Source organism: Trichosurus vulpecula, chromosome 7, assembly GCF_011100635.1.
Source record: "Trichosurus vulpecula isolate mTriVul1 chromosome 7, mTriVul1.pri, whole genome shotgun sequence".
Taxonomy (NCBI): Eukaryota; Metazoa; Chordata; class Mammalia; order Diprotodontia; family Phalangeridae; genus Trichosurus; species Trichosurus vulpecula.
Window position 1 is genome coordinate 147,255,935 of NC_050579.1, and position 136,164 is coordinate 147,392,098.

General features: G+C 39.0%; 1 protein-coding gene across 1 annotated transcript; it reads right to left on the reverse strand.

Annotated features, from left to right (window-relative positions):
- Nucleotides 1-11,729: 11,729 nt before the first annotated feature.
- DCBLD1 (discoidin, CUB and LCCL domain containing 1) lies at nt 11,730-107,443 on the reverse strand. The gene is made up of 15 exons (XM_036769321.1): nt 107,080-107,443; nt 71,974-72,186; nt 53,646-53,780; nt 52,418-52,469; nt 50,641-50,713; nt 47,212-47,345; nt 32,182-32,222; nt 29,163-29,378; nt 28,195-28,319; nt 25,039-25,186; nt 24,803-24,910; nt 21,538-21,625; nt 20,395-20,444; nt 19,012-19,128; nt 11,730-14,251 (listed from the first exon to the last, which is right to left on the reverse strand). The coding sequence occupies exons 1-15, from the start codon at nt 107,234-107,236 to the stop codon at nt 13,722-13,724; spliced, it is 2,187 nt and encodes a 728-aa protein (XP_036625216.1). The 5' UTR covers nt 107,237-107,443; the 3' UTR covers nt 11,730-13,721.
- Between the last annotated feature and the right edge of the window lie 28,721 nt (nt 107,444-136,164).

Here is a 136,164-nt window from a genome sequence, read left to right on the forward strand (position 1 = left end):
GTAATCCAATATAGATTCTACATATACCTTCACATTGAACTTATTTATATAATTTAAGTCCAGTTGTAAAGAAGAATTATAACCAATGGAATGAATCATGAGAAAGAATAAACAAAACCAAAAAAGAAGGGGGAAAAAAAGAGCAAATAGTCTGCTTCAGTCTGCACTCAGATTCCGTAAATGTTTCTCTGGATGTGGATAGCAAACATCATGAGTCTTTTGGAGCTGTCTTGAACCTTGCATTGATGAGAAGAGCCAAGTGACAAAATGATGTCTCTTTTCAGTATTGATGTATAAGAGGTAGGCTTATACTCAGAAGTCTGGTTGAGACCCAGTTTTACAGATTGAGGTAGGATGGGGTAGGGGAGGGATGGTGCTATATTTCATGTTTAGGAAAGGCAAATGGTAAGAAAACAAACCTGCTGTTACTCATTCAATCAAAAATGCAATATCCAGGGCATATTCTGGGTTCAGTTAAAAACTTTAATTTCTGTAATACTGATATTTAGAATGATGACACTGAGGAGTGCATGGTAAGGTAAGATCCTAAAAATCAAAGAAGGATGAATTAACTTTAATTGTACACCTAGGTAAGATAGCAGATTAATATTTTAGACTCTAGATAAAACTTCAAATAAAATTTTTATTTAAGCTCATATTTAAGCTTATTTATATAAGCTTATGTTTAAGCTTAATTTAATAAATTCTAATTAAATCAAGTCATCTAAGCATTCTGGTTTATTGAAGATATGTGTGTGTATACATACAACATACACACATACACACATAATAATATCCAACAATTTGATTTCTTGTGATGTTGATGCAGAGAGGCAAAATAATATAGTGGATAGAGGAATGGCTTTGGCGTCTTGAAAACCTGAGCTCATCCTGTCACTCACAGGTTAAATTTGTAACTATGGCCAAATGCCTTAACCACTCTGTGACTACTTAAGGTAGAATGGAGTTGCCATGTTGCATCATTAAAGGGAGTTTCTACACTGGGAGTTCCCAACACCAAATAAGTCTGGGCCCCTTCTCTCCCCTCCTGAGAGAGAGTATCTTTAGTTAAGATGCTTCATGTTGAGAGCCTTCTAACTTTTTTTAACAGGATAAATATATGTAGATATGATGCTTCTGTGCAGTTTACTAACTTGCTTTGCTTATTCCTGAACCATGTTTTTATGGTATATAGGTATGATGCTTCTCTCCTTATTCCTAACCATGTTTTATAACATTTTTTGCTGCTCTCCCCAGTGCTCACCTGTGCCCTGAAGTCATTAAATATTAAAGTATTCTTTGATTTGATTTGGAGAGCCTTATCAAGTTCTTTATGTGATTCTTATCTCCTCATCCTCTGCAATAGAAGGTGGTGAATAAGCTATAATGATTTTCATGATGGTCTTTTTGCAGTACTTGTGAGCCTTGAACTAAATATCCCATGAAGTGATACTTTTTGTCGCTTCTGGAAATACAAGACATGGCAACAAGCATTTATTAAGGTCTTACTATTTGTCAGGCACTGTGCTAAGTGCTGGGGATACTGGTACCAACAGAAAGATAGCCCCAGCCCTTGAGGAGCTTACAATCTTATAGGGAAAGACAATACACAAAAAAGAGTTGGAAAGTGGGTAGTGGGGTGAAGTAGTGAATGACCCCAGCAGGGGAGCAGGGTGATTAAGTCTGGAAAGTCAGAAGCACAGGAACCAGGGGAATTATGGTTGGCCAGCCTGAGCCTCCCGCCAAAATGAAGGCCTCAGGAAGAACTCACCAATGGGAAAAAGGGCCCATGAGAGGCATGGGGCTAATGTCCAAAGAGTCAGAAGCACAATGGTATGGGAAATAACCCTGCCGGTTCTGTTTTTTGCCTCTCCAAGAACTCAAGCTCTCTAGCCATTTAGCTATACTTTTTGTCTTCTGGTTTCATACATAGTAAAAAATGTTAAAATTGAAATAATACACTATTAGGGCACTTGAATCATTGGACCTCACATATGAAATACCAGTAGCTAATTTAATGTTTAATGTCATTCATTCTGTTAACTGCTAACATGTTGTAGAAGGGAGGCCACATAGAACTAAGGGCCATTTTGTATCTATTTTTGTTTCTTGGGTTGTGGCGAAATAATTATCAAGTGGTTACTGGTGATGAGCTTCTCCATACTTGGGTTAATGCAGAGGTTCTTTTTTGATACTCCTGTGAAACTGGTGACTTCATATATCCAACATTTTACCTTCCCAAAGAAGCTCCCATAGACTTGACATAATTATTTAGACCAGGATTTTAGTATCAAAATATGGGGAAGACGCATTATTAGAGCTGGAATAGGAAGGGGAGGATGCCAGAGAAGATGTTCTTTCCCAGGAATGAAGGGGAAGCGATAAGCTTAGCAGTTATTGCCTGGTATGAGGATAGTGGAACTGGAAGTGAAAAGGAAGACAATTTGTATCAAGCAGATAAAAGATGTGGCCGTGAACTAGAAGCCATATATACAAAATAAGGAATATGTGAAATAAATTTGTAAAGGCCACTGTGAAAGAGACAGAAAAATAATGATCTAACAACCTAGACTTTGGTTATCTTTCAACAATATAGAATTTGTAATTTGGTAAAATACCAGGAGGGGGCAGCATATCTTTAAAATGTTAAGGCGTCTACCATTATCAGAATTCAAGTTATAAGGCAATAATTATCAAAATTATTTGGTGCTGATTTTGCTAAATAGAAAAATAGGTCAATAGACTAGTTTTGATTGGTATTACCTAGAAAATAACAAGTACAGCAGCCTAGTTTTGGTAAAAATCAAGAACATAAACCTACTGGAAGAGGGAAATTTGATTCAACAAAAACTGGAAAAACTAGAAAGCAGCTTGGCAGAAAATAGGTATAGACCAACATTTTATACCATATGCCACAACAATGGCCAAAGTGATAAATGCTCTAAATATGTAAAAGTCCATATCATTTGCAACTAATGGTTAGAGTTAGATTTATAATCAGAGGAAGGATAGAAAATGTAACAGGAGGAAATAGTTTCAATTATATAAGATGCAGATGTTTTTACACAATCAGAATTGAATTAGGATAAGGGGAAAAGTCTGTCAGCAAAAAAAATCTTTGCATGAAAAATCTCTTAAAAGTTTGGCATCCAAAATCTATATGGAATTAATACAGTTATGAAAATGAGTCACAAATTGATAAATGGTCAAAGGATATAAACTAAGTTAAGTGGAGAAACATGCAAACTAATTACTACATGAAAATACTAATATTTAAAATGCAAATTGGAAACACTTCATACCCATCAAATTGGTAGATGGTAGGTAAAGGATGGAAATAGACAATGTTGAGGTAGGCGTGGAAAGATAAAGTGGAAAGATAAGCGGGGTGGAACTGTGAACTGGTCAAACAAGTCTGGAAAACAATTTGGAATTGTGTGAAAAGTCACTGAACTGATCTTTGGTCCTGCAATTCTACTAGTTCCGTACCCTTCCTCCACCCCAAGGAAGTCAACGACAGAGAGCTCCCTTAATATCAAAATATTTGTAGGAACTGAGGAACACCTAGATTTAAGACACCTCTAGAAACAAATGTGTCTGTTGATTGGGAAATGTTTTTAAAATTGGTGAACAATGAAATAATGTTGCACTAAAAGGAATGATAAATAGGAAAGCTTTAGGTTAGCATAGAAGACTCAACAATTGATTCTGAAGGGGCAGCTAGGTGGTGGTGTGGTGGTGTGAGTAGAGCTCCGGTCCTGAAGTCAGGAGGACCTGAGTTCAAATTCGGCCTCAGACACTTGACACACTATCTGTGTGACTTTGGGCAAATCACTTAACCCCTGCGCTGCCTTCCCCCCTCCAAAAACAAAAACAAAAACAAAAAAACAGAATTGCCTTCCCCTCTCCAAAAAAAAAAAAAAAGGATTGATTGTGAGTGAAGAATGAAAAACCAAAAAAACAATACCTGTGACTACAATAATGTAAATGGAGACAAAGAAGTTCAAGGCCATGGCCTATGGTGAGTCTAGGTAACTGCTATTAACACATCCTTCTTTGTGTTAAGGAATAGAAAATTCCATATACTTTCAGTAACAGCCCTTGTTACACAGTTTTGCTTTTTTTTGAAGGAAAGGTGGCCACAATGTGGGGTACTCTTTATTGGAAAATGATTGTTTTGTCAAGACAAATGTATCAATAAGAAAAATACCATGTTAATGTTACTTGAAGGTTTTAAGGAAGAAGCAAAAGTAGAATCCAATGTTTTGGGGCAGTCTTTGTCCAGTGGGGGATCTTCATCCATTAAAATATTAATAACTGGAAAAATGGTAAACTTCAAATCTGAGGTTGGCCAGAATGTGCGTTAGCAGAAGCATTTGCATGCTTTTTAGTGACTTAGGAAACAAGTAAAAATAGTTTAAATTTTGTAAACTGTTAAGTGCCTTACATGCACTAATTTATTTCAGTAATGTGAGATAGGATAATTCAAGCTTTTATTATCTTCATTTTGCAGGTGAGAAAACAGGCAAAGTGCTTATAATATAAATGACAGCACTGACATTTGAAATTCAGGCCTTCTGACTTCAAATCCAGTGTTCTTTACCGCATACTAGGCCCATTGACAATGGAATTTTCTAAACCCTTGGAACTTTTGGTGTTGAATCATTTAAACTAATGTGGTTTGAGAAAAAAGGTTACCTCTTTTCATTTGTATACTGTTTCTAGGTTTTTTAGGAAGGAAGATTTATGTGAACATTTTGGAACGAAGAAAGGCCCATGAAACATCAGATCTTGCAATAACACTGGTGACAATTGTTACATGGTGAAGAAGATGCTGGCTAGAGGGAGTGCCAAGTCCCTAGAATGTGTACTTGCTAATTTCTGGAGCAACCCCATGGATCTGATAAAGGTTAGTTGTAGGTTTCCCCAAAGCATTTCCCATCTGCTTCCCTAGGGTTCTTTCATTTTGGCAGGTTTGCCTTAGACCCAGGGAAATAGCTATGTAGACCAGAGCAAGTTTTCTGACTTCCCAAACAGCTGCTTTAAACCTTTCCTCAAGTCTCCCACAGCATAACCCTTCTCGCTGAGGAAATTTCCTCATTCTTTACCAAGAAAATGGAGACCATTTACTCCCAGATTCCTTTTCTCTCCCTCTTACAATCCCTTTTTGTCACAATCTATTTGACTTCATCTCCTGTTTACTCCACTCTGATGAAGAGATGGACCTTCTTACCAAGTCCACCTCTTCTCCTTGATCTCATCCCCTTCTGTCTTCTGTAGCAAATTGCTCCCACCATTATCCCAGCCTCCTCAATCCTCGATCATTCCTCATTTACTGGTTCCTTCCCTGCTGCCAACACAAGTCTCTATCCTTAAGCAAAAACACATGAATAAAAACCCTCCCTAGATCTTACCATCCTCACTAGCTATCATTCTATATCTTTCCTCCATTTCTCAGCCAAACTCCTTGAAAAAGCTGTCTATCCTGTTTCCTTTCTTCTAAACCTTTTGCAGTCTGGCTTCCAACCTCATCCCTTTACTGAAACTGCTCTTTCCAAAGTTACCGATGATCTCCAAACTGCCGGTTCTAACAGCCTCTTGTCAATCCTCATCTTGATTTTTCTATAGCATTTCACATTGTTGATCTTTCTCTTCCTAGATATTTTCTCTATCCTCTATAATTGCACCTCAGTCTCCTTTGTTGGATCAACATGTCACACCCATTAATTAGAGTTAAATCCCAAGACTGTCCTGGTGCCTCTTTTTTCTTTACATTCACTTGGTGATCACCTGGACTATTTGTGCCTGACCTGTGGTAGAGCCTTCCAAGCTCATATTGGTCTGATCAGCCGTAGTTGGAGCTATTGTATATGACCTTCACGTCATGATGTCATCTTGGTTCTCTCTGAGCACAAAGGACAAAACATGGTGGCTTCATCAGCTGTCATAGATTCAATCACCACCACACTGATGTTTGACTAAACTCTCTCCTAGGTCCTCCTGAGAGAGGGAAGACTCCAATCTTCCTTCACCAACTAGTTGCCATTGAGACATTTTGAACAGCACATCCCATAGGGATCTCAAAACCAGCATGTCCAAAACAACTCATGTTTTCCCCCAAAGCCTTCTTATGATCTTCCCAATTTCTGGCCAGTCATCTAGGATCATAATTTCAATTTCATATTCAACTTCTCACTCTAATCCTAATCTTGCCATTTTCTCTCATAGATCGCCTTTCTGCTCACAAACCCATCACTCTTAGTTCAGCCCTCTGTCATCTCTTGCCTAGATTGTTACAGAGACAGACTATTTAATCTCCCTGCCCCTTTTCACCTCTCTCCAGTTCATCCTACATATTGCTGCCAAAGTGATTTTCCTAAGGTGCATATCTGATCATGTCACTTCCTCCTCAGTAAATTCTGGTGGTGTTGCATTACTTCTAAGACCAAATGTAAATGCCTCTGACATTTTTTAATACTTCTTAATGACCTAGCTCCTTCCTCCTTTTCCAATCTTTACAAATATTTCTCCTTTCTATTCACTCTATGATTTAGCCATGTTGGTTTATTTGCTCTCTCTGTATTGGTTCTGGTTTTCTTCCATGCCTGGAACGCATTTCCTCCTCACCTCTGCCTTTTGAAATCCCTAGTTTCCTTCAAAACTCAGCTCAAGTACCACCCTCTGTTTGATTTTTCCTGATTCCTCCCCCATTGCTTGTGCCCTTCCTCCCTAAAATACTCGGTATTTATTTTGTACCTGAATATAGGATGCATAGGCATATGCTGCATATACCTACTTATCTATGCCCACGTACATACATAAATATCCATGCTATCTCCCCCAATCACATGTAAGCTCCTTCAGGGAAAGTACTTTCATTTTTGTCTTTATGTACTCAGTGCTTGGCACATAGTAAGCACTTGATAAATGCTTGTTGGCTGATTGAGTTTGAGTTTGAGGCTTTCCTCACGTCTGGGAGTTTCTACCTGTGGTAGCATGTGGGGATCTGTTATTAGCTCTACTGCTTTTTAACTCTTGCAGCTAAAATAATATTCCATCCTTTTTAATTGTTTCCCAGAAGCATAATACTGTTTTTAGCTTAAGCTAGTTTATTTCTTCTTTGAGAATTTACCTGAAAATACGTTTAAATGAAGTTTCTTTATGTTTGATGTTTTACTCATCAAGGAAGCCAATTCCTTTCCTATGTAATGGTCACTTAAAATAATTCTAGAAGTCTTTTTTGGTATTCTGAAGCAAATTTTAAGATCATTCCCCCCACAACGGAAGAATGAAGGCATGCAGCTTTAAAAGTAGCAACACTTCTCCAGGAATTAGAGATGTCTGAGCAAAGAAGGGAAATAGTCAAGAGAAACTAACCTTGACAATGCATACTAACTATGATATATTAGAGGAGCAGTGGAACAAGGGAAACCATTGCACAATTCCACAATTTGCATTGTGGAAGCAAGTAAAGCCCCTGTCCCTCTGCTCCCTATTTTTAGAATATTAAGAAAATGTTTAAAATTATCTCAGTCTGAAGTCTTTTTGACTAATCTGAAAGGAAAATTTTATCAGTCTTTAACTATCAATTCCAAAACAATGTCCTACTCCACTCTTTCTCATCAGGCATCCTTCCTGGGCTTTCTTGAAATAATTGGGTTGGTGACTAGATAAGAACAAGGAAAAGGACTCTAGATTGCTCCACTTAAGAGTAGTATCCTTTTTCTTCATGTCTTGGAGAGTGATCAGAGGAATTGAGTGGTTTTAAGAAAAAGATTCTCCCAAGATTAAGACGATAGTTCCGGATCAGTAGTCCTCCCTTTTGGTCCCAGGACCCCTTTACACCTGGATTAACTTATCTCTGAACATACTGTAATAGGACTGGCCACTGGGGGTCCAGTCCTCAAAGCACAAGTAGGGAACTACACCTGCTGCTGTCAACCCACATGAGTAGTTTGGTGAGCTGGCGCCCTGCCCAGATTCTGAACATATATGGGTATTCTGAAGCCATTTTCTGTCCATTTACTGTATGGTGAAGAAAAGGTTCTTAATTAACTGCTCAGCCAGAATAGAGAATGCATACAAACAGTTCCAGTGGAGAACTTTGAGGTCTCTTCTGTGGTGGCAAGTGAGGCAGGAACTGCTATAACCATTTGGGTGGAGAGAAAGGGGGTACCAGCAGTCTATTCTCCTCAACTAAGATAACATATGGCCTTGAACACATGGCACTGCTGTTTCTTCTGTCTTTTGTATTTCTTCTTTCTTTTTCTTGGATGTATCACTATCAGAGATAGAATGCACCAGACCATAATTTTGTGGACTTGTAGATGTTAGCAGAGCCATCAGAGGTCTAGGAGCTGAGGTTTGGAAGGAGCCTGCCTCAGGAAATGCCTGCTTGACCCAGCCTAGCAGTGCACTGACTCAGCCACTGAGATGCCATGTCTTACAAGCAAGGAAAGGACTCATCCGTTAGCTGAACTGCACCAGGAAATGAACTACGTAATAGAGTGTTTTGAAGTTACCACTCTTAAGTTTGAATTTATTCCGTTCAGAAGTTAAGGAGTGTGTAGAGGGGAGGAGAGGGCATTCCCTAATATCAGAGGTAAGTTGTATTTTGGTTCTCACTATACCTTTTTAATTAAGGATCCATTTGTAAAAACAAATAGGTTTTAATTAGTTATCAGTGATGGTGAGGAGACATCCACTGGTTAAATGATATTAGGGAGATATTAACTGGCACTGGCAAATGTTATTGGGTATCACTAATGACTAGTGATTAATATTTGGGTGAACACACTGGCATTGGACCATACAGCAATAGTATTAGAAGAACCCCACTGGCCCAAGGGGTGCCATTAGAACTCTGAGAGATAGACAGACAGACAGATACAAACACACACACACACACATTTTCCTGTCTTTATCTTATAGTTTAAAACTGGCTATCTGCAGTTTGTCAGATTTTTCCCCTTCCTCTCCCTCCCCTGCCTCTCCAATGATCTTCACAATATTATAATTCTGAGTTGATATGATGGCGGGGGGGAAGCCCCAGATCTGTCTCTTCCACCATTAGCACAGTGGTAAGGTGAAAAATTAAAGGATGAACAGATGAGTTGCCAAACTATGAGATACCTAAAGGGAGAGTTAGGGCAGCTAGGTGGCACAGCAGATAGAACACTGGGCTTAGAAGCAGGAGGGCTCATCTTCCTGAGTCCAAATCTGGCCTCAGACACTTACTAGCTATGTGACCATGGACAAGTCACTCTAACCCTGTTTGCCCGAGTTTCCTTGTCTGTAAAATGAGCTGGAGAAGGAAATGGCAAACCACTCCAGTATCTTTGCCAAGAAAACCCTAAATGGGGTCGTGAAGTCCAGCATGACCAAAATGAATCAACAACAAAAAAAATAGAGTTAGCATGACATAACAGATAGCAGAGTGCTGGTCTGGTCTTTTAGTAAGATTTAGGTTGAAATCTGGCCTCCGATGAATACTGGCTGTGACCCTAGGTAAATCATTTAATCTCTCTGTGGCTCTAGACAATTTTCTTAAGACATGAGCCAACCTTAACCAGTGTGGAGGAAGATGTCACTGGATGTCACCATAAGCTCAATATAAGGTTACAGGTTAGTTCTGCCCCCACCAAAAACCAAACCAAACAAAATACTACTCTCTACTAAGATCAAAGGATTTCACGTCATCCTTAGAGTCAGAGAGGCCATTAGATATCATCTAATCCGATCTCTTCTCTTCTAAATTCACATGCCAGCTTTTCTCAAATTTTTTAGTCTCAGCATTCCTAAAATTTTTTGAGGACCCTGTAAATCACTTGGTTTATGTGGGTTATATCTATTGATATTAATAGAATTAGAAATTAAAACTGATAAAATTTTAAAATATTTATTCATTTAAAAACAACAGTAAACCCATTACATGCTAACATAAATAACATATTTTTTATGAAAAATAACTATTTTTTCAAAACAAAAAAAGCTAACGAGAAGAGTGGCCTTGTTTCACTTCCCCCCGCCCAAATCTAATAATGTCTGGCTTAATAGAAGGCAGCTGGATTGTCATATCTGCTTTATTCGACATGTTGTATGTAATATGTTGCTTTGCAGCATTGGAAGAAAATCCAGCCCCAGTCTATGAGTTCTGACCCCCTGAATGGGTCTTACAGACCTTCCTGCCCCGTGTCGGCAGTCTGTGTATCACACTTTGGGAACTGCTGCCTTATGCTATAATGCTTTATGGGTTATCTCCTTGCTAAATAGTTTATCTGAGTTTTAGAACTGAAAGGATTTTTCTAAAGGCATTGAGTATGGAGAAATGTTATATAACATATCTGGATTTCAGTAAAACATTTGGCAATATCTCATAAAATCCTTGTGGAAAGGATAGATGGATATAGATTAGATGAGCAAGCTTCCAGTTAGGTGAATTTGGAACAGTCTTGTGAGGTAAATAGTAAAAAGTATAATTTTTTAAAAAGTATTATCTTCATTTTATAGATGTGATTAATTGAATCTCAGAGGTTAAGTGAGCTCAAAGTCACAGAGTTTCTAGGTATCAAAGTCAGGATTTAAGCCCAGGTCCTACGCTAGTGGCATTGTGCTATATCCTTTTTTCTTTTTGGTGGTAGTGGTGGGAGGAGAATGAGAGAAGGAAGGGGAAGAGATGATTTTCCTATTGAAATGTAAGACAGAATGCATTTATTCTGCTTGGACCTAAAAAAATAGACCTAAGACCCATAGGTGTAAACTATAATGAGGCAAATTAGAAGGAATACAACTTAACAATTTGGAGCTGTCCAAAAATGGAAAAGATTGCCTGTAACTCGGTGTTCAGGAAAAGACTAGCTGATCATATGCTGGGGAAGCAGTAGAAGGGGCTTATACTTTAAGAAGGAATTGGACAAAATGAATGTGGTATGGTATGAAGAACACTGGGTTTAATTAGAGGACCTCCATTGGAATCTTGGCTCTACCATTTACTCCTTGTGTGAGACCATCAAACAAACATTTATTAAGCTCCTTCCGTGCCAGGAATTGTGCTGAATACCATGCATAGAGAGACAAAGAATGAAATTATCCCGATTTACAAGGAAAGTATTTACAAGGAAATTGCAATGAGGAGAAACCCTAAGTAGATCTATAAGTGTATACAGAATGAATAAAATATTAGTAATAGTAGTTAAATACATGGTTGTTTGGGAAAGAGGGCACTGGTAGTTGGGGAATCAAGAGAGTCTTCTCATAAAAGGTGGTGCTTGAGCTGAGTCTTGAAGGAATATTTTATGAGGCACTGGTGAGGAGGTGGGGGACAGTCCAGGCATGAGGAATGGTCAGTGCAAAGGGAGAGACAGGACATGGAAGTGTTGAGTAAAACTGAGGCCAGCCTGGCTGGATCACAGAGTGTGGGAGAGGGAGTAATGATGAAGGAAACTGGAAATATGGGTCAGGGGCCAGCTTGTGAAGTGCTTTAAAAGCCAAACAGAAAAGTTTATATTTTATACTAGAGGCAACAAGGCACCTTGGGGTTTGCTGGGAAGGGAGATGACACAGTCAGATCTGTGCTTAAGGAAAATGCAGTATTGAGGATGGACTGGAGTGGAGAGAGATTAGAGGCAAGGAGACTAATTAGGAGCGGTGCCTCCTCCCCACCCAATCCAGGTGGAAAGTGGTATGGTGGTTTATGTGAACAGAAAGAAGAGATACACTCAAAGGCCAAATAAACTTTGGTTTGGAAATTTAATTATTAAAATTAGTATACAGTACTACCACGTAAACAACAAAAATGTCAACAACTTAGCCCCACAGTATTGGGAAAAGAAGCTGACGTGACATTTCAGCACCCCTCAGTGTTTTCTGTACGTTTCACAGAAATTTTCAAGAACTGTACACAGCTACAGTTACATCCAGAATTTAGGGACTAAGGTTTTTTGGTCCAGATTTTAAGCTAATATACCCAGGAAGGTCACAGATGGAGAAAGATCTACTTCCTCTCTTGCTTACAGTGTTTACAAATAACTACATTGCACAGTTTTATTTCATAAAGCCTGCTCAGATAAAAACCACTTCAAATAATTTAAAAGCTCAAGTCTGGCCTAATCTAGAATTAGGAATATGTGCCAGAGAGAAAAATGTATTTTGTCAAAAATGCCTCTTTTCCAACCATCTTGGTACAAACAATTGGACTATCTTTGTCGCCCTTGCAGTAGAATACTTTGAAATAGAAACAAATTAAAACCACTTTTTCTCAGAGCTTCATCAAATCAGTTCTCAGAACCAGACGCGGCAATTTGACCTCAAAGTCAGCTAAGCTGAGATCAGAAATCATACCCAGTAACACAAGCTGGAATTGCTGTATTACCTTCACCTTCTATTGGTACAAAGAACAGGATTTTTTGTGTTTCATTTTTATTAATTCACATTTTGACTTCACAGACATTTTGAAAAGGGTAGACACACATGGAAAGAAAGCTCTGTGGTATTACCCAAAGTTCAAGTGAGGAGTAAGTGAGAAATGATGAAATGATCAGCAGAGAGAAGGAAAACTGTTCTCTTAGTGGACCATACTGGACCAGTATGAAGTCTTCTGAAATTCACAAAAACTGAAACTGCTCCGAGAAATAACTATTTCACATCCTTATTGAAAATGGAATCCAGGCAGCTGATGATCGCAAGAGAACAAACTGAATTAAAATAAAATAAACAACACATAATTGCTAAAAAAAAAAAACAAAAAACCATCACCCTTGTTGGTGTGCTTTTAACACTTCAAGTAATCTGAGGTCTTCTAGGAGAAGAAAAATTTAAAAATGCTTTAACTTTTTACTATCAAAAGAAAGGAAATAAGCCACAATAACAAGATTAAGTTTAAACAGGCCTGCTGCTAAGACTCTATCAGATAAAATATATCTTAAAAGTCAATGTAACTATTATATAAGGTTTTTTTTTAAATAGCTGCACATTCCCACTTAACCTCTGTGCAGATCTAAAAACCGATCAAGAAAATTTAAGTTATTTTAATTCATGTTAAATAAAACTCTGTACAGATTGCACATATTACACCAAGCTTAAGATCACAGTTACAGAAAGGAAAATACCACCTACTCATCTGACAACATCTGCCAGCCCACAAGAAAATCCACAGACCTCTAAGGTCAAGACCAACATCAACTGTAATATCGTGTAAACAGTAAAAGAGGTTGTCTTTGTACCTCCCCAGCGAGATCCTATTAGGATACATGCACACAGCCCATGTATATCTATATATTTAAAATATACATATATACATGTACATGTACACACCTATATAGCATGTACAGATGTAGTATCTATATGTGTATGTATGAATAGACACACATACATACAGTGGGTATATGTGTACACGTGTACTAATAAGATGTATTTATATCTACCTTTATTGACACAGATATATCTAGAGCTATTGATATGTATTTGTAGATATGTAGTGTTCAGCTATATCAATACATGAGGCATAAGGATATCCACATCTATCGATATAGCTAAATCTCTATGTATAGTTAAGTATATCTATCTATATACATATAAATAGCTAGAGATAATAACTGTAGTGGTAAATATAGATACACACACATACACACATATAAAAAATCCTTTAGGAAGATCCTAATTTTTTCCAGTGACTGTCCACCAGCATAATGCTCAGTACCACACCAAGTTTCTTTCACATTGACTTATAAAAGGGCAGTCATTGCAGTCTGGTTTATTGGTTTGAGACAGTCTCTAGGGGCTGAATAACCATCATTCATTAACGGACTCATTTGAGGCTTCTGATAGTCGGTATCACAGTCTTCTGTAGTTAAGAAGCTTTTGCCTTTGGGTTTATCGTAGTCACCCTCCCCTGGCTTAAGGCCTTGAGGCAATTGGTAGTCTCCAAGTTTGGCATCCATTCTACCTGAATTGGAGAAGCTGCCAGAGGAAAGGGAATGTTTATGAGCTGGAGCAATGATAGGCACATTATAGCCCCCTTCGGGAAAGGCTTTTTCTCTCATTAAGTGCCGTTCTATAATCGGAGTGGCATACTCAGGCTCCTGATTTGTCAAAGGCAGTGCATACTCATGGCGGTTGGATGGGTGAGGACAGGCATAGTGGTTTTCTGGTTCAGAGTTCTTCCCTGTCTCATTAGCTTCTGTGTCCATTGGTCTGAAGGTGGAACCTTTCCTCATCACTGTCCCAGTTCCAATCATGAGAGGTTGATGATAATCTAAAAACCAAATAGATGACAAAACTGATCAGGTAAATGGTACTGCCATATTATTTTAGTCATTACACGTTCTATTTGTCTGTAGAAGGCACCAACTGTAGTTCCTGGAGAGGAGGGCTTGAAGTTCATGAACACTATTCTTTCTGTCCCAATACCACCTTGCCCTTCCATCTCTCTACCTCCATCCTCCCACCCTCCCCCACCCCGACCCCAAATAACAATGAACACCTTCAAATTTAGGCACAATACAGTAATGCAGGTGTGGCAGTTGGTATCCAATTATTCAATTCATTTGCTGTATTTAGAATATTTGTCAGTTGACATAGCAGACCAATAAAAAATTAAATAATTAAATAACAGGAGTACCTATGAGAGATTTTTTTTTCCAAGATGACACATATCGATCAATCTAGTTTGCATCAGGCACTGTGCTAGATATTGACCATAAGACAATAAGATAGTAATGATTCCTATTTTTATGGACATATACACATGGAAAGATAGGAGACTCTAAGACAAATTGTGCTAGATTAATCAATCAATGAGCCACTTATATTCCTTCACCCTTTTCCTCCCCATATATGGCTTCTTTTGACATTGGCCAGGCTCCACATCTCCATTCCTCTGATCTCCATCACTTGGCTGCTCCGCAGGTACATGTCTTCACTGAACCTATTCATGGGCTTTGGCCTGGCCACTTGGCCTTAGAGATATGGCCATTCTCAATTACCTGAAGCTCCCAATAATTCACCATTATTAACACTCCCAGTCTTACCTCTTACTTTTACCCTTTCCCTAATGTCACCAATTAAGACTCTCACTTCTCCCAACTATTAACTCCTTAAGAAGTTATTCTTGACTGGTAAATCAAGAATAAGAGTCCTCAATGACCCCATTACTATTATAGCCAACTCCTCCAGCCTCCCGGAAAATTCCACACACCTCTTTTTTAGAGAAGGAAATTAGTCAAGGAAGGACATAAGGTGATGGGGGGAGGGGAAAGAGATAATATCCACAAAGATAAAGAATAGCAAAAGCTGACCAGCTAATTAAAATTTTATTTTATTACATAAAAATTCCTGTACTTTGAAAATCTTAAGAAAAGTTACTCTGACTACATGACTGTCCCATACCTTTTTTTTAACTTCATAGAACTCCTAAAAGGCAACCTTTACTCCATTTCTCCCACATGATTCTTCATTGGCAATATACTACAGCCTCTAAGGCCCTTTGGGTGATATGTAATTCTAACTTCACATTTTAATTTCAATAATTTTTGGAGACTATATCATTCTACAGGGTGTTCCTAAAGTCTGGACACACAGGCAAAAATGCGTATTTTCAAGAAATGAAATGAATGAAACTTTCAACAATATTTTATTTAATTGGAATATTAACAAATAACATCTTCAATATGATTTCTATCATTTGTGATGCAAAGGTTGATGCGCTTTGCAAGATTCACGTGAACTCAATGCAAGAACTCCACATTGCCGTCAATTTTATCACCTTCGCTCTTTATGCATTCAATCAAGTGTGTTGCATCTATGATATTTATTTAGTACACCTTCTCCTTTAGCATACTCCAGAAAAGGAAGTCAAGGGGGCTAAGGTCTGTTAATATTCCAATTAAATGTTGTTGAAAATTTCATTCATTTCATTTTTGCCTATGGGTCCAGACTTTAGGGACACCCTGTACTGTTACAATGCAACCACACAGAGTCACTGGAAATATATTCACATTAAAAATATGAATATTTTAAAATAAAAGCCTTTGTGCGATGCTTTTAATGGCGTCACTGTTCTCTTTAAAACAATTTCCAAAATGCAATCCAGCCCACTCTTTCTACTGTTTAATTCTAGATCCATTTTATTATACATCCTCAGTGTCTGCCCAACAAATGAAAGGCAGCATCTTACACTGAAAAAACTGGATTTGGATCGGAGGCCCTGGCTTTAAACTGGGGGTCTGCTACCTATCTGACTCTGGACAAGTAATTTCACCTGTCTAGGCCTGTTTTATGTACACTGACTCTTCCATTAGAATATAAACTCATTAAAGGCAAGTACTGTTTTGTGTTTTTCCTTTGTATTCCCAGTCCTTAGCATAGAGATTGGCACACAGTTGGTGATTATATAAATTCTTGTTGATTAGAGAGTTATATCGAACTATTATAAAAAATAGACTTGCAGCAGCAAGCATCTATGGATCATTGAAAGTAACTGCATAATTTTGCAAATCTGATTTCACAGACGTACATACACACATATCTATGCATATGTATGTATACGTACACATGTATATGTCTATAAGTGTATATATACTAGATTGTATATTCAGTGATATGCCCACTGAATATCTGACCTTAAATTCATTTCAAACTGTGAAATCTCAGTGGGGCATGGTCACTACCTGATTTCACCATTCCTCTAGGTTGGTGGAACACTACTGGTGAAAAAAAATCACAAAATTGAGCTGATTTGATGTATTACAAATTAATGGTATACATACTAAGCCAGGCCCTTTCTGATACCTGATAATCCTTATGCTCTACCCTTATGAATTTTTTATCCTTTTCCCACAGTAATTATACCAAACATTTTCTTCTCTCTTCTCACTACCAAATCTACTCCCTAACACTTATGCAGATGGTCTAGCCTCCTACTTCACTCAGAAAACTGAGGCTGACCAAAGTTTTCCTAGTTCCAATCCCCTTCTCCATTCTTTAAATTTTCTCACCATCACTCCATGACTTTCTTTCTTCCCTCTGGTCAGAGAAAAAGAGAAACCCTTATTACTCCCAAAGACTAACCTAGAACCAAAGAGTCTTAGTATTGTCCAAATATCACACAATAAGAGAACCAATAATTAAAGCTTCTAGATGTTGTTATTATCATCTCTGTCTTATTCAACACTCTACAAGTCCCACCATGGAAGAAGAATGGGCTTGAATAGGACTAAGAGATTTTTATTTTCTGTTTTATAGGTCACCCTGGCCCAAAACATTTATCGCCTCCTGGTGATGAGTTTAGTTTTTCTGTTCTTAAGATGGTCCTAAGACAACAGATGCAGCCTGGCATTAGGAGGAAGGGAATAAACATTTATGAAGCACCAGCTACATGCTAGGCACTGTGCCAAGTGCTTTACAAATATTGTCTCCTTTGATCCTCGTAAGAACTCTGAGAGGAGGCTGCTATTACCATCTCCATTTTACAGTTAAGGAAACTGAGGCAGACAGAAGTGACTTACCCAGGGACACACAGCTACTAAGTTTCTGTGGTCATATTTGAACTCAAGTCTTTCCGACTCCAGACCTAGTGCTCTATCCATTGTACCACCTAGCTACCTAGGACAACACTTGAAGTCTTTCCTGAGCTTGATGCAACCTGCTCCAGTTTGCACTCTATGGACAGTCTTGGGGAATTGAGGCTCACCTCCAAACCACCAGGAAGCACTGTTGTAGGGCTTTAGTAGAGGAATATACCAAATATTGTTTCAATGAGTACCAAGCCAGTAATCTGTAAATACACATTTCTAAATCGATAATGCTAGATCTAGAAAAATGGCATACTCACAATATTAGATATATTTCACTTTTCTTCTTTCTAAACAGGAAAAAATAATGTTCCCTCCTCCTTGGCCTCACTACTTATAACTTCAAATCTTTCCGAAAATCTCTAGAATGGGATGGTCTAGTTGATTATTTTAAGAGTTACTGCATAAAGCAGATGCCTATTGATTGGAGACTAGCTAAGAAAGAAGCTGTGGTAAGTAAATGTAATGGAATGTTACTGTGCTATAATAATCATGAATACCGGCAAATATGTGAAGACTTATCAGAACTGATGACACAGAGTGAAATAAGCAAATGAAGTGAGATAATAGATGTCAAGTGCTTTGTAAACCTTAAAGCACTGTAAAAATGTTATTATTAGTGGTTATTATTAGTAAACAAAATCACTAAAATAGTATATACAATGCTGACAATATATGAATAAAACAATGAAAAATAACAACCAAAATTAAATGCTGTGAAATAAATCATTATGACCTAGTTTGGCCCCAAAGAAGACATATGAAAAGGTACCTCCTCCAGCTTGTTTGCAGAAGTGGGGAACTATGGGTAGTGAACACTTCAAATTATGTCAGACTTTTTTGATGTTTCATGACTTTTGCTGACTTACTAGTTTCCCCTTCTTTTTTATCCTTTGTAATAAGGAATGGCTCACTGGGAGGAGAAAGAGGGAGGAATGGATGGGAAATGTAGGTGGTGCGAAAACAACAGATAGCAATTTGAAATGTGATTGTGTGTACCATGTGGAGACTACCAATTTTAAAAGGAAAAGAATATACTCCAATGCTATCAACTATAGTGACTATACCATAATACTTTATGGAGAATAGGACTATCTTCCCTTAATGATTTAGAATTACTGTGAAATCTGATAGTGGCTCCAGGTCAACATCATGTCTATTAGTTATTAGAACTGTTAGCAACTGGGTAGAATCAGTGCTGAACACATGGCACACATCACAGATTCTCAGTTCTTTAAATATCTTTCTGATGGGGGCTTGTTTGCAGCTTCTGCAAAGTAGAGTGCTGAAAAAAAAAACCTGGTAATGATAGTTCTAGTTTTTGGATTTGACATAAATGAGAGTTGACTAAAATCATGTTTTCCCATGGGTCCTATTCTTGCCTGATCACATAAAATTCCTCAGGTCAAAGGAGATGATTTTCATCAGAGGTTTGGACATTTACCTGCCATGTCACTTGTGACCAGGTCTAATTTCTGTGTCATCTTTTCATTTTCATAACTGATGGTGAACTCTGATGATTGACGTCTGACAAAGGGCTGTTTGAGCAGCTTCCAACATCCTAGAATAAAGATGTAGCGATTAAAGAAAAAAGAAAAAGAAAAAAATCCAGAAACAATCCATTGGTATATAATACACTCTGCTAAAGGAGTTTTCAAAGGACAAAAGATCCATTATAAATGCATGTCCTGGGCTTTGTTGAGGCTTCCAAGGTTCAGAAAAGCTATGACGCTGGTTGGCCTATAGAGAAATGCCACACACACACACACACACACACACTCTCATGCATGTGCATGTGTACAGAAGTATACATACACACAATATATCTTTTATATAATGTTCTTGCTTCTTCGGTGTAGAATAACCTTACTTTAGAAAAGTCAGCTTGATTATAGGGATTTTCAGGAAGCTAAGGAACAGTAGCATGCTGCATCTGTTGGCAAATGCTGATAGTATTTACAAAGGCTGTCCCCCATACCTGGCAGGTACTGCCTCCTCACCTCAACCTCCTAGAAATTCTAATTTCTTTCACAGGTCAGTTCAAGCACCACCTTCTGAACCATGATGCCTTTCTTGATCCCCTGGGCTGTTAGACTTGCCCCACAAAATTACCTTGTATTTATTTATTTTTTTATATTCTCGTATATTGACTCCTGCAATTTGATGTAAGCTCCTTGAGGGCAGGAACAATTTCATTTTTGTATCTTCAGCGCCGAGTGCAGTGTGTGGCACATAGTAGGCATTTAATGCCTGCATATTGTGATTAACATGGAAAAAGGCTCTTACCTATCTTTACTGATGCCCACGTTAAGTCTTGTTTCAGGACAATCCCCTGAGCCAAATCCTATCCAATCTTACAGTTAAAGAAGCTCATTAGGCTATAATAAGATCCTAAAAATTGAGTAGGAGCTCTTCCATGCTATTTCTAGGGCTGCCTACCCTCAGTTTTCGAGCTCCTCGGCAGGGGCAAGCGAAGGTTGGAGGACCCCAAAGCTTCTTGGTGGCTGCTGAGACGACTGAATTAATTTCAATTCATAGGTGGCCACTTTAAAAATCTTTACTCAAGAACAATGGCGCATATGAAGTGACCAAATATCGAAGGGGATAATGAGGGACTTAAAGTGGACCATGGAAACTTTGGTTTCTTTGGATTATAGACATGGAACACATTTCTGCAATGCCACTGCTACCTTAAAGACATGACAAGGCCCTGCATTAGTACTTGTTGTTCTAACGTAGCTAAGAGAAAGTGGGCAATTTTTTTCAACTGGGAAATCCTGCAACTTCACAGAAAAGTCAATAAAAACTGTTAATATTTTTGATCAACCTGTTTTCTGTGCCTCAGCTGATCCATAAGGATTTCCTTTTGTCTTCCTTCTAGAAGGGTTAAAAAAAAAAGAAAAATAAGATATAGAACTTAACATCCCTGAAAGTTATGTTTTTGTCTCTATATCTCCAATACAATTGCTTCTAAACCAGAAGAAAAGTAATTGTACTTTATGTTTTGGAAACTGGCATCTATAAATGTATTTTTTGTCACCGCTAATTTTGCTGCATTACTTAGAAAAACTTGGCCCTAGAAATACTTGAGAAAAAAACAGCACCAAGCTAAAATGCAGTGTTAAAAAAGATTAAAATGTAAAAAGACATCTCAAATTCAACTCTGTGGAGTAAAGGCTTTCATTGTAGTTTACAATGCACCAGCCTCAAATAACAGGCTCTCTAAAAGCATTAAACTAAAATACACTGAAGCCAACACAATTGTTTTAAGCAAACAGCAACAGTCGGGAGCTCTAAACTCCAGACATTTTTATATCCCATATCAACTTTTAATCAGAAAGTTAATCATCATTTTTGTTTGCACTAACATGCAGAGAACATTCCCCCCATACCAGAAGCCAAAACTTTTTAAATCATGGCAAGAAATTATAATAAGGTATATATTAATTAACAAGAAATGTTTTCATTCTTAGTCCTGATCCTACTCACTATAACTCAGGATTGGAATCATAGAATTTTTGCGTTAGAAGCTGTTTAACACCTTAAATTGTTGCTCAATCGTTTCAGAAACTGGGGCCCAGAGAGTTTCTAAGGTCACATAAGTAGCTGAACTCAAATATCCAGACACCTACTCCAATGTTCTTTTTATTCTAACATACCACTTCCAGGAGATGCTTTTTGTCCCACAGATTAAAAAAACACCTGAAGGTGTTGACGAGAAAAATTTAACACAGTTTAAGATCCCTGAACAATGTCATTTCCAGACTATGCTTCTTCAACAAGATACCAAATCCATATTTAATGCTTCTTACAAAAAAAATTATAATCTTCCCAACTTACACTCACAAATAATGTTATTTTGAAGACTGCTTTTCCATGCACTAGTGGAGAAAGCCAGTGAAGCACCCTTTTAGGTTCTAATACCATTTTTATTTTGATAATTATTAATAAAAATGAAATAGGCACATACTTTTTCACAGCAGCAAAAATACCCATTCCAACTACAAGCAAAACCACAAAGAGCACCAATGGAATGATTATAGTCCTCACTTTTATACCTAAAAAAAAAAATACATTCTGACTCAGATCAACTTGAACAGATTCCATTTATTTGAAATTGAACATAATATGACTCTTAAGCCAATAAAAGCACAGAGAAAATTAGCATATAAGATATTGTAGAAATTGAAGCCCACCGCTAATATCTGCAGGCTTTGTGCACTTAAAAGATGAATTTTACTGGTGTGGAATGAAAATACCAGAAACTCAAGATGAAACTTGAGAAAACAACATTTAAAGTAAAGGTTAGTTAAAAACAGACCTAGTTCCTATGCTTCTCGGGGATTATAATCTGCTCTGAGAGGGTTGCTTAGTCCAATCTATTCATTCTCCTCTATACGTAGATCAGAATACCAGGAAAGGTTTGAAATGGGCCCACCCACTCAGGATTTCTTCTAGCTAGCTGACCAAAGTTCATAGCGGGACCTCCAAAGTAGTTCAGCACCACTGGAAGTTCTAGGCGTTCCCCACCAAGGGACGCCAAGGAGGTACTATTTTTTAGAACTTGGAGTATTTAGGTTAAAAAGGGAGGAAAAGATAGGAATGTAGATTCCTCCACCCACCCCTAATAGAATGTGAATTCCAAGAGAGTTTTTTTTCTTTTATATCTCAGCATCCAGAATAGAATCTGGTACACAAGAAGCACTTAGTGAATGTTTGTTAAATAAGTAAACCCGGCAGGTTGATAATACCAAATGGTATTTGCCTTGGGCTTCATGGAATCTTTTAAATCACAGTGAAAATAGTACAATAGTGCTGAAAGACCTATCAAGAAGGAACCAAATAGAATGGGGTGACTGTTTTTGGTACAGTTCTTTCTGCTGAGTGAAACAGTGGGTGATTTTAAGTAGCTGTTGGTAGAAGCCCCAAACTGTTTGTCCTTCCTACAACCTATGAAAACAAAGAAAGGGAAATCATTCTTTGCTCCTTACCCTCCTTGATCTTTAATCCCAGAAAGCCACGAGTGAAAAAATCTCTAGGAAAGTTACCATGTATAAAGTAGGTACTCCATAAATGTGCCTTTGTTAAATGAATAAAGGAAGGAAAAAAGGATGGGTAGGGACAGTGAAAGAATTTGCTATGAAGAGTGAACAGAATAAACTGTTAATTTGATGCCGTCATGCATGTAAAAAAAAGAGGGAAGACAAAATGAAAAACAAATCAGCATCTTAACTCACACAACACCTGTATTCAGAGCACCTATATTACTAATAATTATTAATCCCTTTTATATCTCTAATCGATGGGGAAATCTCAGGTGTCCATTTTCAGAATGCACCACTCACCCCCAGAGGTTCTACTAGGAACTTCGAACAGTGGAATTCACTATTGGCTAGAAGAAGGACTTACATTGAAATAAAGCTTTAACATTTCCAAGATGCTTCTTTACTTACAACAACCTTTTGGGATAGGTAATTCATCTACTGTACAAATGATCTTATTTCAACACTACCTTTTTAATTTCCTCACAATAACTAAACTATATACATGATAAAAGCCCTAATGATACTACCACCTTATAAAAGGGACTATGTCAAAAGCAATATCCCTTTGGCATGTCAGTAACTAAGGTAGACATTAAGCTGAATTCTGCTTGGGTCATACTAGGATAGCTGTATGTTGACTGTTGTACTTAGAATCCAAATCTCTTGTCTGAATTTTTTTAATATATCTATATCTATATCTAGCTCAGTGGTGATTCAAATAAATTAGCAACCAGTTCTCCACGGAACCAAGCCAAAGTGCTGCTGCTGTTGACGTGGGGGGCACAGGTCCCACCCCCGCTAACAACCGGTTCCCTGAACTCAACCTAAAATTAGGTACCGGTTCTGCCGAACCAGTGCGAACTGGCTGAATCCCACCACTGACATAGATAGATAGCAATAAATATAGATATACACACATATACATATACACACATATGTATATGTGTATGAGTATAAATTTGTTTAAATATCTATATAATATATGCTATTATGTAGTATATATCATATTATATATCAATATCAAATCAATATCAATATTGTATAATTATATATTACTATATACTATATTACATGATTACTATATTATAATTTGTTTAAACAGTCTCCATGGTCTGAGCAGAAGTGGTAAAGCCTGTAAATATGGCTTTATAGTCAAAGACCTCCTGTTCACTTTTACCAAGCAAAGTGAATGGAGAAGGGACTCCCCAGCCCTTTGTAAATAGGCTCAGTGCTACAGGGGAATTGCCAATAATGAACATGTTGTTATTAAGTATTGTAATCATTGGACCAGGACCACAGGGTTTCCTGTGGCCCCCTAACAGGTCTATACTAGCTGCTAACCTAACGAAAGACTGATTTAGAGTGCTTCAGAGTGTAGATTGAGCCATACTTTTTTTTTTTTGGATACAATCAATGTGGAATGGGGACTTTGTTTTGCTTGATTACACAGGTTTGTTATTAGAGGTTTTGTTTTTCCTGTTTTCTCAATGGAGCTGAGGGAGGTAGGAAGGAGAGACATCTCTTTTTATTTCGACCAAAAAAACCACTTTAATTTTAAAAGTATGTAAAAAAGAAATACAAGACAACTAATTAAAAAAAAGAAATTGTTGGCGTAAAAGCTTAGAATAGGTCAGTCAGAACACCTGCAGAAAGCTGGTAGAAAATTAGAGGAAAGAGTCTGTTCAGAAGACAGTCAATTCTAGGGTGAGTGGCAACCTTTCTTGGTTTAGCAAATGGGCGGAGTACCTTTTTGGAGAGGCAATGTGGCATAATGGAAAGAACCCTGCTCTTGGCTTTGAAAGCCCTGAGTCTGAATCCTAACCCTCGTGATTTCTGATCTCTTTGGACTCTGTATTCACCTTGAGGAACCACTTTTTAAAATGCATGTGAGAGTAATTTGAGTACCTATTTCAGAGTCATCCTGAAGAAATTGCTTTGAAAACCTTAAAGTGCTATATAAATGCAAGTTACTCTTATCATCACCATCATTATCCTCAGTTACCTCATCTGTAAAAAGGGGATAATAATAAATGATAATAATTCAACAACAGTAAGTGCTTACTTTTGAGAATCAAATGAGATAATAAATATAGAGCACTCTGCAAACTGTAATGTGCTTTATAAATGCTAGCTATTATTGTGATTAAAGCAGCTGAAATGCAAAACCACCAAACAGCAAGTGACTTGTACCTCTTTCTTCTTCAGACGAGGGAATGGGCTTTGTGAGAGTTTTATCTTCTTTCCCAATTGAGACACCTGTACTTGGACTTGGCTTGTGCCAAATAAATGAATTATTACCTGCCAAAGGAGAATGGGGAATGGGGAAGGGAGAAGGTTAAAAAAAATCTACATTTAAATACAAGAAACAGTGGTTCTCAAAGGAAACATCAGGAATCTACATATTCATGAATTTCCATGAGTCCTACCTTGTGTAATCTGACAACCAATCAGTTCCACTTTCAGAGCAATTCTCTGGTGCCACGTCTTTGGAATAATTCTCACATATCTGGCAATGATGGGAGGGATGAAATTGTTCCGTACTGGGTCTCTAAAGTTAGAGTTACCTTGAAATATCTGTAAGAACAAGTTCCTTTATTTTAACCTACAGAGTATATTTGTTAGTATATATACGTGTGTGTATATATGTATGTATATGAGTACATATACATATATGTATATATATTTATGGTTCGTGTACCAATCTAGCTGTGAAAACTGTCCACGTAAAAGTAAAATAACCTGTGTTCATTAGAAACTCCTTTGATTGCTGACAAAGGGAGACACTTCCTGAGTCCAACCTAATTCACATAGGAAGCAAACTTGAGTTTCTGCCTGGAACTCGTTTGGGGGTAGTGAAGATAAAATTGCCCAGTTTAGTTTGATTATCTGGAACTAATGTTGGTTTGATGTCTCTAAAAACATACACGGTAGTTTATATCTTATCATGTAATTTCCAATTACTAACCACCTTTCTACTTAATGTGCCCACCAAACTCTGCCTATAAATTCCCAATGCCAATCCTTTACCATGTTTCAATTCCTACTGATTGAGCACTTCTGGCTCTCAAAAGTAGACAATTTCTACTTTCCAGGTTCACGAGTCATTTCTGTTGTTATGAAAAAGCACAAGCCATCTCACCATTTCTACCATCACTCCTCCACATACAAATGCAGTTTTTTTTTTTACTTGAAAGTCACTGGGCTTCATGATAGTTTAATGTGGTGGTGGTTGTTTTTAAGTTCAGATTTTTATTTAAGACTGAAAATGACTTCTAGCTCTTCTTGTAGTCTGGGTGCCACCCTAAGCATTAACACAATTGCCTCTCACACTATTTTAGGGTGGTGAATCTAATCTGAGTTTTTTCAGTTTTTTTTTTAAATTGAATTCAACTGGGCTTCAGTGGTAATTTACTGAAATACTTCAATGTTCAGTGAGTCAACATGAAGATAAAGGTTCAGGTATCTTTAAAAAAATTCAAACCCCATGTTTGATAAGACTATTAGTTCAGTGTGATTGGCCACTTTTCACCAGCTGCTTTGAAAAAAGTTAAAGCTAAAGATAATACCAAAAAATATCGAGTATTTCAAATAAAGATTCCCTCTTAGTATTTTGTAGTTATTTGTATCAAAGTGAACTCCTCTAGTAAGTAACACATTATAAATTCCTTGAGGGCAAGGGCTGAATCTTAGTCATTTTATCCTAGTAGCTCACAAAAAAAGCACTCCATAAATAAATGAAGGCAGAAAACTAAGGTAGTATGATTGAGGTAGCAACAAAGTCCTGCCTTTGACACCTATTAGCTCTGTGATCCTATGTACGTCACTTAACCTCTCAGTGCCCCAGGCAACTTATTAAGACTGAAAATTACAGACAAATTGCTGATCTGAACTGGGAGAAGGAGTTTCCACAATGGAAGCTTTTTACATGGTTGAAATCTATATTGTATTTTTAAAAATGGAATGTTAAATACTGGGTAGGGATGAGAAATTCATCTTAAAATTCAGATATTTTGGACTATGGAGCAGTTCTTGAGGTCTATGAACTTTAAAACAATTGCTAATTATATTTTAACATAATTAGTTTCCTTTATAATCCTATTTACTTTATTGTATGCATTAAAAACATTATTCTGAGGAAGGAGTACACATTCTTCACTAGACCACCAAAAGGGTCCATGACACAAAAAAGATTAATGTGACTTTTGAAGTTACTTTTCTCATTCCTATATGATCAATAAAGGTATCTAATTTCTCTTTCAATATTGAAAAGCATATTCTAAAGTTAATGGCTCTTACCATTTGAAAACTAGCTTTCCAAAAATGTCTATATCCTTTGACTCAGAGATTATACTGATAGGTATATGCCCACAGTGGTTACTGACAGGAGGAAAGGGGCCATATATACTAAGCTATCGGTAGCAGCAATTTTTACAGTAGCAAAGAGCTGCAAACAAAGTAGATTCCTATCAACTGGGGAATGGATAGACAAATTGTGGTAAATGAATGTAACGGAACATTGTTTCACTACAAGAAATAATTATATGGAAAATACAGAGAAGCACGAGAGGATTTATATGAATTCACACAAAGTGAAGTGAGCAGAACCAGGAAAACAATATATACAATGACCACAACAAGATATACAGAAAAAATTAAAATGAATACTATGAAGTCATAATGATCAAAATTATTAAGCTGTGAATACCTACTGACCCAAAGGGTTAAGAATCCATATGCATAAGAACATTTATAGCAGCTCTTGTTGTGGTAGCAAAGATTTGAAAACGAAGGGGTTGCCCATCAGTAGGGAAATGGCTGAAAAAGTTATGGTATATGAATCTGATAGAATACTATTGTACCATAAGAAATGATGAAGGGGAATGCTGAAGGCAAAAGGCAAAACCGAGGAAGACGTCTATGAATTTAGGCTGCAGAGTGAAGTGAGTATAACAAAGAAAACAATTTATACAATAATAACAACATTGTAAAGACAAACAACTTTGAAAAATTTAAGAACTCTGACTAACACAATTACCAACCACAATCCCAAGGGACTCAAGATGAAAATATGCTACCTGATAGAGAGGTGACGGACTCGGAGAACAGATTGAGACATGATTTTTTTTTAACATGGCTAATGTAGGGGTTTGTCTCATTTGACCCTATGAGTCTCTAACAAGGGTCTTGTTTTTCTTGCTCACTGGGGAAGAAGGCAGGAGGGAGACAATATAGATTTGAAAATACAATAAAATTTAATTCTAAAAATCACAATGACAAACCTGGTCCCAGAGAAGAGATGTGAAAAGACACCTCTCCCTTGTTCTTTGCAGAGACAGTGAGTGGACTTATGGCTATGTAAGACTGCAAACAATGTCGGACTTTTTTTATGCATTGATTAGTATTGCTAAGGTGTTTTTCTCCCCTTTTTTCTTTGATGTTATATGTAATAGTTCTCTGAGAGGAAAAGAGGGACCTACATTAGAAAATGCTGGTAATTTAAAAACAAAAGATGGCAACAAAAATGTACTAAAAAATGAATAGTTTCTCCAAGTCAGATTCTTCACCTGAGTCATTCTCCTTACCTTTTCTTCATTGTTCACAATTCCTTTGTAGGTCTTCCACTTGGGGCTGAGATTTTTGAAATTCATCACAAAAGACTTAACATAAAAGTTGAAATTTGTTTGGGTGGATCCTGCAGTCCTAATCCCTTGTAACAAGATAGTTTCTCTTGGTTAGTTTTCTTTTTAAACATTTCCCCCCATATGTATGTACACCACATTCGAAATCTTCTAAAACTTTCAATTTCATTTTTTTCTATTATAGAGCACAGAATTCTAACACATCTTAACATGTTTCTTTCTAATTACCTTCCTTTTGCTGGTCAGGAAAGAAATAGTTTCATAGCTAATGGAATTTTTTTTAGAACTGAACTATAGCTAATACTCTTCTCTAATTCTTGGAAAAAACTTCATTTCATGTATTTTTATATAAAGCTTCACACAGCAAAGAAAAAAAAATCCTATCTAAAACATATATTTAAACTGAAGAGCTGCTGAATTATCTTTTCACTCTCATCTCCAAATGAATGTTGCTTATGGAAGACAGATGGAACCAACCCAACATGTGTCCCTTATTCTCTCAAACACTGAAGTTTTGAAGAGTCATTTCATTTTTAAAAATCTGCAAAGTGCTTTGTCAGTCAGTAGTCTGTCAATAATCATTTGTAAAATGCCTGTTATGTTCCAAACACTGTGCTAAATGCTAGGGATACAAGGAAAGGCAAAAGACAGTCCCTACTCTTGAGTTGATTGCAATGGCAATAGGGGAAACTAGATGCAAACAACCATATACAAACAAGTCACATACAGGATAAACTGAAGCTATTCAACAGAGGGAAGGCACAGCATTAAGCAGGATTAGGAGCTTTGAACTCTTTAAAGAAGGACACTGTAAACCAAAAGTATTACCTCAGTGTAGCCTGTTTTGAAATGAATTCCTAAACACAGCACTTCTCTATACCTACAAAATTAAATTTTAAGTGCCTTGATACCTGTTATTTTCTTTGTCTCGCCCAAATCTATTTCCAGCCACTCCCCAGATTTGTGGTTGGTGCTAGTGTCTCCTGAAGCCCATGATAGTCCTTGGTCCTGAAGCCGGGCCTGGCCAGGAGACCAATGAATCTCTTCTCCATTTTCATTGACCCAATGCCAAGAGGAAGAAGCTGTGATTTGCCTGGCAGTTTCCAAAGTCAGGGATTTATTGCAACCTACAATAGAGGAATAATACAATTCAGGCACAGATCTAGTCATGAATGGTGAAAGAAAGCAAAGTAAGAATAAAATCTCCTATTAGCCTAGAATTACTCAGCTGATTTTCTGGTTATTGATATGATAGGGATGAATCAAGTGACTTAGGTGAACATGGAAGAATTAGGAATTTGTTTGCATGTTCCGAACTTATATTTAACATACGGATATTGGAGTGGTTTAAAGATGTTATGTACTTCTGTATTTTTCATCTTCCAAATGCCCACCTGGAAGCCTGGTAATCATATCCAACTTAGGTTACACCTTACGCGCGCCACCCTCCCCACCCCGTAGATTTCTTTTGTGTCTTCTTAACCTAACCCTGATGCCCTGGTGCTTAGTTAGTTAGGCAATCAGGGCTCAAATTTGACAGGGATTCAGCAAATTTTAAAAGAATGGGGAATAATGATCCTAGGAGCCAGTGAATGTCAGACTGCCATGGCTGATGCCCTTAGGACTGGTAAATCATTCCAATAAGTCCTCCCTTTGAAGGAATTACAGGGATTGGGACAGCAAGTGGTTAATTATAGGAACTGAGTGAACCACACTGACTCCATCTTGTAACTCAGTTCTGGAGTTAGCTCAGTCCCCTTTCTATTCAATTGTGAGTTTAGTCCAACTTCTGCCTTGTGAGAAATCTTTATTTAATTGTGAAAACTGGGAGAAAACCTTATCATATTGTTTGACCCTCACCCTGCAGAGCTGGAAAGCTGGACCACCTCTACTTGCTGTTTAGAGACTCTTAACTAAGGACCTAGGTTATGCTGACCAGAAACCCAGTCAGACCCAAAGATTGATGTAAGGAATTTTCTCACAATTGTACATCTCAAGCAGCCCATATGTTGTATGTGAAAACTGGCCCCATACGGATCAGTCAGTTATTGTCTCCATGTTCCTTTGACTGCTCACAGACAGGGGAATGGGACACCTTTTTTTTTTCTGATTTCAGGGAATTGTATCTGTTCACTCTCCCCATCCCAACTTAGAAAGTCACTAATCTTTCTTCCAATTAGAAACCAGATTACCTAATGTTTTCTAGTTATTTTCCTTTAATTAATTGGTCTTATTTGATTCATTGTTTGTAATACATAAAAGTCAGTCTACCCTGTATTTGGGGTCCAATGCCAAAGCTGAGAAAGGTGACTGGTCCTGATTTATTGGGCAATCAGCCTGCATTACTTAATAAATCAATATGCTTACAAGCTTGAACCTTTGTTTCCTCAGTCATTTCATCCTTCACCCACCACCCACTGATACATTATTTGTTTGTTTGTTTGTTTTTTATCTAGGGCTCTGTATTCCTTTACTCTGTTCTATCACATTCATTAATGAAAATCTCATTGCCAAACTAAAATGTCTCCCTTCCTTTCCCAGACTGAGAAGCTGAGCGATTATATGTGTGTGTGTGTGTGTGTGTGTGTGTGTGTGTGTGTGTCTGTCTGTCTGTCTATCAGATCTACAGAAAAATGATGGAGAAACTTTTTGTGAGAATATCAAATCACAACCTGATAGGATGCTATGGGGAAGAAGGGCATAACAAATGTTTTACCAAGGTCTTATATTTACATAATCACGTTAATTAAGTAAGGAGAGTGAGCTAGATTGGCTTTTGGGAAATTAAGTAATCTCCTCAACGACCCCAAACTTCACCCTGTTAACAAAGACCCATCTTTTAAAGTCCAAGGTTCTTCTGGGGACACCGTATGGCCCAAGTCATGGAGACTCTGAGAATTAAAGTCACTCAAAGGAGAGGGGCATAAATGGGCAAGAGTAGGCTGTAACACGTTACTAACCAGTAGCTGGACAAGATAAATGGCATAAAAGATGCCATCAGATAGATGTGCAGCTGGAAAATAAGGTGTACCAGTCCTACATATAGAGAGAAGAAGACCAAGTGTACATCTCGTGTGTTCCAATGATATCAACATATTGTTAACAGTACTAGAGGAAGCCTCCTCATTGAGCGAGTTCTCATTTTATGGTGATTAACTGGAGGAAATGGGCAAGAATAGCTAAGAATAAGATGTCAATAGGTTGAGAACTACATTGTTATAGAGAATATTCACATTGATGAATATGAGATCCATTAAAGTACTGAAGTATGAGTTCATTAAATTAACTCAAAATAACTAATAATAATAGATAATATTTATTTGGTGTTTTATGGTTTGCAAAGTGCTTTAATGTATTATCTCATTTGATCTTCTTAATAACCTTGTGAGATAGGTGCTATTATTATCCCCCTTTTACAGATGAGGAAACAGGCTGAGACTTGTTAAGTAATTTGCCCAAGTGATAAAGTGTCTGAAGCAGGACTGGAACTTCCATATCCAGCACTTTACCCACAGGGCCATTTAGCTGCTTGTAAAAATTAAATGGTGATGTTGACACTATCTTTACCTTTTTCCCCAGCTAAAGTTTGGTAGGATAAGAATTCCACTAACCTCAGAATGGGTGTCATTTCTCATTTCACCGGGGGCAGGGGAGGATGGAGAACAAAAACAGCTTTGGTATGTTTAAAGTAGACAAACTACTATATCATAGTGCTTCTCATGCGTTATTAATAAGCTTTTTTCTTTTATAATTGTTTCTCCAATTTTCTCTTCCAAGCATCATAAAATGAGTATGTATGTTACTTAGCTCTGTTCAACATCTAATATTTTACAGAATACTTAATTTCAAAAGGTGGAAGGCACGGCATAGTAACTAATGGGGAACTATAAACATTCATAATCTCCAAGATGTTATTTCAATATTTCTTACCATTGGATGAAAACAAAAATCGCTTATGTGACAGAGAACCACTGGGGGAAAAAAAGAAAGAGTACTTATTGTTAGAGGACTTTTTCCAAGGGCAAAATAAGCAGGTATACTTTATATAATGTAGTCACTCACACTGTACACAGATGTTAAAGGATATCCATGGGGCCATGAACTGACACACGCACAAGACATTCCAAACTCTGAGAATTTTCACTGGTTATCTCCCATGCCTTGGATTCTCTTCTTCTTCATCTCTGTCTCCTGTCCTCCCAAGTTTTGTTCAAGTCCCAGCTAAAATCGTGCCTTCAGCAAAAAGCTTTTCAAGATCTCCCTTAATAGTAGTGCCTTCCCTCTGCCATTAACTCCAATTTATTCTGTACATATCTTGTTTGTATATAATTGTTTGCATGTTGTCTCCTGAATTTGACTGGGAATTCCTTGGGAGCAGGGACTATTTTTTTTTTCCTTTCTAAGTATCCTTAGTCCTTAGACAGTATCTGACACATAGTAGGAGCTTAATTAATCCTTGTTTACTGACTGATAGGCTTTAAAAAGCAATATTATTATTGAAAAAGTACTTTTCCTTTAATAGTAACCTCAGTTTTCCATTCATTCTCAACATTAAAATCTCATTAACAGAACAAAAAATTCGCAACAGCCTTTACCAGCTATAACGTATTTTCATTGTTGTGCAATCTTCCTTTTGCAGACTTAAAGGGTACTCTTAGCTCTTAGCCACAAAATTTTACTCTAGAGCCCCAACCAATGTACACCACAGTCATTGCCACTCAGTGTTGAGCCTTGGGATCAACCCTAACATCTACTTTCCTTTCTGTTGCTGGCTCCTGGACTTCCTCTTTTTCATAAGGGGTCCCAACTACGCTTACTTCACTCCTGGCTCAACTCACTCTCTGGACTCATATGCTTTATATGCCACTTTGCTTTCACTAAGGCTACATCAAACTTTTTCTTTAAGGCCTCGGTTATCACCCTAGGGTCTAGTACTAAAAACCAAACAAAACACTTTGATGACTGTATTTCAATATAATTAGCTTCTTTTGAATGATATGTATTTTATTTTATGCATTTAAAAACATTATTTCAAGAAAGGGTCTATAGGCTTCATCAGACTATCAAAGGGGTCAAAGACAAAAGGGTTAAGAAACTCTGCCTTGCGTATCCTGCCCCATTCCTGCATTCTTGGTATATGATTTTTCATCCTACTCTAGTGAGAAAATTAAGATGATCATACAGGAAGCAACTTGCATTCTATTTCCTGTCTGCATGCCTTTGTATAGCTGTTACCATGCCTGGAATACACTTTCTCATCTCCTCATTTCGAAGAATCTCTAGCGTCCTTCAAAGCTCAGTTTAGGTGTTAACCATCTATAGGAAGCCTATCCTGATCCCCTCAGTTGTTATGATCTTCTCCCTTAGAAAAATACTTTGTGTGTGTATATAGTCATATGATATATTTATATTTAGTTATCTGCGCATATATTTTCCCCAATAGAATGTCAGCTCCTTGAGGGTAAGGATTGTCTCCCCGCTCCCCACCCCCAGCCTTTTAATCTGTATTTCCAGGGCCTAGCTTTATGCCTGGTCTAAGGAATGTGCTTACTTGTGATTGATTTTACAGAAGGGAAAACTCCTATGTTATTGCTTACCAAGTCCCATCAATTCATCTCTTACACAATCTGTTGCATCCATCTATTTTTCTTCATTTTAACTAGTTCAGATTCTTCTAATCTCATACCTGGACATCTTTATACCCTAAGGGTGTAAAGGCAATCAGTGAATGGGAAGATCTTCCCACTCACTTGAGTGGGCTTTGGGGGCAGGGCTCTCAGGGTCCTGGGGGGAGTGGCTAGGACTGGGGCCAATGGAAGCCTGTGGTGGGAGGAGCTTGCTGAACGGTTGGAGCAGAGCTAAGAGGCAGTTGGTGAGAGCAGTTGGAGAGAGCAGTTAAGAGCTGAAGGAGAGAGGAAGCAGTCAGCTAGCTGGAACACAGCTTGGAGATTGCGGCCAACGCAGCGGCAACAGTAGCAGGTGCTACAAAAAAACAGGACTGACCATCATGGAGACCCAAGAGTGCTGAGCAGGGCCTTGAGGCCAGTGGGTGGTATTCTTGCTGGAGAGCCCTAGCCTTGGAGGCGGAGCACCAGTATGGCTTGGCTTGCTGCCATAATGTTTTTCTGTGGCCTCCTGGTCACTATTGTGAGATGGGCATACTGGTTTTGGAAGGTTCTTGCCAGGATGTCGAATTGGGGACACTGGTCCATGGGTCTGCTACTTTTGAGTTTCAATAAATGCTTTAACTCCTCTGCCTTCTACTTAGAGAATTCCTTATATCCTGTGATTCTGGACCATTCAGGCATATTCATGGTTGTCTTTGAAGTCATGAATTCTGCCTTAATGATATACTTTATACCCTAAGGGCCATGGGATCTTTCTATCTGACTCATAGCTGAAACCTTCCCTGTGTTGCCTTCCCCATTACAACATGAGCTTCTTGAGAACAGGGACTGTCTTCCTTTCCTGTCTTTACCCCTTGTGTTTAATTAGCACACTGCTTTGTACATAGTGCTTAGTAAACACTCTATAGTCATTCATTCACTATTCTAAGACCTCAATTCATTTCCCTACCTTATCTTTCTTGTTCCAATTCACCCTGTACAGCACTGACAAAATAATTATCTTAAATACCCCTTTGACCATGTCAATTTCTTGTTCAAAAATCTTTAGAGGCTTCTTATGGCCTATAAAGTCTAAACATTGATGACTCAGCTGGGAATTAAACACTTTCCAGAATTTGGCCTCAGCCAGAATTTCCAGCCTTATTTCCTGCTAATTTTCCATGCAAATCTGTCACTTGTCAACCTGTTCTACATACAGATGCCAAATACACACTGTCTTTTCTTGGCTTGAGACTTACCTACCTTACCCACAATTCTCCATCTCTCATTTCTGCCTTTGCTCCAGCTGTCCCCCAGTCCTGGAATGACCTCCCCTCCTTGCCTCTGCCCTTCACCCTTCTTTGCCAGACTCCAGCTTTCCAAATTCTATCCTTCCATCAGGCCAAGTTCAAATATTACTTCCTCCATGAAAATTTCCTGATTCTTCCAGGCAAAAGAGATTTCTCTGTTCTTTGAATTCCTAGTACAACTATTGTCTATATCACTTATATAGCACGCTTGCTGACTTAGCTTAATGTGCTATTTCCCATATTTTGTACTATAGTTTGTACTTCTAATGTAGTTCTCTGAAAAAACATACTGTCTTCCCAAATGTCTTGTAAGGTCTTGAAGATAAATCTTTTCTTTTCTTTTTGGTATCCTTCTCCAACTTTCCATTGCCTGTCCAGTGTACCACTCAATCAATCCACAAGCATCTACTAAGCACTTTCTACGTGCCAGGTCCTGTGCTAAGGAGCAGAAGCTCAATTTATTAATTGGACATTCAAAAACTTTTTTATCAATAAAATTGAGTAAATGCTGTATGCACAATACTGTATTTTAAGTAGGGATTTTTTTTTCAAGATTAGATGACATTGCCTCTTCTTCCAAGGAAATTATCTAAGTTTGGGACATTTAACTTGGAAAAGGGTATCCACAGGAAAAGCAACCTAAATGGCTTTAAATATTATGAGGATTGATTCATGGGAGAATGGCTAGATTTACTCTGTTTAGCCTCAGAGGAAAGAACTAGACCAATAAGGTAAAAGCTACTGGAAGGCAGATTTTTACTCAAGATAAAATAAAACGAACACTAACACTTTGAATAATCCAGGTCCAAGAGACTAGGCCATCCTATGAGGCAGTAAGTTTCCTGTCAATGGATGACTACTTGTTGGTGATTCTGTAGAAAGGATTCCTGATTTAGGTGGGATAGAGAATCTTCAAGTTCCCTTCCACCCCAGACTCTAATGTCTAATGATAACAATTAAAAATTTGAGCATGTTTCCCACTCAACTATTCATGGCAATAAAGGACAAGGATGGGGGAAAACTCAAATCTCTAGCTAATCTACATAAATTTCATTTCAGTTGGTAGTTTGACCATGTCTCATTAAATTTTTTAAAGCAGCTATCCTTATAAATGTGAATTTCATCTTTTATTTCCCCAGTCCAATCTCTGGAACAGGTTCTAGAAGTTATGAAAGAACCAAATGGAAGAAGATATGAAGCAAGGCTTTAAAAATCCATATATTCCATAATTATCTCTTGAATGACTGTATGTTGCCTAATAAGAAGTATTTACTGTACCTCTGTCTGCTCTTGAAAGACTGATTTTATTAACCAATTATAACCAAGACAAACTGTCAGCACTAACTCAACCACCCCCAAATCTGCAACAGAGAATCAATTAATCAAATAATAAGTATTTATTAAGCACTCACTATGTGCTGAGCACTGTGTATGACATTAGGGATACAAGCTACATTTCAACGGAGTTCAACTTGGCTGGGAATCGGGAAAAGCATCATGTATAAATGCTGTCTGCAGCTTAAAGGAAGTGAGAGACTCTGTGAGGCAGAAGTGAAGTGGGAGTGCATTCCAGCCATGGAACATGGTCATTGCAAACGAACAAACACTGAGTGTGGAGTGTCATGAGTGAAAAATAGAGAAAAGTCCAGTTTGGCTGGATTGCAAAGTCTAAGAAGAAGAGTAATGTCCAATGAATGAGACTGGAAAGGTAAGGTGAAGTCAGGTTGTGTAACACTTTAAAATCTAAACAAAGGTGTTTCTATTTTATTCTAGTGGCAACAGAAAGCCATTAGAGTTGGTTGAGTAGATATCACACGATCAGATCTGCTCTTGAGGAAAATTACTTTGGCAGAAGTGTATATAATGGACTGGAGTGGTGAGACTTGAGGCAGGGAGACCAAATACTGAGAGTACTGCAATAATTTAGGTGAGAGGTGATGGGGGCTAGAACTAAGGTAGAAGCTGTGTTAGTAGAAAGAAGGGGTCAAATGAGAAGGAGGTTATGAAGGTAGAAAAGGAAAGATTTAGACAACTGATTGGATATGCAGGCAGAGGGAGAGTAAGGAGTTGATGATAATGCCAAGATTACAAACCAGAAACACTAGAGGAATAGTGGTTCCTTCAAAAGAAACAAGGAAGTTTAGAAGAAGGGAGGGTTTAGGAAGAAATAGAATGAGTACAGTTTTAAACACACTAAGTTTGCATTCCATTTGCTAATGCTGGCAGCTCTCTTCTGCCTAGCTGTGGTATAGGTTACAATAAAGTATATGGGACTTGACATCAAACCAACTGGATTCTCCTTCCAACTCTGCCACAAACTATAATCTTGAGCAAGTAGCTTGAATCTGTCTGTTACTTATTTCCCCACTCCAAAATTGAGAAAGCCCTTCACCCTTTACTCACTATAGACACATTCTAGGAGCTTCAGGAAATGACTAATAGTATTAACACATACAGCATTTCTGAATTTGGGGTGAGAGGCATTAAGCTGGAATGGAAAAAACAAAAAAGCCCCAAAGCCTCAGACCCAGACATTAGTCACAATTCTGCTATATAATCACCTATTTGACCCTGGGCCAGTCTCATTCCCTTTCTGGGTCTCTACATCTCTATGTGGAAAATGGAGGCAGTAAGTCTTGTATAACCTGCCCCTCAGAGGGTGGCTATAAAGAGCAAATGAAATAGCCTATGAAAACTTTGATAAACTACTAAACACTATATGGGAAAGACATTGTGGCACAGTGGATAGAGGACCAGTCTTGGTGTTAGGAAGACCTGGGTTCAAGTCCTGACTGTTAGACACATAGGCTCATAGACCAAGAGCTAGAAGGGACCTTGCAGATCATCAAGTCCAATCCCCTCATTTTGCAGATGAGGAAACTGAGGACAGGAGTCATTGAGTACCTTACCTAAGGTTACACATATAGGGATGTGGCAGAAGCAGAATTCAAAACCAAGCCCTGTTATTCCATATTCAACAGTCTTTCCACTGTACTGTGCTGCCTCTCACAGACTAGCAGGATGTTAATTAACCATTCATCCACTCAACCCATGCCCACATCTCTAAGACTTTAAATTACATAAGGGTTATTGATCTGTGACAAGCACAGGGAGCTCCTACACTAACTTCTTCCACCAATCAACACCTCCTACATGCCAACCCTCCAAAGAGAAAAACCCAATACAAATGTAACCTATTATTATTACCACTACACAGAAGTCCAAAAGGCAAAGGTTACTTCTGTAATAAAGAATAAAATATAAGGGTGTTTCTGCAAAAGGCTGACAGAAACATGCATTTGGGAGTAGTTATATTTCCAGGGTATAGGAGAACTTACTTTTATATGGACTGTAATCACTGAGGGGAACCATAAGTAAGATAATGATGGCAGTTTTGGGAAATATATCAGAATAGGATCAGATAAAACTCACAGATCTGCTAACTGGAGAAAATACATGAGATTTCTTGAAGAGAAGCTTCTTAACATTTATCTATTGGTGTAGGTTATTAATAATAATAATAACTACCATTTACATAGTGCTATAAGGTTTACAAAGAGCTAATATAAATTATATTATTTCATATGATTCTCCCAACAATCCTGGTATTTAAGTGCTATCACTATCTCCACTTTAGAGAAGAGGACACTCAGGATGACAAAGGTCAAGTTAGTTACCCAGGATCACAGAACTCATAAGTACCTAAGGCACAATTAGAATCCAGGTTTTCCTGATGTCGAGTTCTGGGCTCTATGCCCTGTGCCACCAAGCTGTATCTGTTCATAAGGTTTATCAAGCTAGTTATATTTACGTGAGTCATACCAAAGGCTGAGTATAATTATTCAGATATGTCAAAATAAATTGTATTCCAAGAATGACCCAATGGTATGAAACTCTATTGGTAGGCATTTTTTTCTGTCACATGGCTGGCCTTCTAGAGGTGATAGCATATACAATAAAGAGCAATTTTGAAAGAGTACCAGTTTCTTTAATTCCCTTCTGTCTTTGGTTAGATAACCTGTTTTGTTTTCTTTTTTAAAACATTAAAATATTTAAAACATTCAAGAAGGGGGTGTGGAGCCAAGATGGCAGAATAAAAGCAGGGACTCCCTTGAGTTCTTCCCCAAGCCCCCACAAATACCTGTAAAAATGACTCTAAACAAGCAGCAGAACCCACAAAATGGTCGATGGGAAAGGTCTGTTGCACCAGGCTGGGAGAGAAGCGCAGTCCAATGTGGGCCATGCCGGTATAGACTGGGCCCTGGGAAACCTGGAGCAAGCCTCAGGGGACTGAATCACTGGCAGCTGAGGCAGTTTTGAGACTTCTCAACCCACAAATGCCAAAGACAACTTAGAAGGTCAGTGGGAAAGGTGTGTTAGAGAGGAGCACAGACCAGTTCCGAGCCCCAGCGCAGCCCCAAGGCAGTAGTGGTGGCAGTGGTGGTAGTGGTGGTGGTGACAGAAGCAGCAGCAACAATGGTGGCAGCAGCCACAGTAGCTGCTTCCAGAGCTCTCAGCCCACAGAAGGTAAGGGGATCGAACAACTGATCAGAAGGAGATTACAGGGATCTCTTTGCTGGCACTGAAGTAGGATTCTGTTGCTTTGCCCATACTTGGAACTGCATTGCAGTACTGGGTGGCAGTCCTGGGGTGAGGAAGAGCACTGGCATAGCAGAGCTTGTGGTAACAGTGGAGAGGGAACCCTCCCTACAGTTCCAGGGTAGAAAAGAGTGTTTGTGGTCACCCACTGACCATAGCACAGGCCAGGAGAGGAGTAAATACCTTTTGTTAGATCATACCACCTTGGAACAACTTAAAATTTACAGGTCCCTCGAAGTATTTCTGAAAACAGCCACACAAAACCCCTGAAGCTTGGGACAATACACCCTCTACACTGGAGCAGAGCCCTACCTTAACAAAAAGTCAAAAAGTCAAGTAATTGGCTGGATAAATGAGCAAACAGCAGAAAAAACCTCAGACCATAGAATCTTACTTTGGTGACAAGGAAGATCAAAACATACATTCAGAAGATAACAAAGTCCAAAGCCTCCAAGAAAAATATGAATTGCTCTCATGCCATGGAAGAGCTCAAAAAGGATTTTGAAAATCAAGTAAGAGAAGTAGAGGGAAAACTGGGAAAAAAAATGAAGAGTGCTGCAAGAAGACCATGAAGAATGAGTCAACAGTTTGCTAAAGGAGACCCCCAAAATATTGAAGAAAATAACACCTTAAAAAACAGACTAGACCAAATGACAAAAAGTCCAAAAAGCCAATGAGAAGAATGCCTTAAAAAGCAGAACCAGCCAAATGGAAAAGGAGGTCCAAAAGTTCACTGAAGAAAATGATTCCTTAAAAATTAGAATGGAGCAAATGGAAGCTAATGACTCTATGAGACATCAAGAAATTATAAAACAAAACCAAAAGAATGAAAAAAATAGAAGACAATGTGAAATATCTCATTAGAAAAAGAAGTTACCTGGAAAATAGATGTAGGAGAGAAAATTTTAAAATTCAAAAAAAGAGCCTAGACATTATCTTTCAAGAAGTTATCAAGGAAAACTGCCCTCATATTCTAGAACCAGATATTCTAGAAATTGAAAGAATCTACAAATCACCTCCTGAAAGAGATCCCAAAATGAAAACTCCTAGGAATATTATAGCCAAATTCCATAATTCCCAGGTCAAGGAGAAAATATTGCAAGCAGCCAGAAAGAAACAATTAAAGTATTATGGAAATACAATCAGGATAACACAAAATTTAGTAGCTTCTACATTAAGGGATTGGAAGTCTTGGAATATGAGATTCGAGAGGTCAAAGGAGCTAGGATTAAAAACAAGAATCACCTACTCATCAAAACTGAGTGTAATCAATGACAGGAAAAATTGATAGTCAGTGATGTAGAGGAATTTAATGCATTCTCGAGAAACCAGAGCTAAATAGAAAAATTGACTTTCAAATACAAGACTCAAAAAGAATGAAAAGGAAAAATAAATCATAAGGGATTTGTTAAAGTTGAACTGTTTACATTCCTACATGGAAAGATGATATTTGTAATTCATGAGAGGGAATATATATAGACAAAGGGCACAAGGTGAGTTGAATATGAAGGGATGATACCTAAAAAATGAAATTAAGGGGTGAGAGAGGAATGTACTGGGAGAAAGGAGAAGGACTATTATAGAATGAGGTAAATTATCTAACAAAAAAGAGGCAAGAAAAAACTTTTACAGTGGAGGGGAAGAGGGGGACAGTGAGAGGGAATGAGTGAACTTTACTTTCATCAGATTTGGCTTAACAAGGGAATAAGAAATGGGGATGATATGGACTTCATAACAACCTGGAAAAACCTACACGACATAATGCTGAGTGAGCGGAGCAGAGCCAGGAGAACACTGTACGCAACCACAGATATATGGATTCCGTGAGGACCAACCCTGACAGACTTCGCTCCTCTCAGTAACACAAAGTGCAGGCACAACTCCAAAGGACTCACGATGGAGAATGCTATCTACATCCAGAGAAAGAACTATGAAGTTTGAATGCAGATTGAGGTACACTTCATGCTCGCCTTTTTCTCTTCTCTTTTGTTTTTGGGTTGGTTTTTTTATTTTTTGGTTCTGTTTCTTCTTTCTCATTATTCATTCCATTGGTCCTAATTCTTCTCCACAACTTGACTAGTGTATAAATTAATTCAATGCGAAGTCATTTGTGGTAGTTATATGAGATTCCATGCTGTCTTGGGGAGGGAGGGGGGATGGAGGGGAGAAAATCTGGAACTCAAAATTATGTAGTACCGTCTGTTGTAAACTAAAAATAAAAATAAATTAAAAAAAAACAAGGGAATAAGATACACACTCAATTGGGTATGGAAATCTACCATACCCTACAGGAAAGTAGGGGGGAAGGAGATAAAGGGGAGTAACTGAAGGGAGGGCAGACTGGGGGGGGTAATCAGAAGCAAACACTTTTGAGGAGGGACAGGGTCAAAGAAGAGAATAGAATAAATGGTGGGAGGGTGGGGTAGGATGGGGGGAAGTACAGTTAGTCTCTCAATGAGGGTGGGTGGGGAGGAAGGGAGAGAATTTGGAGCTCAAAGTTTTAAAAAAATGAATGTTAAAAATTGTTTTTACATGCAATAGAGAAATAAGGTACACAGGCAATGGGGTATAGAAATCTAGCTTGCCCTACAGGAAAATAGAAGGGAAGGGGATAAAAGAAAGGGGGCAGACTGGGGGAAGCAGTAATCAGAATGCATGTTGTCATGGGGTGGAAGTAGGGGAGAGATGGGGAGAAAATTTGGAACTCAAAATCTTGTGGAAGTGAATATTGAAAACTAAAATAAATAAACTGAAATGTGAAAAAAAAACATTCAAGAGCACGATCTATGTAAATTTTCGTGGAAATAATTTGATGTTGTTCTTATATTTCTTTTCTTCCTGAATCCAGTATTTCTTTTCCCTTGTAATGTCCTGTTCTTTTCTGTTTTCTCTGATAGTTCCCACAAATAATGAATCCCTGTCCCTTATCCTTATGAACTTCCTTCCTGGTCTGTACTCTGCTCTCTTTCTCCTACTCCAGGGGAATAGATTACAACAAAGTGTTCTTGAAAAGCATTTAAGATTTCGAGTACTCTTCAGTGGAAATGTTCTCTCTGTATAGAATTGGGCCAAGAGGTCCTTGGCCCATTCCAAACTTTTATTAATCAGCAATGTCTGGGGCAAGAGATTTCATTGTAAAAAGAAATCAGAAAAGTTAAATAAAGGCAGGGCCAAGATTAATTGTGTAAGCTTGTCCTCTGATTTTTGGTTTAAGGAGGACTGGGTATTTACAATTCTATTGGAAATAGTGGGAGTTTGGGAAATATCACCCATTGTTTCTTTCTGGTGTGGCAGAAAAAAAGGGTTGGGGAACTGATTAAAGGTGATGATTTATGCTTGATGGCTAATAAAAAATTGTGGAAGGTTACATTTGCTTAACATATCTGTAAACCTTTTAAAAACCGAAATAAATGTAAAGTAGGAGACTTATGCTGTGGTCTAATATACTGTGCTGGTAGCATACTGTGCTGGTAGCATATTTTTAAAAAGCAACACACACACACACACACACACACACACACACACACACACACATTTTTTAGACTTCGAGCAAAAAGATCTAGGTGCAAACTCCAGCATCACACTACTTAACCACTAAATAATAATAATAACAAATAATAGCTTGTATTTGTTTGCCACATTTTGGTTGCAAAATGTTTTATGTGCATTACTAATTTTGATTCTCGTGATAGCCCTGTGCAGCAGATCATGAAGATGAGAAGAGGAAATGCTAGCCAAAGAAGCTCATAAAGTTGCCCAGTGTCAGAGTTAGTAAATAGAAAGGTCAGAAATCAATTTCAGACCTTAAGTCAACCCTTTTTTCATTATGCTACTTTGCAAAGAAAAAAAAAAGAAAAGGGAAGAAGTTATAAAAAATAGGAGTGGCTTGGGGAAGCTAAGCCTAGGAAGCACACTCAACCAGTAATCATGGGTTACCTGTAATGTGACACCCCCCTCCCCCAGTCTTCTCCCCATATTGCCTGCATTTTTCTCCACTTCTTTTTATCACAATACCTGAAATTCTGGCAATTTGAGTTAATGAGGATGCACACTCTTTATAAAAGGGGAAGCTAGGTAGTGGATGGAGCAACAGGCTTGGAATCTCATCTTCAAATCTGTTCTCAGACACTTACTAGGTGTGTGACCCTGGGCAAGTCACTTAGTTAACCCTGTTTGCCTCAATTTCCTCGTTTGTAAAATGAGCTGGAGAAGGAAACAGGAAACCATTCCAGTATCTTTGCCAAGAAAACCCAACATGGGAAAGTCAGACACAACTGAACAACAACAAAAACTCTTTTCAAAGTGCAAATACTTTTGGGAAAGTTATAGGACTGCTGTTCAAAAGTATGAATCAGTTCAATCAATTTCAAAGAGTGGCTAGCCTAAGAAGCCTGCAGAACACTAATAGCCTAATGTAAGAAAACAAGGTTTTCCCTTCTATTTTCTCTCCACTGGGCTGTATCTCCAGGATGTATTCCCTCTTCCTGAGTCTATTCTTGTCTCCTTAAATCAAGGAAGTGAATTGACCGAGGATGAACTTGCTTTCAGCTGAATGAAGGGTCTTTACTTTAGGGACTAAAATATACAAATTATACATTTGTATTGTCTTTCTCCAGACCCCAAAAAAGGAATATATTTGTTTTGCTTGACTCTATTTATTTGTTACAAGAGAAGGCTTTTGTCAGGGGGAGCAAGGGGATGGAAGAGGGGAATAGTAGGAGGGATAATAGTAATACAAAAAAAAGAATTGTTCAGTTGTGTCTGACTCTTTGTGACCCCTGTTGGGGTTTCCTTGGTAGAGATACTGGAATGGTTTGCCATTTCCTTCTCCAGCTCATTTTACAGATGAGGAAACCAAGGCAAACAGGGTTAAGTGACTAGCCCAGGGTCACACAGCTAGTAAGTGTCTGAGGCTGGGTTTGAACTCATGAAGATGAGTCTTCCTGATTCCAAGTCCAAAGCTCTATCCGCTGCACTGAATAGCATCAATGAAACATTAAAAAGAATACACAGAAGACAGCAAAAGGAAATTCAGAAGGGGACAGAGACAAATAGGACATTTTTAGAATTACTTAGTTAAATCTAGTATCTTTTTTTTAAAAATCAAGCTGTATGTAATAGAAATTCATGATGGCATTCTATTTTTCTGTTCTTTGTATGGTATAAGAAAATGTTCATGTGTATCAGGTTCAAAAATAATAAAAAAAATCCTTAAGAAGGCAATGTCTTTATATAGGGATTCATGAACATATGAATGTAAAAAAGTAGCTCTCTAGTTAACTAGATTTAGTTTAAAAAAAATCAATGTTCTTTTGTTCAGATTGATATTAGCAGCATCTAACAAATTCATATCATAATTCACTCTAACTTCCTGGAATACTATATTAATGTATACAAGTCTGTATATAGATCATGACAACTGCAGCCTGATTCTAAGGGACCATGTAAAACTAAATAGACCCGGGAAGGTCAAGGTCACACCTGACATTTAAAGGCTCACTGCACACAAGCAACAGCATTTGATGAGGATAATTTTACTACAAATCATAAAATGACATGAAGCCTTAATGTACCAAATCACCATAAACTGGCTCATGACCACATCTACATATCTATCTCTTTACAAAATGTTTCATTTCAGGAAAGATTTTAGGCTTTAAAGCACACAGCTTAAGATCTGAAGAAATGGGAGGATGTTAGGTTAATGTGCCTCCAATAGAGTTAATGTGAAAAGTCCATAATCTTTTCGAGCCTTTGGGGTGAAAGAAAATCCTAAATGCCACGTGAAAAGGATGCTAAGATCATAAAGGCTGGGGAATAGATAGGCAGTGATAGCCTCTGCTTCAAACAATGTTCAAACAAGACAATTGATGGGACAGACTGGGGCTAATCTTACAGGGAATGCACTAGCATTAATGGGGATTCTGAAAAGTTTCTTGCGGAAGGTGAGATTCTATCTGGGACCTAAAGAAAGTCAGGAAAACCAGGACACAGATGAGGAGAGAACTCCAAGCACCGGAGACAGCCATTTCAAATCATCACTTACTACCAACATGAATTTGGACAAATCATCCAGTCTCTTTGGGTTTCAGTTTCTTCATTTAAAAAGTGAGGGAGTTAGATTTAACGTCCCTGTTGCTGTTGTCATTTCAGTCACACCTGACCCTTTGTGACCCCATTTGGGGTTTTCTTGGCAAAGATACTGAAACGGTTTGCCATTTCTTTCTCCAACTCATTTGAAGAGATTGAAGCAAACAGGGTTAAGTGACTTGCCCAAGGTCACATTGCTAGTAAGTATCTGAGGCCAGATTTGAGCTCAGAAAGATGAGTCTTCCCAACTCCAGGCCTGATGCTCTATCCACTACATCACTTACAGCTCTATATCTGTGACCTTACGCTCTTACTACAAGTCAGATATTTGGTAGATCTTGAAATGCCAATCAGTGGCAGACAAACCTATATGAAATGATTTATACTTATTTATCAGTTGCCTCTAGGATCTAACTCTCCTCATTTCCAGAAAAGGCTTCCTCAGGTTATCTACAGTTGTCAACTCAATTCGGTAATCATTTATTAAGGGACTGTTATGTGCCAGGCACTGGGGTTAGGTATTGAGACACAAAGACAAAAAAACCAACAACAAACCCTGGAGATACTTACTGGGACTGTATGTTCTTCACCACACACACACACACACACACACGCGCGCACCCAGCTGTGTCTTTAGCAGAGCTTAAAAGTAAAAAGTATATATACAGTAACAGCAATATTGTTCAAAGAACAAATATGAACAACCAAGTTATTCTGAGTATTATAAATATTCAAGTCAACCACAAAAGACCTACGAAGCAAGATGTTATACATCTTCAGAGAAAGAACTGATAAACAGAAGCATGCGCAGTGTGGTTTTATATATATTTATATATCTGTGTCAAATGGTGGCCTTCTCTAGTGCAGGGTAAGGAGGGATGGAGGGGCGGAGGGAGACCATTCAGAACTTAAAATGTAACCAAAAAAATTAATTTTATTAAAAAAAGAAGTAAAAAGTGTATTTTGACAGACTTCCTGCTTTAACACTTTCTGCACATTCTGGTATAACTAGTAATATGCTGAATATGTAAAACCAGAAATAGAACTAGGCTTCATTCTCTCTCATGGAAGAACCTGAGATTGGGAAAACTCCTTGTGCCCTGGGGGAGGCAAGGAGCGAATCACCAGTACCACCTTAATTTAAACATCAGCACTGCCAATGAGCCCTTTTACAAGCTACATTTATCTTCTACAGGGAAATCATCTGAACTCATTACCAGCGCACACATATTTCCCTTCAAATGATAAACAGTAAGCATCATATTCTTTCTGCTGTCTCATATGGGAGCTGGCTAATTATGCCTTCAGGGTTAACTTACATTAAGGGGGAAAAAAGTTGGAGTGGTGACACCTACCCCTTGGAGAAGATGCCATTGGCCAGGATTCCTTCATATCGGCTGATCCCTTCCGATTGAAGCACACTGATCTGGCCCCCCAGCTCATCTGCAATCACTCCTGCATGCACTGCTGCTTTGCATAATAAAGAGGTCTGAAATACAGAAGAAATAGTACTATGATTCATAGTAAAAACATCCAGGATATTAAAAATAAAGTACCAACCTGCTCACAAGGAGGATTTCCTTTTTTTTTTTTTTTTTTTTTTTTGGTTCATCTTACATTTGGATTCTTACTGTAGGTCTATTAGTAGTAAATGGCTGGACTCATTTCAAAGGTTACTGTTCCTCACCAGATAGAGTTTTCCTTTTTTCATAAATAGGAGCTTTTAGCAACACATCAGACAGAGAGCCTATAGCCAGTCAAATAAAACAGAGAACCAGATGAAGCTCATAGACATCCAGAATCCCCCAAAGGCCCTGTAGTATAATGGAAAGAACAAGTAACCTGCAGGTTCATGAAACCTGGCTTTGCCACTAACTTAATGTACAGAGATGTCCTTCAACCTCTCTGTGCCCTAGTTTGCTTATCTATAAATGAAAAAGGTTGGATTAGGCTACCACCAAAGTCCCTCTGACATTCTAGGATGTTAAAGGTAACAACATATCAATGTAACACAATGTCTAACCATAATTCCCGTGGACTGCTGGTGAAGCATGCTATTCATCATACCTCCAGACAGAGAGTTGATGGCCTCCTGGTGCAGAATGAGATACATATTTTTTCAACACATCCAATGTGGAAATTTGATTTTGTTTGACTATGCATATTTGTTACAAGGATTGTATTTTTCTTTTCTTTTTTTCAACATGAAGGGGTGGGTAGGAAAGGAAATTGGTTTTTCTTAATTAAAAAAAATAAAATTTAACGACAATAACAGGAAAGAATGAAAGCATAGCATCCTACAGCCCAAATCCTACTGTACCAGGCTATCCCTTGAAACCAGCCTGATTTCCCAGAGATTCAGTCTGGGACTGACTTATAGTGAACTCTATATCAGGTTCAGTCCTGGAACAGCCTTTTTTTCATAGACCTGGAAACATTCTTGGTTCCAGGAGTTTTAGCTGAGAGCATCACTGATCTCAGCAGGTGCTGGACATTAACAGGCATTCAGTTAGCACCTGGTATGGAACATTTTGAACTCTGCCAACGCACATGGTTACTCGGTGTTCTGGGCAAGTAAACTGTATCTCCTTTCAAGAGGTTGTTGAAACATCCAGCAGTTACTAAAGAGAGACCCACCATATCCATTTCATGAAAACCATTAGTATGAAGGAGTGTGTGGTAAGACTTTTGATAGAAACTTGTCACTGATAAGTTAATGTACTGAATCATTTGCCCATTTCATAGTCTATCTTTCCAGAAAGCTTCCTTTGCCCTCCAAAAAAGACTTTCCACCAAAAAAAAGCTTCTGAAAATGGTGCTTTTTCTGTTTCTCAGTGAGAGAGAGCATTTCAACAACAAAAAAATGACATCATTAAAATTTTTTTTTTGGAAAGAGTACATTCCCACATACAACTTCTTCAGATTCTTTTGTAAGAGCAATGTAGATCGTTATGGTCTTTTCTAGGGTTGTTTTATTGTTCTGGGAGTACTTTCACTTTTAATGAACTAACAATACCATGAAACAAGTACACAGACCATGCTCTTGAAGTTACTATCTTATACCAGCAATTAGTGGATTTCCTTAATTCTAATTTAATCACTTCACAGATCAAGCATGCAGTGTGCTTCTCAGGAGAGCTGGAGAATTTCTTAGTCAATTTCAAGTGGAACCAATGACATTATCTTCAACAAATAAGTCTGAAACATACCAGCAACCTACAGAATACTGCCAAATGTCACGGATTAGTCATAAGACTTACAGGCATGTAAAAAGGAAATAATTATCCACTATCCAATAACTGAAGTATCCCTTTAAAAACAAAGCAAAACAAAATGAAACCAAGAAACCTTCTCAGGAAAAATAAGCTTGTAGTAAAATGTTATGACAAGATTGATGCTACTATGAGATCAACTAAGCTAATGTATGTAAAATATTTAGTAACGACAAAACACTAGAGAAATGTGGCAAAGTAGATAGGGTGTGGACTTGGAGTCAGGAAGACCTAAGTTTGAATTCTCCTAATTAGTTGTGTGAGCCTGGAAAAGTCCCAGGGCCCATAGTTCCATAGGGTCACTTCTGGTTTTCAATCTGTAAACCTATGATGTTACTGTTAGAACTTGAACACTTCAAAAGGTTTGTGATTTCATCACAGTATCTCCTTAGGCTATGTTAAGCCTTTGTGTTGAACATTTAAAAAGACCAGATTTCTAGGGATATAAAATTGTAAATTGGGATAAGAAATGTTGGTACGCCCCTAACGCTCTTTTTATGTACATTGTACTCCAAATTTTAGAAGAGGAATTCTCTGATGTGTGTTTTTTTCTAGGAAGAATGCATAACAAGAGGGTTACTAAGGGACAAAAATTAGGGTAAAAGGGTGGGAAAACAACATATGAAAAGAAAGGCAATGACTAGTTATTTGCACAGAATAGTTACTGCTCTATGAAAAATCTTCATGACTGAGTATATTCTGGATGTGCGTGCACACAGGCAGCTAGGTGCCACAGGGGAATACAGAGCCCAGTCATCCATCCTCAGATACTTACTTGCTGTGTGATGACCCTGGGCAAGTCACTTAACCCTGTTTGCCTCAGTTTCCTCATCTATAAAATAAGCTGGAAAAGGAAATGGCAAACCACTCTCGTATCTTTGCCAAAAAAATCTCAAATGAAGTCACAAAGAGTTGGACACAACTGAAATAAGTGAACAACAAATATATACACACATGTGTGTGTAACATACATATTTGTATATGTATATATATCATACATACACCTATGATACATACTTATATATGTATAATATAAAATCTGTAACAGAAATTGAATAGTGTGTTGAATAATCTATAACCTGTCATTTAAAAGAGAAAATTAGTTACCGTCTTGCTATTTTGTGTTAGAAAGGTTTCTCTTTGCCATTTCACTATCAGTATGTCTGTTTATAAGTTTTATAGACAGTAAAGATATTGATAAACCTAAAGGGTCTTATTTATACTTGTGAGCTCATCTCATTTGAATAGATAAGAGAATTTGCATATCAGTATATAAAGATAGATCACCTCCAAATATAGGCAATACCCCATAAGTAGATTTTTTAAAAAAGAAAAAGACATATAAGCAAACACTGAAAAAAATTACTAATTTTAGGTTACACTTGTTTTTTTAATAAACCAGATTGGGGGGGAGGTATATAATTAAGTCAGACTCTCCCTTGTATTGAATTTAAGCAAACAATATCAACCATTTTTTTCTAAGTATCTTCTCATATTGCCTTGATTACTTACATCTCTGTATCCGTTTACCACATTCCCAGAGATATCACCTGCTATGTCTCTGCATCCAGCTGGGCAGAATTTGCTATAGCAAAAGGAAATAGAGCCGGTTAAGGTGAGGGGTTGCAAATATATCTTGCTTTAAGCAAACTTGATCTAGGACAACCTGAATTTACAAAAAAAAAAATTAGGACATGATTCTTTTGAAAAAGTATTCTCTGCTTTATATAAGCATTCATCATCATCATCTTTATAAACAGGGAGCTCATGTAATATATTTGAGATATCATTCAATTTTATTAACCATTTGTTTACACACAACTTTTCAGAACACAGGGGCATAGAAATGCAGCTAAAATAATAGTTGTCAGGGAATTGGGAGACTTGGATTCTAGCGCCACTCTTGACAACAGCTGCTTGACTTTAGGCCTATCACTGCAATTTGCTGGGTCTCCATTTGCTTTCCATCTATAAAATGAAGAGATGTGACTGGATGAGCTTCAATATCCCTTCTACCTTTAAAATTATATTATTCTGTGATAGGAAATGAGGAATTGTTGTGTGCCTGATGAAACAGAAACTGTTGAAAAACAAAACACTGAAAGGAAATTCTGAGAGTTTTAGAAAGGTGTCTCATTTTTGCTAGTTTATAAAACCACAACTGTTTGGTATACCGGGTGTTTCCAAATTGTTAGTGTAGCTTTAAGCTTTAGCAGTTTAAAACGGCATTTTAATGCAAATGTAATTTATGCTTGAACTGCTTAAAATTTTGCTGAGACTTTGGGGACAGATAACAACTAGGTATGTTAAAACAATAGGCACCAGTCCAAAGAGATAACCAAAATAGCAGTTCCTCTACTTGAGTTTCCTTTAGGTTTTCTCTGTGCTATGTTATACAATGATGCTGGCCAAATAAACAAACTTCATAATCCTTCAGTATTAACCCAATACTGTCACAGTACCAACTCAGGAAACAAAGATGCAAGAAACAAATTTAACCGATGTGAATCTGAGGCTTACATTAATTAATTATTACATTTTACATTATTGAATTAATTATTACATTTTACATTAATTATTACATTAATTTTCTGGTCACTTCTTCATATTCTCATGTGGGCCTATGTCTACCTGTGTTTGGGGAAAGTTCCTCTCTAGCAAAGAAGTGCATATAAGAAGTTCTTGGATGGGGCAGATCATGTCTGAGAATTAAGTTTACATCAACAATTCTCTGGTAGTCTTTTGACTCTACTTACCTGCCTGCCCTGACCTTTATCATTTTCCAATTTCATTAGGCACATCATACTTTTTCTATAGTTTGGATCAGTTACTAGAACAGTACAATGGTCCAACCATACCTTTCTCACATGGACCTGTTCCTTCTTTTAAGAGTGAGTAAAATGAACACCTACTGACCAGAATATTCATTACCACTAGATTTCTAAAAAAAACCATACCTAGATTGGGCCAGAAGGGCCACAAGAGTATTTACAAGCTTTGTACTAGTAACAATGTGTCTATGGCTGTACTGCAGACTAGGGAATCAGAAAAAAAATCGAAAGAATAAAAGGAGCCTTGTAAAGGTCACCTCAAATCTTCTCCAGGCCAAAGGTTAGCATCGGTACCATGAAAAGATTCTTTATTCCAGTTAGTGGGTAACTTTCGCTACTGTGATGCTGTTTTGGAAAGACCACTACAACAGCACCTAGGATGATTTCAAGAATAACCAAATACCCACTGAGACATGACTGCAGCATATCTGAGGACACTTGAAAACATCTATATTTACCTGTACTCAGTCTTCGAAGAACGGTTAGCACGATCCAAGCATGTTATTAAATCTGTCATGAGAAAAAGAGAGACTCAAAAAGTGGAATGAACTGTGGTTAGGATTCACATACCTTTAATGCTTACAGTCTATAAAAAAGGACAAAATTTCTTAAAATTTTTGCATGCAAGCTACTAATCTGAATTTTCTTTATTTAAAACAAAACAAAGGAACCCCTCCCCAAAGAAGTATGTATGTATCCACTTTTCCTTCCTTTTATTATGACTTTTCAGCTTTGACCCCCTGGGAATACACAGGATCTAGGTTCAATACAAAATATGACACGCACTACATGTCTACAATGGTCATGGCTCTGTCCACACAGTAGGGAAACAATTTTAGAAGCCAGCTGTGGCTCATGAAGAAGGTTACCATAAATATCCCATACTGGGGATAATAATGCTCTAGATTAAATGTGACAGCATGTGGTAGACACAAGCATTCTGTACAAGACAACAACAGGATGTTAAATATAAGCAAGAAACAAGAAAGAACTAAAAGATGGGTGTTTCTATGCTTCCCATTTCTGTGCCTCAGTTTCCTCATCTGTAAAATAAAAGGATAAATCAGAAGTTCTTAATCTGGAGCCCATGAACTTGTTAAAAAATTTTTGATACTGTAATTATGTTTCATAATTAGTTTCCTCTATTAATCCTGTATATTTCATTTTATGCAAGGGTGCATTCATTTTATGCATAGGTGTCACCAGATTGCCAAAGAGATCTATGATACAAAAAAAGATAAAGAAGCCATAGATTAGATGATCTTTAAGGTACTTCCCAGCTCTATACCAAACACCTTTGCTATGTACTTGTATGCATTGCTAGCACGCAGCAAATGAAGGGACTCGCCATTTGACAGAGTAAGAGCAAGTGGCAACACTTTCTATCCAAGTAGATACAACTTTGATCAGTTTTCTGGATACTCCATTTTCCAGTTCTCTTCCTCTATCAAGTTTCCAAGTGTTTCTTATCTAGGTACATTGAAATCATTCAGCTGGGACTCAGCTGCTCCTCTTTCTTTTCTAATATGAGCACAATAACAAAGAGATGGCTTTCCTTTTTTCCCCCTCATTTGCTCATTAAATACCTTGGATTAAGCTCCCAGTCATAGTGATGTGTGATCATATGAATGTTACAAAGACAGTTATGAGAGTATAGCTTTGCATCAACCATTTGGTCTGCCATACCTGGGTGATCACTACTGGCATAGGACAACAAAAACCCACGCCCAGAAATGTGGGATGCACTCTCAAAGCGAACAGTCACTTCATTAGTGTCCAGGTAGAATTCTGTGGGAATAGTCATGCTTCCACAATATGGACCTGAAAAACAAAGCAAATTTTTTGAGATCTCAAAACTTCCATAAAAATAAATAATGAGAGGGCAGCTAGGTGGTGCAGTGGATAGAATGCCTTGCCTGGAGTCAGAAAGATTTATCTTTCTGAGTTCAAATCTGGCTTCAGACACTTACTAGCCATGTAACCCTGGGCAAATCACTTAGCTATGCTTGCCTCAGTTTCCCCATCTGTAAAATGAGCTGGAGAAGGAAATGGCAAACCACTCCAGTATCTTTGTTAAGAAAACCCCAAATGAGGCCATGAAGATTTAGACATGACTTAAAAATGACTGAACAATATCTATAAATAATGAGTAGGAGCTCAATTTTTCTTAAAGGTCAAATATATCTGAGAACATCCTTATTGAAAATTCAAACCTTCATCAAAATGAAATCCTGCTTAATAATCGGACTGATGATTACTGGCTGCTTATTCATTCAAACAAGTATTCATTGGGCACCTGCCTTGGGAAAGGTTTGGATGCTCCAATGAACTAAGAAAAAATGATTTCTGGAATATGGAAATGGGCTTACTCATTAAATGTTAGAACTGGAAGGGTCTTTAGTCTGGTCCAATCCTTCATTTTACAAATGAAGAAACTAAGGCCAAAAGGAGAGGCGGCTTGGTGGTGTAAGGACTGGAGTCAGGAAGACGTGTTCAAATTTAGTTTTAACTATGTGACTGGACAAGACACTTGGCCTTAAACTCCTCATTTGTAAAAGAGGGATAGTAATAGCACCTGCTTGCCAGGGTTGTGGTGAGGATCAAATGAGAAAGTATCTGTAAAGCTATCTACCTGGTACATAACAGATACTTAATTTCTTTCTTTCTTTCCTTTCTTCCTTTCCTTCCTTCCCTCCCTCTGTTCCTTCCTAGATCTCCTGACTCCAGATCTGCAGCCTTTCTAAAATACCATGTTACCATTCCGACTGTATATGAAAAGAATACCAAGATGACTATTCTGGACCAATGAGGCAACAGACTTGTTTTTGTAAAAAAACAAACAAAAAAACAAAACAAAGAATGAGAGAAACTAGGAAGCAAAGGCAAGAAGCCACTATGAACAAAATTTAACTCATCAGAATATGGTGATCTGACACAGCATTCTAAAGCATCTTTCAGGGATCTCCGGGCTTTCCTTAAATAGTACCTATCAATCAATCAACGTTTATTAAACACTTTTTATACTGGAAGCCCTGTGTCTGCAGGTACAAAGAAAAAAGGTAAACAGTCTCTCCCTCAAAGGACTTACTTTACATTAGAAGAGGTAACGTGTGTGTGTGTGTGTGTGTGTGTGTGTGTGTGTGTGTAAAGTGGGGAATGTGGGAGTTGGAATACTTCCTGCAGCCCATTACTGCCACCATCACTGAATAACCTCTCCTCCTCTGAGATTCATTCAATCCAAATTATTCAATCAAGGACTCAGAAAGCTGTTATCTACTTACTCCCAGAACACTACTGTTCAGTGCCTGGCTCACGGTCTTCCTCTCTACCCCAACTACTGCCTTCATAATAGGAGACCACAATATACATATTGATACTCCTACAAACACCCTAACTTTCCAGTTCCTCAATCTACTTATTTCCCATGACCTACTCCTCCACTCCACCAGTTGTGGCAATGAAAATGAAGTCCAGTTAGGGAGAATGAAGTGCAGGCAACAGCTTCTTTCCTACCCATATATATCCAACAGAGTACTTGGGAATATCCTAAAATTCAAATCTTCGCATCTTTTTCTTCAGAAACCCTCAAATTGGCAGTGAGGAAAAAGAGGTGACCCTGGCTATGAGCCCCAACACAAGTCAGGTTTGATTATTTATCTCTCTTTCTATGTTACTTGATACTGCTAGTAAGTTACATGGCCATTGACTGTCATTTTGTCTGAGCCCTTATGTGATATATAGTTCAAGGCTGAAAGGAGAAACTATCCCATGAGAGTAGAATTCCTTGTTTTACTGTAGAATGAGGACTAAGACGAGTTTACAATTTTGGTAATTGCTGAGATTATTACAAAGCATACCTGCTAGACTGTCTTTGAACCTAGAAAGAGAGAATGAATAAGGAGATAAACCAGTATCTGGGAGGGGTACAGGTGGGTGTTGGTTGGATTATCCTCAAATGCATAAGAAAGGCACTGACTTACACACTCACTTGCCATAAAAGCTAAAGAAGTAGCTGAAGCTGGGGGAGTGAATGAAATTGTCAAGGGACAGACTGCACAGAGAAGACAACATCCTAGTTCAAAAATGAACCTGTCTGAAAGGGAACAGAAAGCAATGAATTATGTCACCAATATGTCTTTCAATCAATCTGTCAGCTAACAAAATGAGACTTGGAGCTTTAAAAACATCCTATCAACAACAAAGCTGTAGGAATAGCACTGTCAGTAAGCTGACACCTTCAATTCCATTCAACAAACATTTAATGTTTAGGATGTATAAGGCTCCACATTATGTGGTGTACCGGTTTAAAAAGATGGGATTGTTTTTATGGAGTTCATAACTTAGTAGGAAGGAATGAGATAAGCACACAAATCAAAGGGTAGGTAGTGGAGCTGGTTAAGTGCCTTTAACAAGAGGGTCTCCAGAAAAAGGGGGAAAAAAGTATCTACAACACACTTTTTAACTTGATCTGCCATTATTAACACTTTCTCCATGACTTTCTTAAGTCTAGTCAGAGGTAGCAGACACACTAGCTGTTCACAACCCTCCTGAGTGATGGTTGGGCCAGATTAAAATATAATTTGGAAATATTTGATAGAATAAATAAAAATACAATTAAACACAGATAAAGTTAATATGTGGTTTTTCTAAGTCAATATATGTACTTATGATCCTTATCCACAGCAATGATCAAAATAGAATAAATCACACTCATATTTGCCAATATATAAATGTCTTCACTGGAAATTTAACAATCAACTTTCCCAAGCCAATGTGAGCTGGATCTAGCACATTCCTGCAAAGAACTCTTGGGTAAGTCAGAGCACTCAGACACCACAAGAAAGATGCATCAAGTATAGAAGTTTGGGGGAGGGAGAAGTTACATTTGAATAAGGGAGAGAAGAATTTGGACTGAATCAGGACAGGTTTCAGGAAGGAGTCAGCTGGATCTTGAAGGATCAGTAGGATCAATGTCAAAAAGTAAGGAGAAGGAACGAGTAAGCGTAAAGAACCAGACATGGGAAAGGTTTGTTCAGGAACAGTCAAAAGACAAATCTGACAAGAGTCCAGGACTTATGTAACCAATAATAGGGGTTGTGGCTGGAAAGGAAGGTCAAGATCTGATTTCAGAGAGCCTTAGATGCTAGACTAGTGAGTTTGGATATCATCCTATAGGCAATGGAGACTTATAAGATTTCTGAACAGAGAAGTGACATAATCAGAGCTTGAAAAATCAAATATATACCACACTAATAGACACAGTATAAGTGAACAGATTTTTAAAATTGGCTCTCCCCATTGACAAAACAAGCACGGGAAGTAGAACCACTTTGAGGCCATGGCTAACTAAACCATGAAGTCAAATGAAAGCAAAACAAATAAACAATAACCAGACATGAACCAGGGCCAGAATGAATGAATCATAATTAGACTTTCCCTACACCTCTTAACTTCACATACTGAAATAGAATGTGCTTAGTGTCAAACTCACCTACCCAACATCCTCTTTTTGTCATTCCTTATTATTTTGGTGAAACCCACAGATAAAATTAAAATGTTTTCTTGTTTTTAGGCTTCATCTTTTAAGGATTAAATCTTTCCATATCTGTGCCATATAAGACATTTTTATTTTTCTGTAATTTGAAGGTGTTATGAAAGAAAGCAGATGGGAAGGACAGGAGAAAAAAAAAGAGAAATATCACATTTAAATTACACAGTATATGTATTTTTATGATTGTTAACCAAGACTTATCATAAGCACTGCACTTTGATTCAGCAATACCACTACTAGGTCTGTATCCCAAAAACATAAAAAAGAAAAAGTGGGGTGGGGTGGGGGGAAAGGACCTATTTGTCCAAAACTATTTATAGTAGCTCTTTTTGTGGTGGAAAAGAATTGGAAATTGAAGAATGTTCATCAATTGAGGAAGGGCTGAACAAGTTGTGGTTCATGATTGTAATGGAATAATACTATTATGCTACAAAAATGACGGGCAGGATGATTTCAGGAAAACCCGGACTTCCATTAACCGATATGAAGGAAGCAGAACCAGGAGAACACTGTACACAGTGACAGCGATGTTGTATGATGATCAACTACGAATGACTTAGCTATTCTCAGCAATATAATGATCTAAGACAATTCCAAAGGACTCAAGAGGAAAAATGCTATCCACCACCAGAGAAAGAACTAATGGAATCTGAATGCAGATCAAAGCATACTATTTTTCACTTCATTTTTTTTCATAGGTTTGGGGTTTTTTTTGGTCTATCTTCTTTCACAACATGACTAATATGGAAATGTGTTTTGCATGATTGCACATGTATAACCTATATAAAATTGCTTACTTTCTCAAGGGAGGGAAGGAGAGAATTTGGAACTCAAAATTTTAAAAAACAAACGTTAAAAATTGTTTTTACATGAAGTTGGGAAAAGACATCACAAGCATGGTAGGAAGATATTAAATTGAAATAACATTGGATCTGGAGTCCTAGGACTTGGGTTCAAATACTACCTTTGATACTTACTACCTGTATGACTGCTGGCAAGTCATTAAACCTTCTAGACCTCAGTTTCCTCTTCTGATGAGAAGGATTTGGACTATATTCCCTTAAGTCTCTTCCCAGCTCTAAATCTAAGATCCAATGATCCTAAGCACAGCAATACGAAACCTAGGTCAAGTCACATAAGTGAGTCAGTCAAGAGTCTTGAGCAGAAACCATAACTCAGGTGCCCAGGCCTGTCTTTTCTCCTAATTGAGTTCTAGAGAAACAGAAGTGAAGGCCCAGCCCATTTTTCTGATGGGGCCCTATCTACATGATCTTTCATTTAAATGTGGCATTCATGAGCATAATACTGCTTTAATAAAATGAACATTTTTCCTTCCTCAGTATTTACCAGCTTAAAACAGTTACATCAATAACATTATGTGAACAACCACCATCCATCTCAACATTCTAGATCTTTTACAATACCCCTTCAGCAATGGCTTAATTTGGTTTTTCAGTGAAGATGCATCTGAACAATTGCCTGGACCATGGGAAATAAAGTAACAAAATATTATGACGCCTTATAGGTTGCCTGAGCAGAAAACAGTGCTAAGCAGCTCATTAAAGGTGTGTGTATGTTTGTGTGTGAAAATGTGTGTGTGTGTGTGTGTGTGTGTGTGTGAATTGCTTGTGTCAAATAGAGGGTTCCACAATGGACACAGCCTTTAAAATTTTTTTTTTGGACAGAGAATCAAAGAAAGAAAATTTGAAAACACATTTCACCCCTTATCCTGCAGGAATCCAACTCTCAATATTATTACAAAGTGTCATAAGAACATAAGAATGTAGAAGAAAGGTCTTCTCCACCCACTCTTCTTAATCTCTCTCTCTCTCTCTCTGTCTCTTCCTCTGTCTGTCTCTCTGTCTGTCTTTCTGTCTGTCTCTCTGACAGACACACTTAGATAATGCACATTTATTTGAAAAAGTTAATCATAGTCATAGTGATACTAGACTGTGGATAGGGTGGGTCTCTGTTATATTGCCCAGGGTAAAATAGCTAAATCAACGACTGTCAGCAGACTTGACATTCTCAAAGAGGCTCCAACTTGTAATAAGAAACATTTAATGATTATAAACTCAGAGTTAGAAGGGAAGTAAATGTGGAAGAAAATGGACAGGCCATGATAAGTAAAAACAAATTGATGAGAAGCCACAGGAAGACCTTACCTAGAAGTTTGGCATTTTGAAGTTAATTATTATAATTTGGTTTTGATTTTTTTATACTCTGTACCCCCATCCTTGAGCATTCTCAGCTATGATCAAATTCCTTATTACTACAAGAATTTTTCAGAAGAAATGCTTCCAAATAGCTTGCTGACTATATAAATGACATATACATACGCAAGTGTGTGTGTGTGTGTGTGTGTGTGTGTGTGTGTGTGTGAGAGAGAGAGAGTATGTATACACATATTTATACCACCAGTATCCTTGGCTTTCTTCAAAACTCAGCTCAAGTACCACCTTCTGCCACAGACCTTTACTGGTCCGTCATCTGTTAATGCCTTCCCTACTTATATTATCTTCTATCCACTTTGTATATCTTGTATGAACCTAGTTATTTACATTTTTCCCTTCCAGAAGAAGCTAGCTGGTGCAATAGATAAAGTCCTGGGCCTGGAGTCAGGAAGACCTGAGTTCGAATTCCGCTCAGACACTTACTTGCTGTGTGAACCTAGGCAAGTCACTTAACCTCTGTCTGCCTCAGTTTCCTTAACATTAAAATGGGGATAACAGTAACATTTACCTCCCAGGGTTGCTGTGAGAATCAAATAAAAAAATATTTGTAAAGCCCTTAGCACAGTAGCTGGTACATAGTAGGTGCTTAATAAATTCTTACTCTTCTCCCTCCCCTCTTCCCTCTCTTCTACTACAATGTGAACTCTTAGAGGGCAGGGCTGTTTTTGTCTGTCTTTGTATTCCTAATGATTAACACTGTGTTTGGAAGATAGTAAGTGCCTAATTATGCTTGTTGACTTGATCTAATTCTGCACATTAATAGGTGGAAGGGAAATCTAGCAGAGGCCTCATAACTATAATTCACATAGTCACCTATTTTGAAAGGGATTCCTATTCAGATAGGAACTGGAGCCAGATGACCTCTGACCTGCCTTCTAGTTCTGTGAATCCCTAAGTCTATGAACCATGTCTTGACAGATGTATCTCCAGGCCTCATAAGACTGAACCCAAACACATCAGAGGGAAACATCCACGTGCAGCTAATGCCTAAGAGGAGGCTTCAGGATTAGACCAATAAGATTCTGGGCATGTCTGTACACTTCACAAGGCTAGACGTTGAATTTCTCCATTTATAACTTCAAGCCAGCATGACGGCTAACTCAAGTCTAATTTCCCAGGAGTGCATTCTTTTCCAATTAGCCAACAAGCCGCTTCACTCCTGCGGCTAGTCAACAGTTAGACAAGAACACCCAATGCTCTGATTGATGGCAAGTGAGAAGCCCTGGGTCACTGGAAGGGGCAGCAGGGAATTCCACTTGGAATGCCGTTCTAAGCGCCATTGTAATATCAAGTCCAGGGCCTAGCACCCAATGGGCTAGCTACACAGCAGAATGAAGTAGTGAGCACCTGGAAGTGAGAGAGAAACCAGGGTTCAAAACCTACCACTCATGTTTACTAGTCACATGATCATGGACAAATGACTATTTGTGCCTCAGTTTCTAATCTATCAAAATGAAACACTGAGGTGATATGGATATAGACGTATAAATGTACATAAGTATGTTATATATAATTCTGTTTGCAAAGCATGTGTGTATGTATATAGTGCTTTGTAAACAGAGGACTATACACATACTCTTTAAATTACGGCCAAATTCTCCATGAAGACGGCAGAGGAAATTCCAGATCCTACTCAAGGAAAAGCAAGAGCTACCACAGTCTAGAGGAAGTGAGCAGGCACATTTCCTGGCTGTATTAGGGAAGACAAATGTGCTTTGTAACAGGTCAGTCCAGAAGCCTTCAGTTACACTGAAGTCTATGAACCATGTCCTGACGGATGCATCTCCAGGCCTCATAAGACTGAACCCAAACACATCAGAGGGAAATGTCCATGTGCAAAAAAGAGCCTCAGGCTAGACTGTAACATTAGCAAAATCCCAGCTCCAGCAGCTGCTGGGGGGTGGGGGGAGTGCCAGGGAAGGTGGGGATTGGGAGCGGTGTAGGGAGAGGGGATATAGCATACTTTTCAGAGTAGACAAAAGTTAGGTGGAAGACAATGTTTAGGAATTCCTGAGCCACTGAGCATCTTCCTAATGCCCTGCTGAGTTAACACAATTCAGGGAGTAAGACCCAATGTTTAGTTTTATTCTCTTCAAGGAAGTTTTCCATGTCTTTTGGGGACTCATGGCCACACTTGGTTGGATAAAAACTGTTCCATGTCTTCATTAAACAGTGGTTAACAGTGCTTAGCACAGTGCCTGGAACGTAGAAGGCATTTAATAGATGCTCGTGGATTCACTGGCTGTTGGCTCAAACCCTGTATCTCAAACCCCGAATCTAGGGGTAGTATTTAGGCCTCTTGATTCCTAGGCCTCAATCCATGTGTAGGACAGTAAATCAGGCAGCCTCAATGACAGTGCTGGAATCCTGCTCACTTCCACAAAGGCATGTTGTCTATTTGCCTTCAGAGGACTTTTGCCTCTGCCTCATAAGGAATGCCCTGCATATCTTAGAATCATACGATCAGAGCTGGAACAGGACCTACTTTATTAGATAAAGAAATAGAGGCCCCTAAAAAGTAATTTTCCTAGTGTTGTGCAGGTAATGAAGTAGCAGAGCCAGGATTCAAACACAAGTTGGTTAACTTCAGACCCACTGCTGTTTGGAAGATGTTTTCCGCTAGAAAACTCTCACAATCCACAGGAAAAAAAAAAAAGAAGACGGGGTGAGGTGGGTCAGGATGTTGGGGCAGCAGAGTCAGAGGACCTGGGTTCAAATGTTGCTTCTGTAACATACTACCCCTGTAAACTTCAGACAAATCACTTAACCTCTTTGGGTATCAGACTTTTCATCTGTAAAATCCTAGGCTTGGACTGGATGGCATCTGAGTTCCCTCCTAGCTCTGGCTCTATGACCCTTATAATAAAGAAGGAGTTTGTGTAGCTGAATGAAAACGAAAATACCCAATTGAGAGAAGTTCACTCGCCTCCAACTTCCTGCTATAGAAGACAATTCTGCTCTACATCAGATCTTCCCCAATTCCATTTCCCACCCCACCCCCATTTTCCCAATATATATCATCCCAACTTTATCAGGACCAGGTGCTAGTGAGTCACAACCAAACCACATGGTGCTTGAGCTGGAACTTCCCTTTGGCAAGGTCACTGGGTGTAGAAGGTAGCTCTAAAAAGTAATAGGACTATGGCACTCCACTGCGGTCCTATGCGCTACCAGAGGCAGAAGGTGTACTTTGTTCTCTTGAAAGCAAGAGATGCATCAGTTTCATTTCAAGAAGAATCAAGTATTCAAGGTGTCAGACCTTTATAAGGCACTAAACTTAGTCGTTATCTAGTGTTTAAGGTGGCTCTGAGGCATTATTAGTAGGAAAAGGGAAAAGACACATGGTTCACAGTCTAGGATTCCTTCAGAAGAGACCAGATGTTTTACAAAAATTATTAGTCTTTCAGAAATCTTTCGAGAAGTAGACATTTCACTTTTCTTTGATGAATGACCTGCTCAAGGCCCTCAAGAATACTGTGAACAGGGCCAGAAATACAGTTTGGACTCCCATTCTTGTGCTCAGTTGTCTATGGGGAAAGGAAGTAGAACTGTTTAGCAAAAATCTATGTGTACAAAAATCAAATGACATAAATAAAACTATGTATCTATAGATATAGATATAGCTATTGATCTATAACCATATGTAGATATAGCTATATGCAGACATATATCTATAGGTCTATAGCTATCTATTTATCTATCAAGCAACTAGGTGGCACAGTGGATAGAGCCCCAAGCCTGAAGTCAGGAAGACTCCTCTTCCTGAGCTCAAATCTGGCCTCAGATACCTGCTAGCTGTGTGAGCCTGGGCAAGTCACTTAACCCTGTCTGCCTCAGTTTCTTCCTCTGTAAAATGAGCCGGAGAAGGAAATGGCAAACCACTCTGGGATCTCTGCCAAGAAAACCCCAAATGGGTTTTCACAAAGAATCAGACACAACTGAAAAATTAATGCTATAAATAAACCCACAAACACATATATGTAGTAATAACAACAACAATAGGTAACATTTATATAGTGCTTACTATGTGTCAGGCACTCTGCTAACCGCTTTACAATTATTATCTCATTTGACCCTCACAACAACCCTGGGAGGTTGGTGCTATTATCATCACCCCCGCTGAACTTATATAGAAACTGAGGCAAACAGGTTAAGTGACTTGCCTAGGGTCATGCAGCTAGTCAGTGTCAGAGACCACATTTGAACTCGGGTTTTCCTGACTCGCCATCCCATGGGCTACCGACTGAGGCACCTAGCTACCATACATATACTAATGTGTATGTGTCTACATGTTATATATGTGTGTCTATTTGCCTTCAGAGGAGTTTTGGGAAGCATTCTCAGAAAGAGCTGAAATTGCCAAAGCCAGTCGACTTGGGTCAGTCTTGTTGCCCCCAGGTTGTTCAGCACAGTCAGGAGGCAGAGCTTATAGTTATTGTAATATGTCCAGAATTATCAAGTCCATTTGCTTTTCTTCCCTCTTTTATCTTAAAAAAGAGAAACTTTAACATTAAAAAAAGCAGCTTCTATATAATGTCACAAAAACTAATCAAGAATCGAGGGGTAGTACTTAGGACTCTTGATTCCTGCATCAAGAATCCAGGGGCAGTGTGTTTAGGCCTCTTGATACCAAGGCCTCAATCCATGAAGGGCAGTGAATCAAGCAGCCTCAATGTCCATTCTGAAATCCTGCTCACCTCCACAAAGGCACAACTTTCCTTTTAGGTCAAGGGTTCTTAATTTCTTTTGAGTCATGGATCCCTTTGGCAGTCTTGGGAAGCTTATGGACCCTTTTGTTTTTAAATGAATAAATTAAAATATTTGTGACCACAAAGGGAAGCAATTATACTGAAGTACAGTTATTAAAATATTTTCAAAATGGACAATGGTTTTTCTTTCTGGAAACCGAGTGTATGTTAATAATAGCCAGGTGTAGAATCTGCAAACATTTAACTCAGCTCCCTTCAAAAAACAACTTAAATATTAAACTGTGCATATCCTTTTTATCAGTGATATGGCTAAGTCTATACTCCAAAGAGATAAAAGAAAGAGGAAAAGCACCATGTGTACAAAAATCTTTATAGCAGTTCTTTTTGCAGTGGCAAAGAGTTGAAAACTGAGGGAGTGCCCATCAACTGGGGAATTACTAGATGAGTTATGACACATGGCTGTGATGGAGTACTACTGTGCTGAATGAAATGATGAAGTAGATGGTTTCAGAGAAACTTGGAAAGATGTATGAATTGATGCAGAGTGAGAAGAGCCAGGATTTTTCTACAATAACAACAATATTATAAAGGCACTCAATTATGAAAGTCTTAGGAACTCTGATCAGCACCACGATCAATCATGACTCCTGAAGATGCATAATGAAACAGGCTGGCCACCTCCCAATAGAGAGGCGATGGACTCAAGAGTACAGAATGAGACATTAACTACAATATTTTTATTAATTATTTTATTATTTTAATAGTTTATTAAATATTATTTTATCATCTATTATTTAGCTAATTTATTTATTGTAATAATTTTAAATAATAATTTTTTAGACATGGCCAATGTGGGAATTTGTTTTGCTTGACTATGCATGTTTGTAACAGAGGATTTTTTTCCTTTGCTTTCTCAATATGTGTGTGTGTGTGTGTGTGTGTGTGTGTGTGTGTGTGTGTGTGTACACATGTGTATGAGAAAAAGGAGGTGGGAGGGAAAAAAAGTAAATCTGTTTTAAAAAAAATTAGTTAAAAAAAGCATAAAAGCAACTTAGGTTGTTCCCCACCTGCCCGCCCCTAACCCAACACCATTCCTGTCAGAGAAAAAGAAACACAGCCAATACATACGGTGCAAGATGTCCCTATTCTACAATTGTTAGACTTATACAATGTCCCTTAAATGTAAGCAACTACTACTGAGAGGAGTAGAAGTCTTAATTAACTGCTCCTTGGATTCTATCACCTGCTTCCTAGCTTCTATGGGCCACTACATTGAAAAGAAGAGGAGGAGAGGGAAAGGGAAACTGACCAATACATCTCTCTACCTCACCAGCTATGTCTCCCCATAACCTCGAAAGCTCCTAGCCCACTCTCCATGAGCTTATATTCTACTGAAGGGATACAATATAAACCTATATTTGTAAACACAAAGCATATCTACAATCATACAAAGAAATAGTTTTAAGAGACAGCACTAAAAACTGGAGAATCAGGAAAGAACTGGTGTTAGAAATGGGGCTTGGGCTTTGAAAAAAGTTAGCAACTGGGTAGTTCAGTGGATGGGGTGCTGGGCCTAGAGTCTAGAAGACTCACCTTCCCTAAGTTCAAATCTGGCCTCAAACACTTACTAGCTGTGTGACCCTGGGCAAGTCACTTAACCTGTTGGCTTCAGTTTCCCCATCTGTAAAATGAGCTGGAGAAGGAAATGGCAAAACCACTCCAGTATCTTTGCCAAAAACTACCCAAATGGAGTCACAAAGGGTTGGACATGACTGAACAATATCAACAAGCATTTCTACAAGGTAGAAGGTGAAGAGGGAATACATTCTCAAGTTAGCAGGAGCATCTGAAGGAAGTTGTACCTATAGGAAATTCTTCTTCAATCTGGCTGTCGAGCAGGACTTCTTCCATGACAGTGGCAAACAACTTTGGTAAGCATGCGCCTCTATGATAGAAAGTTATAAAACATAACTTTTGATATTAATAAATCAGAGGGTAATTGAATAAGGTCTGTTGTTACACCTTTCAAGAGATTTTAACATATGCATGGAAAACAAACGATTGGATGAGGGCCTTTAATGGAAATAGTGCTGGCCTTGGAGTCAGAGGATGTTGGTTCAAATCCCATCTCTTTCTATTTACTTTACCTTCAGCAAATTACTTAGCCTTTCTGGGGTTCATTCTACTCAGCTGCGAAATGAGGGATTAGGCTAGCTGGCCTTTAACGTCTTTTCCAGCTCTGTATCTATGATCCTTTGATCATCCTGCTCTACTAAATGAAATACTTTTTCATTGTCAACAGACAATAAATACAGGGGGATCTTATATATACAGTTACATAGTCAGCTAGATGGCAAAGTAGATAGAGTGCTGGACCTAGAGTCAGAAAGACTCATTTTTGTGAGTTCAAATCTGACCTCAGACACTCACTAGCTATGTGACCCTGGGAAAGTCACTTAACCCTGTTTGCCTCAGTTTCTTCATCTGTAAAATGAGCTGGAGAAAAAAATGGCAAACCACTCCAGTATCTTTGCCAAGAAAACCTCAAATAAGGCCATGAAAAGTTGGATAGGACTGAAACAACTGAACGAGCACAAGAACAATAATTATAAAGATGGGATCCACTGTAGAAAAGCATTTGCTAAGCACTGGCTATTCCCTCTTGTCATAAAGCTTCATCAAGGATGCCCTCGATATATGCAGAGATTATTCTCTGAGATTTTAGATTTTGTACAGAAGGGAATGAAGGCATATAGGTTATTGATGCTTCCTTAGTCTCCTTTTCTGATTTGCTCCAAATATTTTGTGTCCTCTCCTCTTTCAGATATTAAAGAAGATCCATCTGGTAGTACTGTAAGAAATAGCATATGATAAAATGGCAATAATCCAGAGCGTCTGCGTTATACTCCCCATTGTTCCCAATAACATGAGGGAGCAAATACAAGTTCTGACTGACTGCTGTGAAGCCTGTGTGGGTGGTCAAATTTGTCGATAGTGCATTCTGTTGTTAGGAATGTGAATTACAAAAGTGCCTTCAGTATGTGAGCCAAGAGTTACAAAACAATGCTGACATGGGGTGAAATTTTTTTTAAAATAAGCTGCACAGTGATATGGTTTAAAAAAAGCCTCTTTTCAGTGTATTCACTGATGAACCTTTGCAGAGCTTAGTTAATAGAAGTATGACATATATATATACATGCATATATAGAAAAAGAGAAATCATTCAAATCTCCCACGTAATAGCTCTTCTGATTTTTTTTAATGTTAGTGGATTTAAAATATCAAAGTTATATCAAGTAAAACTTTGGGAACTGGCTAACAAAAATCAAACTGAACAGAGTAATTCTAGTTCTAATTAACAACAAAAAAGACATGTTATAACACCATTCTTTGCTGTCACAAATGGTGTTACCTTAGTAGAAATTCTGTGAAACACAGTGATAGATTCTAGAAGATGAATTCTTTTTCTTCTCCCTCCAGGTGAAATATGTTACCTATACAGGCTCACAGGCTCTAAAACCTCCCTCTGGACATGTCTCTTTCCAGTGACACAGAGCTACATACTTCATATAGCCTGGAGGGTATTGATCCTGCTGCCAGATGATAACAAGGCAGCTAGTTGTACAATGGGTAGAACAGTGGGCCTGAAGTCAGGAAGACTGAGTTCAAATCTGGTCTTACTAGTTATGTGACCGTGAGCAATCAATTTAACCTGTTTGCCTCAGTTTCCTCAACTGTAAAGTAGGAATAATAAGAACAACTACCTCGCAGGGTAGTTGTGAGGATAAAATGAAATACTGTTTGTAAAGCATTTAGCACAGTGTCTGCAATAGGCGATATATAAAAATTCTATTATTATTTCTATGACTATTATTATTGTTTATTAGGTAACAGAGGCACGTGAGCTCCAGGAATAAGGAGCCAGGCCTACATTCTGATCTACCTCCAAGAGCTATCTACACCTGACACAGTACCACTATTGTTTCCCTCTGGGATACATTGCATCTGAGAACTCAGTGCTAACAAATCTAGAACTTCTCTCAACCCACTCCTTACTCCCAGGATGACTTTGTCAAAAGCTCTGACCTCAGAGGATTTGTTAATCAAGATGCATTACTGTGTAACGCACACCAACAAGAGACACTTTGACAAAAAATTAAAATATTGGTGACATTAATCTTTGATACAAAGATATACAAAGGTATTTTGTGGTAGCCACAAAAATGCAGGAGTTCTGAAAAATGCTGGACATTTTCTTCTGTAACGGATGAAAAAAATAAGCTTAAATGACTCTCCTCAAGCAAAAACGTACTTGAGAGAGGTCTGATCATTTTCTTCCTTCATTAATGACAAAGTTTTGAAGCTTTGGATCCTGAGAAAGATTAATAATTAACTAGCTTTTATTGCTATAAGTGAATTATAGTTCTATTACATATTTACTAGGAGCATCTTAGGGCCTAGACTTCAGGAATTCAGAAATTTTATCAAGTTTATCATAAGATGAATGTTTATCTTGAAACCTAGCACATATGGCACATGGTTAATCTGTGCCTTTCTCTATTTACATATACTAGTGTATTTCCCACCGTCTTTATCCACATAATTCAAAGCTCCCAGAGTCATTACTCACCTCAGAAACCTGCCTAACAGTGTGTGACCTGGCCATTCTGGTTACTCTCACTCCACCCACACTGCCTTGGGCAATATGATGGCAGCAAAGGAAGATTATACCTGCCACTTTGTCAGCAAATGAAAATTAATTAATTACTCATGGCTGGAAAAGATATGAAGGAGGCTTTCCCAAAGAAGACATGATCTGACCCCGAGGCACCCTACCTTACCATTTTCTATTTCCATTTAAGCTCTGACATGCAAACACTTCTCTAGAATACGAGCTATTTTCCTAGCTAATGCTGTTCTTAGAGCACTTCTTAGTAAGCTTATAAACATTTGATGATGAGAAGTACTAAATAGCAAATTGGCCCCAGAAGCCTCAAGCATTCCCAGATTTCTGAGTTTTCAACTTAACACAAATGGGAGATACAGCCCAAAAGAAAACAGTATCATCCTTATAAGTTTCCAACTACTTGAAGTTCTTTGTAGGAGTAATTAAGCAGCCTGTCATTAACAGAGACAGAAAGTACCCTGGGATAAAAATCTTAAGGGATGTTTTTTTCCATGGTGTCTGTCTGGGAAAGTTTCAGTAACTGAATATGCTCATCACTGGTCTGGGCCTGCAGAGTGTGGGAGAACTCAACAGGACAGAATTCAACTTTCTGGGCCAAGAACAAAAGGAAGGCCTGTCAAGTTTTATTAGTAAACATGTAGTCCCCATGACTGAGAATGAGGATTGTTAACAGCTTCTACATAACAGCCAATGACAGTTTTACAGAGCTGAGTGAAATATGTCATTTCACTCAGCTCTGTAAATGTAATATAAAATATAGTTTTACATTAATTATGGAAATATAAAAAAGGAGTCCCTTAAATTTTTAAATTTAGAAAACATTTGTTAAGTGTCTTAGTACACCTCCAGATTCCTAGGAACCTATCTACAGGATGAGTTTCAAGTTTCAAGTTCAATTCTAGTATTTCTCACCAATTTCTCAGGAAGCCTTTATTAGCAGCTACAAGCCACACAGGCAATAAAAAATCAAGGAATAAAAAAAACAGGATTCTTGAGGGTCCTCCCCTCAAGGACCTTTTTTATACTTGAGGGGGGATAGGGAGTGAAGTGGGAAATTTATAGAAAAATAAATACAAAATATATACAGAGATGATTCTGGAGGGAGGAAACAGATCTAATGTGAAGAGTGGTTTGTTATCGATAGATTGGAGGTTCCGGAGGATACAATAGAAGGAGTAAGGTAGAGTGGAGAAGGTACACAAGAGGGATGGGGTTAACGAGGATTGGTATGAGGAATCAGGGAGTGGTGGCCAGAGAAAGGCCCTTCACTTTCACTGCAACTTGGAATCACAGGGATTCTGAATGAAATCAGACAGTAGATAGTCACTCTTCACAGTAAAAGTTGGAGAACAAAGAGAGGTAGGTACACGCAGTTGTTTGGGTAATGGTCAAGGTGGGGGTCTGTGGAGTCCTGGGGCCTGGCTGATTATAGAGGGATGAGACTGATTTTACTGGTTTAGCATCCAAGAGTCATAGGTTACATAATGTCTAGTTCTTTTGGCAGCACCCTCAGAGTTCATCTACAAAGATCAAGGAAATACGGCTAAATCCAGGGTTTATAAGAAATTCAAATTTTGGAAGTTTCTATATTTACAGATATTAAAACCAAATTATCTTACCGACAAGTAAATAAACACAAAATAAAGTAACTAAGCAATATGAGTATTGCTTTATTGCATTTGTCCCTTCACCCTATGAATTATATGTTTCTAGTCCACTTATTTATATAGCTTACTAAACAGCTTTTAACCTGGGGTACATGGAAGGATTTCAAGGGGTCTATAACTTGGATGGGAAAAGAATGGTTTTTTTAGTAATCTTTGGTTTCCCTCATAATCTTATGTGTTTTACACATCAAAAATATTATTCTGAGAAGAGTCTGCAACATTTCAACAGACTGTCAAAGGGGTCCATGACAAAAAACCAATTCAGAACCTGGCTTACACCAATTTGTTTTTCCACTCTTTGTATCCTACTGGGAGAATGTAAACTCCTTGTAGGCAAGCCTTGTTTTGTTTTTGTCTTTGTAAAGGAAAAACAGGAACCATAATCCTCGATGGACTAACAAAGCAGAAATCCGCCAACCTCCTGGTGGCCTAATAGTGGAAAATAAGGAGAAATGAAATGTAATAAACTATATAAAGTAGGTGGTCTCATCTACAATTGCAATAAAAATATTTATTGTCCTTGGATAAGAGACACATGCAGTCTTGTCTAAATGGCTACCTCAACCCTATAGTTTGTCTAAAAGGGCTTCTTTCACAATTGAGAGAGTATTTAGTCACCTCTCGTTGCCTCGTGCCCTTGAACGGGGAATGTATTCTCATTCAGATAACACACCCTACCAGCTACATGGGAAAGACTCCCACAGAATCCCCCTTCATTCTTGCTTGAATGATTTCCCCCTTTCTCTACCTTCTCTTCTCCTGTGAAAGATGTTACTAATCTATCCTAAGTTGGTGCAGAAGACTGCCGATTGGCTGTGCATGCCAAGTGAGGCTACCAAGTTATAAAAACTAAACGTGTATTCTAGGAAGTTGAAGCTGCTATCAGAAGGTTCCTTGGCATGTTAATACATTTCTTTGCTTTCAATTTGCCCTCCCATCTTTAACCCACAGTCATGACCTTTGCTGACAGGTACATCTCTCCAAGAGGTCCCATTAGAGAATTGTTCAACATCTCCATGTGTACCCTTAGCACCTAAAATGGTGCCTGGCGTTAAGGAGGCAGGGAAGAAATGCTCGTTGAATTGAATTAAATTAAGCTATTGACAGTATTCTGTCCCCTTGTTTTTTTCCCCCACAACATATCAATCCAGATTTAATTTACGTACCATATTGAGCTGAGGAACTGATGAAGCGCAAGTAGTTGGATTCACATGTCTGAGATTCAATATTCACATCCGCAAGTCTCAAAATCAGTCTTTTCCCCTGAGGGACTGTAATGGTCTTTTCACATATGGTATGATTGGGGTAAGTCCCTGGATAATTCTTAGATGCCAATGTGCCACTGTCTTGGTAAGTCACCATGTGCCCACATCCATCACCTGTATGAAAAAAAAGAAAAGGATTAGAAGAGTGAGAAAGATGGATGGATTTCTTGAAGTACAAATTTCTTGCTCATGAACTCCTTTCTAAAGATTGATAGGCTAAGCCACCATATTCTTTTTTTAAATTTTATTTTTATTTTGAAGTTAAAACACTAAATGGAATGAGCATTTCCATTTACCTCACGAAGAGATATGAAACTAGATCTCTATTATGTTCAGTTTGCCTTTCTTTTTAAGTGTGTAATAAGTTTAACTTGTAGCTTTCAAAGCTGTCCTGCCTGTCTGTGCTTCTTCCTGGCCTTTCTCCTGTTCTCTGCATTTTTTTTAAAGATACCTCAATGACCCTCTTTTCTATTTTTTTTATAGCATTCTCTCCAGATGACATGTGTCACTCCAATTTCGGACACCACGTAACTCTGAAGTAAACCCTTAGCTGGATCTTCTTTTCCTCAATTTAGTGTTCTAGCCAATAAGAGAAGGGTGGAATGATAAAGGACTGGCCTCAGAGACCAAAAGAAGAGAGCTCAAGGCTGGCCTCTGACACATTTTGGCTCTAACATCCAGGGCAGGTTACTAAATCTCTTAGTGCTTCAGAAAATTCTCTAAACTGCATTTCAATCACTGATCTGCTTTGGGAGAAAGAACTTATAAGGCGTTCCCTATATACAATGATGCAAACCTTGGCCCAGATGAAAAGTCCCCTAACTGCAACTAACCTTAATGGCTTTACATCTGATCATGGAATCCTCTGGTGACTATATAATTTAATTATACTACTCTATTTAAAAGATAATGACATGTAGAGGAGTATGCCTGGGTAAGGAGAAGGGCCACTTTTTCCTGTGAAACAGGGATGGAGAAGGAGACAGTGGGGGGAAGACATCAGGGTATTATAAGATGAAGGAGAAGAAGGAGCTCTCAGAGAAGGGCCTCAGTTTTTTTCAGTGATATATGAGGCAAGTTTCTTGGATGACAGGACTGGGAGAAGGAGAGTTATGGCAACTCTGAGAAGACAGGACAATATTTAGAAAAGCTGCGGTGTTGAGTAAAATAGTCATTCAATTAAGGAAGTGTAAAGGGCTTGCTTGCCTTGCTATGAAGAGGTCCCAGTTGAGATTATGTAACAAATTTGTAGTGGCCCCAGTCAGCATGGTTTCGTGATTTTCATCAGCTTGGTCAAGTAGCATGTGAATAGAAGCAAATACAGTGGATGTCTGGAGTAATCAAAGGCCACAGTTTGTCAGGACAATGATAAAGAGGACAAGAAAAGAGGTTAGTAGAAGTTGAACTGGCTTCCCAGTTTAGGAGTCAAGATGGAGAAGGGAGTAGGATACAGCCAATGTAGAGGTGATGGCCTAGGAAGGAGCTGAGTAGTGGGGGGATTAGAGGTTAAGAACATGATGAACAACAAGGTTAGGAGCTGCAAGGCAGAGGGGAAAATGGAATGATAAAATATTATGACTGGATAGCGGATTCTTAGGGTTGGGTTTTTTGTTTGTTTTAAAGAAAGATAATGACAATTGAAAGGAAAAATGGTTTTTTAAGGTATACAAGTTTACCAGAATGATACAAAGAAGTTGTAATGAAATAAATCCCAATGGTTAGCTAAATAGTTTTCTTCTATTTTAATGCCTTTTCCCCCAACAATCAACATTTCCTTAAAATGTCAAATAGGTTAGCATTTACTAAGAGGTAAAATGAATATTAGTTGTGTAACTATGGGCAAGTCACTGAACCTCCGAGGGCCTCATTTTTTTCATCTGTAAAATAGAAGTAATAATTCTGGGATCACCTGCCTAACACAAGGTTATGAGAAAAGCATTCCATAGATGTCAGCTCTGATTATTTTCTTTACATAGCTCCTGGACAAATCAATTAATCGGTATTACAGAGCTACGTGTTCAGCGCTGTGCTAGACTCAGTGACGGATGCAAAAGTATAAGATCTTTTATTACCTGGTTGACAAGATATGAGTATCACATGTGCAAAGGAAAAACAAAAACTCAGATTTCTACAGTTTTTTTTTTCTGAGGAGTTGTGATGGATCAGGGTGTCTAAAAAGTCTCAGTGAAGCTTTAATGTATTAGATCTTAAACTGAGAATTTTGGGACACCCTGTACAAGCCACAAACTCTAAAGACCGGGGCATATAGGTATAAAATCGTGTTGTAATCAAATAAGACACATAAAAGTTAATCAGACAGCGATTTAATGATGGGCATAATTGGTATTGCACTACCTGGTAATGAGATATAAATGACAAACAGTTCTAGGAAATGATAATGCTTTTACACAGCCAAACCAAACATGCATGGAGTCATCTGGAGGAAGGGAAGGAAGAGTAAAGTATACAACAGGAAGCTACTCTGAGGCTCTTGTCTTTGAAGACCTTAGGCTCCCAAAAAACTGGACTTCCCAGTTTTACTGGTGACGTGTCTATAGTCTAAATGCCCTGGGAACCTGGGATTGTACACTCTCCTCTCTCAGTTGAATAGTTTCTTCTAAGACAATCTCCTTCTCATTCTTCCACGAGATGCCTGAGCCAATTAGCTTGATCTGAAGATCTCTTCGGCTTCATCATTTGTACCCTCTAACTGAAGCCAGGCTTGTTGTATCTGAACCTAAAGCTTAATTATAAAAAATTTTTCCTCCAACACACACATACACACACACACACACACACACTTTCCCCCTCTGTGTCCTTAGTTAGCAAAGAAGAAAATCCATCTCTGTCCCGTAACTAAAAGGGATCGTTACACTTCTACCTTCCTCTCCTCATTTCATGACTACCACTCCACTGTCTCTCTGTCTAACACAAAGGATAAGAAAATCTCCCACTGCCAGGCCTCTCAATGCCCTGGGACTAATGTTCAACAATCAAGCCAGTACATGCTATTAGTAAGGCTGAGGTAAGGGGGGTAGAACAGCCTCCACACGAGTTGGTCACAGGATTCCATTACTCACTAATGTTGTCCTCACTCCCAATACTTGGGGCCTCCCAGAGTACCCAGTTTGTGGGTACCGTACCCACTGACAGAGAGTCAGGGAGGACCAGCTACCTGTGTCCCTCAGAATCCATGTTTTGAAAGAAGCCTCAGAGCATCTTCTTAAGCCATCAACTCCTTTCTTCCCTCTTCACTGTGGGCAGAAAAGAGCCACAAACAGTCCTTCTTAATCTTTCCTCCTAGGGCAGGGTAAGGGAAGTGGGGGGGGGGTGGCCTAACATGCTGACAAAGTAGGGTGTTACAATTTAAGAGGAACCTCTCACCCCAAAGTCTCTCTTCTAGAAAGCCTGAAATTCTACCAATCACCAATTCTTTTGCATCAGTAAAGAAACACTTGGGGGGTGGGACAGGATGGAGGAAATGGGTCTTAGTCTTTATCAGTTATCTACAGCAATTTAATTTGAAGTTTTCTGAAAGAAGTACTGAGGACAAATAGAGCAGGGACAGCACATTCTAGAGCAGGGCTGTCCAAAATGTGGCCCCGTGAAGTTCCATCAGTTTCATTTATTCTATACAAGCATAGAAATGTACATAAATGCTTTAGTACACAAAGCCGAGCTACCACAGAGCTCTCACTAAAATGGCAAATCAAAATATATTGTTTATTGCTTCAATAAAAACCTAAGATTGGACAGCCCTGTTCTAGAGTATTTCAGGGCAATTCAGGGGTGGGTATTCTTGAGTGGGAGGCTGATGTTAGGAGCTCTGGAGGATAGAAAAGGACAAAAAATGAAGTGAGAAAGCAACAAAGATAAACTTCACAATTTTCCCTACAGCTAACACTAGCCCTCTATACAAGAAGCCTAACAGAGATGTCTTTAATTCAACAGGTCTCTACTGAATGTTTTACCCTTGGCCCTGCCCAAGAGCCAAACTCAAGGTTTTAGCTTTCTGATGATGTGTACAGAAACCAGGGGGTTGTTTTCCTGGGAGAGGCTCTAAAATAGGCGTCCACAACAAAGAGAAGACATTCTGGGATAATTCTATGTTGTGAGCAGATTATTGGAAAGCATGTATACGACTATATAATTAAGTGTTGAACTGTGTGCTGCAGACCACAAGCAACGTTCAGAGGGAAGTAATCACAACAACCTTCGTGGAAGAGATGAGATAGGCTAGCCTTTGAAATAATAAAAACAGCTGACATTTATATAATTGCTTTAGATAGGCAGAACTTAGAGAAATAGACAGGAAGGGGAGGGTTGTCCAGGTTACACAATCAATCAACCAACCAGTATTTATTAAGCACCTACTGGATGCCAGACTCTAGGCTAGACACTGAGAAATTTATATTCAATAGTATATACATACATATATGTGGTCCTCTTTGATAATGAAGGACAAATAACAATACACACACACACACACATATATAGATAGATATGTAATAAACAACATAATGGGGAGAAGTACTAACAGCTAGGCAGAAGAAATTAGAAAAACTCACGTAGGAAGTGTCCTTCAGCTGAGCTCTGAAGGAAGCTAGGGATACTCAGTGGTGAGCTGAGGACATAATACATTCTAAGCATGGGGGATAGCCAGATAAAGGCAGGGAGATGGGAAATGGAGTGTCCAATGTAAGGAAAAGCAAGAAAACCAGTTTGGCTGAACCATGGAGTCATATATACTAAGGCTGTTAAGGTAGGTTGGAGCAACATTATAAAAGGCTCTAACTTCTAAGCAGAGGCATTTGTATTTGATCCTCAAGGAAATTGGAAGCCAATGGAGTTTATTTTGCCGAAAAGTAGAATGGACAGATCTGTGTGTCCATTTAGAAAAATCACTTTAGCAAGCTGTGTGTCAGATGGATTGGAGCAGCAAGAAACACGAGGCAAGGATACCAATTAGGAAGCTATTGCAATAGTCCAGGCAAGAGGAGATGAGAAACTGAGCCAGCTAGGATAGTAGCCCTAAGTGGAGAGAGAGATGATGCAGAAGCAGCAATGACGAGATTTAGCAACTTACCGGACATATGGGTAAGTGAGAGTGAACTGAGGTTGAGAACCTGGGGAAATGATAGTGTCCTGGGTAGAAATAGGAAAGTTATGGGTTTGGCAGGGAATATAATAGGGATTTTCTCTTGCTGGTGGTCTGGGGCAGGCTCAGAAACCTCTTTAGTTTGCAAAGGTGGCTCTTCCATTGCAACAACATCTGGGAATCCAGCACATCCTCAGTAGAATGACTTTGTTCTTCAGGCAGCATTTAAGACTGGTCATCTCTCAGGGCACTGTCTTTTGATAACATAAAAGTGAATTGAGGAAAAGAGATGCCTATAAGTTACTTGGTTGGAAACATCCAGTAGGTAATAGATAATGCAGAACTAGAGCTCAAGAGAAAGACTTGATTTAAAGCTCTGGGTGTCTTCTGAATAGACTAATTAAATACTAATTAAACACAAAGAGGAAGGCCCCGACAAAGCTTTGGGGACATAAACATACTCGCTATGTGCACATCTTTCCTTGGAATACTGCCACAGTTTAGCTGTAAAGATGATAAGAATAACAACTATGAAAACATAACGACTAGAACGACCACTATATGTTTGTGGGACGTGAGGGGGAGGACTGTATGTATTTTGTTGTTTAGTCCAGATGTATAATTTCACCTGTATAGGGACTCTCTCCACCAATGGGTTCGGTAACTGGTCTACAACTTATTGTCTTAGAGTTGCCTAGGGGCTATGAGAGATTAAGCGACTCACCTCTGGTCACATAGCTAGTGTCTGTCAGAGGCAAAACTTGAAATAGCTTTCCCAGTTTCAAGACTGGTCATCTCTCAGGGAACTGTCTTAGGATAGCATAAAAGTGATTTGGGGAAAAGAGATTCTATAAAAAGAGGAAATGGATTCATATGTAAAAAAATATTAATAGCAGCTCTTTGTGGAGGCAAAGAACAGCCCACCAAATGCGGAATGACTAGACAAAATTTTGATATCTGAATTCATTGGAATACTACTGTACCATGAAAAATATTATGAAAGGGATGGTTTCCGAGAAACCTAGAAAGACTTATGTAAACTGATGCAGAGTAAAGTGGGCAGACTCGAGAAAATAATTTAAATAATTGTAAAACATTGTAAAGATAAATGATTCTGAAAGAAACAAGAACTCTGATTGATGCCACAACTAACCACAATTATAGAGGACTCATGATAAAACTCTCTAGTCTCTTCCTGACTGAAAGGTGATGGACTCAGGGTAAAGAGAGGGACATGGTTCTTTTTTGGACATGGCCAATGTAGGAATTTGTTTTGCTTGACTATGCATATTTGATTTTTTTTATTTTTCTTTTTCAGAGTGGGGGGAAAGGGTAGAGAAACAGGTGAGAAGGCAAGAAAATAGATTTCTGTTGATGGGGAAAAATTAAAAACAAAACAAAGTGCATTGGGAAAGAATGAGACATAAAATTGGATGAGCAGGGTAGGGGGAGGCAAATGGAAGGTCCTGAAGAACAAGTGGAAGAATCTAGACTTGATAAGAAAGAAAAAGTGACAAATTTAGAATTAAAGGCCTGAAACTGAAATCCTGGCTCTTCTACTTATCTAGCAACCTTGGGCAAGTGACATGACCTTTCTGGGTCCTGGGTTCCTCATATATAAAAGGGGGGAATGGATTAGATGACTTCTAAGGTCCCTTCCAGATCTCAAACTATGATACCGGAAGCCCAAGACAGGTCATCTGAGTAGTAGAGACCAGTAGCAGTGGCTACAGGAAATAACACTCACTGAGAGCTCTATCAGTCTTGGTCCAATTCTGAAGCTACCTACAGGAGCTGATAAAAGCAGAAAAAAGCAAAAACTTCTGGTCTGGTCCCTCGTACTGCTGTTATACCACTCCTGGACTACTGAAACAGCTTTCTAATTAGTCTCGCTAACATAAGATGGCCTTCTCCATTCCTCCACACAGCTGCCAAAGTGATAGATACCCCCAAAGCACAGGTCTGATGACATCATCATCCTAAGAAGCTCCCAATCGCCTCCAGTATCAACCACAAATTCCTCACTTGGGCCTTCGTCCAGCCCTAGACACTTACTAGCTGGGTGACTCTGGGCAAGTCACTGAACTTGTGTTTGCCTCAACCGTAAAACTGGTTTCTTCAGCTGTAAAATATGAATAATGGGTTTTGTGAGGATTAAATGAGATAGCACATGTAAAGTGCTTAGCACAGTTTTTGGAATGTAGTAGTTTGCAATGTATAAATGCTATTTATTTCTCTTCCTCTTCCCCTCTTTTTTAAAGTCTTTCATAACCTGGTCTTTTTACACAGTCCTCTTTGTATACTCTCGTTGTTGAGCCGTTTCAGTTGTGTCTTACTCTTCATGACCCCATTTGGGGTTTTCTTGGCAAGGATACTGGAGTGGTTTGCTATTTCTTCCTCCAGACCATTTTACAGGTGAGGAAACCGAGGCAAACAGGGTTAAGTGACTTGCCAAAGGTCACACAGCTAGTAAGTATCTGAAGCCAGATTTGAACTCAGGAAGAGTTTTTCTGACTCCAGGGCCGGCACTCTATTCACATATGATATCCCATTTTTTTTCATTTTGGTGCCTTTAAAAGGCTGAATACTGCCCCCACACCCTCACACAAATCCACACCCTCCCTGTCTGCTTGGAATTCACCATGTCCTTGCCTCTGCCTCTTAAAATATCTAGCTTTCTTGAAAGCTTGGCTCATGCACTTGACTATGTCCTATATGAGACCTTTTCTCCTAGCCCCAGCTGCTAGTGTTCCCTCTCTGTATTTACTCAAGATATACTTATGTGTACATGTTATTTACACTGATAGAATGTATGCTCCATGCGGTCAGGGACTGTTTAATTTTTGTAATAATAGCTAGCATCTACATAGTGCATTAAGATTTGAAAAGCCCTTTTACTTCATTTGATGGTAGGTAACTGTTATATAATCCTTATTTTATAAGCAAAGAAAATAAGGCTTGGAGAGAATAAGTCACTTCCTCAAGATCACACAGTTAGTTTTCAGGATCTGACCTCAGGTCTTCCTAGCTCCTAATGCAGGACTCTGTTCACTATACCAAGCTGTTGCTGCCTAGCCCACAAAGGGCTCCTTGATTGATTACAAAGCTATTTATTTCATATGGAGAAAGAAATGGTGAGCCAGGTGAAACATCGATGATAGTGTGGTTCTGGGAGTCTGCTGTTTTTATGTGACTTTCTCTGTGTCCCTCTGTGTTTTGTTTTGTCCCCCAGGAAATCATGTGTGCTAGGTTGTGAGCTACCCAAGGTCTTGGGCAGAGAACACTGAAAAATCTGGAGAGTGATGAATCTGGGTCATAGGTGCAACCTCTCGATAACAGCTTCTCAGCCTCTTTCTATTCTCTGGACTTGCCTGTCAGAGGTCGCAGGGCTCCCAACAATTAGTTTGTCAGCTCTATACAATATGAATTGAAACAGGGACCTTCTGGAATGGAGGAGATTAGCAAGAAGGCAGACAGAAAAGAGAAAGCCTTGAGCATGGTGGAAAAGAAAATGGAGAGGAAAATACACTTCAAAGGAAAACCTCAGCAAGAGGAAACTGAATTCGAAAACCAAGAATAAAAAGAGCTTGGTAACTACTAGATGTGGGAGAAGTAGGCAAGGATGTGACTCTGAATTCTCAAGCCTGAAGGAAAAAATGAATGATACAATAGAACGGTAACAGAAATAGGGAAGTCTGGAGAAGAAGCTGATTGGAGGAGGGGGCCAGATAACGAGTTCAGTTTTAAACAAGTAGAATTTGAAGTGACAGCTAACCTTTATCTCCAATCTCTTGCACCAGAACTTAAATTATTCATTCTGGAAAGAGGGTCCCTCAGTGCAAAAATAAACCCTTCATATACTATGGGGTAGCAGTGAGTAACTAAATAACTACAATTATTCACATTTATATAATGCTTTCTGTAACATAACATTTTCACATAGTATTCTCATCTGATCCTTACAACCATCTGGTAAGGTCAAAAAACATTATTATTTCTATTTTACGGGTAAGGAAATTGCCAGAAATTAAGCATTCTTTTCACCACACAAGAATGTCTCTTCTAAAAAAAATATTTAGTGGTTCATTTGGTTTTTTATACCATAATCATTTCCCAAACCCATCCCAGTTGAATCTTCTTATAGCCAAAAAAGTCAAGCAAAATCCAACCCACAGAGCAATTAGGTCTGAAAGCCTACGATTCCACACTAGGGATCCCCCACTTTTCTACTGAGAGGGGGTGTTTTTGGTCATGGGTCATTGTAACTGATCTGAGCATTTGTGTAGTCATTATGCATGTTTTTCCCTAGGTTCAGATTTCCTCATGCTGCATCAGTTCATACAACTTTTCCCATGTTTCTTTGTACAATAATATTCAATTACATTCATATACCACAATTTGTTTACTCATTGCCCAATCCAGAGGAACCAATTATTTCCAAGTTTTTGCCACCAAAAATCATACTTGCTGCCCTCTTTTTCAGATAAGGAAACTGAGGCTGTGATATTTTCATAGCTACAAAAATACATTATTCTCAACTATCAGGAAATTCATGTGAACCCGTCATCAAAAGCTTGCTGTACAACTTCCTTACCAAGCCCCTCCTGTTCTGGAACCAGGATCAAACCAACTCTACCATCATTCCTGAATAAGGTGTGTCAATCTACTCCCCACAGGCCCCATTCACTATCCAGGTGATTTCCCCCTCTCCCTAAATGCCCCTCCCACATCAGGACTCCACTAAGCATGTAGTCTGGCCAATTAGAATATAAATACCAGGAGGACAGAGGCAGACGGTTTTGCATTTCTTTCCTGATGAATTAAAAATTATTGAGCTTTGCACAAAATAAACATTTAATAAATGTTTCTTTTTTCACTTCATTCATGCTTCCATGTGCTTAGATGTATTTATAGGAAATATTCTGACCCTTGCCCTTTAACAAATCCTTTCGAATCCTTTCATAACATTTATCTCTCTGTTATAAAGGGTAGTTGTTCTAAGTTCAAGCTCTCTCTGGTTTCCCTAGAAAGATGGGCATGAAGAGTGCTGGACTATTACATTGTTTTAATGAGAATAAATTGCTCACTTTTCCAGCATCGGAAGGAAAAAACAGGATCGGGGAGTCAGGGAGGAAAAGGGAAAAAGACACCATGGGATTTTACATTACATTATATGGTATTTTCTCAATGAGTTCTGCGGTTCATTTGCCCAGGCAGCCAAAGATTATACTATATTCTATTTTCTCCAAACTCTATCTCTGAATATCCCCCCCACTCCGGAACATATGGGCTGGCCGCCCATAAAGTGGCACATTTCTGGGTTAGATTCCATTCCCCACCACCCTCATCTTTGGGTTTCCAAGGATGTCTTGGTTTCATGTTAGTTTAATCACAACAGACTAGTTATTTACCCCATGATCTCCTTAAAACAATTTAGAGACATGGTTGAATTTGTGAGGTTTTATTTAGAAAACTTCAAAATCCTCACTAGAATTTTAAAATTATCCCAACATACCTTGTGACATGAAAAGCTTTTTCCAGTAAGAGCCTTACAAAATAGACTAAAAAGTAGTCTGAGCATTCCAACACAATGTTTCTCCTCTTGTTTTAGCCATTTATCGCTAAATACTGCTGAAAGGACCTGAGTTTGAATCTTGCTGGGCCACTTAATACCTGTGTGATCTTGGGCAAATCATCTCACCTACCTGGGCCTCAGCTGCCACCTCTAATAAATGAGGGGTCAGAGATGGACTAGGTGGCTTCTAAGATCCCTTTTACATCCAAATTAATCATCCTTGGAAGGCTATTTATTCCCCTTTCCCCCTAGATGTAAAAGAGTTAAAACCAAAGGATTAGACCTTGCCTTTCAACCTTTAAAAACCTTTACTCTCAGAGCACTAAATTGAAATTTACAGCTGGGCAATATTAATAAAATCTAAAATTAAGTTCTCAATTATATTCAAGCTTACTTAATCTACCCTAATTCCACCCACTAAGAAAGGAAAACAATAACTTCCTTAAAACACTATTTCCCTCTGACAAAAAATCCTATTCCATTAACAGGAAAAGGGAGTGGAACAAAATGAAACCATACCTGAGTAAGACATAAGTTTTGCAAGGCTGGAGAGCATAACTCCTGAGTCAGCTACCTTAACTAGGATATTTAGAAGGAAAATGTTTCAAATGAGAGGTCCCTATCGGGAAATTATTTGGGACCAATGGAATGACTAGTCTGTGTATGGTTGGGTTTTTTTCCCCCTATTGAATTAACCTTTAATGGGGTTAGAGAGAAAAGTTACCACTAGGATTAAAAACCATTTGAAGCAATGTGATTTCACTGTTGTTGTAACATTCAAGTTGCAGCAAGTTTCCAAGACATTCGAGTCATGGACTTGTGGGTGGGAGAAAACTTTTTCCCATGTCAGAGATCAAGTCTGAGCCCTTGATGGTAAGGATCTTTTCAACCACAATAGGGGAGATTGCATTTTATCATAGGGCTCTTTGTGACACAGGGGATCTGGAGTCAGAGGACTTGAGTCTGAATTTCTGACATTTAACTATCTATATATGTATGTGATGTACGGAGACAGGGAGGTGGTGCAGTAGATAGAGCACTGGGCCTGCAGTCAGGAAGACCTAAATTCAACCCCAGCCTCAGTTTCCTCAATAAAATGGCACTAATAACAGCATTTACCTCCCAGGGTTGTTGTGAGGATAAAATGAGATAATATTTGTAAAGTGTTTTGCAAACCTTAAAACACTATATCAATGCTAGCCATTAACTTCCCGGGCAGCTAAGGGGCTCAATGGTGCCGAAGTCAAAAAGACACATCTTCCTTAGTTCAAATCCAGACCTCAGACACTTACTGGCTGTGTGACCCTGATCAAGTTACTTAACACTGTCTGCCTCAGTTTCCTCACCTGTAAGATGAGCTGGAGAAGGAAATGGCAAACCACTCCAGTATGTTTGCCAAGAAAATCCCAAAATAGGGTCACAAAGAGTTGGATGTGAACTGAAAACAACTGAACAACAATAAATTAATTTCTTTGGGCTTCAAGTTTCTCTCTCTGAAAGACTTGATGACCTCTAAAGCCCTTTCCAACTCTATGGTCCACGATCCTATGATTAATGAACTCTCAGGTCCCTTCTAGCTCCAAATCCGTGATCCCTTGACTATACTGAGATAAAAGACCGTAAGCTATAGACTTGAAACCAGGTATCAAGTTCAGCAGATATTTCTGAGAATATCTTCAAGCCACATCCCCACTATCTATGATTGTTCTCAGTAACACCAGTGATTTTACTAAACTGATGTAGAAGCTAATGAAGGTTATGGTACTTTAACCTCAACAGACAAAAAACAGTATGAAATGAAAGTCCAATCAAAAGATCATCAATGGCGTATTTGTAATGTAAGATCTTTTGTCAGCTAAAAGAACCTTCCAGGAACAAAAAGGTTTAAAAGCATGGAGATGAAACTTGTTTAACTGAGCCCATTTGTAAGCCTGCTTCAAGGACACGTCCATGGAAGTGAGAATAAAGGAAGGTTCTATTTTAAGCGTTAGATAGCTATCTCCACACCCAGAGAAAAACAGAATGTTAGAGCTCTTGGAGATCAGGTTGTCCAAGAGCCTCACTTTACACTAACTGAAATCAAATTTCCTGACTCTTAATCCAGGTTGTCTTATAGCTAAGAGGTCCTCGAAATTGTTTTTCTTTTTTGTAATTACATGTCGATGCACATGGGATAGCCATTTGCAAGGGTGCTCAATTTTAATGTCAACTATCTTAGTCCTTGACGCTAGGGATGCTAGCTACGGAAAGTTCAATAAGCATTTGCAAATTGCAGGGATTTTCATTGAAAGATTTTAAAATAATTTTATATCTATCATGAAATGCTTTTACATTTAAATTCCTCAAATCTTGAAAAAATTACATTTCAACCTGCACTCCACATGCACTGCAACCTTCACTCTTGCACCCCCTAATAGAAAATTCAAAGGCAGAATATGCAGTCCTTATGCCCGGCTCTTAAACTAGTCTACTGTGTGAACTTAGGCAAGTCACATATTCTATGTTTCCATTTCCTAATCCTGTAGGACAGGGCTGTCCAACCTTAGGTTCTCTTAGGGCTGCATTAAAATAAAATAATTATTCAAGGGCTGCACCCAGAATAAAAACAATAAAAAATACACTAACAGAAAGTAGGGGAACACGTGGCGCAAAGCACAAAAGCAAACACAAAACAACAAAGCGACAACAGAACCGTATAAAGGGAGGTGCATACTGACTAGTCTGTATCATACAGAAGGAACGCATCCCGCAGATGGATTGAAAATTCCATGCGATATGTTCCGTCCGTAATACTGCTTAAAAACACCAAAGAAAATTAACATCAATGAGATTATTTATTAGTGATGGAATTAAAAAAATCTAACACGCATTCCACGCAAATCATTATTTTATTTTTTCGTTTGCAAAAATTAAAACCCACAGGTGGGCTGCATCAAATCACACTGCGGTCCGCATGCAGCGGGCTGTATTTTGGACAGCCCTGCTGTAGGATGTGTTAGGATGGAAATTCCTTCAAAGCAGGGATTGTTTCATTTTGTGTATTTGTATCTCCTATGCCGTATACGAGTGGCACTTAATAAATCCTTACTGATCCTGAAAAATAACATAGGAGTACGCAGTCAGACTGAGATATGAGTAATGTTCTAACAGCCTCCAGTAAGAGAGTTCTTAACTCGAAGTTCATGAACTTGTTTTTTGAATGTTTTGATAACTATACTTTAATATACTTGGTTTCCTTTGTTTGAAAATATATTTCATTTTATGCATTTAAAAGCCTTCTTCTGAGAAAGGGGTCCAAAAATACCAAAAAAAGGTTAAGAACCCATGTTCTAGATGGTCTGGAAAAATTCAGTGTCATGACTACACGTATATAACCTATTTTGAATTGCTTTCCTTCTCAGTGTGGGAGAGGGGTGGGGAGAGTGGAAGGGAGAGAATTTGGAACTCAAAGTTTTAAAAACGAATGTTAAAAATTGTTTTTACACGTAACTAGGAAATGTACTAAATAAAAAAATAAAAATAAAAAAATATTTGAACCCAGGTTAAAAAAATTCAACGCCAGTGACTTTTTTATGACAATATTTACCTAGTGCCCACAATATTTACCTAGTGCCCACAAGGTGCTGGACCAATCTAAGAACTATATACAAAAGAATCCTCCAAACACATACTCCTGGGACCAAAGTTCTGGTGAGAGGAGGCCCTTGACCTTAGAGTTCTAAAAATATCATTGAAATTGTGACCACTCTCATTAAACTTGTCCTCAGAAGGAAGCCCCCCTCCTTCCACCCACCCCCTTCCTACTATTACACCATGCCCATGTTTTCATCGTTAACATCCTAAGAGGAATTAATTAGCTTTAGCTGCATGAGAGATTTAACGGTAATTTTGCAGACGAAAGATAGGACGGAAAAAACAAGAGCCCAAAGTGATCAGTCCAAGACAATTGTTTGTCTCTGCTTAATAGATGCTCAGGATGAGGAAGTCAGAAGAGTGGTGGCTGACCTTTATTCATAATAATGTCAGGATGTTGATGCAATATTCAAGCTGCTCTCACTAAAGGAGATGTGGACGCATACAGGAATCTTTCCTTGTCTTTATAAAGTAATACATTTGCTAAATTTATTTCCAGGATTTAAACATGCCTATTTTCAAGTTTTGGAAGAAATGAACTGTAACTAAAAGGGTCGCTTCTCTCCCTCGAGCCCAGAAAGTCATGGATATTACTATTAAGACAAGTAAGGACAATCCAAGCATTCTTAATTAAGGATGCAAACACCCCCTCCTTTCCAATATTCCCTCTCTGCCACTGGCTTCAGTGGCACTGTGCTCTCATGGGTCTCCTCTAGCCTCTGCCAACAACCCCTTCTTGGGTGCCTTTGTTGACTCATTCTCCTCTTGACTCCTAAATGCCACTAAGCCCCAAAGTTCTGGCCCTGGCTCTCCTCTTTCTACACTTTCCTACTGGTGTTAATTACAGACACAGGAGGATGGCTGATGTGAAGGTACCAAGGTGAGAGTGCAGGACAAGATCAGGGAGCTATTCTGGCTGGAATGTGGGGTACAGGAAGGGGAGCTACTACTAAAAGGCTGGAAAATGGGTTGGAACTAGATGGTGGGTGTGTTTTTATGCCAGCTTAAAGAAGGTTTTTAGTTTTAGTCTTTTAAATTTTATACAAGAAGCAAAGAAGGAAGCATTGAATGTTTTTAAGCAAAAGTAACACCAGAAGCCGCTCCTCTTAAGTTCCAGTTTCCATATTCCCAGGACAATGGGTGGCACAGTGGATAGAGTTAGGGAGACCCAGGTTCAATTCCTGTGTCAGACATTTACTAGCTGTGTCACCCTGGGCAAGGTATTTAACCTCTTTTAGTCTCAGTGTTCTCCTTTGTTAAATGGGGATAATAATAGCGCCTGAGTTATAGAAAAGTACTTTGCAAACTTCAAAATGCTATTTAAATGTTTTTGTTCAGTCATATTCAGTTGTGCCTGACTCTTCATGACCCCATTTGGGGTTTTCTTTGCAAAGATACTGAAGTGGTTTGCCATTTCCTTCTCCCGCTCATTTTACAGATGAGGGACTGGGGCAAACGGGGTTAAGTAACTTGCCCAGGGTCACACAGTTAGTGAGTGTCTGAGGCCAGATTTGAACTCTAGAATAGAGTTCTAGCTGCCTTGTATAAATACTAGCTATTATTATTATCATTATTAATTCTTATTTTTCATTTACCTACTGAATTTCCTTCTACCTCAGCTATTATTACACTAAATTGTTTCTTCAGGATCACATGTCCCTCTGAAAGGACCTCAAAGGCCATCGAGTCCAACCTTTACCTGAATAAGACTTCTTTCTGCAACATACCTAACATGGTCATGCAAGCTTTTGCTTCAAGATCTCATGAGGAAGTACCTATTAACCCGCTGAGAAACCCTATCCCCTTTCAGGGGGTTTCTCATTATTAGGAACATTTCCCTCACACGAAGCCTTAATTTTTCTGAAATTTCCACCCAGTGCTATTAGTTCTGCCCTCTGAAGTCAAACAGAGCAAGTCTAACGCTTATTCCTTGTGACAGGCTTTTCCTCTGGCACATACCCCCACCCCGCTTTCTCTTCTCTAGAACGTTCCCAGTTCCTTAACCAATCTTCATACGGCCTGAGCTGGAGGTCTTTTACCTTCCCAGTTGTCCTCCTCTGATGTTCTCTAGTTTTTAAATATGTTTCTTAACATGTGCTGCCCAGAACTGAATACTGCAGATATGGTTTGACCAAGGCAGAGGAAAGTAGGGTTCTCACTGGCCTCGACCAGGACGCTATGACCTCTCTTAATGTTGCCTAAGATTGTATTCGCTTTCCTGGCAGCTATCACATCATACTGCTGACTATACCAAGCTTCTGGTCCCCTAAGTTCCCCAGACAAACTACAGTCTAGACATACCTTCATTATGTAGAACTTGGAAAGTTCATTTTTTTTTAAACTCCAGTGTAAGCCTTTACATTTATCCAATTATCGAGTGAGATATTTGTAAAGTGTTTAGTGCAGTACCAGGCACAGAGTAGGTGCTTAATAAATGCTTATCCCCTAATCTTCCCTTCTCCCAACCCTGATAAAAGTCATCTTTTTTGACTTCGCCCAATATTCTAGGCTGTCAAGATCTTTTGCAACCCAATATCACATTTAGTTTGTAAGCTATCCTTTCAAGCTTTCTGTCATAAGCAAATCTGAAAAGCATGCCATCTATGTTTCTGCCCACCCCCCTACCCTTCTGCCCCACCCCCCACACTTTTGAACTTGTAGCCTTTTAATTGATGGCTAGTCACTCACTCCATCTTTCTTAATTTGGTCTCTCTGGCTTCCATAACCAAGCTTAACTCCACAGTAAGCTACTTAGATTTTGTTTCACTAGCCCCTCCCCTCCCCTCCCTTGTCTGCTCCACCACCTACCATCTACTGACCTACAAACTTTCCTTCCTAGGTAACTCCCACTATCTGACTTCCCCAGGGCAGATCAGTCACTGGAGAAAATCAAGGCATGATGCTGATTTTAGGCCACTAAAATTTATGGTTTATAACATCAGGGAAGCCCTCGCTGCGATTTGAGAATACCTCACTGAGAATATTAAGGTTATCTGACTCGAACTCCCTCAATCCTCCTCTATTTCTCAAACTTCTCAGTGGTTTTCTCATACTTCCTTTAGTCACAGGAGGGATACCCTTACTCAACACTGAGGTTAATCCCTCTATTACACCCCTGACCCCATTTCCTCCTGACTTCTGGAGTAGGCCTCTCCAACAATCACCTCTCCTCTCACTCATCTTTAATTTAATCCTTCTCTCTCCAATGGTCAGCCCTTCCCATCTGCTTAACTAATGTGTTCTGGTCTTCCCATACCGAAAAAGCCTTTCCTTGACCCTTCTATCTCCCATCCAGTTACCATCCTTTTTCTCCTCCTCTTCACTACTGAAAAGAGTGTCAGGATTAAAAAAAAATAATGCCTTTACTCTTCATTATTAACTCTTATCAATCTTTTTCAGTTGGAATTATACACCCAACCACTTAACTGGAACGGTTTTTATCAAAAGCTTACCAGTGAAATCCTAATCTGTAAATCCAACGGCCTCTTTTTAGGACTCATTCTTCTTGATTTTTCTGACATTGTTAACCATGCCCTCCTTCTGTATCAAATAATTATGCAAATCAGCACATATTTATTAAGCACTTATTATATGCCAGGTGTTAGAAATATAAAAGGCCCTGAAGGAGCTTACATTCTACTAGGGGAAGAAACATATATGTGTATAAATGTGTGTGTGTGTGTGTGTGTACAAAATACGTAAAAGATAAATGCAAGCAATGCAGAGGTTGGGTGTGGGGTGGGAATTCAGGAAAACCTCCTGCAGGAGGGATGATATTCAAGCTGTACTTTGAAGGAAACTAGAGATTTCTCCCTGGACTACACAGATACCAAATTTCTGGTTGTCTTCCTATCTTTCCGAATGTCCCTGTTCTTGCTCCTCAATGTCTTCTAAACCTCTAAATGTGGATGTGTTCCTCCCATACAAGGGTCTGTCACTGACCCTGTACACTCTCTCTGTGAATTCACTCCTACAATTTCAACTGCTCCTTCTAAGTAGAGGGCTCCCAAATCTGCTATCTCTAGCACGACCCCTCTCCTGAGCTATAGATTCCTGTATTTCCAACTTAATGTCTCACTATCACTTCAAACTCAGTATGTCCAAAACTGGGCTCATTCTTTCCCTATAGACTTGTTCCTCCTCCTGACTTAATTAGAACTTCTGTTGATCATACCATTCATTTCTCCCATGGGTTTAATTTGGGGTTTACTTTTGACTCTTTCTTCAATTTTACCTCTAAATCAATCATGAGATCTTGGCTCTACCTCTTCAAAATCTCTCACATCTGTCCCCTACTCTCTTTCCCCAATTTGATCACGCTCACAGAGACCCTCATTACCATTTACCTAGACCAGGGGTGGGGAATCTGGGGCATTGAGGCCCCAGGTTCTCCACCCCTGACCTAGACTATTAAAAGTCTCTTAACAGTGCTTCCCAACTCCATGTTCCATACAACTTCTATGATACTGCCTGAGTAATATTTCTTTTCTTTCTTTTAAATTATTTTTAGTTTACACCATTCAGTTCCACAAGCTTTTGAGCTCCGAATTTTCTGCCCCCCGCCCTAAAGACAGCATGCAATCCATTATAGGCTCTACATATACACTGAATAATATTTTTTTATGCATAGATCTGGTCCTCTTACTCCTTGGCTCAAAAATCTTCAGTATCTCCCTATTATCTACCAGGTAAAGCTCAAATTATGCAGGTAGCCGTAAATCAAGGTCCTCCTTTTACCTCATACTCCCTTTTCTATGCATTCCATAATCCAGGTAAACTGGGCTATTTCTTCAATGATAATACAGCACTATGCATATATCCACTTGAACATTATATATATTCAAAATTATGGGCATACACCAAGAATAAATAATAAAATCACTCATTTATCTGAAAAGCCTGTAACTTTATATGGAAACACAAGGAATGACAATTGTCTTGGACATGCTGAATTTGTGGTTTATCAACTGGGGAATGTTTGAACAAATTAAGGTACATGAATGTAATGAAAATGGAGAATGAGAAATTCAGACAAACATGGTAACAAAATGATACCTAATACATGGCCATAAGAGATTTGCCTGGTGAGAAGTGAGGGCGTACGATACAAGTCCTCTCCATGGGGGGGCCAGAAACCACCATTCCCAGTCTTCACTAAAATACCACACAAGTCCAAAACAACTTACTGCCTTTCCCCCCAAAACTCACCCATCTTCTGAACTTCACTATTATTGTTGAGGGTACCACCAAACTCCAAGTCGCCCAGTTTAATAACCTTGGCATCCTTTTTAACTCCTCACTCTCAGTCACCTCAGATACATACATACATACATACATATATACATACATACATACATATATATATATATATGTGTGTGTGTGTGTGTGTATCTATCTATCTATCTATCTATCTATCTATCTATCTATCTATCTATCTATCTATATTCTCAGTTGCTAAATCTTGTTTCTACATCCACAACCTCTCTCTTTTATGTCCCCTTCTTTCCATTCACACATTCACCCCTCGTTCAGACCTTCGTCACCTCTCACCTGGAGAATGGCAACGGTCAAGTCAATCCAACGATCTGCATGCCAGGTACAATAACTGGATTCCAAAGCTGGTCTCTCCCTACTCCAATTCATCCTTCTCATAGCTACTAAAGTACTTTTCCTAAAAAGTAATGTCATCGCCCTGCTAATTAACTACAGTGACTCACTATATTTCTTTGATCAAATATAAAGTCCCCTGCTTGACATTTAAAGCTTTTTACAAACTGGCTGCTTCCTACCTTTCCTGCCTTCTCATAGGTACTCCCCATCCCCTCTGTGATACAACTACCACTGGCCTATTTGCTGTTCCTCCCACATGATACTCCATCTACAGTCTCCAATCTCTATGCCTTTTTACGGGTGGTTCCCCACACCACACACACACATACATGCACACCCCACCCTCCAGAAACATCTAGAAATGCTCTATCTCCATCACATGATTTCTCTAGGTTTTTTTCAAGGCTCAGTTCAGATACCATCTTCTGCAGGAGGTCTTCCTGGCCTGCCTTCCCCAGTCACTTGTTTAAGGTTCCCTTTCTTCTACTCATGTGTATCTTGTATGTAACTACTAACATATTAGCTCCCCCATTAGTATGTAAGCCCCTCGAGGACAGGGACTATTTTTGTTCTTGTCTTGCTTTGTATCCAGTAGTATCTGGCACAGTGTAAGGGCTTAATAAATGCATATTAATTGACTGGTGCTTCATAGACCACCACCAGCTCATGCCATGCAAATAGAGCCACTATTGCCCGTGCGCTCCTTGCCTGAAGACTGTCTTCTGCTCCCCAATCCTATGAAGGAACACAGGTCACCCTAGGAGATGACCCATTCCCTTTGTCAAATAACTGTAAGTAGTAAGACTGCCGTAGGTCTAGTCATTGCCCCTCCCCTCCATAGGACTATTTTCTAAACCACAGTGTCTGTCCCTCCCCCAGGTGACAGAATTTCTATTTAAGGATCTATGTAGGAGGGTGTGTATGAGCTAATGCAGAATAAGGAAGGCAGAATCAAGAGAAAAAGATACACGTCTACAAATGTAAATGAAAATAGAACCAAAAAGCCAACTTGATTTATATTAAATGCATTGACCAATACTGATTCTAAAGGATAGGCAAAAGTCTTTTCCAAATAGAGAACATATATACATGTCCAGTGCAGATAGACGGAGTAGGAGAAGGAAGAAAAGACTATAGATTATGGAAATGAAATGTGGCTGTACTTAAAAAGATATTGTTGCTGTGTTGAACAATTTTGCACAATTTTTTCCCATACTACAACGAACTGTTGGGGAAAGACAGAGAAGGAGAAGTCAGTTAACAAACATTTATTAAGTACTTACTATGTGCCAAGCACTGTTTAAACACAATCTCTGCCCTTTAGAAGCTCATATTCTAATGAAAGGGGTGGGGAGAATATGCAAGTAACCATATACCAACACAGTAATTGAAAGGTTACTCAAAGGGAAGGTGTTAGCAGTGGGGGAGACTGGAAAAGGCCTCTTGCAAGAAAGTAAGATTTGAGGTGACTCTTGAAGAAAGCCAGTATGCAGAAGAGAGGAGGGAGAGCAATCCAGGCACTGGGCAAAACCACTGAAAAGGTCTGGAGCTGGGACATGGAGAAATGGAGTATGAGGAACAGCAAGAAGATAGGTGTTGTTTGATCATAAATGTATATACAGGAAAGTAAAGTGTTAAGAAGACTAGAAATACAGGAAGGGTAAGTTTGTGAAGGGCTTTAAATGCTCACAAGAGCATTTTATATTTTATCTTGGAGTTAATAGGAAGTCACTGGAATTTACTGAGTGGTATATGCAGGGATGACACAGATCAACCTGTGCTTTAGAAACATCACTTGGGGGGGGGGTGGAGCCAAGATGGAGGAATAAATGCAGGGATTCACCTGAGCTCACCTCCAAAACCCTCCAAAGACCTTTGAAAAATGACTAAACAAATTCTAGAACAGCGGAACCCATAAAAAAGCAGAGTGAAACAAATTTCCAGCCCAAGATAACTTACAAGGTCAACAGGAAAGGTCTGTTGCACCAGGCTGAGAGAGGAGTGCAGTCTAGTGCAGGCTGTGCCAGCTCAGATCAGGCCCCAGAGAGCTTGGAGCAGGCCTCGGGGTGACTGAATCGCTGGCGGCTATGGCGGCCTTCCAGACCTCTCGGCCCACAGACACCAGGGACAACTTAGAAGGTCAGCAGGAAGGGGCTGTTGCACCAGGGTAGGAGTAGAGAGCAGTCCAGTGCAGGGCCAGCTGGCCCCAGCAGGCCAAGAGCAATCCTTGGGAGTGACTGAATCAGCAGCATGGCTGTGGCTGCTTCCAGGGCTCCCAACCCACAGATGGTAAGGGGGTTGAACAACTGGTCAGAAGATAACAGGAAAAATCTCTTTGGCAGCTAAGGGAAGAAGGGGATAGAATGGAGAGAACCTTGAGGTAGGAAGACCAACAAGAATGCCATTGATTGTAAGAGTTGATATATGAGGTGATGATAATCTATACCAGGGTGGTGACTTTGTGAGTGGAGAGAAAGGGATGCATAGGAGAGATGTTATAAAGTTAGAGATGACTTGGCAACAAGGCGTTTCTGTGGAATGTGACAGAGGAGTTGAGGATGGCATCAAGGACAGTGATACCTGGCATATAAGTGCTTAATAAATGCCTGTTGACTTGACTTGACTATGGCCATTCTCCAGGTGAGAGGTGATGAAGGTCTGAATGAGGGGTGAATGTGTGAATGAAAAGAAGGGGACATAAAAGAGAGAGGTTACGGATGAAGAAACAAGATTTGGAAATTGAGAATATATATGAGGTGACAGAGAGCGAGGAGTTAAGAAGAATTCCAAGGTTATTGAGAGACTTGGAGAATGGTGGTGCCCTCAACAGCAAGATGGGTGCTCAGAAGAGGGAAGTGTCTGAAGGGAAAGATGAGTTCAGTTTGGGACATGGTCATTTGAGGTACCCCTGAGCCATGCAGTTTGAGATGACCAAAAGGCAACTTATGATAAGAGGTTGGCACTCAGGATACACCACTAAGGCTACATAGAGGTGCTAACTGACCATGAGAGCCGATGAGATCACCAAATGAGATAGTATAGAGAGAAAAGAGAAAGTGGCCCAGGTCAGAGTTTTGGGAAACACTCATAATTAGTAGGCAAGATCTGGATGAACAGGAGAATGAGAAAGAGCTTCCAAATAAATAGGATAATCAGGAGAGAGCAGTCATAAAGACCTAGAGAAGAGAGATTAGGATTGAGGAAAGCACATTGTATTGGGCAATAAAGAGATCACTGGTGACTTTGGAGACAGCATTTTCAGGGGTGAAGTAGATTAGTGGGAAGCCATCTGAGTAGCATGAAAGGAGGAAGAAGGAAAAGGAAGTGCCTCAGGAATGGCCTCAACTTTTTCAGAGAATTAGAATTAATATATATTCAATACATATTTATTATTTATCTACATAAGTTTATATATTTAATATATAATTAATTCAGAGAATTATGAAATGTGAAGAACAGATGCCCTGGGAGACTAGAGAAGGAATGAGAAGGTTTGAATTGGAGGGCAAATCAAAAGGGAGGTATAAAAGGACTGCCTTGCTGCAGTTAGGGCCCAGTTAAGACTACATAATAATATAAATCTGTAGTGGACACAGTATGATTTTATGGCAGTTAAGATGCACATTGGATAAGACACTGGACCTGAAGTCAAGAAGACTTGATTTCCAATCCAACCTTAGTCACTTACGAGCTGTATGACCTTGAGCAAGTCATATAACCTTGGCCTACCTACATTTCTTAATCTATAAAATGGGGATAATAATAGCAACTACTTCCTCGGGTTATGGGAAGATAAAATGAGATACATAATATTTGTAAAATGTTTTGCAAACCTCAAAGCACTATCTAAACCCTACTGATTATTATGAACATTTCTAGTATTATTCTCCAGCTCCATTGAGTGGCATGTGATGAGAAACAACTGCAGCATGACTGACGGTGGCAGGACAAGGGGGAAAGAACTGTAAGAGCAGAGGGTAGCTGCAAGCAGAATTGATTCACAAAGGTATTAAGATAGGGAGAAAAGGAGAGTGTAGCCGGTTCATGGAAAAAACTGAGGGGTCTAGGGACTGGAGGTCATAGTGACAAAGGACAAGGTTAGAGGCTATAAGGCAGAGGGAAAGATACAGTGATTAGATAAAGGAATGTCAGAGTTTATGAACATAAATTGGAATATTTGCGAGTGATGGCAAGGTAATGTGTGTAGTTGAGGTGGAGAGAAACAGGTCAAGGGAACTGAGAAGAATGAGGAACTGTGAAATTCAGATATTTGAAGTGGTAACAATATGTAAGTTGGAGTCTCCTGATACGAGGGCAGGAGATGGAGAAGTGAGAAAGACTGTGAGCCAAACACTGAACTCACAGAGGAAGGAAGGAGAATGTCCCAAGGAGTCTACAGAGAGATTACAACCCCTGGAATCTGGATTGGGTGATAAATATGAATAGTATGAAAATTAAAGGAGAAGGGGTTGCTGAGGTGATGGTGGTAAAGAGAGAATCTAGAAGTGCAATGGGGAACAAGGAGGTACAACAGCCAGCATATTTATAGAGAGAGCTTTAAGGTTTGCAAAGCACTTTACATTTCTGATCTTCACAACAACCCTGCCAGGTAGGTGCAATTATTTTCCTCATTTTACAAATGAGGAAACTGAGGCACGGAGAGGAATATTCTGATTCCCTCAGCACCACCAACAGCTGAGTCAGGGTGTTATGAGTAAAAATGTAACCAGTACTGGAATGGTGACCAGGGATTTAGTGTCATTAGGCAGGAGCCAGGTTTCAATGAGTGCAAGTAAGAATGGAAAAAGTTTAAGATGAAAGCAAGTTTGTTAATTATGGAACAGGTATTCCAGGGAGCACAGTAGAAGGGATGGGTAGATCTAGAAGGAAGGAGCATATCAGAACATGATTGTGATATTTTTTAAAAGGACAGCAATAAAACTTTTTACAGGAAAAGAAATTCTATTTTTTAATAACTAGTAACAATACTTGAAAAACAACCATGTTCATATCTGTTTCCGCTAACAGCAACTCCCATCTACACAGCACTCAACACTTTTCAAAGTACTTTCATCACAAACAGCACAGTATTATCACTGCCATTTTATTGAAACTGAACCTCTGAGAGGATCCCTTGTAAATGGTGATGCCAGAATTCAAGCCCAGATCTTCTGACTCCAAATTCACTATACCATGCTCCTAGGATAGCAACAGGCCTCAAAAGCTATAAAATGAAAATGCCATTTTCCCTCCACTTTACTCCAGATTTCCTTTCTATAAATAAAAACAACTGTGGATATGTAACTACTGAGATTACTGTCCCTCAAAATTCAGAGGTAGCAAATTGAAACTTATCAGACTGATAAGTACAAGTACTCTGTTTTCTATTTTAGATGTAATTACCTCAAGGTATAATATAAATAATTTTTCTAAAACAATACCAAAAGTAGACTAAAAAGAACCCTGTTTTATAGGTATGGACTTTTATATCAGGGTTCTTTTGTTGTTATTTTTCAACAAAGAAACACCTGTATTTGCAACGTGCAGGTATATTGTTTTGTCAAATTGAATGAAATATCTGAGAAGAATATAACAGGTATTAGAGGTTGTAAAAAAGTAAGATAAGAGTGGCATCTGTGATATCTAGACAAGTTGGTCAATTCCAAAACCATGTTGGGTTAAACTTGACTCTAAGAGAACATAAATAAAAGACGGATGAGCAGGGAATATGTGATCATGCACTCATAAGAGAAAAAGAGAAAAGCAATCAATGTTTACTGAGCAGAAAATAGGAAGCCTTGGTGGGGAAAAAATGACATCTTGTCATGCATCTAATGAGGCAAAAATGCTAGAGAGTTAGGAAACCAAAAATTAAAGGCAATCACACTAAATACTTGTCTTCAGGGAGAAAGGGAAATAAGAATATACTCTTCCCAAAGGATGTGTACTGCTTTCATGTACTACACACCACCTATCACAACATAGTGGAAAGCAAGCTGTTAGTTATCAACTATCATTTTAAAGGAAAATATTAAAATTTCCTCTGTTGCAAATAAGTTGTATAAATAACAACAAAAAGAACCATTCATTACAAGTTATGAAGAATTACAGCAATTTATTAAACCTCTATGGAGGTTTCCATAATGACAGAGTGGATTTGAAGCCAGAGCATCTGAGTATGACTCAGGTAAGTCATTTCACATATTGTGCCTCAGTTTCCTCATTTGGAAGATGAAAGGGTAAGATGGTCTAAAGTCCCCTTTATCTTTAGATCCTGTGAAATAAGTAAGCACTCTGTTTTTCTCCAACTTGTTTTTCATTGAACACTAGCATGCATTTAGAAGGGTAGAAGGACTAGTAGTACAAGACAGATGTTCCATGGCAATCCAAAATTCTGAGAGTCAACAATAGGGAACTGACCACAGCTGTATCCTCTCCCCTCCTCATATACACATCTAACAAACTCACATTGCCTCCCTCCCTCCCCCACCTAAAAGTCAAGAAAGTTTCCAAGGATTTCCAGGCTATTCTGAGTTAGTGGTGACTGAAGAAGCAAGGATATTTTTCTCATCTTCTTTGTGGTATGGAGACAGACGGGCTCCTCTTTTCCACAGAAGAGTTTTTTGGAGGACTAAACAAAGTAGGTGTTCTCTAGAGAAAAAGAACCAAATTTAGTCATTCTGATTCTAGAAACAAGACAACTGCCCCCCATTCAAAAAATCAAAGAATGTGGTGCTAGAAAAAAAGTCTAGTGTTCCAACGGCATCAGGGTCTATTTATTCTTCCTTTAGGGCTGAAACCTACTACAGAAATCTAATGTCAATTCTTTTTTGTGGGGAAGAAAGGAGAGCTCTGAGTCAACACAAGTTAACAACTTTAAAATAATGTGCCTAGAACACACAATAGTCCCTGCTCTGATTTTCCTTGTGTGCACTGGTAGTTTAAAGTTAACTAGCCTTTATAAAATATCCATTTGGTTTGTTATTCGTAAAAAAATTAATAGCTTAATTTAGTTACAAAAAAAGACTGTGCTACAAAAAAATAGAGGCAACTTGATGCAGTGGTTAAACAAGCTAATGAGGAGTCAGGGAGTCTTGGGTTTAAGTTGCACCTGACATACTCCCAGTGTAATCCAGAAGTTAAGTCACTTAACTTCTATGGCCTGAGGCCACTCTCTAAGAGGGATTCTTAACTCTTTTTTATGTCATGGACCCCTGTGGCAGACCCGCAAAGCCTATGGAGACCTCCACAAAAAAAATGTTTCCTTAAATGCATAAAACAAAATACAGTACACAGGATGACAAAGGAAGCCAATTATCCTGAGATGCACCTATCTATCTATCTATCTATCTATCTATCTATCTATCTATCTATCTATCTATCTATCTATCTATCTTTTTTTAAAGTTCAAGGACCCCAGGTTAAGAACCTCTACTCTAAGACTATAAAATTGCAGACCTTGTTGGTTAAAGTAGCAGTTCTTAAATTGTGGACCTCCAGGATATCCCTTGACCCTTTCAGATGATTAGTTAGAAGGCTCTTTCACTAAGTCAGGTTAAAAATGATGAAGGTCTGGGCCAACTGTGACAGCAGAAAAAATTCTGGCTATGGAGCCAGAAGATCTATTTTATATCACACACTCAGAGCTTATGAAATCTTGGGCATATCCCAACATCATATGCCTCAGGCCACTCCTTAGGATTTGGTATGCACCATGTACAGTAGAGGGAGTTCCCATACTAATCAAATAAATCTTAGATCCTTTGTGCACCATCCTTCTAAGTCACAAAATTTTATAACCCTGGATCCAGCCTTCAGTTGCCTTCCTTCTATTCACAAACCCTCCACCCCAATCCAAGTTCTATCATGGCTTACATGGACTTCTATAATAGCCTTGTGTCTCGTCTTTCCGCTCTCTAATTCATCCTTGGCAAAAGCTGACAAATTGATGTTTCTAAAATACAGCTCTGACCATGTTACCCTCACCCATTAAAAAGTCTTTTAATAACTCCAGAATAAAATACAAAATCCCCTAAGCCTAGGTGAGTGGAGATTTGAAAGGTATTGAGGAGGCTGAATTGCCAAGATTTGGCAACTGATTGTATATAGGGATTGTAGGAACAAGTAGAGTCAAGATTGGGTCCAGCAACTTTGTATTTTGTATCTACCTCCACTCCCACCCCTTTTACTACACCAATGAACACCCATACATTTATGAAGTCCCTACTATACACAAAACACTATACTAGGTCCTGGGGATAACAAAGCTAGAAACCAAAACTGTCCATGTCCTCGAGAAGTTTACAATTTAATAGAGGTAAATACCATTTACACAAATAAATATAAGATAAAATGTGATAAGGACAAAGGAGAGATTAATAAAAAGAAACATTGAAGAACTTAAGGATAGAGGGATCACTTTGGGTGAACCACTTTGAGTGGTGGTGAAGGGGTAGGGTTGAATTACAGAAATCTTCGTGAAAGAGGTGATACCTGAGGAAGACACTAAAGGAAAAGAGAAAGAGGATTAAAAATTGCTTAGGAAGGGAAGGTGGGTTTATAAGCAATCTGTGGTCTGTCTGTGGAGACTATCTGGGGAGAAAAGCCCAACTCATTTGAAAAATAAGTGAGAGTTCAGAAGCAAAACCTGGAGATAAAATCCTTCCTTATTACTGAGTTTCCAAGTGATTCCTGGCAGCCTTTCTTATAAATCATTAAATTATCTTAAAATATGCATTTACCACAGGATTCTGTAAACAACAAAAACCTGGAATTTCTGCTAATGTTTATTACAGACTTCATAACAGCACACAAACCAATGGATGAGGGAAAAAGGAAAAAAAAACCCCATAAGTGTTAATAAAGCACTGATCTAGAAGACTTTCAAGACATGACCAAATAATATGCTATGCACCGTGAATGAATGAATGCTGATGAGAATGAGGAGGATAGCTGACATTGGCATATAGCTGGAGAAGTGTTTCCTATTTATATTACCTCATCTGATCCTCACAACACCCAGGTGAGGTGGGTACTATTATTATCCCCATTTTACAGATAAGGGAACTGAGGCTCTGAGTAGTTAAGTGCCCTGCCCAGGTTCACATGACTAGTAAGTGTCAGAGGTGAGATTCAAACCCAGGTTCTCCTAAGGATTTTGGAAATCCGCCAATAGCATAATTTCATCAACTTAGATAGCACTTGCCCAAGCCCAAGTCCCTTGTCTTCTCAACTAAAACTATCATGGACAACTGATTCAAAACAGCCTTCTTGGTATTACGAGCAAAAATTTCTCAGAGCTTCCCACAATCTTTTGTTCAAATAAGATTAACAGATGGCAATAATCACATTTTCAATATGTGGTTTCAAATCTAAATCATATATCATTTTTCTCTACCCTATTCGCTCAAGCTACAAGACAATGTTCTTCCAAAATATTCAGGTTCATCCTTCTCCTTCTTCTCCTCCTCCAACTTCCTCCTCCTCCTCCTCATTTTCTTATACCAAAAGGAGCCCTTTTGCAGGACTGGCTGGACTCACTAGAGTGGAGCCACAAAAGTTGGCTATTATTTCTACATAAGGAACTGTAGCCACAAATAACCATATGACTTCTTCATTTACCAGCAACAACCCCCCCCCCACCAACAAACAACTATTTTTAACCACAACTAAGGCCTGAACATCTGGAAGATTACATCAACATGACTTTTCAACTTCAAAATGACAAATTGCTCCCACAGACTAAAATTCTTTAAAGGGGGAGGCGGAAGAAGAGAATGGAAATCCATGTTCTTCCTTCCTCTTCACTTAAATTCCCTAAATCAGCCTGGCCAGAAATAAATTTTGTCTTTTAAAAAACACATTTTTCAGCCTTTCCTAAAAACCAAAAGGCTTTTTAGCAGTTATCTTATGCACACCATTTTTTTACTTTGCCTTGGAATCATTTCATATATATGTCCTGAAGCCTCAAATAAAGAACAATGTCTTCAAGGCTGTATAGTAGAGTGCAGAGGTGAACTTGTAATCATTCGATCTGAGTTCAAATCCCAGCTTGCCCTTTATTCCCTGTGTACCTTTGGGCAAGTCAGTTAACTGGTCTGAGCCTCACTGGGGGAAGAGGGAGGTTCAGGTTGGCCTTAAAGACCTAAGCTTTAGATCTATGATCCTAAGGGATAGGGGGCTATATTCTCTACTCCTTTTGTATTCCACTCTCCAGTGTTTGTTGAGTGAGTGAAAGATCTAATAAATGGCAAAAGGAATGAAGTTTTTTAATGCACACAGCTCCCACATTATATGGCAATTCTTTATAAACTCAGAAATGTTTGCATAAACAAATTATTTTGTCTCCAAACAAATTAAATCCTCTAAATATGTCATAAATAGTTTAATTTATCTCCAAATGCTTAAAAACAAATCACAACTCATTTATTTAAGGTTGTGGCTTTTCGTTTTCATCCCCTAAGTCTGTTTCTAGCACCCTGAGGTTAGCAGGTTATCAAGTGTCTAAAACAGAGATCAAAAAACCTGTGTTGAAATGATCAAAGTTAAACTCTTGGTTTTTACAAATATCCTTTGAACCAGTTTTAGTTGTTTTAGTGTAACCTATTTCCTTCCTGAAATATTTAGTGTAAATATTAAGTGTTTATGAATGGAACAAATTATCTACACCAGAGGCCCAGGTGACATCATGCCTGCTGTTCCACTGAGATGCATTTTTCTGTCCACAAGGCTTCTGTTTAAAAGACATATAGAAAGCAAATATCTTTCTTGACCCATGGAAAGTCATCATAATGCTCTATAAAGTTTGCTATTAAGGCAATAAGGTTGGGACTAAATCATAGCCATTGTATCTATACCAGAAGAGTCAAAAGAAAGGAATAGTCTGCATTATGAAACTAAATTTTATTCTCTAAGCGATAAAAATTATGTTGGAACAGCTTGTGCCAATACTTGCTTTCACTTAAGCAGATATGAGGGACCAACACTGCAATGTGGTGTTGCCAAACTGCAATCCATGCATGACTTAAAATAATCCCACTTATCAGCCTTATGAGTATGTACACTAAATCCTATTATAACATTGCTCATTGTTACACGGCTTTGGATACACGACAGATCAAATTATGTCCCTGAAATATGTCAACTATGTACAATAAGAGCCTATTTCTGTATCCCTAAACCAGCTTTAAAAAGAAGTTTTGCAATTCCAAAAATGGTCCTTACACTCTCATATTTTTGAATATACTCTTCACTCCTAGAAGAACAGAGCAAAGATAATGAAATAAACATTCTTGTTTTTTTCTCATGCAGAACAAACTGTTATTCATCCAAGACAGCTAGATGAGTGCCTCTTTTCAAGGTTGCTGCTGCTGATCTCCTAAAAATGGAACACCAAGACATAACAAAAACAACTGGAATCCACCACATAACTTCCTAAACAAGTAACACATTTCTAGGACTCAAAAGTGGATCTAAGGATCTAAGTCTTTGAGGAGAAAACACTAAAATGTTTCACTCTGTCAATTGAGGAAGCTGTAAACGTAGATACTATTCATCATCAAATTTTCTATCCCCCCCAACCTTATCTTTTCAATTTTGCAATAAAAGTCAACTCAGATGAACTAGTATTATTGAGAAGCAGTCTGGAAGAGCAGGGGGAAAAACCCAAAACTCTAGACTAGGTATCAAAAGACCTGCATTCAGTTCCTAGCTCCTATTTCTGCTAGCTGTCAGATAGTCAATAAATAGAAATTTCTCTAAGCCTCAGTTTTTCTCATCAGTAAAACTGGCATACTACTAACAACTTTCTAGGGTTGTGGGAAACAGCTTTAAAATTCTTAAAACACCAGCTTTGCCACTTACTATGCCTATGACCTTGGGTAAGTCACAATTTCTCTGGGCCTCTGTTTCCTCGTCTGGAAAATGAGGGAGTTGGACTAAAAGACCTCTAAGTTCTCTTCCAACTCTAAATCTATGACTCTTTATAAATGTGAGCTGTTACTTAAGTCATTATTATTATTGTAATTGTAACCTCCTCATTCAAGCTCTTGAATCTAAGATTTGATTTTAAATCACCTTCATCCTTTATTAGGGCCCTTGACACTCTCAACTTGCATAATACTTGATAGCAACAGAAATAGTAGCCATAAGAAATGTATCACATTCCACCAGTCATCTGCAGTGACTTGTTCAATTTAAAGCCAAATTATAAGTGTTTACATAGTCACACTGCTAACTTCCTCCCAGAAAGCTGTTGTTCAAAAAAATGTCTAGTTAATGGACTGGATGGAGATTTATCTAAAGGTTTATTTAGAAGCATGGGTAAGAGCCTTAAACACGCCAGCATAGTAAGTATTGTAAGCTTTGGTTCACCCATCTTATACTTAAAAATTAGCCCTCAATTTGTGTTTCATGACTTGAAAAGAAAAGGAAAAAATGGTTTAAATCAACTGTTATTTGAATACCAAATATATATATATATATATATATGTATATATATATATATATATATTGTGTGTGTGTGTGTGTGTGTGTGTGTGTGTTTGTATGCATATACTGTAGTACAGTTCCAACATTTTAAAAGTTAATTTGGTATTGGGGGAGAGGGGGTGGGAACTGTGATTTCACTGACGTAGGGAATTCCTGAAGAGGAAAACTCTCAGGTCAAAACACATCAGTCAGTCCACAAACACTTACCAAGCACTTCCTTTGTGCCAGGCATTGTGATAAGCTATGTGTTTACAAAGAAAGATAAAAGAAACACCCCAAGCCCAATCCCCATCCTCAGGGAGCTTCCATTCTAATGGGAGGGCCAACATGTAACATGCAAGTTATATAAAAAGTAAATGAAGGTGCTCATCTGAATGGGGAATAAATGCATTTACAGGTGATGAGGCATGGGATTAAAAAAGTCTCCTGCAGAAGGTGGGATCTGGACTAAACCTTAAAGGAAGTCAGGGAAACTAAGAGGTGGGGGGTAAGAAGGAAGAATATTCCAGACATGGGGGATGGCCAGTACAAAGGCACAGAGTATTATGCTCAAGGATCAGCAAGTAGGTCAGTGTGGCTAAATTGTAAAGCAAGTAGAGGAGAGTAATTTGAAAGAAGACTGAAAAGGAAGGAGGTGGCCAAGTTATTAACAGCTTTAAATGCCAAAGAACATTTTATTTGATCCCTGAGATGAGAGTGAGCCACTGAAACATCCTAGGAAGGTAAAGGGGCTGAGAGGAAAAGGGAGGAGTGACATGGTCAAATCTACACTTTAGAAAAATCATCTTACGGAAACATCACAGGGGTCATCTAATGTCCTGTGATCTATGACCTTAGAGAATTGCTGGAGTATTGGAAAGTAGGTGACTTGGCATTCAGCCTAAATGTTGCCAAAGGTGAGATCTGAACCTAAGTCTTCCTGACTGAATCCAGTTCTCAGTCCACTGAGCATGATGCCTCTCAAGTTAACATATTCATTTTCACAATGAATTGCTAATAATTCTTAATTAGTACCATGAATTAATGCTTATAATCTTGCCAACAACTGTCACACGGCACTGTGAAAACTGCCATATTTCAGTTTATTTTTAGTTTTCTTTCTGTTTTGTATAAGATGGTCCAGAAGGGCTCACTGATCAGGTTCTTTTGGAGTCACTACTCTGAGATAATAGCAACATTATTTGTCTGGTGGAGGATGAGAAAGAATCAAAGGAAACTGAGGCAAAAAAATGACAGCTCGGGCATAAAAAGCATCCCCTGGGGTCAGATTGCCACAGTGTGGTCTTTCCCTTCTTTCCTTCATTCAGATTAGACACCTAATTAAGAAAGATTAACAAATCATAGTTACACATGTCTCATAGGATTGCTTAGTACTTTAATCTGGTGGATTCTCAGCCTCAAGGATAAAGTAAGCATGGATTAACTAGGTCAAGACATGCATGGCACCCAGATCAGTCAAAAAGAACAGGCTAACAGAGGGGACTGGATTGCCAACAGTTATTGAATCAATCACAAATGCCAGAGCTAAAGGAAGTCAAGGGGATGCATAAAACTAAAGGGGTAGGGAAGAACAATGGTATTCATTACTCTAACTCAGAGATTCTTAACTTGATTGTATCATGGGGACCGTTGGCAGTTTGGTGAAAAAAATAACCATTCAGTCAATAAACACTTAAGCGCCTACTATGTGCCAGACATTTTGCTAATCACAGTGAAGCCTATGGACACCTCTGAATGTTTCTAAAGAATTGAAGGAAATGATGAATTTCAGTTAGAGTTTAGTGAAAATAACGATATAATTTTTCCCCAACCCTCTGAAATCTATTTTATGAACCCTGTAGAATTAAGAGTGGGAATGGGGTCCATGGACCTAAGGTTAAGAACCCCTACTCTGATTCATAAGAAAGAAGCACAGTCTGCCCACTACCACCTTTACGTTTCTTTCCCCAAGGAATGCCAGCACTTTAAATGCTGTTTAACTAACGTATGACTATGAGTGCCAGACATTTAAAATCATTTGATACCTGCTCCATGGGGGCTTTTTCACTAAATCATTCGATACCTGTTCCCTGGGGGCTTTTTACTATTCAGACCTCCTCGCCCTTCTAACACACACACACACACACACACACACACACACACACACACACACACACAGAGTTGCTTGGGGTTGTGACATTTCTCAGGAGGCCGGCAGCCAGGGAATCAGAATTAAACTACGAGCTAGTTAAGTAGGCAGACTGACCACGAACAAACAGTCAGCCTCGTTTTGGTTTTATTCTTTTGGATTGTTCATTTGTGGGGCTGACGGAGGGCGATGAGAAACACTCATCCCACGGGAGCTCGTTTCGTAAAGCCGCGCCGGTGTCTGGGACCCTAGGATTAAGGTCTGAGGTTTGCACGCGGGCTGCCTGCCTGGCACAAGGTTTGGAAAGGTGGCGGCGGCTAATCCAACTTCCTTCCTCCTTCCATCCCTTCAATCCCCCGCGGGCCCTCAGCCTCAGGAGGATCTCCAGCTCTGGCAGACAGCAGGGGCCAGCACTGGGCTAAACTCGCCGAGAAAAGTTGGGGTTTGCCCCGGGCCGGCGGCCGCTCCACTCACCTAGTTTCTCCGCGCGCCCTGCCAGCGGCGCCGGGACCCCGAGCAGCAGCAGTAGCAGCAGCAGCAGAGACCTCAGCGTCGGCAGCAGCAGAGGGGCTAGCAGTGGGGGACATGCTAGGCTCCGAGGCGCGAGGTCAAGGCTGCCCCCCCAGATCATGGCTCCGCCGGCGGAGGACGCCAACTTTCTAGGCACTCCCCCTTCGCCAGGCAGCCCGCACTTTCCTCCTGGCCAGTAGCTTCAGCTGCCAGCTCTGGCCTCCAGCTGAGCCTCCCTTGCCCTCCCCGCTTCTTTTTGGGCGGGAGTTCGGGAACGGTGGGCCAGCTCGGCAGGACAGAGTCCGAGTCCGGGTCCGGGTCCGCGTCCGCTCCCGCGCCACCGCAGCCGTTTATCTCCTCCAGAGCAAACTCCCTCAAGAGGGCCGGCAGCCTAATCTCTCTCCTCTAGCTTCTCATTGCCCCAAAGGAGGTGGGGGGCGGGCAAACCCCGGCGTTCCCATTGGAGCCTCCCTTCTGCCCAGCCCGCGCCAGGGGTGCCTCCCTTCCCTGGCCACGCCTTCTTCAGGGCAGGACCATAAAAAGGAGGAAGTCGCTCTCCTAGGTCCAGCGAGGATGGAGTCTGTCTGTCTCTTCTCACCTTTTTCTTCCTTTCTTTCTCCTTTCTATCCTTCTGTCTTTCTCTCCGTTCCTCGTCCTTTTTTTCTCCCCGTTTCCGCCCTCCTTCCTTTTGCTCTTTTCTTTCTCCTCTCTCCTCTTTTCTCCATGTTTCCGTCTCCCCTTCCCCATTTTTCGTGCCCTTTTCCAGAAATCTATAACCGCTGACAGATCAGTGAACCTGGAAGTAAAGCACCTGTGTTCAAATATGAGCACTAATGCATTTAACTGCTTGTGTGACCTTGGTTAAGTTCCGTAATCTCTCTGGGTCTCGGTTTCCTCATCCATACAATGAGAGGCTTAGACAAAATGATTTTAAGGTCTCTTTCGTCTCCAAATATATGATTACCACTCTTTTCCTCTTCTCCCTCTCTTTCCTCCATCACTCCACCTTTCTTACCACTTTCCCACTTCATCTTCTATTTTCCCGCTGCTGTCTCTCAGATGTGCAGTACTCTGAGATAGGCAACAATATTGTTGCCTATAAGACTATCCGGCCATAAGACCCCATGAGGAAACAGCTCTTTTTGTTTCTAGGGCAAAAGTGTTCAAGCCCCGGTGTTTCACAGGGTGTGCACAGCATCCTTCCAAAGATGTAGTTCTGCAGCGTTATATTTCCAGTCCAGTCCTCTGAGCCCCTCAATTGGAGCCATGTGTACCAGAATACTTAATAATTTGAAAGGATGATAATTAGAACCAACTAAAGTTCTACTTCCTCTATGAAGCTTTACTTGGCTACTCTGGCCCCCAACTGACACCTTTTTTTTCCTGAACAACTAATGCACTTATAGGCTGTACCACACTTAATTATATGTTGCCTTGTTTGAGTTTTTTAATTATTGCATGTTTTTTAGTGTTGTCTCTATGATAAACTCATGTATGGGGACAATAGAATCACAATAGACATTTTAAAATGTTTGCTTCATTCAATATTTTTGTGGAATCTTAGAACTAGACCTTAGACCATAAACCTCTCTTTCAGCTTTGATATGTCATACCCCACTCAGATTTTCCTTCCTCTAATACAGTCTATCCTAGAGGAGGCTCTAGGCTCTTGACTTCTCTCTAACCGTTGTTCAGCCATATCCAACTCTTCATGACCCCATTTTGGGTTTTCTTGGCAAAAAAACTGGAGTGATTTGCCATTTCCTTCTCCAGCTCATTTTACAGATGAGGAACTAAAGCAAACAGGGTTAAGTGACTTGCCCAGGGTCACACAGCTACTAAGTGTTTGAGGCCAAATTTTAACTTTAGGAAGATGAGTCTTCCTGACTCCAGGTCTAGCACTCTCTCCACTTCACCACTTTAAGCATATAATCACCTCAAAGTTTGCAAAGGGCTTGACATACATCGTCTAATTTGAACATCCTGATGACTGTGTTCTTCATTTTCATGTAAAATGATCCCCATTTTACAGAGGCTCAGAGAGCTGTGATCCTGTTGTGGGTAAGCACGATTTGTCTTTGTATACCTTTAGTCTAACACTGTATTGTACATATTAAATGAGCTTAATGAATGCTCATTAAATCCAAATGAATTGATTCCAGGTCTATCCTAAGTCCAAGTCCTCTTTCTCCATCATCTCAATAATAATAATGGATGTCTCTCTTCTGAGTTCAGAGCCTTGAAATGCTAGTTCTTTTAGTAAGGCATTACTCAAATTAACAAAATCAGCTCTTCCTGAACTACACAGGAATGTACCTAATCGCTAACTCCCAACCTCTTCTCTTACTGCTCCCAATCTTTAGGCTTTTATCTAAATATAGATCAAGGCATTGGTAGGTTCATTTCTTTTGAGTAATCATGGATCTCATTGAGGAGGCCATGTAATTGTCTGGGACTGGATGCAATCAGCACTATATCCTCTGCCAATAGGAGCATCTGGAGTACTTGAGCATCCGCAGGGAATCCTTCCATTTGGAAGAACACCTTCAGTGTGTTCTTAAACAGGGTCTCCCTGTTTTATACCTTATTTGAGGTTAATAACCCAATGGTCATTGAACATAATTGTCTCTGATTGCATTTGTCAGACAATCATACAATCTAATAACAGGTTTAGAACTAGAAGGAACCTCATAGGTCATTTAGTCTGATCCCTTCATTTTACGTATAAAGAAGCTGAGCCCCAGGAAAGTTAAGTGACTTACCCAGGGTCACACAGGGAATAAGTGATAGAGCCAAGATTTAAATCCAGGCCTTCTGACTTCAAAATCAGTCCTTTTCCCAACACACCATGCTGTCTCTCATCTTATTAACCCATGAGATTTTTTTGTTGAAGGAACTCCTTTAAGATTACATTTTGCTCTACTGAGGCAAATACTTTATTTTGTAATGAATGAATAATAAATACTCAGAGATTTCGTATTTTATATACTTTTCAGTCAAATGTGTGACTATAAAGTTATCTACCATAGAAAATAGTTTGCAGAAGCCTTTTTGTTCCTTCTCATCTCTTCAGCAAGGATATCCTTGATATATGTGTATATCATTCTCATAGAGATTTTATAAAAATGGGAAAGCAGGCATGTAGGTTGGGAGCTATCAATGTTTCCTTGATCATCTTTTTGGGGTAATAATATCATCCAAGACTATTTCCATTCGTTTGGCATGTCCACCCAGAGGCATTTTGTAAAGTGATCCCTCAAGACTTTTTGAGGTGATCCAAAGAGAAATAGAAAGATGTACAAGTGGTCAAGAGCATTTTTTCAATGATGACCTATGCACAAGAGGTGGTGGAAGGGATGTAAAGGAAATATAGATGACTGTGATGTAAGACCAGGCATGGAAGGGGTTGCAACCAGTACTGATAGAAGGAATACTCATATAATGAAATTCTCCATTAATTAAAGTCAGTCAACAAATATTTCTTAAGTACCTACAACCTGCCAGGCACTGTGCTAAGCACTGTGGATACAAAAAGAGACAAAAGATAGTCCCTGCCCTCAAAAAGCTCACAATTTAATGGAGAAGAAAACAAGTAAACAAATATATGCAAACAAACTATATACAGGATAAATAGGAAATAATTAAAAGAGAAAAGGCACTAGAATTAAGAAGAGTTGAGGAAGACTTCCTGTAGAAGAGGGAATTTTAGTTGGGACTTAAAGGAAGCCATAGAATTCAGTATGTGGAGATGAGGTGAGAGCATTCCAGGCATGGAGGATAGCCAGAGAAAATGTCCAAAGCCAAGAGGTGAAGGGTCTTGTTTGTGGAACAGCAAAGAGGCCATTGTCACTGGATCTAAGAGTACACGGCAGAGAGTAAGGTGTGGAAAGGTCGGGGAGAAGGGGTGTTAGGTTATGAAGGGCTTTGAACACCAAACAGGATTTTATATTTGCTCTTGGAAGGAATTAGGAGCCACTGGAGTTTATTGCCGGAGGCGACTTCTGAGTTACGTGGTAGGACCCATGTTTTAAGAAAATCACTTTGATGGCTGAATGGAGGAAGAATTGGAGAGACTTGTAACAGGCTGACCCACAGCAGGCTATTACAATAGCCCAGGGATGAGGTGATGAGGGCCTGCACCAGAGGAGAGAGGTGCAAAGGTGAAATCAACAGGCCTTAGCAACAGTTTGAATATGAGGGGTGGAAGATAGTATGGAGTCGAGGGTGACACTTAGTTTTCAAACCTGAGGGACTGGAAGGAAATGTTGCTTTCCATAGAATGAATGTTCTAAGTATGAATGTTAAGCTATGTGATGTGTACGTGTGTGCCTTTACTAAATGCTATCTCTATGAGCTTATGTATACAGCATTCCTGGGTAAATCTGCATAGATTGTGTGCATTATAGATTAGGATGATGGGGACCTCAGAGATCATTTAGTTCAACCCTATCACTTTATAGATGAGAAAACTAATAATGAATGAAAAAAGCATTTTTTAAACTATTTACTCTGTGCAAAGCACTGTGCCAAGCTCCTGGGATGCAGATAGAAAAGTAAGACAGTCTTTGTTCTCAAGGAACTCAGATTCCACTAGGGGAGTCTAAACATGTGGAAGCCTTCAGCTGCCAATCCGATAGAGAGATCCTGCATTTTTTAGAGCAGTGGCAAAGCAGATGGTAGTGTCTCTTCTTTAATGCCATGTCCACTGACAAAATGAGGAGAAGTTTCTTATGCTGCATCATTTGACAGTACCAGAGACACACTGCAAGAACTTTCTTTTCTGGGTCTTCAATAGATGTGACTTTCACACCTGCAGGAGCAGTTGCAAGGCTGCATCTACACAAGGATTGCTTCCAGGGATAATGGCCACAGGCAGTGGGCTTGGAAGCATTGTTATCCTCGAGGCTCTTGGGTTTAGGGTCCTGGACTGTGTTCATAGAGGTCTGAGGAGAGATGGTGGTCAAGATGACAGTGATGGTTTGACAGACTGGATACATGCTGCCTCTATGTCTCTCCTTCAGGATGCTTTCATGCTTTCCCTAGGCTGGTTTGCTTGCCCTATGGTTGCCCTATTGTTTGGAAGTTGGTGAGGATGGCCCACTCCTTCTCCACAGAAGTCATTTCTGGCCTAAGTGATGGTTGTGGGGGCTGGGCTGAATGAAGGACTAGTGGTCTGGAAAGTGCTGTTGCTCCCAGGGCTCCTGTGCTTATATGTCAAAAATATGACCCAGAAAGATGAAATAAGCTGCCCACAGTTACGGAGCCATTTAGTGTTAGTGCTTAGGCTAAGTCTCAGGCCTCCTGACTCCTGACCTCACCTTCTTTCCAGTGTACGGTGTGTCCTCCCCATGTATTGTACCTCTTTGTCCTGGACAGTGTCTAGAACAGTAGGCACTAATTAAATACTTGCTAATTGTCTGATTGTTAGGGTAGATGAAAGTACTGGGCTCTCTGAACTCACTTGGCTCTAGTCCAACTCTCCAGGTTCCTTCATTTTAACATATTTGGTTGTATTCTTGGTATACAGAGGCTTGTACAACAGCCTCTATGTCCTAATTGATTGCTTACTATGTACCTTGTACATGGTAGGCAACTAATAAATAGATGAATGAATGTTATTAGCTTTTAAACTCCAAGAGGACAATGACTGAGTCTTTCCCCTCTTTTAGTACAGTTTATTGGGCCAGTATTTCTTACTCCCTATTCTGGGACACAACCGTGTAGTAAGCAGGGATTTACCTACTGTTTCTCCACACAGTCTCTAATATTATTCACTCATCAGTGGTCTATACTGGTTTATCAATTGATGCCCTCCAATTGCACCCAAAGCTACTACTGCCCCCTTAGATTGTTCCAGTGCCCCCCTGGGGTTGACATTGCCCACTTTGGGAACCTCTGCTTGTAGGCCATGTGCTCCCCAGATACATTAATTCACATCTTTATCACATGTCGTCCCACTCACCTAAAAGTCCTTTTTTTTGATGAGACAGAGGTCAAAATACCCTTTTCATTGAAATTCATATGAAACTGTGTTTTGTTTGGATAAATTCTTTGAAATTAGGTTTTTATAAACACAAAAAATTGCTCCTGAAAAGCAGGATGCATACAGGCTGAAGTGCTGGACCTGGAATCAGGAAGACTTGGGTATGAATCCTGTTTTCTGGTTGTTTGGACCCTGAGAAAGTTACTTAAATTCTTTGAGCCTCAGTTTCTTCATCTTTAACAGCACTTACTTGACAGATTTGTTGTGAGAATCAGATGAGGTAACATGTAAATTTCCTTCCTACTCCTCAAGTGTGTCATATAAATGCCAGCTAGGATCATACCTTTTAAATAGTCCCACAGATACATAACTCAAGAACATACATAGATGATGCATAAGGACACATTGAATTTCATCCTAATTCCCATCTCCTCTTTTCCTAATTTCTCTCAATCCTCTCTAAATGAATGGTTTGCCTTCCTCCTCAGTCTTTGACAGAAGCTTTCTCATTCAACTCCACGTGGTTATGAATGAAGCAAAGACAATGAGAGCGTTGTCTACTAGGCAGGAATTCGTGTGGTTTGAGATAGGCATAGAGTCTCCAGGGTAACTGTGTGCATATCAGGTAATACCTTAGTGGGGAGGAGGTAAACTAACATAATAGAACCCTGTGCTAAGTGTGTGAAAGAGTTGGGTAAAGATGGGGGTGTGGGAAGGGAAAAGGGGAGGCCAGCTTGAACCAGGGTTTCTAGCCTTTTTTTTTGTCTTTCAAAACATTCCCATTTTAGAAGGGAGCCATACTGAAATATCTGGAATTTCTGGAAAACAGCATTTTCTCAATTATATTTTTGTTGAAACAAAACAAAAAGGAACTCTCATCTAATTTGCATAATTTAATTTAATCATGCAGAGTTTTTAAATGGTAGATTTGTATGTAGATTTTACCCTTGAATCAGAGGCTTTTGTTAAATTTCAGAATGACAAGAACTTAGAAGGAATCTTAGAAACCATGTACCCCAACCTCCTCATTTTACAGATGAGGAAATTGAGGCCCAGAAAAGTTTAAATGATTTGCCTAAAGTTCCATAATAAGTAGCAAGGCCAAGACTTGATTCCAATCCCTTGATTCCAAATCTTATAATTTTTCTACTGCAACCTACTCCTAATTTAATTAATCATATAACTCCATAGCTCAGAGTTCAGAGTCATCTTGTCCAGTTTGGTAGAACTACACTAAAGCACTTAAAATAAATCATTATTTATCTTCTCTAAAATCTCAGGGATGGAGCTTCTATAACTCTTTTACAGTGGTCTATACTGGGTTTAACTCCCCATTCTACTCCTTTGTCCTTAGAAAATTACATCTTACTTTTAACTTAAATTTCTTGCTGTAGTATTAGCTCATTTTTTCTAGTTCTTTCTTCAGTGAAGATAAAGAACAGCTGGTCACTGTCTGTCTTGCTGGAAAAAAAAAAACAAAAAGTATGTCATGCTTAGGTAATTTTGAGTTGGGAAAGAACTGCCATTCCAATGAGAGTCCAAAGCAGTTAGAAAGATTCATACGCTTTCATGGTTCAACAGGGAAAAAGAGCATGTCAGTTCAAATCTAAGATCAAATTAATTTTGCTCTGCATTTTGTAACTAATTCCATTATGAATATGACAATAAATGAAGTCCTTAGATAGATTAGTGGCCATTGCAAGCTTCTCCCCCATTGTTCCCATCTCTAGTGCCCATTACCAGTGTGACCTTGTCACTTAACCTGGAGGCCTCAGTTTCCTCATCTATAAAGTGACCGGGTTGGGCTAGATGATCTTTGTGGTCACTTCTGATTCTAGATCTATGATCCTTTGAAATCCCTGCCTCTGTTCACCCTTTCTCTACTATAATTCTAAAATTGTTGACTGCTCCCCCAAAATAATTTTAATCAACCACTTTTCAGCTGGCATTATCCTCCTACCCAGGGATTTCTGATAGTGATCTTGGCTTCCGACTAGCCCTTACATAAACAAAATTGCTCTTTGGGTCTTCTCCAGTTGACCCTATCCTATTTCACTGATTTACCTCAGGATATTTTGGCTCTCCTATCTCTGACAGACTGTCATTCTCTGTCTACCTCCTCTGATACTATACTGACACCAAGGCTATGCCAGGCTTCTAGGGCAGCCTCCTACATTAACCCTCCCTTTCTCTGTCTCTACTGGTCTTCAAAACCCTCACAACCTAATATTTTGGGGAGGCATTATCCAGCTGACTGAAACTTCCTCTCTCCCCTGCCTGTCCCCAATGTATCTAATTTCTAAACTCTTACCTGTTCTGTTGCTGCTGATCCCAAATTTACATATTCCATTGTATATGAATCTTGTGTTATTTTCATAGGCATGAATAAATTTGCAAAAGAAGCTCATTCTTTTATGTTGTAAGCTGAATGTGGAAGGAGGCTGATGTTTGTATTATGGATTTCCCTGTCTTACTGGTTTTTGTTCTCTGCCTTGCACCTAATGGGATCTCAACACACACACACACACACACACACACACACACACACACACACACACACACATTTAAATTGAACAAGTTCACAGCTGTACTATTTTTAATAGTGATTAATTGAAAACAACTCAACGCAGGCTGTGCCAAGTGGCATATCAACATGATGGAATATTACATAGCTACTTAAAATGAAAAGTACATGTTGTTGTTCAGCCTTTTCAGTCATGTCTGACTCTTTGTGAACTCATTTAGAGTTGTCTTGACAAAGATACTTGGGCAGTTTGCCATTTCTTTCTCCAGCTCATTTTACAGATAAGGAAACCGAGGCAAACAGGGTGAAGTGACTTGCCCAGGGTCATACAGCAGTGTCTGAGGTATATAGTAAAAAGGCTATATCAATACATAGAAATGTGCACGTGAAATAGAGCTAAGTAAACAGGTAGAACATGGAATTTGATGTTGACACTGATTGCAGTTAGGTCAGAATACATTCTCAGAAGGGGATTTGAAGCAATGAAAATAGAATTTAACATTCATTTCTCTCCTGAAAAGTAACTTAAGTTCATGACAATTTTTTTTAAAGCGCTGGTGGTAATTGAAGATGAATAAACTGTTCCTCCTCCAAGAACCACTTCATCCACTTTTCCTTTCTAAGGCATATTATTTCTAACTTCATTCTTGTTTCAAAGAAAGGCCTGCATTTAGCCAGATATACCAATGAGCATTTCAGCTTGTTTGGGAACAAACTGACTCTACTTTTACATAAAGTGTATTTCCTAGTCCTTTTCAGGTGTTAACAATTGCATTTTATGATTGAAAAAAATCATGACCCATAGACTGATGGAGAAGTCGCAAAACACAAAGAATGAACAAACCTCGAAACTGAGAGGATTGGGAATCCTTTCTTGGTGGAGAAGCTGTTTTCAAGTGAAGAGCCCTCAAAGGGGTTTAATTATGGCATTCTTATTCAAGCAGCAGTCCTCCTAGTCAATGGAACTTCTCCCTGAACAAGGCTAGTAGAATCAGGCCCTTGAAATACACACTTTTCAAACACTCTTATTTTAGTTCTATGTTGTTTTGTTTTTTTGTCTAGAATTGTTATTTAATCAACATAGGAAAGCACCTCTACCATTGTAGACTAGCGACCTGTCTGCTATTTATTTTCTTAGTGAATTGCCTGGATCCCTGAGAAGTTGTTGACTTGCCCAGAATGACACAACCAGTTGCTGTTGTTTGTCCTCCATTCTCAAAGAGGACCAATGACATCAGGAAGGTGATGTCTTGACTCGAAAGTGAATTGGATTTAAGGCTGTGTTCTCTCCTCTGGAGCCAAGTAGTTCCAGCGGCAAGACATAGATCAGGACAACTGGAGATGGTCCCAGATGCAGAGGGAGACCTTGGCCTTTTTACATTAAGATCTTTCCTGGGGTTCAATTTGTCTGAGGAAACACCCATTCAGTGATTAAGGCTAGAAAAGAAATAAAGCAAAAGAAGGTCTAATAAAAAAAATCAATCTAGAAGGGGAAGACCCTCAGGGTTTCTGGCCAGAACAGAAGCACTCACTCTGAGCCAACAAAACCCAAACAATGAAGGCTTGGATTGGTCCCCATTATTGGCCAATTAGTGAGAGCCAGAGTAATTTGGGTTTAAGGTATAGTCAAGTAGCTGCATTAAAATTCCAATGGTTTGTCAGAGGTATGATTTGAGTCCAAGTCTTCCTGATGGGGGCCTTGTTGATTATCCACTACAGGGGTATCCCTCATTCACTCTTTTTAGTTGTTATGCTTATTTAATTCATGGGAAGTCCTTTGACAGTAGATGACTGGGTGCAAACTCCATCAAGACAGAAATCATATTTTATCTGAATTTTATGTTTTTCTCAACTTAGCAAAGTGAGTATTAAATAAGTATTTGTTGATGTCATCCACCCATGCTCAAGTCATTGTGTCATTGCTGTTGTTCTAAGATAGTTGTCTCAGTGTCCTCTTGATTCTCCCTGAATCAACTCCCTTGAACTCCCTACATGGAGAGATACCATCTGCCCCACAGTATCCTCCCAGTGAAGAGAGCCTGTCTAAGGAGGCTGGTGCATGTATATGCTCTAGGCCCCCATTATCCTTATACACAGGAGTGTACTGGTAAATGTTTAATAATTAGATCTCCAGAAAAAGAAAAAAATGTAACAGGACATACTTCTGAGTTTACTCTTCACTGTTAACATTTTCTCTTCACTTTCTTAATTCTAGAGTTAGACCATCAATGAAATAATAAATTAAGCCCCAATTTATAGCATTTGCTTATGTCTGAGGGGTCAGTGTTCACAATGAAAATTTAACAGTTGGCTCTTAGATTCACTGGCTCCAGAATAGCCCTTCATACACATAGATAAATGTTAAATAAATGTTTCTTTAATTCATATGATCATAGATTCAGGGCTGACAGGGACCTTATGGGCTACCTATCCCTCTCATTTTACAGATAATGAACTGAGGCCAAGAGAAGTTAAGTGAATTGCCAAACTCACACTGGTACTTAAGTAGCAGGCATTGGATTTGGCCTGAGGACCTCAGATGCCAACTCCATTATACGTGGTGCTGTGCCACGCTGCTTCATCAAACATAGAATAGCTTTAAAACTAGCCTGATAGGGCGGGCCCTAAGCCAAATTGTGCAGTAGACTAAGGTTATTATCAGCACTTTCTCCCCTTTCCTAATCAGCCCTTCCCCCTACACAACATTCCATTCTTGCAAGTCTTTGTTCCCAGCTGGTTGACCCTGTTAAGGTATTATTTAATAACTAAGGTGCTGCCAAAGGTAATTCTCTCCTCTTCTCCCACAGTTTTTCATTGCTGTCTTGGTTCTCCTACCATTCTCTTTTTGCTAACTCCTCAACCTCATATTTCTCTTACATCTTAAATGTGGATGTTCCTCAAGGTCTTCTCATAGACCCACCTCCTTATCTTTTCTCCCCAATCCATCTCTTAATGATTTAATTCATTCTTATGACTTAAGCTATTACTTCGTAACTCCTAGATCTTTGTCTCTAGCCCTAGTCTCTGGCCTAGAGTTCTCTACTTCTACATTTTCGGATGAAAACCTTGAATGGCCCCCTAACATTTCGAACTCAGTATATCTAAATCATTTTCCCCTCTAAAGCTCTCATCTCCTCACTCCACCTTTAACATCTTTTTTTTATGTTAAGATCACCAACATCTGTGCGGGATCCTGGATTCATCACCTCGGACTCTGATTTTTCCCTCTCTCTCAACCCTTACTTCCAAAAAATTGCAAAACCTGCTATTTTGCCTCTACAATACTTCCCACCTCTGCATTCTGAAATCCAGTTTGGGTCTTCATTTCTTTTCCTCTTAAACTATTCTAATAGCCTATTAACTAGTCATCTTGCCTGAAATCTATCCTCCAAACCATCTTCCATAGGACTGCCCAAGAAATCTTCCAATGTACCCTAGCTAAAAATCACTAGAAGTGCCACTCCGTCTGGTAAGCAAAATTTAGGTAAGTATCAAAATATTACGCAGTGGAATGAAGCATTTCCTCTTCATAAGAGATTAGATGACCTGTGAGTTCCAGTTGCTCATTGCAACTTTTTTTTTTAAAACGATGACGGTTTCTGTTTATGCCAAGAGTTTTTATTTTTTTTTGCCTTTGTAAGGAAATCAGTGCCTTGGATTCCAGTCCCCAGTGCATTACCATTCCTCTCTGAGCTCTTCTATCTTTCTAGAAAAGATGGCACAGCCAAATGATAAAAGAAGCTTGGTCAAAAATTATTCCATACAAGGACTAGTTAAAATAAGTGGAATTGTTTGACCTGGAAAAGAAAAGATTTGATGGGAGACGGGAAAGGATGACATAATTGATGTCCTTGCAGGCCTGAAGTTCAAGTTAATGAACAACTCCCCATAGGTGCATGTCCTGGAAGGTAGATGTGGGCCTCCTGGTGAGCAATTATTCAATGGTGAGGGGATTCCCAAGAAGTAGAGATGGTTTAACAGACACTTTAGGTGCTAGGCTAGGAATTCTCAGACCTAATGAAATCTCTAGCTTCTTGTGGCCCTGTGGTAATAGGAAGGTGAGTCCTACCCTCCTAAAGCTACAGGAATACTGTAGAAAGCTGAGCCCCCTGTGGTTTCCCAATGTTGCTACTTGAGAACTGTATCTTATCTCAGTTACACTAGTATTCCAGTTCTCCTGGAAGGTTCATGACAAGTAAGACTTCCTCACAGAGTTTAGACAGGGGTTTGAGAGCCACCAGAGACAAGAGTCTCTCACATAGAAAATGTGGGAATTATTTAACTGCTTCTAGGCGAACACTCCAAGTGCTCCGTTGCCTTAATCAGAAGAACTCTGCCTCATATAGCTGCCTTCCAATATTTGAAGCTCCTCACATGGAGGAGGGATTAGTGGAAACTGAATGACTACTTACTGAGAATGTCATAGACAGGACTCATAATTTGACTGGGTGTGACACTAGATCTCTTAAATCTCATCAAACTCCAAGTCTATGATTCAAATCTACGCCTGAACCTATGCATTTCTGTTGGAGCTGTGACTCAGTACAAACATTTTGAAATTACGCAAATAAAATTACTAAAATGTCTGTACCCTTTAATCCAGAGATCCTTTACTGGCCATACACTCCAAGGAAGTCTTTGTTAAGAAGAAATTTTCTATATGCACCAAAATATTTATTGCACTATTTTTTTGTGGTAGCAAAGAATTTGAAACAAAATAGATGTCCTTTTATTGGGGAATGGATAAATAAATTGAGGTATATGAATATAATGGAATATTACTATGCTGTAAGTAATGACAAATTTGCTAATTTTAGATAAGCATGGCAAGGCACATGAACTGATGATGCAGAGTGAACCAAGCAGAGCCGAGAAAACAATGGATGCAGTTAAAGTGTCTTTACCTTGGTGCATTGTGAGGGAAAAGTCTAGTAAGTCTCGTGGGTTCTGTGAGTGTTTTCTGTTCTCTTTGTTCACAAGGACCTGAGCTTAAATGGAGAAAAAAGCAGCAGAGCTTTGGACAGAATTCCTTCCTTTAGTCTACTTAGCCCTAGAAATGAGGAACCATTGGGAATTACCAAGAAATGTTAGCCTTTGATTTAATCTGGTACTTTATTTTTCTCCATTGTTCTGGAAATTAAATGGTGGGTTCAGCATGAAAAATTAATGAAAACTCACAGGCTATCTGCTTCAGTCTTAGCTTCTGCAGATGGCACTGTCAGCAACCATCACCTAAGGAGATGGTCAATGCCACTACTGGGAAGAAAGCCAAGCCAACTTTGCTGAAAATATCTTAACAATTGCAGATGGATATCTTTCTACTTCACTGGTCATGCAATTGCATCAGAGAACTGGTTCAGTCCTCTCAGATTTTAGCAGTTTACTTGTATTCACTTTCTGGATCTATGGCCACAGAGCTACAATAATTTATTCCTGTTTATTAAACCTTCTATCTCCCTTAAAGGGACCTATACTATTTGTTAAAAAAGTAGAGGGTAGAAAATTTGACTCCTTTTGAAGAATGTCTCAGAGTTAGAATGGATCACACAGGTCATCTAGTTAAACGTATTCCTGAACATGAAACTCTACAATATATCTGATGAGTTGTCATTCAGTGGTACCCTCTGGAATGCCTGCTACATCTGCAACAGACTTGTTTTCATCTTAGATCTTTTCCATTCATACTCCTTCCATCTTTTGGCTCCCACTGAATCCTGGCTTCCCCCTGATGACACAGCTCCTCTGGATGCCCTTTCTAGCAATGGTTGCACTTTCACTCATTTTCCCCAACTCACTGGTCAGGTTGAGGGAGCTGGAATACTATCTTCTCATTGACACTTCCAGGTTTTCCCTCCATCATCATCTCTTAGTATCCTTTCCTCCTTTGAGGTTCATGTAATCCATATCTGCCACCTATTCAAAATCCTGGTAGTTGTCTACCAACCTACGGGACCCCTCCCCCTCTTTTTAAATGAATTCAGCGTGTGGATCACAGTCTTTCTCTACTGTCCAACTCCTGCTCTCGTACTAAGGGACTACAAATTTATACTCCCCAAAACACCCTAATCTCCCGGTTCCTTAACTTACTCATATCCAATGACCTACTCCTTCATGCCACCTCAACCACCTACAAAGGTGGTCATGCCCAGGATCTTGCCATCATCCACAAATACCCCACTTCCATGTTTATGAGCTCTGAAATTCTTTTATTTGAGCGTAATCTATTGGCATTCCACCTCTCCCACTGACTTCCAATATCAAACCCTCCTCTTTGTCCACACTGTGAACTCAAATCCCTCTACTAGTCAGTTCTCTCCTAGGCCATTGCCCCTACATTAGCTACACTTTCCCCTTTTCTTTGTCCTGACCCCTTGGTGAAACAGTCCTCTACACTATCCTCTTCTCTTGAGTCCTTTGTCCTTTTTTGAAATATCATTTGTGGCCTGCCAAGTCTCAGCCTGGGATCACGCCTACTATCCACTCTTTCACTCCTATACGTTTGCTGAAGGTAGAGAGAATCACACAATCATCCTAACTAAATCTGACAGAAATTTATGTTAAATAACCTCAACTGTGCCCTAGCTGATGTTAAGGCAATCCTTTCATATCTATAATTAACTTATTACCTGCTCACTAATGTGGCTTTTCCAAACCTTTTTATCCTTCCTGAAAGTACCCTCCCCCATTCTCTCAGATGAGAACTTTGCTTCTTATTTTACTGAAAAAATTGAAGCCATTCACCTTGAGTACCCCCTTTTCTCCTCTTCCCCATCTGCTATCACTGAGACCACTTTTACTACTATCTCCTCCTTCACTCCTATCTCCTATGAAGCGACCCAACTCCTTACTAAAGCCAATCCCTCCACACACAAGTGATCACATTCTATCCTCTCTCCTACAACAGCCTGCCCTTTCTATCCTGTCTTCATTCTCTGCCCTTCTATTGGTTGTTTCTCTACTGCCTAAAGACATGCTCATGTCTCTTCCATTCTCAAAAAGCCCTCACTTGATCCTTTCATCCCCACTATTGCCCCATATCTCTCTTCCCTTTTGTGGCTAAGCTGCTTAAGATCATCTATAATAGATACCTCCATTTCCTCTTTTCACATTCTTCTTAACTCTCCTGATCTATATTTTGCCATTGGACCCAGAAGGCTAGAGTGAGTCTGGTGACTTTGCACAGCCCTGCTTCACTTCAGTTCAATTCACTTTCAAGTCAAAAGACATCACTTTCCCTATGTCATTGGTCCTCTTTGAGAATGAAGAACAAATAACTCTCTACAATCTGACTTCTGATCTCATTACTCAACTGAAGCTTCTCTCTCCAAAGTTATCAGTGATCTCTTATTTGCCAAATCCAATGGTCTTTTCCTAATCTTCATCCTTCTTGACCTGTCTACAGCCTTTGACACCATAGATCACCCTCCTTCTTGATAGTCTCTTTTCTCTTGGTTTTTGGGACACTACTTTCTCCTGGTTCTCTTGCATATCCAATCATTCCTTTACTGGATCTTCATCCAGGACATTCCTGCTAATTGCAAGTGTTTCCCCATCCTTCTCCCTTCCCCATCTGTCTTGGACCCTCCTCTCTTCTAGACTATTCCATTTGGTGGTTTCACCAGCTCCCACTAATTCAATTATCATCTCTATGCTTATGGTTCTCTAATCTGTCTATCTAGTCCTAATGTCTCTCCTGACCTCCGGTTGCCTATTAGATATAATGGATTTCTCAAACTGGATCTTCTGTAGACATTTTAAACTCAATCAGTCTAAAATCAAACTCAGTATATTTCCCCCAAGTCTCCCCCCTTCCAAACTTCCCTGTTTCTGTTAAAAGCACCACCATCCTCTCAGTCTTTTAAGCTCGAAACCTAGGTGTCATCCTCAACTCCTTACTCTCTCACCTACCATGTTCAATCTGTTTCCAAGATTTTACCTTTTTAGTATCTCTTGAATATACCCCCTTCTCTCTTCTGATACTACTACCACCCTGCTTTAGGCCCTCATCTCCTTATGCGTAGACTATTTTGATAGCTTGCTGGTTGGTCTCTCTATCATAAGCCTCTCCTTGCTCCAGTCCATCCTCCATTCAACCACCAAAATGATTTTTCTAAAGCACAGGTCCGACCATGTCAATGAACTCAGTAAACTCTAGTGGCTCCCTATCTTCTGCAAGATCAAATATAAAACCTTCTGTTTTGTGTTCAAATACCTTCACAATCTAACCTCCCCACCTACCTACCACCTTTCCAGTCTTCTTTCATGTTATGCCTTCTTCCTCCCTTTCCCATGTACTCTTTGTTTCAGTGACCCTGGCCTTCCTGTTACTCTAACAAGACACACTATGTCTCAACTCTGGGCATTTTCCCTGACTGTCTTTCATGTATGGAATGCTCGCCTTCCTCATCTCCATATCTTGGCTTCCCTGGCTTCCTTCAAATTTCAGGCAAAATCTCCTCTTCTACAAGAAGCCTTTCTCAGTCCCTCTTAATTCTAGTGCCTTCTCTCCGTTGATTTCTTATTTATCTTGTGTATAGCTTGTTCATGCAGAGTTATTGGTGTGTTGTCTCTCCCATTAGACTCTGAGCTCCTTGGGAGCAGACCTTCTATGTTTTGCCTTTCTTTGTATCCCCAGTGGTTAACACAGTATCTGGTACATGGTAGGCTCTTAATAAATGTTTTTTTACTGAGAAGTATATGTAAAAATATATACAGCATAAATATAAAATGAATATATACATACATATATTTGTGTTAATTAAATAAAAGGTACTTTGCTAAGGAGAACACCTCCAGTTAGGGGCATCAGGCAAAGCTTCATGCACAAGATGGTGTCTGAACTGCATCTGAAAAGAAGGGACTCCATGAATCAGAGACACAGAGGGAAGGCATTCAAAGCATGAGAGATGGCCAGTTGAGCTGTATTACAGAATTGTTAGAGGGGAGTAACATACAATAAGGCTGGAAGAAATAGGCTGGGGCGCATTGAGAGGGGCTTTAAATACTAAACTGAGATGTTTATATTCTATACTAAAGGCAAAAAGGAATCACTGGAGCTTACTGAAATGCAGGGTGTGAAATGGTCAGATCTACGTTTGAGAAAAATTGCTTTGGCAGCCATCTGCAGAATACTAAGAGACTCAAGTCAGGGACACTAATCAGGAGGCTGTTGAAATAATCCAGGTGAGAAGTGATGAATATCTGAACTAATGTGCTAACTGCATGAGTGCAAAGAAAGGGTCAGACGCAAGAGATATTGTAGAAGTAGAAATGATGAGATTTGATAAATGATTAGAGATAAATAACAAGTAAGATGAGGCATTGGGGATAATACCAAGTAAGTATGATGGTGCATTCAATATAAAGACATTTAGAGGAGGGTAGAGTTTAGGAAGAAAATAGTGGGTTCAGTTTTAAACATGTTGAGTTTAAGACATTTCCAGGACATCCATTATGAAATGCTCAATAGTCAATAAGTGATCTGGGATTAAAATCAAAGGGAGAGGTGAGCCAGATATATAGATCTGTGAATTATCTGCATGGAGATAGATGATCATTATGGGAGCTGATGCGGTTACTTAGAGGGAACATATAAAGGGAGAGGTAAAGAAGGTCCAGGATTGAATCTCAAGGAACACCGTTAGTTAAGGGGTGTGAGATGAGCCAGCAAAGGAGACTGAGAAGGAGCAGTCAGGTAGGAGTCTAACCCACTGAGGATCTCTTGGAGGGTATTCAAATGCAGCATATAGGTAAATAAGGTTGAGGACTGAGAAAAGACCATCAGATCTGGCAATTAAAAGATCATTGGTTAACTTTGAAGAGAGTAGTTTCAGTTGAATGGTTAGGTCAGAAGCAAGATTGTAAATGATAGAAAAGTGAAAGAAGAGAAAGTGGAGCCAGTAGATCATAGACTGAAATCAGGAAGGTATCTTAGAGGTCATGGAATCTAACCTTTCTATTTTAGAGATGGGGAAGTTGAAATGCAGCAAGGTGAATGATTTGACAAAGGTCACAGGCAGAGTGAGGATTTGAACTCCGGTCCTCTGATGCCAAATCCTGTGCCCTTTCCATGGTACCATACTGCAGCAAGTCTTAACAAAGCAAAACTGGCTATATAACAAGACAGAAAAATGTGCGTTTCACCTACATTAAGTAGATTTCTGGATTGTATATGCTTCCCACTTTGCCTGCAAATGTATACCTAGAAAGTGAGTGTCATTCTGGGGGAACCTGCTCTAAAAATCAACAGGTCTCCTAATTAAACCACTGCTTTGTTTATGATGCTTAATGCCTCATGATCTAAATTAAGAGCTCTCAGCCTGGGGTTTGTGAACTTGTTTTAAAAAACATTTTGATAACTCTATTTCAATACAATTGATTCCCTTTATCCTGTGTATGTTATGTTATGTGTTTAAAAAATTATTCTGAAAAAGGGTCCATAGGCTTTGCCAGACTGGCAAAAGGGCCCATGAAACATAGACTAAGAACCCCTCACCTATACCAAACAATCTTGAGACTGTGTAATTCTCACCTAGAACCATGGGATTACAGGCCTAGAGGCAATAATTGTCTGCCCCAAACCCAGCATTTTTATTTACATTTGTCACATGTTTAATAGTTCCCTCTAAATACTCTGTTGGGTATAACTGATTGCTAATTCTATTGGGTATATCCATATTTGAAAAAGGTTTCAAACACAGACACAAGTCATTGTTTGGGTAGCAACACAGACTATTGCTGGAATTTAAGTTTCTTTTGTTTGTTTGCTTTTGTTGTAGGCAATCAGAGTTAAGTAACTTGCCTAGGACCATACAACTAGAAAGTATCTGAAGCTGGACTGGAACTCAGGTACTCCTGACTCTAGGGCCAGTGCTCTACTATGCCACCTAACTGCTCCTTGGCACTTAATGTTTCTAAGGAAAACCTGATGGCACAAAGCCACTAAAGATTCAAATTACAGCTATGCCATTTAGTACTTATGTGACCATGGAAATGTCACTTTGGTCCTCAGCTTTCCCATGTGTAAAATGAGGGAATTGGATGAAATGGGACCTGTGAGTTCCCTTCAAGCTATATATCCTGTGATTCTGTGATCCAACTCGGTGAGTGTTCATGAAGTAGGTCTGGAGCAGAATGAATGACTCTTTTGCTGATAAGCATGCAAGTCATCTTACAACAAGCCTGAGCTTCGTCCCATATGAATAGATGGAAAATAACAAACTTTGCCCACTGTGCCACAAGGAACTTTCCCAAAACTGTTATTTGAGAGATGCTAGTAGTATGCTCATTAGATATTTTTGAGTAGGTGAAGGGGGATGGGTATGGAAGTCTCATTTTACATGGAAATCAAAGTTGAAGAGGAACCTCTGTGATTGGTACGGGTTTCAGTGGGCTGCATGTATTTATAGGACCATATGTCCAAAGATCTAGAGTTAGAACAGATCTCAGAGACTATCAAGTCCAATTCCTTGATTTACAGATGAGGAAAATTAGGCCTAGGGAAATAAAGTGATGTACCTAAGCTCATATAGATAGTTATTATCAAAGGTGAAATTTGAACCCAATTCCTCTGACTCTAGAGCCAGTGCTTTGTCTATTGCATCACTGCTATTTCCTTTCTCACTCAACACGCATTTAATAATTACCTAAAGTGGTCCAGGCACTATGCAAGGCACTAGGAATACAAATATAAAGAATGAAACCATCTCTACTCTCAAGGGATTGCTCCTGGGCAAGTGTGGACAGCATACTAAAAAGCCGTCACTTTGCTGATAAAGGTCCATGTAGTTAAAGCTAGGGATTTTCCAGCAGCAATATATGGTTGTGAGAGTTGGACAGTAAGGAAAGCTGAGCACGACAGAATCGAGGACCTCAAATTGCGGTGCCGGAGAAGACTTTTGAAAATCCCTTGGACAGCAAGGAGGTCAAATCAGTAAATACTTAGAGAAATTAATTCAGACTATTCACTGGAAGGACAGACATTGAATACTTTGGCCACATAGTGAGAAGACCCTGACGTTGGGGAAGGCTGAAGGCAAAAGGAAAAGAGGATGGCAGAGGATTAGACGGATGGATAATGTCATGGAAGCAATGGACATAAGCTCGGGGAGACTTCAGAAGATAGTGGAGTGTAGAAGGGCCTGGCATCCTATGGTCCATGGGGTTAGGAAGAGTTGAACATGGCTGAATGAATGAACAACAGCAGCTCTCAAGGAGTTATACTTGCTTTCCCAAAATTCAATCAGTTTTTGTTTTTTAATGCACCGAATTTAATAAAAGCTTGGAACATGGCCTGAGTAATTTAAAAGTAAATCTTAAACCATAAATGATTAGATATAAGAAGAAAGTTTAGGCCTGCTGATTTATATCATTTTCCCAAAACCTACATGGTAATTTTGGAAAATTGCTAGTCAAATTATTTAATGACACCTTATATAGACAACTTCATCTGTTGCAGGGCATTTATGTTGTTTTCTTCTGTCTACTTTTAGTAATTATCTTACACCATTTACCAAAGAGTAAGAATAATAGTTATAAAATGACATCATAATATCCTTGGTAGATACGTAATCCCAAATCACCTCTCTCAGAAACATAATTTATCATGTCATTACACCTTAGACCTTCAATTGTCAATATAAAGGAGAAAATGGAGACAATTTTATGGGTATATATAAAAAAGCACATTTTGTAAGGACCTGACTAAATGGCTTTTTTCGTATTTGGTTTTTCCTGTGGAGACCTGGCCCAAGGGTTCAGTTACATAAGAAGTATGTGTGAAAATGTGATTGCTTGAGTCTTAGGAGCTAAGTCACAATCAGTAAACTTTCTAAGGTAGCCTAGGGTGAGGCTTGAATATCAAATTAGAACTTGACCATTTAACAATAAAAAATGTATTGTAGAAACATAGAGTTAAAAGGTCACTAATTAGAGATCATTAATTAAATCTCATTTTACAGACTGGGAAACAGAGGCCCAAAGAAGTTAAGGGACTTGTCTAATGCCTCAGAAGTAATAAGTAGCAGAGTCAGGACTCAAATCCAGGTATTCTGTCTCCAAATCTAGCACTCTTTCTGTGGTATCACGTCACCTGCAATTTCATTTAATCTTCTAGACATGTCCTAGGAAGGTCAGACATCTCCAATAGTTTGAGGAGTGTTTCTTTGTCATTATTAATGAGTCAGGAAAGTCTGACATACATGTGATTCCTAGTTCTGTAAGTTCACACATGCGAAGGCATATATAACCTGGTTTCACTTTTTTTTCCTCATTCAAACGGGATATTTATGAAAAAATGCTTTGAAAGTAGCATACAAATATAAGGCATTATAATAACATCTCATTTATCTGGTTATTAGACTTTAGACAGTTTCAACCATCTGGAAAATAGTAAGGCCTGAAGAAAGTGAAAAAGGCCTCCAGGACAGAGCCACATGTACAGTGAGAATTCATTAAGTGTTTGTTGAATGGAATTGAATCCAAGTGAAGAAAATAGCTGTTATAGTGTTAATGAACTTGATTCCACAGAGTAGAGTGGAGCAGTTACTCCCAAGCCCTGAGGCTTGAGTCCATTGAGTTATAATTATGTGCAAAATTAAGCTCACTGCCACCTTATTTTCCTACGCTACCCTCCACTCCCAAGGCAGCTTTCATTTCTTCTTCAATTCAGTCATAATGGACAGTGAGTTAGACATAGTAGGTCTTGGGAGTTTTCTCAAAGCTGATAGGCACAGTGGCTTTGAGTTCAATTCAATTAATTTCAATTTAAGAAAAATTAATTAAACATATATCTAAAGCACTAGGCTGGAGATATAAAGACAACCCCCCCCCCAAAAAAAAACCAAACCAAAACAAAACAAAAAACCAAAACCAAAACTTTTTCTGTCTTCAGAGAACTTAAATTCTCCTGGGGTGATGTAACATGTGCACAGATTTGTATAATATATGATGATTAGAGGTGGCAAAGAACATTCACAACTGGTGGGATCAAGGGAATCCCAGAGGAGGCGGCAACAAAGCTGTCTTGATGGAAAATAAGGATTCTAAGGAGTGACAAAGGCAAGACAGGGGTATATTCTAGCCATGAGGGACAGCTTGTGCAAATGAATGGAGGTAATAGATAGGAGTGGTGGGAATAGCTAAGAGTCCAGTTTTCCCGAAACATAGAATACACGAAGAGGAAATAATATGAAATAAGGCTAGGTTAGGTTGGAGTCTGACTATAAAGGACCTTAAGTGTCAATATGCACAATTTGTATTTTATTCTAAATGTAATAGAGAGCCACTAAAATTTATTTTGTTTTTTTATTTAATTGGGGAATGTTATGTTTAGACTTGTGAATTAGGAAAATTACTTTGGCAGCTGTGTGTTGGATGAATTGGAAAGGAGAGAGATTGGAAGCAAGGGGATAAAGTGGAGTCTATTAGTATAGTCCAGACAACAGGTGATAAAGGCCTGAATAACATTCTTCCCTATTCCAAAGGCCCCTAAAAGTAAGATTTCAAATCCTTGAACTTCAGACAATGTGGTAGCTCCCCTAACGCTAGTACAACTTTCTGAGAATAACCAACTTTTCAACAGTACACTCAGACCAAGGAAACCGTATTAGGAATAATTGTCTTCCCCTGATTAGTACTATGTCTCCAAAATACCTATATCATCCACTTCCTGACAGAGATTCAAGGTGCAGAAAGAGGCATATATTTTTGGACATGGACTCATTTTGATGGACTATAGTTATTTATTATGAAGGTTTTCTGTTTTCTTTCTCTTGGTTTTTAGTTGGGAGGGATTAGCAATATTGATGAAAAAAGAGGGTTGTTTAAACATTTAAAAATACATATAGAAAAGAACAGAATAAAATCCAGAGGCAAGCATAGAAAAAGCAAGACAATAATATTGGATAAATGAGGCCTGATTGTACTATTGTTATAATTAAAAGCATTTTCATGCTGATAAAAATCCAATTATTATACTCTTTTAAACATGCAAATCTTAATCTCTAAATTAAGGCAATAGACCCACTCAGATTCACCTTAAGTTAAACGAACAATTTTCAGCACTTGGATTTATCCACAATTTCACTGGGATGTGTTAAGCATGCCCTCCACTAATGCAGGTCACAAACCTCTTCAAAGCTTTCTCATGCTGTGCTATTTTTGTCCATATTTTCCTAATCTTTCGAGGAAGAACTATCCAACACTATGGGAAGATTCCAGAGGTGGGGTTCTTTGATTTCTTTGAAAGCTAAAGCCAGTTAAATCTGTTTTTAAAAAGCATATATTTCTATTTAGATAGATATATCTAATGCTGTAGTACTTTGCAGAATTTCATAAATGTAAATGTGTTTTGTGTTTTGCATTTGTAGACTTTGAGGAAACACACACACATACACATATATATGTATATGTATGTATATGTATATACCAAAGGTATATTTGTGTGATGTTTAACAGATATGGTTAAAAAAATTTACTCCCCAGAATAGCAATCTCCCCCTCCCCTCTGTTAATTCCTCTATTCTGGATAGTATGGAAAGCAGCTCCAAGTAATTTTAATGATCCATTTGTCCCATGGTTATGCTTAGATTTGAAGTTAGGGAATTCAAGGATTTTTGTTTAATCTCTAGCTCCGATGCAAGCAGTAGGTGTACCCTTAGATGTTCCATAGACATCTCAAATCCATATGTCCAAAACAAAATATATGATCTTTCCTCCCAAATCTACCCCTCTGCAGACTTCCATATTTCTATTACTGGGGCCACCATCCTTCCAATTTTCAACCTTGGCATTATCCTTGACTTCTTACTCTCCCTCACATAGTATATCAGTCAGTTGTTAAATTTCACCCTTTCTATCTCTATAACATCCCTTGCATCCGACCACTTCTCACTACTAATAGAGCTACCAGATTAGTTCAGGCCCTCATTACCTATTGGCTGAACTATTGCCACTGACTTTTAATTGGCCTCCCTGACTCAAGTCTTTCCCCACTCCAAATAATCTTCCGCAAAGCTGCCAAAGTGATTTTTCTTAAGTGACCACATCACTTCCCTACCCAATCACCTCAAGTGGTTTTCTATTGCCCTAGAACAAAATATAAACTCTTCTTGACTTTTAAAGCCCTTCACAAGGTGGCCCCAATCTGTTTCCTCCTTTATCATACTCCTCTTCCTGTACTTCACAGGCCAGTTTCTCTCTGTTCTTCAGATTCCATTTCCTGTCTTTTTAATTTTCCGTTGGTGATCCCCCATGCCTGAAGTACACTCCCTCTTCAACTCTGCCTCATGGAATCCTTTACTTCTTTCGAGACTGAGCTCAAGAACCACCTTCAATGCACTAAACCTTTTCTGATTTCTCCAGCTTCTTGTGCCCTTCTTTCTTATCTTGTCTAACTACCTTATATTTATTCTGTATATACATATGAGCATATATATATATATATATGTACACATACATGTATATATTTGTATGGAAATACATTATATATTTATGTATGTATATCTTGTATACTCCATAGATTGTACATTCCTTGAAGCAGGAACTTTTATTTTTTTGCCTTTGTGTTCCCAGCACTAATCGCAGTGCCTTACACACAGTAGGAGCTTAACAAATGCTTGCTGTTTGTTTGATTACTTACTAGGGAAAAGAGTGTATCAGACTGAAATTCATCTACTGTGTGCCAGGTGCAAAGAAATGACATGCAAACAACTACATATAAACAAGATGCATCCAGGATAAATTGGAGATAATCAATAGAGGAAAGGCATTAGCATTAGGGAGGATTTGCAGTCTTTTTGTAGAAGAAAGAATTTTAGATGGGACATAAAGAAAGCCAGGGAAACCAAAAGTCAGATGTAGAGGAAGAGAATTCCAGGCATGGGAGACAGCAGATGAAAAGGCACAGAGTCAAGAGATGGGGTGTCACGCAAAGAACTACAAGGAGGCCAATATCACTGAATCTCATTGTATAAAGGGGGTGACTAAGGGATAAGAAGACTGGAAAGATAGGAGGCGGCTAGGTAATGAAGGTCTTTGAAAGCCAAACAGTGAATTTTATATTTCATCTTGGAGGAAAACGGGAGCTGCTGGAGTTTATTGAATAGGAGGTGAGATAAGCTCCCTTCTTTGCCTATTATTCCAAATAATTTGTGGTGGCAAAGAAGTGGAAATTGCAGGGATGCCTGTCAATTGTGGAATGGCTAAACAAGTTGTAGTATATGATCCTGATGGAATACTATTGTGCTATAAGAAATGAGGAGCTATTGATTTTTAGAAAAACATGGATAAACTTCCATAAAATAATGAAGAGTGAAATGAGCAGAACCAAGAGAATGTTGTATACAGTATCAGCAATATTGTTTTAAGAACAAGTTTGAGGGACTAAGTCATTTTGATTATTATAAATATCCAAATTCACTACAAAGGACATATGAAGGAAGATGCTATTTGTATCCAAAGAAAGAACTGTTAAGCAGAAATATGTATAGGATAATTTTATATACTATATATATATGTATACATATATGTGTGTGTGTGTGTGTGTGTGTGTGTGTGTATTTGTGTCTAATGGCAGCTATCTCTAGGGTGGGGGGAGGGAAGAAAAAAAAGAAATTTACACAATAACTTTATCATATGTTGAGAAGAATAGTAAGTTGTACATAATAGAATTGGACTGGAGTGGGAAGAGAGAGGTGACCAAGAAATCATCAGCAGGCTATTGCAACAATCCATGGGTTTAGGTGATGAAGATGCCAGGATGGTAGCAGTATCAGAGGAGAGAAGGGGGTATATTTGAGAGATGTTGAAAAGGTGAGATCAATATGCCATGGCAACAGATTGGATATGGAAGAGTGAGAAAGAGTGAGGATTTGAAGATGATACCTAGGCTGAGAGAGCCTGGGTGACTGGGAGGACGGTGATACCCTGAACAGTAATAGGGAATTTCAGAATGGGGGAGTGTTGGAGGAGAAAGATGATGAGTTAAGTTCTGGACATGTTGAGTTTACAATGCCTATAGGACATCCAGTTCAAGATGTGTGATAGACAGTTGGAAATGTGAGCTTGGAGGTTAGGAGATGGGTTAGGACTGGATATGTAGATCTGAGAATCATCAGCATAGAGATCACAGTTGATTTCATGGTTGCTGATGAGATCACCAAGGAAAATAGCATGGAGGGAGAAGAGAAGGTCCCAGATAGAGACCTTTGAGACACCCACAATTAGCAGTAATGACCTGGATGAAGACTGAGCAAAGGAGACTGAAAAGGGGCAGTAAGATTGGTAGGAGAACCAGTAGGCAATAGTGTCCTGCAAACTTAGAGAGAAGAGGATACCAAGGAGAGGAGGGTAATCAGTGTCCAAGGCTACAGAGAGGTTAAGACTGATGAAAAGTGAAGAAAAAGCCATTGGATTTGGCAATTAAGATCACTGGCAACTTTGGAGAGAGCAGTTTTAGTTGACTAATGAGGTCAGAAGCCAGATTGTAGAAAGTTAAGAAGAGAGTAAAAGGAAAGGAAGAGGAGACACCTATTGTAGACAGACTTCTAAAGGAGGTTAGCCACAAAATGGAAGAGAGTTATGGGCAATTAATGGAGGCAAAAGAAACAAATAGGAGTTTTTCGAGACTAGAGGGGACATGGGCGTGTTTGCAATTAGAAGGGGGAGACTGAAGGTAAGCAACGGGAAGGAGATCACTCATGCATTTAGAGGGGAGAGCCTCCGCAAGGGGAAGAGTCACTTCTTCAAATGAGACAGAATGAAGTAGGAAATAGTGGCAGAAGATACCTGGGTGATATGAGATGAGGCGGGGAGAAGAGAGAGCTCTGAGCAAATGTTCGCAATTTTTTCAGTGAAACATCAAACAAAGTTTTCAGCTTGGAGGGGCCTCAGCCCCTCCAAAGGGCTGAGGAGCTGGAAAATCTACTGTGGTGAGTGAGTTAATTAGGTAGGTATAAAAAGGGTTGCCTTGCTGAAGGAAGGACCTAGTTAGGATTATGTAACATGAATTTGTAGTGGACTCAGCCAACACTGTTTCATGATGATTTTTTTTTTACAGCTTCACTCAGCATCACATGTGTAGGAGTGAAAAAAGCAGATGGAAGGAGTAATCCAAGGCTGAGGCTCAGCAGAACAAGACTGGCACTAGAATAGGGGTTAGGAGTGCAAGAGAAAATTGTAGAATGGAACTGGTTTAACCAGGGATCAAGATGGGGAAAGTATAGATAGTGCAGGGACGATGACCTGGAAAAGAATTGAGCGATTGGATATTATGGTGAGGGCAGAGAAGAGGGTTTGTGGTTGCAAGGCAAAGGGAGAAGTGGAATGACAAGCGAGAGAGATCAGATAAAGGAATTTCAAAATTCATGAACATGTAAATGGTACATTTGTGGTGATCCAGCCATCCCTCTGGCTATTATGCCATATCTCTCCTTTTTGTGGCTAAACTCCTCGAAAAGTCTGTCTACAAGAGGTGACTCCTCTTCCTTTCCTCTTCTTAACACTTTACAGTTGTGCTTCTGACTTCATTATTCAACACACACAGTTCTCTCCAAAGTTACTAATAATCTTCAGAATTACTAATTACCTAAATCTGGTAACAGTTACTAAAACCTTCCAAACTTCCCTGTCATTGTCAAGGACTCCACCACCCTACTAGTCATCCAGGCTCTCAATCTAGATGTTGTTGTCAACTCCTCACTCTCTTTCACCCTTACATCCCAAGTGTTGCCAACACCTGTTGATTTTTGCCATTGTAAGATCTCTTACATATGGCTGCCTTCTCTTCTGTGACACTGCCACCACCCTGGTGCAGGCCCTTATCACCTCACACCTGGACTATTACAATAGCTTATGGGTTGGTTTCCTGGCCACATCTCCCTCCTCCAGTCCATCCTCCACTCATCTGATAAATTGATCTTCCTAAAACACAGGTCTGACCACATCACTTCCCTATTCAGTGTACTCCCATGGCTCCCTTTTGCCTCCGGAATGAAATATAAAATCTTCTGCTTGCATTCAAAACCCTCCCACCTTTCTGGTCTTACAATTGGCTCCCTGCCCTCCACTCCCACCTCCCACATACTTTGTTTTCCAGTGAAACTGGCCTCTTTGCTACTCTTGCACAAGACACTACTACATCGACCTGACTCTGGGCATTTTACTAGCTATCTTCATACCTAGAATGTTTTTCTCCTCATCTGTCTCTTAGCTTTTATTATTTCTTTTAAGCCCGAGATAAAAGCCCACCTTATATAGGAATACTTTTCCCATCTCTCTTGATTCTAATCATTCCTTCAGTTGATTGTGTATAGCTTGTTTGTACATAATTTTTTTCATGTTGTCTCCCCTATTAGACTATGAGCTTCCCGAGAGCAAGGATTGTCTTTTGCCTTTCATTGCATCTCCAGTGCTTATTTAAATTATCTTAATAGTTTAGCACAGTAACCGACACACAGTAGTGCTTAATAAATGGTTGTTGACTTACTGATGGCAAGATCAAGAATATGATTATTTCTGTGTAGCTACGTGTAGCTACAGATGA

What these genes read in the sequence shown, in the direction of transcription:
- DCBLD1 (XM_036769321.1), bottom strand. Translation starts at nt 107,236, where the DNA reads ATGATCTGGGGGGGCAGCCTTGACCTCGCGCCTCGGAGCCTAGCATGT. An exon ending in TGGTTGTCAGATTACACAAG is followed by an intron (nt 24,911 to 25,038) that starts GTAGGACTCATG and finishes CTCCTTTGGCAG; the next exon opens with GTAATAATTCATTTATTTGG. An exon ending in ATTTTTGCTGCTGTGAAAAA is followed by an intron (nt 20,445 to 21,537) that starts GTATGTGCCTAT and finishes TAACCCTTCTAG; the next exon opens with AAGGAAGACAAAAGGAAATC.